Raw genomic sequence first — 144,179 nt, 5'->3', positions numbered from 1 at the left:
TTGGGGGTTTTAAGCAATTTTCTAGCAAAAAAAACTGTTTTAGTCTTGTAAACGCCGAATCTGAAAAACAGGCTCGGGCTTAAGTGGTTAAAGATCCAGGAAGAGAGCACAACATGACTCTGGTTTCTGGAGACTCAGGAGAAAACCTGAGTGAGAGCTCTGTTGAAGTGGATTAAAGAAAAAGGTTTGCTTTATCCAGAGCTTTTTTTCTCAGAAGATAGGTGCAGGAACTCAACCACGACCCGTTTAGATTTCACAAACAGTAGAAGGGTCTTAAAGGGGCATTAAATACCAGAATTGCATTACATACAGAGCACAGACTTCAGCGGGTTACAAAGCTGTCACTTGTAAACACAGAAACCAGACTTCTGTGTTTACAAGTGATTGTGGTGAGCAGGCACCAAAGTCTGAGCCAAAGGTGGTGGAACTGAGTTCCCCCAAGTTCCCCCTGAAAAAAAGCCCTGGCTTTATCGCTTGTTTTGTGGGTGACGGGGACAAGCCCCGCACTGTATAGTGAGGAGACCCTTTGTTTCGTTTAGCCCCTGATGGCAAGGATTTAAGTTATTGTTTTTGTTTATTTTTACCTACAAACCTTTCACAAATAAAACCTGGCAACCAGCCATCTTGTTTTAGATGGTTTCTGGGGGGATCATCATTCCTCCCTCAATTTCATTTAGTTAATTATTTCATTACAGATTCTCTACATATCTGCTCCTGAAGAGCGGCTTAAAGCCTTGAAATGCGTCAAGCTATCAATATTACCGTGTAATCAATTACACACCTATCAAGATATGTGTTTTTATTTATCATCCTTTACATTGATAAGGAATAGAAAGGCTGTAGACTATGCAGATATTATCCTTTATACTATTTTATCTAGCATGAATTTTGGTGGACCCCTAAATTTTACCCATTGATTAATGTCTATAAACATGTTATTACCAGTTTAGAAATTGGCACCATTTGATCGTGCATTTTTCTGTATGTATGACCTTAATTATATTAAACATGTTGTGTATGTATCAATAAATATTTTACTTTCCACCACCCCATTCATTGTGTCACCATGAGCTTCATTTAAAGTCCCACCTTCCTTAGTTGCATTTTGCTGCTTCATGCAACTTTGCTCCGGTTTGTCAATATGACAGGGATGAAGGCACATGACTCCACCCAATCATGGCTTCATTTAAAGTCCCAATTTCCCAACCCCCCTTACAAACAATTTAATAGGGATGGAAGCTCATGGTGGCATCTATAGTTTGTATTGTTATTTTTACAAGCCCTGCACCTAACCTCAATGGTTCTACAGTACCTTTCCCTTGATTATTTGTTTATTGGCATAATTTTGTATTTTATGCATTGTTTATGTTTGTTACATATATTATGTCTAGCTCCAGTGTGTGCATTGTGCATGCAGGTGCCCTGGCCATGGTTTTTTCTTGGTGCAGGGGCCTGCGATGGGCACTATGGGTTTTTCTCCTCCCTCCCGCCCTCCTAGTGACACTCGGGGGATGGATGTGCGGCCATTGCACTTTGACGTCACAGCCACGCGCTGGATAGGCAGCGTCCTTGTGACGCTGTCCCGCCGACGTGGTATTGTCCATCATCACGGATGCACAGGGTAGCTCTGGCGCCAGCTGCTGGGCGTACTACAGCCCGGACGCTGCCGTCCGTGCTCCCCTCCCATTCCGTGATCGTGCTGTGACGTAGGGGGTGTGTCTGCGGCGGCGCCTGCCTATATATGGGCTGGTGCCCTGATGGATTCTGGGTCTTCGAGATCTCCTCTACACTGACCTCACATAACTTCCTGGACTGGTTTTACTAATTTTGTCCTGCTCTTTATTGGTCCACAGGTACATTCTTTACCCCACTGTCATAATTTTTTTGCTTTACCTCTATTTGCAACAAGTATTTTGGTGATGACCCTTCATCATGGTCTTCCACCTTTACCCCTGCTTATTTATCTATTACTCTTTCACTTAGTCTTCACTTATTTCTTCCCATCCAGTCCACCCTTATAATTAATACTGCACTCACATAGTTTAAAATTATTGCACTCTTCCCCACTGAGTCACACACATTTTTTCACATTCACACTAGGGTTGCTCGGGGGGCCCGGATCCATTTGAGGTACCGTCCGGGGTGGGTGCTGCCGCCGCACATGCCCCTTCGGCTCCCGAAGCCGACGTCCTTGGGTGGTTGATGGTTTTTGGCATTATACTGCTCAATGCACACATATATGCAAGTCATCTTGTTTTAGATGGTTTCTGGGGGGATCATCATTCCCCCCTCAATTTCATTTAGTTAATTATTTCATTACAGATTCTCTACATATCTGCTCCTGAAGAGAGGCTTAAAGTCGCGAAACTCGTCGAGCTATCAATGTTACCGTGTAATCAATTACACACCTATCAAGATATGTGTTTTCATTTATCATCCTTTACATTGATAAGGAATAGAAAGGCTGTAGACTGTGCAGATATTATCCTGTATACTATTTTATCTAGCATGAATTTTGGTGGACCCCTAAATTTTACCCATTGATTAATGTCTATAAACATGTTATTACCAGTTTAGAAATTGGCACCATATGATCGTGCATTTTTCTGTATGTATGACCTTAATTATGTTAAACATGTTGTGTATGTATCAATAAATGTTTTACTTTCCACCACCCCATTAATTTTGTCACCATGAGCTTCATTTAAAGTTTCACCTTCCTTGGTTGCATTTTGCTGCCTCATGCAACTTTGCTCCGGTTTTACTGGTTGTTGTTAGCAGACTCTTGTTTCATCAGATAAGGCTGAGTCTGTGGGTGGCTGTGGGATGGCTGTTATCAGCATACTCTGAATGCCTCCATCTGAGTTTTGCTCGTGACAAGCAAAGAAACAAAAGTGCACATAGCGTGATCCAATTTTAAAATCTTTTATTTATGAGCTAAAAGTGACCCCATGCCGATGTGCACTTACAATGTAACAGAATTAAAATGCGTAAATGTATCTCTTGTTAGGTCGTTAGATCCTGATATACCTTCTTACTGCGGTATTCCCGGGTGCGGTATTACAGCTGATCAACAGCGTGGGTTGCTGCGTGGTTGGGCCCTGGTGCGTTTCCTCATTGATTTCGTCAGAGGGCGTGGCCACACAGAGCAGCTCCCAGCTTTTATATACATGTATAAGCGCCCGATAATTAACCCGCTCGCGCTCATATTCCCTGTTTATGACAATGAGCAGCGATTCATCGTCTCCATGTCATAAACCCAGTGAGTGATAAAATCAGTCATTAGGTTGATCGTGAACGACATTGATCGCTCAATGTATGGTACTAGGTACATTTTATGTGCAAATCGGTGCACCGGACATATTATATTTGAAATATTATTTGAAAATGAATGCACCCACAGGCATTCGGTTGAGGTCCCACTTATATTACATTATATTATAATAGCCTATTTAGAATCAGGATGTTTCTTCAAATGTTATGACAATCCCATACACTGAGCCATCATATTAAAATTTCAGTGAATTCAATCAACTTTTAAAGCGTGAAACCTCCTACAAATAAATACTTCAATATTCCATTGCCCTATACGATGCTATTAATTGGATTACGTCCTAATTGATTCATGGACAAATCATCTTCATGTCTAACCCTACATGAATACTGCAAAAATCTGCAATGTTAAAATTAGAATTAAATAGTTCATATCATAAGTGATGTCATATAAAAAAAAAAAAAATATATGTGAAAGGTTAAACGTACCAAATATGCTATAACCCCTTAAAGTGTCATTCCTATAATACAGGGATGCCCAACCAGCGGCCTGAGGGCCACATGTGGCCTGCGGAGCCCTCTAATGTGGCCCGCGACCTCCTGCTCTGAGATGGAATAGAATACCGTTTTCAAAGGTCAGTTTATTACTAAAATCACAGTGTATATATCGCCATATCTTTCCTGCAGTGGTTACTGGGCTGCTTTCAAACTGATCCGCAGGTGCAGAGCAGTTTACCTGCGGGTTACCTGCACTGAGCCATAGACTTCTGTTATTACCTGCGAGTTTGGTGAGCTTTCTGAAAGTGCACCAAACCTGCAGAATATAATAGAAGTCTGTTGCACCCAAGGTGCGGGTAAACCACAGCGCATCAGTGTGAAAGAAGGCTTGGACCGCTTTCTTACACGGTCAGACGGACAGTCCGACCAATTGGATCCACCATTCACCTCTAAAGTAGTGGCAGACATAAACCGACTTGTGTTCTACCTCCAATACAATCTGCTAAAAAAATATTGTGGGCATCTGCAGAGCAGATACGGACATGCCATCCATCTGCTCCACACATTGTGGCTCGCGACCAGTTACCAAGTCGCTTAAGTGGCCCTCGCTCTTCAAAAAAGGTTGGGCACCCCTGCTATGATATATAAAATCAATAGTCGCTAATAAAACAATTTAAGTTCAGCGCAACATTTATTCCTTTTAGGCTAAGAGTATCTGTCAAATAAATCTATTTTGTTTTGCATTTAGATAACCTCCCCAATCAGGGTGCATTTTTTCAATCCCCCAGAATTTCAATCCTGATGGGACGCTCTTATGCTTCATTTTAAAATGCATGGAAATGCTGTGTTCCTTGTAACCAATCTTAATATTATTGATGTGCTCTGATACTCGTTTACCTAAAGTGCGTTTAGTGCGACCTATGTACATGAGTTTGCAAGGACACTGAAGTGCATATACTACATACTACAAGTAGACATACACAAGATAAAGTCTTTGATTCCAAATGTCCTGAGATTAGCCGTTGATTGAAACTCAGTTAATCCTCTTAATCTTGTATGTACTTGTCGACAGGACATGCATCACCGACAGGCGCAGGGCCGGCCCTATGATGGGACCGGATGGTACCATGGGTACCAGGCGGCACTTTTAGGGGGCGGCATGCTGACGCCCACCAGCCTGTTCCACCCGCGCCGGGCTGCCTGCGAGGACACTCGCAGGGGGGGTAGTCAGAGAGTGAGCGGCGCCGCTGCCTGTGAGGAGCGGGCCATGAGCCATGACAGGCCCTCGTTATACACCTTTATACATGTATAAAGCCATGTCAAGTAACCTTTATAGTCCTATGTAAAGAGTCATGACAGGTCCTCTATATACATGTATAGAGCCATGACAGGTCCTCTTTATACTTCTTTATACATGTTGTAAGGGGTTAGCTTGGTAGCGGGGGTGTGTGACCTCCTGAGTGGGTTCACTACACACTGAATTATACAGAGAGGCAGCCGTGGGTGGTTGAAAAAACAAGGGTTATGGTTATTCTTCCATATTGCTGGAAACAAGTGCAAGCATCCAAACAGCATAAACAAAACAAAACATAAAATAAACCCTGGTTACTTGGGCCATCTACCTTCACAACACAGGAACCTACCTATGGAGTCTGGCACAGCCTACTGCTGGGCAGACACTGCTGGTCTTCCAGCAGAAAACAATAGTCTTTTTGATTTTCTTATCACACAACCAAAATATCAACAACCCCTTTACCTTCAGAAGTCTTCCTCAGCGCACTGCTCTCCTTAACTCAACAAGCCTCAGGATGCAGCATTCAGTAGTAATCCTCTGGACAACTTATAGAGGCCTTAATTTTCTCATTCTGAACAGCTGAAGCTATCCAACGTCCTTAAACCTTTCTGGCTACCTCTGCAGCCGACACCTGATAGTAATTGGTGAATTTTCTAAACAAGGCAGAAATGTATCTCCCGACTGTGACAACACCCCCAGATTTACCTGACTTCCTGTCACATACCCCCCCTCTTGTTTCATCCCTAGGGTTGGGACACAGGTTGCCAGGCACGCATGTACTCAGGACAAACCATCTGCATTCCCCATTTTAACACCGGGGCGATGCATTACCACAAAACTGAAAAATGTAAAACTGGCTGACTACATAAGGCTTGTTTTAAAGCCTGAAAAGCTGTTTCTGCTTCGGGAGTCCATTTGGTCATGACAGACTCCTTCCCTTTGGTCAAATTGGTCAGGGGAGCAGCCTGTGAGGCAAAATGGGGGATAAAACGGTGATAATAACCCGCAATCCCCAAAAATGCACAAACCTGTTTCTTATTGGCGGGACGCGGCCAATCCTGAATAGCCTCAACTTTGTTTATCTGGGGCTTGATTAGACCTCTTCCAATGGTATACCCCAGATACTTCGCCTCTTCTAACCCAAGGGTACATTTTTTGGATTGGCTGTAAACCCGGCTTCCCAGATGGAATCCAACACAGCCTGAACGTTTGGTAAGTGTGAGTCCCAATCCTCACTGTGGATGACCACATCATCGAGGTATGCAGCAGCATAGGCTCGATGAGGCCGAAGGGTCTTATCCATGGTGCGTTGAAACGTGGCGGGAGCATTCTGTAACCCAAAAGGCATCCTCCGATATTGGAAAGATCCTTCTGGAGTTACAAATGCTGTTTTTTCCCTGGCCGACTCCGAGAGAGGAATTTGCCAATAACCCTTGGTCAGGTCTAACGTCGTCATGTATCGGGCAGTGCCTAGGCGATCAATCAGTTCATCAATGCGGGCCATAACATAGGTGTCAAACTTAGTGATTTTATTCAGGCGGCGAAAATCATTACAAAACCGCCAACTTCCATCTGGTTTGGGTACTAAGACAATGGGACTGGACCAATCACTATTTGACTCTTCTATCACCCCTAGCTCAAGCATTTTTTTAGTTCCTGGTGAATTGCCTCTCGCCGGGCTTCTGGAATTAGATAAGGCTTCAACTTGACCTTATCCCCTGGTGTGGTGATAATGTCATGTTCAACTCCAGAGACCCAACCTGGCAAGTCTGAAAACGTCTCCCTATTTCGGAGCACAAACTCTTTAGCCTCTTGTTGCTGAGTTTTGGACAGAGTCTCCGCTATCCCAACTTCAGGGACAGCCAGGTTAAATGGAGCAGAGGATCGGGTAGTCTTAGTGACCAAGGACTCTCTATCCTTCCATGGTTTCAACAAGTTCACGTGATAGAGTTGCTCAGGTTTTCGTCTTCCCGGTTGGCTAATTTTATAATTCACCACCCCCATTTTCTCCAACACTTCATAGGGACCCTGCCATTTGGTTAGGAATTTACGTTCGACCGTGGGGACCAGCACCAACACCCTATCACCAGGTGCAAAGGAATGGACCTGGGCCCCACGATTGTAAATCCTTTGTTGAGCCAGCTGGGCTTGGGCTAAATGTACCTTCACAATCTGCATCACTTGGGCAATTCTATCTTGCATTTGTGCCACATGTTCAATCACACTTCGATGAGGGGAACTCTCACTCTGTTTGGCGGGTACCTGTTGTTAGGTACCTTTCGACCAGGTCTACTAGTTTGTCTGCGGTTTCCGGACCGCCATTGCTCACCCATTTCTGCAGGGTGTTAGGAAGAGACCTAAGAAAATTGTCCATGACTACTCGCTCCAAAATTTTTGGTCCGGGCAGAGTTTCTGGCTGCAGCCATTTCCTGGCCAAATGGATGAGGTCATACATCTGCGATCGAGGTGGCTTCTTCAGCTGATAACTCCAATTGTGGACCCGCTGAGCACGGACAGCCAGGGCTACACCAAAACGTGCCAATATTTCCTCTTTTAACCGATCATAGTTTTTTGCATCTACAAGCTCCAAATCAAAATATGCCTTTTGGGCTTCTCCAGATAATAGGGGGGCCACTAGTCCAGCCCACTGTTCTTTAGGCCAACTCTCTTTTTCTGCTGTTCTCTCAAACGGGGTCAGAAACATCTCAGGCCCCGTACACACGAGAGGATCTATCCGCTGAAAAATCTCAGCGGATCGGTTTCAGCGGATAGTTCCCCTGGTGTGTACGTTCCAGCGGATATTTTTCCGCGGATATTTATCCGCCAGATCGATTTCCAGCAGATAAAAATTTAAAGACATGCTAACAAATCTATCCGCTGCGAATCTCTCCGACGGACAGATCCGTTGGTTAGTACACAATATCCGCGGATAAAAAACCTGCGCATGCTCAGACAAAATAAGGGGATGGGAGCACTCGTTCAGGTAAAACTCTTGTTTGTTTGTGATTTGGCATATTCGTCATTTTAAATATCTAGTGTGTCGTTTATTGCCTGCGTTCTCTTGCTAGAATAAACCCGTTCTCTTGCTGATGCTATCTATCCAGATGTTGGTACTTTCTTTATGTCCTCCACATGTCTATGTTTATGTAATGTTATTTGTATTTAATGTTGATCTTTTCTTTATTGATTTTTTTTATCTATATTTGGTAAAGTTATGTCACCATTTTTTTTTTATGCCATTATTTTTTTTTATTTTGGTCAAGTTATGTCACCATTGTTTTTTTATGCCATTATTTTTTTTTTTTTGGTCAAGTTATGTCACCATTGTTTTTTGATGGCCTTTTTTTTTGGTCAAGTTATGTCACCATTGTATTTTGATGGCCTTTTTTTTTATTTTTTTTTTGGTCAAGTTATGTCACCATTGTTTTTTGATGGCCTTTTTTTCTTTTCTTTTTTTTTGGTCAAGTTATGTCACCATTTTTTTTTATGCCATTATTTTTTTTTTTTTTTTTGGTCAAGTTATGTCACCATTGTTTTTTGATGGCCTTTTATTTTTTGGTCAAGTTATGTCACCATTGTTTTTTGATGGCCTTTTTTTTTTTTTTTTTTTGGTCAAGTTATGTCACCATTGTTTTTTGATGGCCTTTTTTTTTTTTTTTTTTTTTTGGTCAAGTTATGTCACCATTGTTTTTTGATGGCCTTATTTTTTTTTGGTCAAGTTATGTCACCATTGTTTTTTGATGGCCTTTTTTTTTTTTTTTTTTTTGGTCAAGTTATGTCACCATTGTTTTTTGATGGCCTTTTTTTTTTTTTTTTTTTTGGTCAAGTTATGTCACCATTGTTTTTTGATGGCCTTTTTTTTTTCTTCTTCTTCTTCTTTTTGGTCAAGTTATGTCACCATTGTTTTTTGATGGCCTTTTTTTTTTTTCTTTTTTTGGTCAAGTTATGTCACCATTGTTTTTTGATGGCCTTTTTTTTTTTTTTTTTTTTGTCAAGTTATGTCAACATTGTTTTTTGATGGCCTTTTTTTTTTTTTTTTGGTCAAGTTATATCACCATTGTTTTTTGATGGCCTTTTTTTTTTTTTTTTTTTTTTTGGTCAAGTTATGTCACCATTGTTTTTTGATGGCCTTTTTTTTTTTTTTTGGTTATTGTCAAGTTATGTCACCATTTTCTTTTTGCGTGTGTTTTTCCGTTTTTGTTTTGCCAAGTCGGTACACCAAATGTAACACCCCCCCACCCCCCCAAGGAGTTGGTGTCCTTTGTAAATGACACATATTATTTTTTAAAATGTTTCATGCCTAATCACCACAGTATTAAAACACAATAGACAAGGTATTTCAGTAAATCAAAAAAACATTTATTTTGTCCATAAACAAAAATAAATTACCTAGAACGGCAGCACTTGCTCAGATAGCAACATACATGCAGACTTGTGTTCCAGACTGCACAGGCAACATAGTCAAGGACAAAATGGCAAACCTTGAGGAGCACATACCAAGAACTAAAAAGAACAACCACAAAAACAAAAACCAGGAGCAGCAGCAAGTGAGCCAATGGAGCCCAGGCTGTGGTAGTCCAAAAAAAGCCCAGTTTTTGGGTGATCAAATGGAAGGCCGGGAATCATCTTCTCCTGTTCCTTGTAACCTTCCTTGCAGCCTGCAGACTCCTCCTGGCTGCCACTGACCCCTTCCTCCTGGCTGACAACTCCTGGCTGCTCTCTTCTTCCTGTGTCAAAAAAAGGGACATGTTGTTAAATTTAGCACAATCAAATCACACACATTTTCATGCCCTAGACTGGTTTGTTTTTTCTTACTTTAAACTTGAATAGACTCTCCTTCTGATCCCTGCACTTGGCATCCCTGACCCCTATTTGTTGGCCCACGACTTTTCTTTAACATATTTATTTATGGGATTTCAATATCAACTCAATAAACAAACAAGAATTAGCAGCCACAAAATATTTTGAAAAATACTCTACCTCATCAGAAGTGGAGAGTCGCAGATTTGGCTCCATGTCAGCCAGCCCCTCACCGTACTCATCATGGCTGTGGGGATCCCTGGAAGGTCTGCTGCGATGCCGGCTGGAAGGAAGGCTTGACATTGATCGCCGGCCCTCTATTTGATCACCCAAAAACTCCAGCTCTTTGTAGTACCACAGACTGGGCTCTGTGGACTCGCTTGCTGCTGCTCCTGATCTTTGGTCATGTAGTTCTCTTTTTTGTTTGCGGTATGCGGCCCTCAGGTTGTTCATTTTGTCTTTGACCATCTCGCCTGTGCAGCCGGGAACCCATGTCTGCATATATGTAGCAATCTGGGCAAGTGCTGTCGTTCGTCGGTCCCGTTTATAATAGTGGGGGTGTTTAGAATCCCATAGTATTGGCATTTCCCTGAATTGTTCAATACGTCTGGTAATGTTGTCCTTCCCCACAATATGCTCCATCTTTTGAAGTTGGGCCTTGGTCAATTGTTCAAACTTAACACTGTTAAAACCAAAAGAAAAAAGTGTTAAAAAAGGCTCAGCATTCACATTGTCAGAATATGTGGCCCCAGATTTATCAGCTACTATGCAAACACAGTGTCTCCTGCAGCTAAAATGCTAGCCAGCTCTGCCCCATTGTTGTTCCAAAAAATGAGTTCACATACAGACCCTTTATGATTACATTTCTCAAAATACGTGGGATCTCTAACCATCACCAATTATTATTAATTTGACCATTCATCAAGGCACTATTTCATGTGTACATAGCATGCCCCTCAGCATTGCTGACATATAAATACACTTCCTAATTACCTCTGTCCAACCAACACATAACAATACTTGCATGATCACAATACACCTGGCAAAAAGTCAAATTAGGTAGATCATTCCTAACATCTAGATTTAGTGATGTGTCAAAGCATTGGGAGAACAAAATACCATTTGGGTACACAAGAAACATAAGTAGCGTTAAAAGGGTGCAAACAAGAGACAAAACCCCAATCCCATGCCTCTCAAGTTTCTAGGCCTCTGCTGATCCCATGTTGTAATTTCTTACCTTATTCGTCTCTCTAGCTCCTCATTAAGCACGCTGTAATAATCTCCGCGTAACCTACGTAATCACATAGGTTCCCTTTAATAGACTCCGCGTGTGCGTGACACGCCGCCTCCGTCACCTTTGCCATGCCCCCTAATCAATGTTAACTCGAAAAATATGGTGTTAATTAGGTAACTTCTGTCAAATGTTCAAATAATCTCCGCGTAACCTACGTAATCACATAGGTTCTCTTGAATACACTCCGCGTGTGCGTGACACGCCGCCTCCGTCACCTTTGCCATGCCCCCTAATCAATGTTAACTCGAAAAATATGGCGTTAATTTGGTAACTTCTGTCAAATGTTCAAATAATCTCAGCGTAACCTACGTAATCACATAGTTTCTCTTGAATAGACTCCGCGTGTGCGTGACACGCCGCCTCCGTCACCTTTGCCATGCCCCCTAATCAGTTAACTCCAAAAATATGGCGTTAACTATGTAACTTTTGTAAAACGAGCGAATAATCTCCACGTAACCAATGTAATCACGTCTTATTCATTCTATACACTTCGCGTATGCATGAAACGCCGCCCTCGTCCCCGCCCATGATGGGACATTTCCTCTTTTCCACGCCCCTAATCTCTGTGGGAAGGAAAGATGGCGATGTCACACGAGCGTGCACGGAGCTCTCAGGCCTCAAGTGAAGTGACAGAGGCAGGAACGTCGCGATCCAGGCCAAAACGTTATAAGGTCACTAATATGGCTTTTGCCGAAATGGTGGAGCTTGTAGACATCATGCGGAGGAAGGACTATGATGGGCAATATGGCCCATACAAGACCCCAAACCGCAGGAAGGGGAAAATTATGGAGAAGGTGGCAAGGAGAATGCAGAGGATGTTCGGGATCACCAGGTCCAAAGAGCAGCTATGGAAGCGGTGGTCCGACTTGAAACTCCGGGAGCCACATCAATTAAAGAAAATTAAAAAAATCCTCAAGAAAAGTAAGTTATTTATTTGTTTGTGGGGGGGGGGGACAATTTTATTAGTTAATGTTTGGTCAGGTACATTTCTACATCTGTATCCTTGGCCTGGTTGTACTTCTGAACACATGTTGAAATAGAATGTTTTTGTAAAATCTAATTTGCTTGGGCAACGAGAGTTAATAGGAAACCTCATTCACATCAGATTGTTTATCACAAATACAATGTTGGCCCAGGAACAACACACCTGGACATGCCTCTCTGGCCAAAAACATTGTTTGTAAACATTGTGTAAAAATATATTTTTCTAAAATTCGAATCCTAGAATGGGAAATGCAAACAGTGCTACTAAGCAGGTGTTTTCATATCTGGAATCCAGAGCACCTGTGTCTCCCCCTAAATATTACACTAAAATTTGTATGGTCTCAGCTCAAAATTTTAAGGGGGGGACATCCATGTGTGTCACTTTGCTAAAAAGGGACTGAATCAGAGCTTGGCCTAGAAGTCATCCAAAAATGTAGGTTTGGGGTGATAAGACCCCAAAAAATAATCAATTAAAGCCTCTAAACTTCTATGCAATGTGTGCGATTTCTGCTCTACAATATCTGTGTGCTGATGAGTAAACATATTGTTTTTGTGTTATTTATAGGGGAAAGAAGACGCCAGCATTTTGAGGAGGCAGAGAGGGCAAGACACGCAAGAAATGAACCATCTGGCCATGTGGAGGAGGAGGAGGATGTGGAGGAGGAGGAGGAAGGAAGAGAGGAGGATGTGGAAGGAGAGGAGGAAGGAAGAGAGGAGGATGTGGAACGAAGAGAGGAGGATGTGGAAGGAGAGGAGGAAGGAAGAGAGGAGGAAGGAGTCATTTTGAATTTAGTTCTTGAAGTTCTTGAAAATGAGGAGGAATTTGATGAAGATGAGTTGTGCGAATTTGAAGATGGTGGATTGATGGAAGAAGAAGAAGGAGGAGTGCTGGAAGATGAGGGGGAAGTGTTTGAAGATGGAGGAGTTATTGAAGATGGAGAAGTGGTGGAGGAGGAGGAAATTCGCACACCATCAGGTCAGTGTCACCCCAGCTTTATAGGGCAAAACAGATGTAGATAGGGTTGCCACCTCATCCCTTTAATCCCGAACACATATGGATTACACATGTTCTGTGGCTAATGTAATGCAGATATGGCACCAGGTGAGTTTAATTACCACCTTTTAATCAGCCACAGAACCTGTGTAATTAATATGTGTTCTGGTTGAAAGGGATGAGGTGGCAACCCTAGATGTAGATAGGCCGGTAAAATTTATATATTTTTTGTTTAATTCATTTTGTAGGGGATGAAGATGCTGTTCCGCATTTTTCTCGCGCAAGTGCGGGAATAATTATCCAGCAAGTGATGGAGTGCAGCACTGAAATGGAGAATATGCGGAAACAGATGGTTCTCATGGAACAGAATGTCAAGACTGTAATTGGAGAGTGCTGCACAGAGCTGGACAATATGCGGCAAAGAATGCTGATTATAGAACAAAACTATAAAAACATCATTGACATGATGGGCCGTGTCAAAGACTGAACACCCCCCCCCCCCCGCCCATCCCCCAACCTATTTTAATTTTTTACTCAGCAACACGCCAACATTTGAAGATGCACACACAGTGTGTCAACATGTGCTATCTGCCATCACAGAATATCGAATATCTGTGCTTTGTGGGTACAACCCCCTCCTCGATTCTCAAGTAGTTTTCGAGGAAGGGGTTGCTCCCACAAAACACAGACATTGATCACCCATGATGGCAGATAGCACATGTTGCCATTTGTCTGTGTTTCTATGTTGAAGAACTGACATTTGGCGAATTACACTGAATGTGTGCATCTTCAAATTTTGGCGTGTTCCGGTGTGAACTTACACCATGACTGTTTATTGTGAATGTAAAAGTGACCCATTTTTATTGAACATTTTTGTTCCATTTTATCATTTTTCACAAAAAAAAAGGCTTAAAATCAACAAGCCGGAAAAAATAAAAAATAAAAAAATAAGAAATTTTAGACTAAAAATTGACCATCAAAATCAAAAAGTTGGTAACAAATAGATCCAAAAAATGTTAGCTCTATTTGAAAACAAAACTATTTTACAAAATATTTTTAAAAATCACATAATAAAAATCTCAAAAAATATTTTGTGAAAAATAAATATTATAAAAAAATAAATAAAAACATTTGGTAACAAATCTAGCGTAAATATTTGTTTAGAGATTTTACCTAAAAAAAAAAAAAAAAAAAAAAGGATTAAAAAATAACGTTAAAAATCTAAAAAAAAAAATTTGGGGACAAAAATTCTTCAAACCAAAACCAAAAAAAAAAAATATTTGGGCAAGTCTACATTTTGAACTTAGCCAATTTTTGTGAAAATGGTACAATTGTACTACATTGTATGTGAACCCAAAAAAATGTTGAAGACATTGTTATGACCAAAAAAAAAAAAAAAATATATTATATTAAAAGATTTTCTAAAAAACATACACAAAATAAAAAAAAATAGCCAAGAAACCAAAATATTATTGGCATGTTTTTTTCAACAATAAAAAAAAAAAGGATAATGAACAAGCTGAAAAGAAATAAAGCTTTGACAAAATCCTAAAAATGAGTGGCTTTTTTCTTTATATGCTGAATACCCAGTTTGGAGATGAGTGAATAATGTGCGATTATGTTGATTTACTAAAACCTGAACCATACATTTGGCACTAGAACTGCACTATTTTTGTGGAGAAGCAGGAAGACAGATAAAAAGAGAAAAAGCAATAATGACAAACAACTGTATAAAGTCCAATGGTCTAATTATTTATTATTTATGTGAATATTTCTTTCTTTTGGGGGCCGAATTAGAAAGAAATATCATCTGGCATAGTAATGGCCCCCCGACCCATGAAGTACTCAACATATTTGTCGCGTACCTCACGAGCTGATTGGGTGGCCAAGCCAGCGCGACCAGTGTCCAGCCCAGGAAGGGGATCTGAGGGTAGTCTTGCCTCAGAAACGCTGTCGGCTAGGTACATCTGGGAGTGCCTGCGTAAAAAGTTGTGCAAAATGCAGCAGGCAAATACAACGGTGTTCAATTTATATTCCGCCAAGTGTATCGCTGTCAGGAACAGGCGGAACCGGTTGGAGAGGATCCCAAAGGCATTCTCGACTACCCTCCGAGCCCTGGCCAACCGATAATTGAACACCCACCTCTCTGAGGTGAGGGTCCTCTGGGGAAAAGGCCGCATGAGGTGAGGTCCAAGCCCGAAAGCTTCATCCGCTAGGAACACAAACGGAAGTCCTTCCACATTATCTTCATCTGGTGGCAATGCCAGACCACCAGCTTGGAGACGATCGTAGAATTCTGTCCGTGAGAACACTCCCCCATCAGACAGCCGGCCGTTCTTCCCCACGTCTACATATAGAAACTCATACTGTGCCGACACCACCGCCATCAACACAATACTATGAAAACCCTTGTAGTTATAATAGTAGGACCCCGATTGGGGTGGGGGCACTATGCGGACGTGTTTCCCATCTATTGCTCCACCGCAGTTCGGAAAATCACAACGCTGGGCAAATTGGGAAGCCACAGACTGCCATTCCTGTGGTGTGGAGGGTAGCTGTGGGGACAAACAAAAAAAAAATGTACTACTTTGTCAGATAAACATTGCAAACAAAATACAAATACCATCATTGTGCAACATCAACAACAGGATTCACATTTCCTACAAGCATTGTGAAGTGAGTATTTCTGTAAAAAAATATAGGCCCACTTAATTATCAGACTTCACATCCCTCTGATGATAGAGCAAGAAAAAATTTTCGGGGGGGGGAGGAGGGGGGACAGAACTACAATGGATTAGACCAAAAATTTAAAGATTAGTTTGTAGGTGTGTTTGGGCCTAGGATAGCATGCTGGACAGGTTTATGGTGGGTAAGGACAAAATATGCAGGTAGGCCAAAAAGATGAACATGGAAAGGTTAACAACATGCATGGGGAGAAAAGGGAACATCCAACACACAGCAGATTACAATCTCATGGTTATTAGGGAAGAAAAAAAGATTAGACTTTCGCACACATTTAAAAATCAAACATTGTGATGTTAAAATGAGGGAACTTACCTTAAGATAATCCTCCTGCAGAACTCTGATGATGGCAGTACACGTCTCCGGTATGATGACCCCAAGCGACTGGGGAGAGATGCCTGTCGAGAACTTGAGGTCCTGCAGGCTCCTCCCAGTCGCCAGGTACCGCAACGTGGCAATAAGCCTCTGCTCGGCCGTGATGGATTGCCGCATCACAGTGTCCTGCCTCGTGATATAGGGGGACAGAAGATCCAGCAGACGGTTGAATACGGGGTCCGTCATGCGGAGAAAATTCCTAAAGTCATTAGGATTATTCTCCTGGAGTTCCCTAAGCAGAGGCATATGAGAAAACTGGTCACGCTGGCGCAACCAATTCTTGGCCCAGAAACGCCTCCTCCCACTGTTCCTGGCCAAACAACTGGTTCGCTGGACATGGCCATAAGCAATCCCATAACCAGCACCAATTCGCGAGAATCGACGCTGCTGCTCCATCATGGCTTCAAACCGGCCGGCTGGTCAGTCAAGAACACACTCCAACAGAAAGCACAATCAAATCCAGTGGTACCTGCAAAGAACGCACGACAAACAGATACCAGCGCACAGTACGCCACTGCAAACGCAGAAACGAGCTGCAAGCCGGTATCTGATTGCCAACTACGATCCCACAAGCACACGCACTGAACCCGAGAATACAACCTGTTAAAACGCGGAGACTGAAAAGCGCGAATCGGCTCTAACCAAACCTTCACTAGCACGCGGTAACACGGAACTAGCAAAAGCGGAACAGAGGGCGGCGCCGTTGACTTTGGTCTTCCCCTTTATAGTGACGTCCTACGTGGTTTACATTGAACACATTATGGTCCGAGGGGATTTTTATCCGCTGGTGTGTACACGCCAGCGGACCGACAGATAAATCCGCCGATCCGCTGAAATCGATCCGCGGATAAATTCAAGCGGATGGATTCTATCGTGTGTACCAGGCCTCAGGGTCATCATTTGCAGTCATCTTTGGCAATAAGTGGCTTACCCGAAAAGTCGGTATGTTACTGGCCTGACCCCTAACCTCGGCCTGCTGTCTCTGAATCTGTTTCACGATGGCCTTCATTTGCTGCTGGTGTGTCTGTTCCAAGCCTGCAATGCTCTCTTGGTGAGCTGCAATGCTCTCTTGGTGAGCTTTTTGTTGAGCTGCAAGGCTCCGCTGCAAACCTGCATTTGTCTGCTGTTGATTTGCTATAGCCAGCTGCTTCAGTATCTCCTCCATTTTGGGTTTACTTTAACTGCCCACGGCACTCCACCATGTGTAAGGGGTTAGCTCGGTAGCGGGGTGTGTGACCTCCTGAGTGGGTTCACTACACACTGAATTATACAGAGAGGCAGCCGTGGGTGGTTGAAAAACAAGGGTTATGGTTTATTCTTCCATATTGCTGGAAACAAGTGCCTCTTGATGTAATCCCCCGTGGATTTTGAGGTGTGTTTAGGATCATTATCCATTTGTAGAAGACATCCTCTCTTTAACTTCAGCTTTTTCACAGATGGCATCAAGTTACCATCCAAAATTTGCTGACATTTTATTGAATCCATTTTTCCTTCTACTCGTGAAATCTTCCCTGTGCCACTGGCTGCAATACAACCCCAAAGTATGATTAATCCACGCCCATGCTTAAAGGAGTACTCCAGAGCAAATTTTTTTCATAAAATTAGCAACATCTTGTAAAAGTATATAACAATGTAATTCACCTGCATTATCATATCTTCCGCAATCCCCGACTTTTCAGAAACAGGAAGTTCGGCCAGTCATTCTGGGCTATGAATTTCGTACCCCAAACTTCTTTGTGCCGGCGCCATCTTGGTAACGAAACGTCACGCGAACGTCACGCTTCTGCAGCCTTCCCCGCTGTCTGCTCCGGCCTCCTGTGTCCGCCCCTGGCTCCTGTGCGTCACTCCCACACTTTGAATATTCATTTCTTCTTCGTTTGCACAGCCCTGATTCGCTGGGCTGTGCAAACTAGTCTGTAAGCCCCCAGCCTATCATCGGCGTCCGTCCGCGCCTGCGCACTGATCTCAGTGCCGGGACCGGACACTGGTTCATTGCAGCTGTTGTAAAGTTCCTTCTACTTCGTGAATCTGTCCACTCTGTGGAATGCGCATGCGCGAGTCTACGCTATTTGCGTAGAATGCGCATGCGTATATAGAATTCTACAGAGTAAAAATTACTTTATATCGCTGATAACTAGCAGGTAACGCACTGCGCAGGCGCGAACCTAAGCGTAGCGTTACGCAAATAGCGTAGACTCGCGCATGCTTATTGCAGATTCACAAAAGTAGAAGGGACTTTACAATACAGCCAATTATCTCCCTGTTAGTTACATTGCCGTAACTAACAGGGAGATTCACAAAGCAATTTAGTAAGTTTTTTTGTGTAACACAGGGAAAGGTGTTTTACAGTATGTAAAACTCCTTTGCCTATGTACAGACCCTTATTGTAATGCAAGCTACAAGCTACAAGCTTGTAACTACAAGCAATAACATAGCATGCATGCTGCTATTTGTAGTTATGCAGCAAGAGGCACTGATTATTACAACACACAGACATGCACACACACACACACACACACACACATATATATATATATATATATATATATATATATATATATATATATATATATATATATATATATATACACATATATATGTGTGTGTAAAAGATAACGAGTGTGTATAGCTTTTGCATAACTAGAAATACCAGCATGCATTGGTATGTGATTGCTGGGAGTTGTAGTTTAGGAAACTTCTACTACCAGCAATCACATAGCATGCTTGCTGATATTTGTAGCTATGCAGCCAAGAATCACTGATATATTGACAAAAACCATGTTTATTACATGAACTGGGGGCCTCCAGCAGTTGCTAAACTACAGCTCCTAACATGCACTGTATGGGCATGCTTTGAGCTGTAGTTTTTCGAAACTTGGGGGCTACATGTGTGTATGTGTTATGTGTGTGTTTTTTCTGTGAATGTGTGTGTCTGGAAAGGGTAAGGGGAACTTTTATTTACCATTATGGGAGTTCAGGCTCCTTCCTCCTGCTGCACGGTATATTTAGCTATGTGAGCTGCATGTGTACTCACATAGCAAGAGCTCCGTGCAGCCACAGGACACCATGATTGGTGCAGGGTTTGGAGGGGCGGGATATGATAATTTTAGGGGCGGATGGCATGGCAGGGGAGGCAGGGAGGGGTGTGTTTATTGAAATGAATGGGGAGGGGAGATACTAGGATAGGGGAGGGGAGAGACTTGGGGAGGGGAGGGGGGGATGAGGAGAGAGGCACTGAGAGCCCGGAAAGACAAGCAAGGGAGCTTGGGGGATGACGATTTTTACGTCATCCTCCAGGGCTCCATAACCCGGAAGTGGCAGAAATTCAGGACGAGGTAGCAGAGGAATGGCTGGGCCGATTTAGGAAAGAAAGACATTGACTGAAAGGTAAAGCCTAAGGGAACATTATAGTGTAAAAAAGAAATGCATTATACAACTCCTTTAACAGTTGGACAGAGGTTCTTTTCAATAAATTCTGTGCCCTTTCTTCTCCAAACGTACCTTTGCTCATTCCGGCCAAAAAGTTTTATTTTAACCTCATCGGTCCACAGAACTTGTTTCCAAAATGTATCAGGCTTGTCTATATGTTCATTTGCAAAGTTCAAACGCTGATTTTTGTGGTGAGGACGTAGAAGAGGTTTTCTTCTGATGACTCTTCCATCAAGACCATATTTGTACAAGTATCTCTTTATAGTGGAAAAGTGTACCACAACTCCAGTGTCTGCCAGATCTTTCTGGAGGGATCGTGCAGTCAAACGTGGGTTTTGAATTGCTTTTCTCACAATCCTGTGAGCTGTGCTGTCTGATATTTTTCTTGGTCTTCCAGATCTTGCTTTAACTTCCACTGTTCCTGATGACTGCCATTTCTTAATTACATTTTGAACAGAGGATATTGACATCTGAAAACACTTTGCTATCTTCTTATAGCCTTCTCCAGCTTTGTGAGCATCAACTATTTTCAGTTTCAGTTTTCTAGACAACTGCTTAGAAGAACCCATGGTGCTGATTGTTGGGGCAAGGTCAGATGAGTCTGGGCATTTAAAACCTTTGAGATTGACATCACCTGGTCTTCCCAGATGATGATTGAGAACAATCCATGACACTGGCAGGTCTCAGCTTTGCAAAGGGGGCAGTGCATGCTATAAATTCTGCAGGGTGCCCAAACTTTTGCAGACGCCATTTTTTTGTTTTCTGTCATTTTGAAAGTGTAAATGATGGAAATAAAATCTAACTTTTTTTTACATATTATAAGAATGTCTAATCTGTAATTTGATGCATTTTAGAGATTTTTCCATCTTTCCTTGGCTTCGTTATGCACATTAATACAAATTTTTACCTGGGGTGCCCAAACTTTCGATCCCCACTGTAACTAATACACACACATTCATATACACACTCACACTCACACACACATACAGCACAGTAAAGTGACCTGCTAAACTTCCGTGCAGACCCCTGGCTGGCATTCTCTGCTACACACGGGGAGGGGGTGTGGCTGAGCCGAGACTGATGCCGCGTACACACGATCATTTTTCGGCATTAAAGAAACAACGTTTTTAAAAACGTCATTTTAAATGATCCTGTGTGGGCTACACATCATTTTTCAGCTTCTGAAAAACAAATTTTTTTTTTCGAACATGCTGCATTTTTTAACGTCGGTTTAAAAAATGACGTTTTTCGGGTTGTAAAAAATAATCGTGTGTGGGCTAAAACAATGTTTTAACCCGTGCATGCTCAGAAGCAAGTTATGAGACGGGAGCGCTCGTTCTGGTAAAACTACCGTTCATAATGGAGTAAGCACATTCATCACGCTGTAACAGACAGAAAAGCGTGAATCGTCTTTTACTAACACGGAATCAGCTAAAGCAGCCCAAAGGCGAATGGAACTTCCCCTTTATAGTGCCGTCGTACGTGTTGTACGTCACTGCGCTTTGTTCATCATTTTTTAAAAACAATGGTGTGTGGGCAACGTCGTTTTTAATGATGAAGTTGGAAAAACTTCGTTTTTTGGACATGCTGAAAAAAAAATTGTTTTTTCATGCCGAAAAATTATCGTGTGTACGTGGCATAAGGGTGGATTTTTTCTTTAGTGAATGCAGCCAGGAGAAGAGCTCAGTGAGTGAAATCACATACCACTAGCACAGGGCAGCTCTAAATGGCTTTACAATCACTTGGGCTGCCGAAGGGACTGGGGGTGTTATAGGAAGCACAGCCCGACGTGCTCTAGACTGGCTACCATGTGACCTCCCCTCCTCCTCCTTCTCACATGTAACCTGCTCTGCCTCCACAGAACCTGTCTAGCTTTTGTCCCAGCCCCTCTCTTACCTTACATTTGCAGCTCAGTCCTGGCAACCAGTGTCTCTACAGAAGTTTAAGGGGAAGGAGAAGTTTGAGGGGGGAGAGAGAAGCTGACATATCCTGCTGGCAGAAATCCTTACTGGCTACAGTGAGGATACTCCCACTGAGTGGAGCCCAGTGTTAGAACTCACTTGTTCTGGCACTGGGCTGCGGGAATTTAGCCCTGATTGCGGGACTGCGGGACTTACTTCAAATCGTGGGAAATTCCCGCGGAATTCGGGACGGTTGGGAGGTATGCTTTTCTTGGGGACACACAGATCAATCTAAATAGTTTCCCATTATGTAAAGTGCACTCTAGCATTTTTCCCTGTACACCCCAAATTATTAGGGATCTTGGACTTTGGAGTCTATTTACTAAAGTCAAATCCACTTTGCACTACAAGGGGATAAGCAAGGAAGGGAAAAAAAATCTTTGCTTCTACATGATTGGATGTTAAAATCATCAGTGCTTCCCCTCAGATTTTCAGCGACTACACTTGTACTGCAGAGTGGCTTTGCCTTTACTAAACCCAAAACTACCTAATCATTTGGGGTGTACACAGCAGTGCTGGAGTGCAATTTGCTTAATGGGGACACTAGTTAGATTGACCTGTGTGTCCTCAAGAAAAGACATTGGTAGGATTTTAACCTCACTTCCTGTTCAGCTGTGTGACAGAAAGTGAAGCCAATTTTAAGACAAGGGACACAAAGCCCAACCCAAAAAACACAAGCAGGGGTTCTAACACTCACTTGGTTTCCCTCAAACACCCACAATTAGAATAGGATTGCGTTGTGCTAGATTTAAGCACAGTGCTGTAAATCAGCACTTCAAGCCTGTCCCCCAATAACCCCCCCCCCCCCACCAACAGTCCCTGGGCATGCTCAGATCACCAGAAATGCAGCTAGCATAAAATAAGGCAAAGCCCTGTCCAAAATGAATCACATCATTCAGCATGCTACAAAATTAGAGATAGGACAAACACCCCTTGGTCTCAGTGGGCAAACAAAGAGCCTAACATGGGCACTTAATACCATTGCAGTCTATGGGAATTGACTTTCATTTTGCTAGACCCCACTTGGCTGACTTATCTTCTAGTAATTGGCCTTAAAATGGGTATGGGGGCCCAGGTCCCACCTAAGGGACATACAGTACCTGCCGCCGTTATTGTACTTTCAGCATGATCTCATCACTATGGTTCTCGGCGACAGGGTACTGTAAATCTTGCGCTGGCTGGCGCAATAGGAAAAACACAGGAGAGAGAGAGCGGCCTCCATGATGGAGGGGGGGGGACATGCGACGTATGGGCACAGGCAGCACTGGGCAGAAATGCAGAGGCTCAGAGGCAGAGCTGGCTGGCTGTAGTGGAGGTGGAGCGGTACATCAGAGGCAGACTGGTGGTGGACGGTAACGATGTGACCGCAGGTACACAGACAGGTCACACTCACTGCCAGTGGCACTGTGATGATCAGGGGCACACAAGGGATGTTTTCTTTCCTTCCTCCATTCCTCCACCGCTGCTGTGCCAGCGCCTCTAACACTGTACGGAGCTGCCTGTTGAGTTAGTTGCTGAGAGGGAGTAGGATCACCGGTGACCAGGTGCCCTGGGTGATAGTGCCACCGCCTCTCTCCAGTGCACCCTAGGCGGCTGCCTAGTGGTAGCACCGGCCCTGACCCCAAGGCAAATTTTAACCACTTCCGTACCGTAGGATGTCATATGACGTCCTGGACTTCAGTGGGGGATATCTGAATGATGGGTGCAGCTACAGGCATCATTCAGATATCCTTTTTTACAGGCGGCGATTGTTCGCACCATAAGAACAATCATAGCGGCAGTTCCGCCACTTGATCATTCTTACAGGCGGTGGAAGGGGACATCCCCTCTCCCACTGCCATTCGGTGCTTCTCCGGGCTCTCCTGTGCCATCGGAGGCCCGGAGAACGAATCGTCCGCCGCCGAATGAGGAGCATAGAGAGTTAAAAACATAAACACAAACAAAGGTGGAATCGCGGCTGAAAACATGAGATCAGTGTTTTGTTTTTTTCCCCGATCTCATGCTTTCCAGCCTAGATGACAGATGTGGGGTCTTATTGACCCCGCCTCTCTCCATAAAGAGGACCTGTCGCACACTATTCCTATTACAAGGGATGTTTAGGTTCCTTGTAATAGGAATAAAAGTGATCAAAAAAATTGAAAAAAAAGTGCAAAAATAAAGAAAAATTACGTAAATTTTTTTTAAAAAAAAATTAAAACGCCCCTGTCCCTAGTAGCTTGCACTCAGAAGTGAACGCGCATGTAAGTCCCGCCCACATATGTAAACGCCGTTCAAACCATACATGTGAGGTATTGGTGCATGCGTTAGAGCGAGAGCAATAATTCTAGCACTAGACCTCCTCTGTAACTCTAAACTGGTAACCTGTAAAAAAAATTCAAGCGTCGCCTATGGAGATTTTTAAGTCCCAAAGTTTGGCGCCATTCCATGAGTGTGTGCAATATTAAAGCGTGACAAGTTAGGTATCTATTTACTCAGTGTAACATCATCTTTCACATTATCCAAAAAAATTGGTCTAACTTTACTGTTTTGTTATTTTTAAATTCATGAAACCGTTTTTTTTTTTGCAAAAAAAAAAGACGTTTTAAAAATTATTGCGCAAATATCATCAGAGATATAACGTTGCAATGACCACCACTTTATTCCATAGGGTGTCTGCTAAAAAAATATATATATAATGTTTGGGGTTCTGAGTAATTTTCTAGTAAAAAAAAAATTAATTTAAACATGAAGGAGAGAAGTTCCAGAATAGGCGTGGTATGGAAGTGGTTAAATAACACACCAGAATGGGTTTTTGTTACGCTCATGAAGGGGAACTCTGCACCAAATTAAAAAAAAATGGCGTGGGTTCCCCTTCAGGAGCATACCAGACCCTTGGGTTTAATATGGATTGTAAGGGGGAACCCCTACGCCGAAAAAACGGTGTGGGGGTTCCCCCAATATCCATACCAAACCCTTATCCAAGCACGCCGCCTGACCGTACAGGAATGGGGGTGGGGACGAGTGAGCGCCCCCCCTCCTGAGCCGTACCAGACCGCATGCCCTCAACATGGGGGGGTGGGTGCACCCCAAAGCACTCTTGTGCTTTAAGCTCTTTTACATGGGGGGAGGCCCGGTCTTCTCCAACATTTTCTGCCGGGGGGAGGGTATGTAAAAGAGCTTAAAGAAGAAAGGGGGAGGGGCCACTTAAAAGACAGCATGAAGTCCAGTTCCCCCCGGCAGAAAATGTTGGAGAAGACCGGGCCTCCCCCCCATGTAAAAGAGCTTAAAGGGGGAGGGGGCCCGGCAGAAGGCGGCAGTGAAGTCCGGCTCCCCCACCCGGCTGAAAACGGCGGAGAAGACCGGGCCTACCCCCCCATGTAAAAGAGCTTAAAGGGGGGTGGCAGAAGACCCCCCAGCTGACTAATGAATTACTTCAAAAATCTGTGTAGTGTTTTTTTTTAACTTAACATTTTCCCCCCAGGTGAATAGGTAGGGGTACGATGTACCCCATACTCATTCACATAGGGTGGGGGGCCGGCATATGGGGGTCACCTTATTAAAGGGGGCTCCCAGATTCCGATAAGCCCCTGCCCGCAGACCCTGACAACCAACGGCCAGGGTTGTCTGTAAGAGGCCCTTGTCCCCATCAACATGGGCACACAAGTGCTTTGGAGTGGGGCAGTTCCCCCCCTGCCCCAAAGCACCCACCCCCCATGTTGAGGGCATTCGTTTTTGGTACGGCTCAGGAGGGGGGCGCTCGTTCGTCCCTACTCCCATTCTTGTCTGGCCAGGCGGTGTGCTCGGATAAGGGTTTGGTATGGATCTTGGGGGAACCCCCACGCCATTTTTTTGGCGTAGGTGTTCCCCCTTACAATCCATACAGAGCAAGTAGCACACCTATACCAGTGCTTGAAAGGACTTTTGTGGACCTGTTAGGTAGTGATTTGTGTCGCTAAAGTCTGTCCCTGCTGGAAACGCCAACCTCTCCCTACACTGACAAAAAGTATATGAATGTATTAGACACTATCATGTACTGCACAGCAAGTAGCACACCTATACCAGTGCTTGAAAGGACTTTTGTGGACCTGTTAGGTAGCGATTTGTGTCGCTAAAGTCTGTCCCTGCTGGAAACGCCAACCTCTCCCTACACTGACAAAAAATATATGAATGTATTACACACTATCATGTACTGCAGAGCAAGTAAAACACCTATACCAGTGCTTGAAAGGACTTTTGTGGACCTGTTAGGTAGCGATTTGTGTCGCTAAAGTCTGTCCCTGCTGGAAACGCCAACCTCTTTCGCTGCGTTACCTCTGCTACACACATTAAAAAAATCCTGAAAAAAAGTTTCAAAACTGGTGCGATAAACCAGTGCCCCCCCCCAAAAAACGTCAGATTGAAGCAGGGGTGTTATCTAAAAATATACTTAAGTAATAGTGTATTTTGATACTGCAGAATTTGTGTTGCTTTCGCTGTGTTACCTCTGCTACACACAGTGACAACATTTCCTGAAAAAAAAGTTTCATGACTGGTGCGATAAACCAGTGGCCCCCCAAAACGTCAGATTGAAGCAGGGTGTTATCTAAAGATATACTTTAGTAATAGTGTATTTGGGTACTGCAGAATTTTTGTCGCTTTTGCTGTGTTACCTCTGCTACACACAGTGACAAAATTTCCTGAAAAAAAAGTTTCATAACTGGTGCGATAAACCAGTGGCCCCCCAAAACGACAGATTGAAGCGGGGTGTTATATACATTCTTCCACATATACTGCGTTTTTCTAGAGACTTTTGTTGCCACAGGGTCATTTAAAAAATGACAGGCAGAGGAAGAGGCAGGCCCTTCTGCAGGGGTGGTAGGGGAAGGGTAGGAGCACCAGGCCGGAGCCAAAGCGGGAAGTGGCACAATGTTCGTTCGATTACGTCAAAGGACGCATCAGACTTGGTTGAGTGGCTCGCCACCAACACCACTACCACAATATACCCTCCGCTTGAGTCACAGGAATTATTTTCCAATCCATCAGAAGACATTTCGGATGCGCAGCCATTCTTGGCATTGGATCAGGAAGAGGAGGTAGCAACAGCCGGCACTCAGCAGTCTAACGACAGTACTCAGATCAGCCCAAAGAGGTTGGTGCCCGCTGTTGCTGCCTACTCCGAGACTTCTATTGTTAGTGATGGGGAAAGTGACGTTGATGATGACTTGTCTACAGACATCACGTGGGTGCCCACAAGAGTGGAAGAGGAGGGAGATGGACCAGCAGATAGGGAGGAGAAGCAGGCCGAACTTACATTGCACAGGAGGGACAAACCAGACTCCTAATGTATCAGGAGCGAGCCATCAACCATGTATGGTCACATCTGGCGCTCCCAGGACGTCGGCCCATGGCTCCGCAGTATGGGCTTTTTTTAACGTGTCCCCTGCAGACAATAGTGTTGCCATCTGCAGCCTTTGCAGTCAACGCATAAGTCGCGGTAAGCCCAACACTCACCTAGGGACGACCGCCTTAAGAAGGCACCTGGCCTCCCATCACCTAGCCCAGTGGAAGCAACGCCATCAGAACCCACAAAGCCACACTCCAGGCTCTTACCATCCAGCCTCTTCTCCTTCTCCTTCCCCTCTATGCTCACAATTGTCCTCCACTCCACCTTCCATCATGCCTTCCTCACATTTTTCTGCAAAAACGATGACGCCGGATAACCCTCTTGCCCAACGCTTGACCGCTGGCTTGTCGGAACTGATAGCCCGCCAACTATTGCCATATAAACTGGTGGACTCGGAGGCCTTTCAAAAATGTGTGGCTATTGGAACACCACAATGGAAGGTCCCAGGAAATATATTTTTTTCACAGAAGGGCATCCCAGAGCTATATGGCCATGTTCAGCGGCAAGTGAATGTATCTCTGGCACACAGTGTTAGTGCCAAGATACATCTGACCACAGACACGTGGTCTAGCAAACACGGGCAGGGAAGGTATATAACTTTCACTGCCCACTGGGTGAACCTTCTGACGGCCGTCAAGCATGTAACCTGTGGCACCCATGTAGATTTGGTTTTACCACCACGGATTACATACAGGCCTGCCTCTTCTTTTCCTCCTCCTCCTACTCCATCCTCCCTCTCCTCCTTGGCTGACTCCTCATTTTCCAATTCCACCGTCTCTTCCGCTGCACCGCCCACGATCCCAGAACCCATTCGACATGCCAGGTGAGACGTTGCCATGCTGTGCTGCGTCTGTTGTGCCTGGAAGACAAGAGCCACACTGGTCCTGCACTCCTTTCAGCTTTGCGTTCACAGGCAGATCAGTGGCTAACGCCGCTCAATTTAACAGTTGGTAAAGTGGTGTGCGACAATGGTGCCAATCTGCTGAGCGCACTGAAAGAGGGCAGAATTACACACGTGCCATGCATGGCACACGTCCTGAACTTGGTCGTGCAGCGAATTCGTTGCCAAATACCCTGGGCTCCAGGATGTCTTGCGGCAGGCCGGGAAAATCTCGGCCCATTTCAGAAGATCTTACACGGCCATGGCTCACCTTGCTGACATTCAGTGGCAACACAACCTGCCCGTTAGACGTCTTATTTGTGACTGCCCGACATGATGGAACTCAACATTGTATATGCTTGATAGGCTGCTCCAGCAGAAACGTGCAGTTAACGACTACCTGTACGAACTCTGCGGCAGGACAGGTTCTGTGAGCTTGGTTTTTTTCACCGCACCAGTGGCTGCTCATGCGCGACTCATGCAGACTTCTGCGGCCATTTGATGAGATCACCAAACTGGTCAGTCGCAGCCAGGGCTCCATTAGTGACATCGTACCTTACGCCTTCTTTCTGGAGCGTGCATTGCGTCGTGTCATTGATCGAGCCATCGAGGAGCAGGAGCAGGAACATGAGGAAGTCGCAATGCTGGATGAATTCCCAGGGGGGGCTACTCCACCTGAGACAAGTCAACAACGGAAGTCTAAAGAGGAGTCAGAGGAGGATGGTGCCGGGGCGGAGGAGGAGCAAGAAGAGCATGCTTTAAACTTTTCTGGGATCCCTGGTGTTGTCTGTGGATGGGGGGAGGAGAACGAGGACGACATTATCCTGGATGATTTGCAAGAGCCAGGTCGGTACAGCGTTTCCAGTTTTGTGCAAATGGGGGCCTTTATGCTCCAGTGTTTTAAGAGGGACCCCCCTGTATAAAAAGCATAAAGGGCAAGGACCAGTACTGGGTGGCAATGTATTTAGACCCCCGGTACAAACAAAACATGGCGGAAATGTTACCACATCACAGAGGGCTATCAGAATGCAGCACTTCCAGGCCTTGCTTCGAGAAATACTGCATTCTGCTTTTGCGTCCGCTGGCAGAGGAATTTCCACTCACAGAGAAACAGTTTTGGGTACCAATCCAACAGCGCCCGCAAGAAGAGGGCAGTTTGAAGATGTCTTGGTCACTAATCATATGAGATCATTCTTTCAGCCGACCCATCGACAGCTGTCCTCCGGATCCAGCATCAGGGAATGCCTAGACCGACAGGTGTCCGACTACATCCGGTTAACGGCCGATGTGGACGCACTGAGAAGTGAGGAACCCCTGGACTACTGGGTGGGCAGGCTTGACCTCTGGCCAGAGCTTGCACAATTTGCAATGGAACTGTTGGCTTGCCCCTCATCCAGTGTCCTGTCCGAAAGGACGTTCAGCGCAGCAGGGGGGGTCGTGACCGATAAGCGCACTCGCCTAGCTCACAACAGTGTTGACTACCTCACATTTATAAAACTGAATGAAGCATGGATCTCCTGGTGAACACCTGTGGGCTAATTTTTTGGGCCTGTACTGGCCTGACACTTTTTCTGAATCCGGTGAATGCCTAATGTACCACCAGCCACAGAATACAAAGTTGTTTGCTGTCCGGTGATGATGTATAGATCCCCCAAACTCCTGTTGCGAGGAGTGACGCCTGGGGCCTAATACTGAGTTGTCGCATAGAGGATCGCATTGAATTCCTTGCAAACCGCAGTTGTGGTCCAACCCGTTCACCAGTGCTTTTACAATGCCTAATGTACCACCAGCCACAGAATACAAGGTTGTTTGCTGTCCGGCGAACGCCTGTGGCCGTGGGCTAATATTATATGTACTCTCAAAGTACCTGAGCTATATTGCCCGTCATACGCAATTAATACTTGTTACTACAAATACTATATGTACTCCCAAAGTACCTGAGCTATATTGCCTCTCATATGCAATTAATACTTGTTACTACTAATACTATATGTACTCTCAAAGTACCTGAGCTATATCGCCTCTCATATACAATTAATACGTGTTACTACTAATACTATATGTACTCTCAAAGTACCTGAGCTATATTGCCTCTCATACACAATTAATACTTGTTACTACTAATACTATATGTACTCTCAAAGTACCTTAGCTATATTGCCTCTCATATGCAATTAATACTTGTTACTACAAATACTATATGTACTCTCAAAGTACCTGAGCTATATTGCCTCTCATACGCAATTAATACTTGTTACTACTAATACTATATGTACTCTCAAAGGGCCAGATTCACGTAGAGCGGCGCAAATTAAGTTACTCCAAACGTATGTCATATAAGTTACGGTGCCTTAATTTTGTGTCGTAAGTGCCGTATCCACAGCGCATTTGCGCCCAAATTTGCGCCATCGTAACTTAAATCCTGAGGCGTAAGGCGGGGGTTATTGCAAGTGGAAAGGAAGTGGGCGTGCTCCATTGTAATGAGCCGTGACCCCATGCAAATGAAGGGCCAGCCGTACTGCGCATGCGCGCATGAATCTACACCTCACTGGGCATGCTCAGAACTCGGCTCGGCGCAATCAGTGAGATAGGTAAAAGGCCAAGCGTACTTAGTTTGAGAATCGCCCTGTGTATAAATAGCCCCAGACAAACACACTTCCCTTGCAAAAGTACATCCCTGTTTTCCCCTTCCTAAAGCAAGGTGTTTTTGCTCTGTCGTCTGTTGGTGTGTGTTGGTGAGTAGCTGTGTTTTTTTTCTGAGTGTTTTTTCTGTTTGTTTTTTCCGTGTTTGTTTTTTCTGTTTGTTTTTTCTTATTGTTTTTTCTGTTTGTTTTTTCGGTGTTTGTTTTTGAATTTGTATTAGCTGTCTGCTTGTGTGGTTTGATTTCTGTGTGTGTTTGTTCTGTGAGTATTTGTGTTTGTTTGTTCTGTGAGTATTTGTGTTTGTTTGTTGTGTTTGTTTTTTGGTGTTTGGTGCTGAGTGTTGGGTGTTATGGCACCGAAGCGCAGGAAGTTTAATTTTTCTGTGAGAGAAAAGCAGATACTTGCTAGGGCCATCACCCGTTTTGGGCGTTATTTGCATGGCCCTGAGAGCCGGGATACCACCCCAGCCAGGAGGAAGGAGAACGTTCAGCGAATTACTGATCAGATCAATGCGGAGGGGGGGAGACGAGGACCCCCAGTGGGATTCAGAAGAAGATCAACGATCTTAGGAGCCTGGTCCGGGAGAAGATGGCCAATATAAATGCCCATGCCACGGGCACTGGAGGAGGACCACCCTGCTCCGTCAGGCTGACTGAGGAGGAATGGGCAGTGGCCCGGTGCTTCCATAGCCAGCAGGTGGTGGGCCTGCCTGGCTTTGAATCTGATGCTCCTGTGAGGACAGGTAATTTTTTGGTTTTTCTATCTCGTGAGTAGCATGTGTTGGTGGGGGAAGGAAATATGTGCCAAGTGTGTGGATCCTCCAACCTGTGAATGTTTTGTGTCCTCCACAGATGGCCAGGAGATTGCTGGGCCATCAGACCAGGAGGTTGCTGGGCCATCAGGCCAGGCTGCACCACCCCCAGGACAACAGGCTGCAGAAGAGCCCCAAGAATGGCAGGAGTCCCCAGAGGAGGGGAGTAGCCACACCTCACATCATGAGGAGGTTGAGGGGGAGGAGGATGGGGGGGGGATGAGGATGAAGATATGGACATTGCCAGGGAAATCCTTTTGGCCTCGGATGTGGTTCCCCCTAAGGCTGGCATCAGTCAGGCCACCATCAGGGGTAGCCCCTCCCACTCCTCCCCAACAGGCCTCCCCCTACAAGGGTCTCACTCTCCCCTCCTCCCAGGCCACAAGACTCAGCTGCAGGCAGGAAGGCTACCCATAAGACCAGGGGGGTGGCCGAGTGTCTGCCGGCCAATCTGCGGAGGGACAATGCCCTTCAGACCCGCCATCTGGGTCAGATCAACCGGACTTTGACCCAGATGGAGGACAGCCTGGGCTCAATTAAGGAATCACTCACTGATGTGGCCACAAACTCCTTGGCTGTCATCACATGCATTTGTGAGCTGCAGACCGCAACAACAGGCGTGGCCCAGGAGGTGAGTGCCCTGACCCAGGCTGTTCAGGAAAACACCCGGGCTGTCCAGGCCAATATGGCTGCCCTCACACTGAGTCTGAACAGGATAGCAGTGGCCTTGGAGGGCAGGCCAGCAGGAGGACAGTCACCAGGGGAGGCTCCTCCTTCCCCTGCTCACCCCCCCATGAGTCTCCTCCTTCCCCTGCTCCCCCCCCAGGAGTCTCCCCTGGTTGGCCGTGGCCGGCCAAGGCGAAGCGTACGCCGCCGCCGTTAAGTTTGGGGGTACTTTTGATTTTTTTTTTTTTTTTTTATTATACTGTGCTTATGATTTGTTTTATGTGTGTGAATGATGTATGAATGTGGGGGGTGGAATTCCTGATTAAATAAGGGTGTCACCTGCTCCCGGCGTTACTGCTCCCAAGTACCATTGGGGGTACTTGGATCTAATCCAATTAGATGTGCATGTGATATGTCTGTGCTAGGGACCACAGTGGGTGTGCATGCATGCATTCTCATTGTGCCATGATTAATGTGTGTGTTTACTGTGCAAAGATGCATTCTGCGAGGCGTCTCCTGACTGCTGTTCCCTCAGAAGAGGGGGTACCCTCGGTTATTAAAGTCACTAGTATAGTTATGAGCATGGATGCCCCTGGCATGTTGGCATACAGATTGTTGTCCTGCAAGTGTGTGTGCTCAGCTCTTCCTTAATGGTGTTGCTTTAGCTGACCTTTACACGGCTGGTGCAAATTTAGGGCACCTTTTATAAAGTGTAATTTTACACCATGAAACTAGCAGATGCGCACAGGGCGTAGCCTACGCCGCACACACTTAATTTTGTGGATCGCCTTATCTCCCTCATTTGCATCTTTGCCTAGCAAAACAGCGGCGTGTCTAGCGTATTTTGCGCTCGAAGAAGCGCTGGTGTAATTCTTTTAGGTAGGATGGAAAAAAATGGATTTCAGGCGTATCTCGTTTTGAGGATACGGCGCAAAGATACGCGCGGCGCATTTTTCAATTACGCCGAGCATCTCGAGATAAGTCGGCGTAAGTGCTTTTTGAATCTGGCCCAAAGTACCTGAGCTATATTGCCTCTCATATGCAATTAATACTTGTTACTACAAATACTATATGTACTCTCAAAGTACCTGAGTTATATTGCCTCTCATATGCAATTAATACTTGTTACTACAAATACTATATGTACTCTCAAAGTACCTGAGTTATATTGCCTCTCATATGCAATTAATACTTGTTACTACAAATACTATATGTACTCTCAAAGTACCTGAGCTATATTGCCTCTCATACATTTCTATTAGTTGCCAGTACAACTTGTGTATTATATGTGTATCCTCAAAGTACCTGAGCTACACTATCTCTTGTATGCAATTAATACTTGTTACTACTAATACAATTTACTACGTGCTTGACAGAAATATAAAATACTTATAGGCCTCATCCTAATTGTTGAACATGTTCGCTCTAACTTTTCTATGCTAGGGGTTGATGCTTTTTCATAGCATCTCCCCTAGTGGCCTAAATACATCTCTACATGCTAAGGTTGATATGATGTAGAGAACCCCCAAACTCCTGTTGCTAAGAGTGATGCCTGGGGTCCCTTACTAATAATCACCTGCATGTAGTGGTGTATTGGGATATTGACCTTGAACTAATTTTAAACGCTAAGCCTTGGTCGCATGTTGTCCATGCTTAGTAGCTCAACGCCTTTCTTTATGTGACACAGAGATGATGTATAGATCCCCCAAACTCCTGTTGCGAGGAGTGACGCCTGGGGCCTAATACTGAGTTGTCGCATAGAGAATCGCATTGAATTCCTTGCTAACCGCAGTTGTGGTCCAATCCGTTCACCAGTGCTGTTACAATGCCTAATGTACCACCAGCCACAGAATACAAGGTTGTTTGCTGTCAGGTGAACGCCTGTCGCCATGGGCTAATTTTTGGGGCCTGTAATGGCCGACACTTACTTCTGTATCCGGTGAATGCCTAATGTACCTCCAGCCACAGAATACAAAGTTGTTTGCTGTCAGGTGAACGCCTGTCGGCTAATTTTTGGGGCTTGTAAAGGCCGGCACTTACTTATGTATCCAGTTTTTCACTTAATACTTCTGGTAGGTCAGTGTCCATGTTGTGGGACTATTTGTGCACAGCTAGTAAGTATTTTGTGGCTGCAAATATGACCTGAAGGTTTTTAATATTTGCCTGCCATTAAAGTCAATGGGGCCCGCCATGAACTTGTGGTTCGCGGACATTTGCGAAAGTTCGCGGTTAGCGTTCGCAAACCGTCCCGTCGGATGTTCGTCCATCACTAATCAAATACCACCAAAAGAAAGCTCTATATGTGAAGGGGGGGTCAAAACTTCATATGGGTACAATGTTGCATGACCGCGCAATTGTCATTCAAAATGTGACAGCGCTGAAAGCTGAAAATTGGTCTGGGCAGGAAGGGGGTGAAAATGCCTGGTATTGAAGTGGATAATACATCCCCTGCATTTAAATCTAACGCATGTAACAAGCTTTCTCTGTATACTGGAATGCAGTGAATTCGGATAACACATTTGACAACACGGACATAATGCTGAATATTGTTTATTAATCAGTATTTGATTATTTGATTAATTGCTTTGCCCCCTCAGATTACTGACACATAAGGCAATACATTTTACATTTTATTATTTAAATCATCTGTTGCCCTTTTTAAGTGGGCCACTCAATCACTGTCAGAGGTCCAGACTTGAACTTCACATAATTGAAGAAATTGGGCCTTTCCACGCAAAATTATATTGACGTATCTGCCAACCATGCCATGGCAGTGGTAGGTCTGTGTTTTTCCATCTGGGATAGAGGTAATCACCCCGCACCTGCAAAGTGAAATTTGTATTACCAGTAATAAAAGTAACAGTAATATCAATCATTATACATGTATGTATTTATTTTAAAAAGCAGCTACACAATATAAAAGCAGAATAGCTCAATAATATATTTTTAAAAAACAGCTTTTCCTTCAAAGCTGCAAAGATTTCCAATCTGCAAAGATCTCCAAGTCTTGCACTTCCCTCCCACAGTATTTCATGTTCAGTAATAGTCGGTATCATCATCATCCCACTTCCACTGAGCCCAGACTGTTATGGACAAGCCCCCTGGGACAGCATCATCATGCAGCCTGGACTCAGAGTATTACAGCATTAAGGACCGCCCCATTAAGGAAGTGAAAGAACCCGGGACTTCATTGGCTGGGTCAGAAGCACACTGGAAAAAACTTCATAGATACTGTATATACACACATTAGACATGTGCAGCTCGTTTCGTTCCAAATCAAAATTAGGAGAAATTTATTTGGATGTATCCGAATTTCCAAATTACTGTACAATAAAAATTAATTTAAACAAATCCGAATTAACAAAATGAAATCGGACGAAATTTGAATTTGAATCATATTCAAATCTAATTTGAATGGGATTGGAAAAAAAAAAAATTAGAAAACAAGGTTAAAATAAAATAGAAAATAAATAAATAGAATAGAATAGAAAATAATAGAATAGGAAAGATCAAAGAAAGTAATAGAAAATAGTAAATCAGAACAGAATATAATATAAAATAAAAGAATAGAATAAAATACTATAGAAAATAAAGGAATAGAACATAAAAAAATATACTACAATAGAATATAATATAATATAAAATAATAGTATGGAGTAGAAAAGAATATAACAGGAAAGAGCAAAGAAAATAATAGAAAAGAGTAAATCAGAACAGAATAGAATAGAAAATCAAAGATTAGAATAAAATACTATAGAAAATAAAGGAATAGAACTTAAAAAAATATACAACAATATAGAATAGAATATAATAGAAAATAATAGTATAGAGTAGAAAAGAATAGAATAGAACATAAAATAAAGTAATAGAACGGAATAGAAAATAAAAGAATAGCATAGAAAAGAAATAAAATAAAATGAATTAAAGAATAATATAAAATAAAATAGACATTAAAGGAATAGAACAGAATAGAGTAAAACAGAAAAAATAGGTAGAAGAATACGTATCGGCCTAAACTGAGGAAAAAAAAAGTTTTTTTATATATTTTTGGGGGATATTTATTATGGCAAAAAGTTAAAAATATTTTTTTTATTTCAAAATTGTCGCTCTATTTTTGTTTATAGCGCAAAAAATAAAAACCGCAGAGGTGATCAAATACCACCAAAATAAAGCTCTGTTTGTGGAAAAAAAAGGACGCCAATTTTGTTTGGGAGCCACGTCGCACGACCGCGCAATTGTCTGTTAAAGCGACGCAGTCCCGAATCGCAAAAAGTACTCTGGTCTTTGGGCAGCAATATGGTCCGGGGGTGAAGTGGTTAATAAAAATTTTTGGTAAAAAAATCCCAATAAGCGTATAATGATTGGTTTATGCAAAAGTTATCGCATTTACAAACTATGTAATAGATTTTTGGACTTTTTATTTTTTCTATATTTTTACTAGTTATGGCGGCGATCTGCGATTTTTAGTGGGACTGCGACATTGCGGTGGACAAATCAGACACCAAGTGACACTTTTTGGGAACCAGTGACACTAATACAGTGATCAGTGCTAAAAAAAAATGCACTGTCACTGTAAAAATGACACTGACAGGGAAGGGGTTAACATCAGGGGCGATCAAAGGGTTAAGTGTGTCCCTAGGGAGTGCTTTCTAACTGTGGGGGGAATGCTGACAATGGAGGAAAACAGAGATGCGTTTTTTCTGTTTAGCAAAAACATAAGGGGCCAGATTCTCAGTCAGCGGCGTATCTTTGCCCGGGCGTAACGTATCCGATTTAAGTTACGCCTCCACAACTTAGACGGGCAAGTGCTGTATTCTCAAAGCACTTGCTCCGTAAGTTGCGGCGGCGTAGCGTAAATCGGCCGGCGTAAGCCCGCCTAATTCAAATTTGTATCAGGGGGGCGTGTTTTATGTAAAACTACTGTGACCCGACGTGATTGACGTTTTTGCGGAACGGTGCATGCGCCGTCCGTGGAATTTCCCAGTGTGCATTGCTCCAAAGTACGCCGCAAGGACGTCATTGGCTTCGACGTGAACGTAAATGATGTCCAGACCCATTCACGGACGACTTACGCAAACTACGTAACTTTTTCAAATTTCAACGCGGGAACGACGGCCATACTTAACATTGGTACGCCGCACTTATGCCTCATATAGCAGGGGCAACTATATGCCGGGAAAAGCCTAACGTAAACGTCGTAACTTTACTGCGTCGGCCGCGCGTACGTTCGGGAATTCGCGTATCTAGCTAATTTGCATACTCGACGCGGAATTTGACGGAAGCGCCACCTAGCGGTTAACAAAAAAATGCAGTTAAGACCTGACGGCGTAAGAGACTTACGCCTGTCGGATTTAATGGATATCTATGCGTAACTGATTCTAAGAATCAGGCGCATAGATACGACGGGTCGGATTAGGACTTACGACAGCGTACATGGCGCTGCGCCGTCGTAAGTCCTTGCAGAATCTGGCCCTATATCTCCATTTTCCCCTTTGGCAGAATGACGATCTGCCTTGTTTACATAGGCAGACCACCGTTCTGCTTCTCCTCAGACCGATCAGCGGGTCCTGTTGATTGGCTCCCGCTGTGTCCAATTACAGAGGGAGCAGGTCTCCGGTGGCGCGTGTGCCCCCCAGACCCATAAGAAGTCAACAATCTACAGGTACATTGTTTTGTGCAGCCAGGCAGTATATGTGCGGGGGGTGGTCTGGAAGCAGTTAAAGCGGAGTTCCATCCAAAAGTGGAACTTCTGCTTGTTGTACTACCCCCCACCGGTGACACATTTGGCACCTTTTGGGAGGAGGGGGAACAGGATACCTGTCTTACACAGGGATCCTATTCCCACTTCCGGGAGCATCAGCTGTGGATATTGACATCAGGTCTGGGGCTCCTTTCCTTGTCTGCTGGGCCAGTAGAAGAATGGAGCAGAGCCTTGCACATGAGCAGTAGGATTCCCGGCGTGTAGCCATAAGGCTACATTGCCGGGTTCCCTTACTCGCAATGGAGGCAGCATGCACCGACAGCTGATCGAAACATCAACTGCAGTGCCGACATCGCTGGACTCCAGGGCAGGTAAGTGTCCTATTATTAAAAGTCAGCAGCTGGCTTTTAATGTTTGTAGCGGTGGGCGGACCTCTGCTTTAATAAAGAAATTGTCAAAAACTCTTGTTGTTTACATTTCAGCTTTCAGTGGGGAAGCCCGCTGACAGCTGATGACTGTGTTTTTTTACTTTAATGCATCCTATCAAGGTGAAAAAACACCTTGCTGTGTCCAGCCCCCCAGCCCCCCGTTTTACTTACCTGAGACCCGAATTTCCATGGGCGCGACTCCGCGTTGCTCTTTCCACGGCTTCTCGGCTCTTCATTGGATAGATTTATAGCAGCGCAGCCATTGTTTCTGCTGCTGTCAATCAAATCCAATGACGCGGCCGCCGGAGGGCTGGGCCGAGTCATACACTTGGCGGCTATGGACGCAGAGTATATAACACGGGAGTGCGCCCACAAGGTAACCCCCTCGGGGGAGAGCCTAACAACCAGCTATTCTTCACATAGAATTTTAATCGGTGGATCATTTTTTGACCAATTCGAATTGTTACCAAAATTTGGAATTCGTTAGAAAACTAATAAACAAAACAAATGTTTACGTTCTGCACATGTCTATTTAGGGGTGGACAGCTGCTGTTTGAGCAGAAAACGAGCGACAAAAACACTTATAAAATGCTCAAGTCACATGTTTTCAGGTGTTTCTATTGAAGTCTATGGTGCCGGAAACACTTGAAATCTGCCAAAAAAGAAGCTTGTGTACTTTTTGGAGCAACAGGCATTGTGCTTCAGGTGACAAAACGCTCAGATGTGAACAGAGGCCATTGAGATTAATGGGATTTGGCTTGTTGAGCATTTTAGAGCTACAAGATTTGAACAGATAATCTCTGAGGTGTGAACAGGGCCTACGTATTGAGAAAGATACATAGTTACATAGTTAGGTTAAAAAAAAAAACACAAGCCCATCCAGTTCAACCAAATAATAATAATAATTATAATAATACAATCGCATTAACACAATCCTTCACCCACAGCTGATCAAGAGGAAGGCAAAAAACCCCAGCAAAGCATTCTCCAATTGCCTCCAGCAGGGGAAAAAATTCCTTCTTGATCCCCCAAGAGGCGATCAGATTTTCCTTGGATCAACTTTATCTATAAAATGTTAGTACCCATTAGGGGCGTAGATAAGGGGGGGGGGTCTCAGGGGTGTTCAAACCCACCCAGAGCATCCTGCTGTTTAGAATAAGCACAGTAGAAGCAATCAAGGTTTTGGAGTGTATCAGCCAGCCCCCCATCTATTGTGCCCATTCCCCTCAGTTTAATAAGGGGTCCCCCTGAAAAGCATGAAATTACTGCAAGGTCTCTTTGCAAAGCCTCATGGCCCCACTCTGCTGTGACATGTTTTTACCGTACATCCCCCAAAATAAAAGTGTAAATGATGCCTTTGAGTTTGAAAGACCTGAGCTGACCTGACCCCACCCAGGATTTTTTATTTATTTACGGCCCTGGTACCCAGTTATATTCTGTACATTTAGGAAAGAATACAGGCCTTTCTTAAAACAATCTCCTGAGCTGGCCAGAACCACCTCTGGAGGGAGTATATTCCACATTTTCACAGCTCTTAAGCCTCGTACACACGATCAGATTTTCCAACGGAATTGTGTGTTGACAGCTTGTTGGCAGAAAATCCAACCGTTTGTACGCTCCATTGGACAATTGTTGTCGGATTTTCCACAGACAAATGTTGGATGGAGAAAAGTACAAAGTACAAACATGCATGCTCGGAAGCAATGCTCACCAAACACAACATTAGCAGAAGGTGCCCAAAGGGTGGTGCTAAAGAGCTGGAAAAAACATGTTGTTTCGTGTTTGTTGGCCGACAAGTGTGTGCCGTTTGTATGCAAGACTAGTTCCTGCCAACGCCCTTCGGACCAAAGTCCTACGATGTGTCTGCGGAAAATCCGATCGTGTGTACGAGGCTTAACTATGAATAAACCTTTTCGTATTTGGAGTTATCATAGCCCCTTAGCAGAAAGGAAAAAACTGCTCTGATCCATAAGGGGTATATATGAGCGATAGCTGAAGGGGAATAATATCCTATAATCATCCTTACCTGGGATTATTGTTTCCATTGTTACTCAGAGAGTTTCCAACCAGAATTTCAGCCCCATTTAGTCTGTAACCATGGTTGATTCTGTTAGTGATGGAGATGTGGGAAATTCTGTAAGATTTCAGCAGGTCCACCCTCCACCAGGGAGACACTTCATTATGTGTATGGGAGCAGGAACCGTGTTCAAAATGCGGATCCTGGTTCCCATCGATGGCATTTATTGCGTCTGACAGGAAGCCATAGTGTAGACTGTTTATAATTGTGGACTGAGTTGCTCGACCTTGAAGGGCCACATTCCGATCTGTTCAACAATGTGAGAGCAGAGCACCATATTACTCAATGTACAAACAGTAAGAGATATGAGGTACATGAGGCATAGAGCAGGAATATATGGGGGATCCTCAATAAATGGAATTATGATAAAGATTTTGTTGAATAGTAGACATTTACAACTATCACCGGGTCTCCTCACCTTACAATCTAGTTGGAGTTATTGCCCCAGACCTCCTCTTCTAGATCCTCATATATTGTGTGTGGCTAGGGATGAACCCTGCCGAGAACAGCGTGGACTATCTCGGTACCTGCAAACAGCATCTTTGGGGTGGTGCGGGAACAGTGTATATATTGCTCTTAAAACTGCCCCTGCCATTGAAATCAATGGGCAGCGCTGCCAAAGAGCTTCGACTTTTAATCCTTTATTCGGCCATTAACGGGGGTTAAAGCGGCGTTCCACCCATTTAAAAGTCAGCAGCTCCAAAAAGTGTAGCTGCTGACGTTTAATAATCAGACACTCACCTGTCCCATGGTCCAGCGATGCAGCCGCCCGAAGCCTCGCTCCTCTCCCTGGCGCCGGCATTCTAACTGTGGGCGTCCAGCTGTGGCTTTACAGCCGGGTGCGCACTGCGACCTTCTGAGACCTGTGATGTGTACCAGAAGATTGCAGAGAGGTAGGGGGAGAGGTGAATATCCTTCCAGTGCCAGAAGTGTGAGCTGGGTGCCTGTAAAAACTGGGTACCCGCTCCCCCCCAAACAAAATGACATGCCAAATGTGGCATGTCAGGGGGTCACCAGCACTTAGACCCCTTTAACACTGAACCGCCCATAGCGTCGGCGGCAAAACTCCGCTATTTTTACTGCCAATGCTATGGGCGGATTTGCAGCGCATTTTGGCCACTAGCGGGGCAGTTTTACCCCACGCTAGCAGCCGAGACAGGATTAAAACCGCCCGCAATGCACTCCTGCAGCAGCGCATTACCAGCGGTATAGCCGTGCTGTCCCATTGATTTCAATGGGCAGCAGCGGGGAAGGAGAGGTAAACACACCGCTCCTTCACTGCTCTAAAGATGCGGCTAGCAGGACTTTTTTACCGCCCTGCTAGTGCAACGCTCCAGTGTGAAAGCCCTCTGGCTTTCACACTTAAGTGAATGTGACAGCTGTTTAAGGGTGGATTGCAGGCGCTATTTTTAACGCTATAGCACCTTCAATACGCTCCAATGTGAAAGGGGTCTTAAAGCGGAAGTTCCATTTTTGGGTGGAACTCCACTAACGGCCCAAAAGCACCGCAATAACAGTGGTAAAGCGTTGCTATAGCAGAAGTAAAGTGCCACTAAAAATAGCAGGACTTTAAACCGCCCCCGCGCCCCAGTGTGAAAGTAGCCTAAACGAAGAAAGACTGAGTTTCTGTTATAAAATTTTGCAAATAAATAACTGTTCTTCATAAATTTTGAATAAAATGTATTCTGCTACATTTCTAAATAACCCAATCAGTGTATATTATTTAGTCTTTAGTGAAAGTTATAGAGTCCACAATCTATATCTATATATATATATATATATATATATATATATATATATATATATATATATATATATATATATATATATATATATATATATATATATATATAAATGTTTGTTTATTTTTTATTACACTTTTTTTTTTTAATTGTATGATTTTTTTATTTTTTTTAACACAGTGTGACTAGAGCAATATAATGTTACCGTATTAACATTGTACTGCTCTAGGGAAGTGATCAGGATTTTTTTTACACATTATGTTTGCTTGCAGCGCAGAGTCTCCGAAAATAGCCAAACATGTAGAGCTGAGAGTCAGCCCTACGTGGCGCATGCGCAATGACTATCACACATGCCGCACGCTCCCTATGATAGTGCTACTCTGCAAGGGGCGGGGGTGATTTTAACAATAAAGTACACGTCTTAGTGGGCGTGTTGGTCATCTGATTTAAATGTGCAAATCCGCCCATGAACATTGCCATTGCAAAACCCGCCCATCAACCCGCCCTGCTAAGACCTGATAAAATACAATTAAGGATGTGATTGCTCACTAGGGGCAACACGTATTGTTTTTCCTTTTTCCAGTATTTATAATTTTGGCACAATTTATTTTATTTAGAAATACTTTTACTTAGTACCTGTTGACCCCCCCCAGAACAATAAATTATCTACGGCCCTGCCGTTGACAGATCGTTAGGATGTCGTATGACGTCCACTAAGGATAACTAAACCACCGCCCAGCCGTCATTTGTCTATAGGCCCGGCAGCAAGTGGTTAAAAAAGAGGCCATTTGTTAATAAAAGAGTCTGAAACCCCCTTCCCCTATTCATGCTTTACAAAAGGTGGGGGCATTTATGTAAAAAATAATATGTTTAAATGTTTAAAAAAAAAACTGTACTCACTGAATGGTTATGTATGATATCTAATGTGATTAAATGTATGACATTATTTTATTCTTTAGTACAGGATATAAAGATATGGAGATAGATAGATCCAAGGTTGATCTATCTATCTATCTATCTATCTATCTATCTATCTATCTATCTATCTATCTATCTATATCATTCTATGTGTTTATATCTCATCATTTACATGTGGCTACAGGGTTAATAAATGATTACAATAATAATGTCAGTCTAATATAAAGTATATAAAGTTCTAAACAAACAGGACTTACTTTTATTGCACTGAGCAGAAACCCCACAGAGGAGCCACAAGGCGACGGCAATGTGTTGAAATGTCATTCTCGTGATTCGAAAGGTTCAGAAAGTCACCTAAAGAAAGGAAAACAGACAAATGATAATCCTACCACAATGAAATGTTAGGTAAAGCATCAAACTGATTGTTCGAAATACCTCATAAATTGGGACTATGTAGGCAACACGCAAAAAATTCTAAATATATATAAAAAATATATCTATTTATTACAAAATCACATATACAAAAAATTGATCAAAAGAATCACATAAATAAATCACATAAATATGCAATGTATATATCATAAACGATGCAATACTGTCCGGCATACGGTACCATCACCATGGTTTGGGAGGTTAAGTAGCTGAAGAGCCGACGCGTTTCGAATGCTACGCATTCTTCTTCATGGCATATACAAGTATTACATCTGCTGTTTAAAAACTTTGTGCCTAGGGGTATGAGCCAAATGCCCGCCGGTATTATGGGACATGGGTGTCTCCTGTTGCAGGTTGAACCATACAGAAATCCCCCAAATTGTTGTCACTCATAGAGTGGATAGAACCAAGTGGTTCAATTAGGTGGTGTTAAGAATTCCACCAGCTAAGGGTCATGTTTCTTTGTTCAAAATAATCCAAGGGAGAGCTTCTGACTATCCCCAGGCCGGTTCCCCTTGTGGGTGTAAGGTGTCTCCTTACTCTCCTCGCCATTCCCTCTCCACACTCAGGAGAGTAAGGAGACACCTTACACCCACAAGGGGAACCGGCCTGGGGATAGTCAGAAGCTCTCCCTTGGATTATTTTGAACAAAGAAACATGACCCTTAGCTGGTGGAATTCTTAACACCACCTAATTGAACCACTTGGTTCTATCCACTCTATGAGTGACAACAATTTGGGGGATTTCTGTATGGTTCAACCTGCAACAGGAGACACCCATGTCCCATAATACCGGCGGGCATTTGGCTCATACCCCTAGGCACGAAGTTTTTAAACAGCAGATGTAATACTTGTATATGCCATGAAGAAGAATGCGTAGCATTCGAAACGCGTCGGATCTTCAGCTACTTAACCTCCCAAACCATGGTGATGGTACCGTATGCCGGACAGTATTGCATCGTTTATGATATATACATTGCATATTTATGTGATTTATTTATGTGATTCTTTTGATCAATTTTTTGTATATGTGATTTTGTAATAAATAGATATATTTTTTATATATATTTTGAATTTTTTGCGTGTTGCCTACATAGTCCCAATTTATGAGGTATTTCGAACAATTTCTAGCACTATGGGATGATGGCAACTACATGCTGCCTTACATGAGTTGGTCTTTTTTCAAGCATCAAACTGATTTGACTGTATTTGCTGTTTGATTTTAGAATTCTCAGGTTTGTGTAGACCTCATCTAACCATTAAAACGTAATCAATATTTACTTGCTGACCAGAGACGTACCCGTACGTTGCGGGACTTCAAGCAGTTATTCCAGGATAATGCCTTCAGCTGGCTAACTAGCCACTGGATTGAATTGCTTTTACAAGCAGCAGGAGGGGACGCCCCCCTCCTGCCACCTTCCATGGGTCTTTTAGGCTCCCTTGTCCCACTAGGAGACCCAAGTGACCAGCTTGCACGTCTGCTCACTTGCCGGACAAAGCTGTCCCACTGTGAGAGTAGATAAGGATAGTAGTGTTGCTCACGAATATTCGTATTGCGAATATTCGGCTCGAATATGGCATATTCGAGTATTCGCGATATATTTCGAATTTCGCGGTGAATATTCGCAATTCCGAATATTCGCATTTTTTCAATTTTATTTTTAAAACAGATCACATCCTATCGACGTCTAAAAGCATTGCTGGTATGATTAGAGACCCTGGGCCGAGTAGCTAAGCTGAGGCGATCCTTTTATGTTGCCGAATATAAAAAAAAAAATTGTGAATTTTCGCGAATGCGAAAATGATTGCGAATTTTCGATAACTGTGGTAGGAGAACTCTGATTGTCTCTGATGCAAAAGGGGGGGGGGGGGCTTTGTGTATGTTTCTGTTATGAATATTTGTATGTTTGATATTATTTTTTTTTGTAAGAAGGAAAAAATTGTGCATACCTTAAAAAAAGGGGAGAATACAGCAGCAACTCAAAAATGTTATACAACATAAATTAATACAAGACAGAAAATGGAGTCGCTCTACAAGAATAAAAAATATGTCTAGTGACAAGACATGTGGGCAAATTATAAAATAAGCAAGCGCAAATAACTTGTGAAATACACAGTGAAACAAATATATAAAGAAATATAGTCCCAATAATAGAAAAATAATCTTTCATAAAAATGTCTTTGATATGTGAAGTGAAAAAAAGTCCAAAGCATGCAGCATGAACGTGTTCAATCTTCAAGGTGTTTGATTGACAAACGGCTGTGACAGATGGATAGAGTAAAGAATCACCACCAATGCAAAACACTTTTTATTTTCTATTGTAAAATATCAAGAATATTCTGAGCCAATCAGAGTGCTCCTTCCGCATTTGCCGAATATTCGCAATTATTTTGTATTGTAAAATATCACGAATATTCTGAGCCAATCAGAGTGCTCCTTCCGCATTTGCCGAATATTCGCAATTATTTTGTATTGTAAAATATCACGAATATTCTGAGCCAATCAAAGTGCTCCTTCCGCATTTGCCGAATATTCGCAATTATTTTGTATTGTAAAATATCAAGAATATTCTGAGCCAATCAGAGTGCTCCTACCGCAGTTATCGAAAATTCGCAATTATTTTCGCATTCGCAATAGCGAAAATTCGCAATCATTTCATTTCGATAAAATATCACGAATATTCGAATTTAGCGAATATATCTCGAATATTCGACTATATATTCGAGATATATCGCGAAATCGAATATGGCGTATTCTGCTCAACACTAAAGGATAGTTGATAGAGCTATATAGCCATATTGGGTCAATGATCTCACTAACAATGGGTGGATACTAGGGGCGGAGTGTGGGGCATTCTCGTTCGGCAATTTAAAAAAAAAAAGGCTCTGCGCATGCGCTATGCCGCTAAGCCTAATGGGAAATGTAGTTCCCATTAGGCCGTGAATTAGCAATAATGCACGCGCACAGCAAACCAGGAAGTGAATGGTACTAATGATTCAGGAATGACGGAGGTTGATAAACAAGCTCGATTTTAACAGGTATAAAAGTATTTATAATGGCAATCATTACTTTTTTCTTTATCAGCAACTGTCAGATGTTAATTTAAGTGGAAAAGATTTTTTTATCTTTACAACCCCTTTAAGTTAAGAGTAATATTAGCTGGGTGAAGGCATGAGCTTCGTGTTTGAGTCGAACCCATGTTCGACTCGAACATCGTATGTTCTCTCGTTCGTCGAATTACAAACTTTATGGGCCTTTCGTGCCAAATTCGAGTGGCGCGTCACAGCCCATAATTCATTGCGGCATCGCAGTGCATTGCTGGCTGATGATTGGCCAAGCATGCACTATGACCCGCATGCTTTGGCCAATCACAGCGTGCAAAAAAGGGAGATCCATAATTGGACAAAGCCAGGGTGGCTTTGGCCAATTATGTCTCAGGGGGTTTAGTACACGCCCCACACTCCGTGGCAGCCTTGTGTAGTGTGTTGCGGTGGTTAAAGACAGAAAGAGAGAAAGAGACAGTGTCATTTATTTTGAGTTAGATAGAGCAGGCAGGCAGGCGAGTCAGTTACAGTTACAGTGTGTAGAGGATATATATGCATCCCAGGTGTTGTATATATATTTATACACTGTATTGAGTTTAGCTAGATCCGTTCCTGTATGCTCTTCCTAATATACTGACAGGCAGGCAGGTGATTGTGCTAGCTGCTGTATTTTCACTTGGTGTACTGTGTCCTCTGCACAGTGTGCACCTAAAGCTACGTGAATACAATTGCTGGTGTTCTCATATTAATACCACAGGCAGAGATCAGCAAGTATTTTCACTTGGTGTAGTGTCTCATCTGCACAGTGTGTACCTAAAGCTACGTGAATACAATTGCTGGTGTTCTCATATTAATACCACAGGCAGTGATCAGAAAGTATTTTCACTTGGTGTACTGTGTCCTATGCATAGTGTGCACCTAAAGCTAGGTGAATACAATTGCTGGTGTTCTCATATTAATACCACAGGCAGGGATCTGCAAATATTTTCACTTGGTGTACTGTGTCCTTTGCAAGTACACCTGTCTATCACTGGCATATATTGAATTTTTTTATCCACCAAGGTAAATACACTTTTTCTCTTTATCACACTTCACTCAATAGTAATATTTTTAGCAACCATATTAACATCAATCCCTAACACACATTTTTTGGCACATCATGTGTTTTCTTTTTTTTCCACCATTTTCTTTGGTGTATAATTATCACCATTTTTTCACCTCACTCAAGTATCACATCATATCACTTATCACTACACAATGTAATATTATTTTTCACTTTATATCAAATACTAGCTGTTTTAATTATATGTTTATAAATAATATGATTTATGTGTAGGCATGTGCTCATCCTGACGACAGATTGTTTGAGAGTAATGGCTAAGTGATAAACCATTAAATATGTATAATTATCCGATTGGCATGAATCCTTTTGGATCAATAGATTATAACTAGTGCTGTCAATTAAACGCGCTATTAACGGCGTTAACGCAAACCCACGTTAACGCCGTCAATTTTTTTATCGCGCGATTAATGAGGCGGCGTTCGGGGGTTATACCGGGATGATGCCTGCAGCCGCAGGCATCATCCCGGTACCGTTGTTTAGAGCGGGCGATCGGCTATCCAAACATAATAACCGATGTGGCTAAAAGCCGCTCGGTTGTTATGCCGGAGGAGCGGGAGGGGACATCCCCCCCCTCCCGCCACCTTTCGCCGCTCTGACCGGGCCTCCCGTCCCACCGGGAGACCCGATCCTCCATCCGGCGCCTTCTGTGTCCAGGCGGAGACTGACACTAAGCCGTAAGCGGCTTTGATTCAGTCTCCGCATTGAAACCACGGAAGCGACGTCATGACGTCACTTCCGGGTTTCTCAGCTGCCAATGGCGCCGGATTTAAAAAAGTACACAGTATTCAGAATCGCCGTTTTCGGCGATCTGAATACTTTGAAGTGCAAAGGAGGGCTCAGAGGTCTTTTAGACCCCCGATCCCTCCATAAAGAGTACCTGTCACCACCTATTGCTGTCACAAGGGATGTTTACATTCCTTGTGACAGCAATAAAAGTGATCAAAATGTAAAAAAATAAAAAAAAACACAATTTAATATTATAAAAAAAAAAAAAAAAAATAAGAAAACAAAAAAAAAAATGTTGGCGCGATTAATCGTGAATTAACTATGACATTAATGCGATTAATCGCGATTAAAAATTTTAATCGCTTGACAGCACTAATTATAACACAATATATTAATATTCTCTCAACTATTACCCATACAGTCGCCTGATTTATGTTAGTACTTGCACACACTATCACTAGCACCCAAAAAGTCCCAGAAAGAAAATACAATACGATTTATTTCATATAATATTAGAGCCTTGTTGAACTGTTTTTGCGTGCCTCCCTGGATAGATACAAGCAGTGAATTAAACATATTTAATTTCCTTTTTAATTTAGGAAAACCACTGGTAGCCTGGGGGTGTACCCCTTTTCCTAAGGACACACCATACTCTTCCCTTTGGGGTCCCTTGGCCTTCCCCCCGGTGTTTGTTAGGGAGTGACTCCTTGCAAGCAGGTGGAGGTGGGGCTCCCTCTCGCGGGGGGCCAGAAGCGCGTGGAGACATTTGGACGCCTGGGCTTGGTTTGCTTTTAGAAGAGCAGTACTCTTTGGTCGGCCATAAAATACAACCTTCTCGTTAAGGAGCTGGTAAACACACTCATTTTTACGCTAACTAAACCTAATGAATTAACTATCCTCTTATTGTCAGTATAATTTTCTGTTTTTCCCATTTATAGAACATATTTCCCTGAAGAAGACTGTTAACCATAAACTTGTGGTCGAAACGCGTAGGTATCTATATATGTGGAATTGCATATGAATTCACTGCTACCATTCTTGAGTCCATGTGCTCATTATCTATGAGATGTGTTTTTTTGATGTTACGACCAGTAACTGTTTTTTATGACTCCCATGTAATTATGCCCTATTCCCTTGTTTGATTTTGATACTTTGATACACAAAATAAATTATATATATTTTTTATAACTATTTGGTACTTGTTTTACACAATATTTTGCTGCTAAAATACCCCATGAGGGATCTCCTATCCAATTCTATTCTGATCATCATCGGCCAGTCAATCGGCCGCGGCCCATGATCCTAGAAGGAAGACTGGGGGAAGATGGAAGCTATGTCAGCAGTGACAGTGCACCACTGGAGGGCTTAGTTTTCAGGTAAGTCTTCCACAATGTGCTAGTATGTGATGCATACTAGCACATTATAACATTCATTTGCAGGGAGAAGTTTTTTTTTTTTGCGGTTTACTAGCCCTTTAAAATTTTCAAATATGATAAGAAAAATCATTCTTGCTGTATTTTGGAGCCTAGAAACACTACATTCATGCTCAGGTGTACCAGAAATAAAGAACTCTTATCTGAAATTGACTGTCTTACCTTTCAGTCAGGTCTGGTGTCTTCTGTCCTTAAAGTGGTTGGAAACCCACTTTGACAACTTGCACCTACAGGTAAGTCTACATTAAGGCTTACCTGCAGATGCAAGAAACATCTCCTTAACCTACACAGTTAAGGAGATATTTGCAGAAAACACTGCACCGATGTCTACGGCACATGTGTGCCATAGACAACAGCGCAGGCACACTGAGCGTCCCGGCATAATGAATGGGATCATGCCGGGATTATGCCGGTCCGGCCAATCACAGAGCGGAGCGGCGATACCAGGAAGAAGCTCAGAGTGGACATGGCAGCGGTAGTGGAGGGGAACGAGGAGCACTTTGGGGGCTTCGATTTCAGGTAAGTGCCACATAATGAGCTAGTATGCTATGCATACTAGCTCATTATGCCTTTCTCTTGCAGGTTTTTTTTTTCTGGATGATTTTAAGAGAGTTTACTTCCTCTTTAAAGAGAGAAAAAAATATTAATATTAAATATTAAAAATATTAATTCAAAGGGAAAAACTGCTTTGAGAACAGTAGTATAGAGTTTAAACCAAGCATTTTATTTTTTTCGCTCTGTCACTACTACCTGAAAAAAACCCATAAGGTAAATAAAAAAAAATTGCCCCCTCGTACTCGGCTCTTTGTTTTCATGGCTGTTCGGAAAAGGGCACTCATCTGCCCAATAGCCCAAACCTTCTAGAACAATATTTTCGCTCTTGCTTCCAGAATCTTTGAAATTTTGTTGCAGCCAGAACCAACCACTACACTCCTTACCTTGAGACTTGACTGTTTATCACGTTCCCAATTCAAGCTTCTTGTCTAACTCCTTACAGCTGCAAAACAAACTATAGAGAAAGCTTGCAAATAGTAGCTGAGGCAAAGCACAGGATGAACCGTGCCACGGTACATGCCAAGATGGCAGATATAGGAAGAGGTCAGGTCTTCAAATTCGACAAAATATGGCACCCTTGGGTATCACACTGCTTGTCGCCGACATTCAACAACACTGTCCTCTTGCCGTGAAAGCTGACATCAGGTTGTTCTTCTTACTACACCTCGCGCTTGCTCCATAGGTTGACCTTATGGACAATTTTTCTTCTCTTCTCCTCTCACCTCTTGCCTTTCTTTCCTTCCCCTCCTATAGTTTGGAAGCTTTCCACACCTCATAGAGCACAGCCCTTTTCCTTTGTCTCCCCTAAGGCAACCCGTTTTTGCATTGCCAAACAACTTAACCTTGCCATGGCCCTTTCTATAAGCGAATAGTAAGGAACTGCAACTTCACCCACCAGTATATCACAGCTCATAACTAGTAACAACCACACCTTCATATGTGTATTTTGTTATCCCAATCCTGTCTATTAGACACACCACCTAGATGCCCTCTACTATTTTGGTTAGTCCAAAAAACACTGCTTCTCTTGCAGATCTACCAGTGGCTTCTATATGAAAACTAGCCTGTCTGTGCAATCTACCCTAGGCCATTACTCTTGGTGAACTGTTGCTTCAAATATCCTATATCAACAAAAATGGTTATACAGTATACCTTGGATTGCGAGTAATGCGGTTAACGAGCATTTCGCAATACAAGCACTATATTTTGAAAAATCCTAACTAGGTTTGCGAGTGTTGTCTCGCAAAATTAGCAGGATTCAAGCCAAAGCGCTGTGCAGTACTGCGTTTGGCCTGAGGTGGGGGGCGCCGGAGGAAAGACTCAGAAATACTACGTTCCCAAGCCTTTCCGAGGTTTGCCGAGGTCAGCTGAGCTGTCCTCGGGCCTTTCTGGCTGTTTCCGAGACTCTCCGGTGCCTCCCGCCTCTGGCCGCATGCGGTATTGCTTGCCATTGAAGTCAATGCGGAACGAATCATTTTCGTTTCCATTAACTTGAAAGGTGGAAACCCGCTTTGATATGCGAGTACTTTGGATTACGAGCATTCTCCTGGACCGGATTATGCTTGTCATCCGAGGTTCCACTGTATTCCGTTACTCCCTGTAAGTTCTGTCTTCCAACTAGCCTGTGTTTTGTAGAGCGTCATTCCCTTTGTCTTTTCATGTTCAAAAAACTTCTCTGTTATGTTTTGCCTTGTAATCTCAATAAAACTCCTTAACAAGGAAAAAAAAAATACTAATTTGAAAACCAGACAAATTTTGGTAAATCTGTGAATTGTAATTGTAGATTGATACGCTAAAACTTTCAATGCGTGTAAAGTTGTCCTATCTGCTGAAAACGATTTGATTCGAGAATCATTTCAAGACTCATGATGGGCTGGATATATAAACTATGTGATTCATCAGATGTACAGGAAAATATAATAATATTATTATAATTATTATTATTAAGAAGAAGAATAAATAATAAAATGTTTTAAAGTTAAACAATGTAGTAAAATGATTAGAACATACCTTAGACAGGATAGCTTTCTGCTCTAAAAATCCACTATTGTGATTGCTAATAGACGTTTACTATTTATAGTAAAATAAGAGGAACAATCTCATACATTTGTAGGTTTAGATAAGACCACTCAACCGTTTTTTCTGTATGGGGCAATTATTGCTAATAGAGTTCTGTAGATACATCTTCCAACACAGGAAACCCAATACCTGATAACACAACTCAGTGATATGCATTAATACTGTACATAGAACATAATAAAAAAATACATTACAATTCACATTATTAATAATGTAAAGGGACACTGTATCGCTTATGTATATTATATATATATATATATATATATATATATATATATATATATATATATATATATATTGTAATGTTTGGGGGACCAGCTTGATCGCAGGACACAGGCTTCTTAAATCAAAACTGAGGTTTATTAAACTTAAATGGCTTCCAGCAGCAAAAACAAAAGAAATAACAGTCTCACCGACTTGTACAGCTCAGAACTGCTATCGCAGTTAAATAGTCCTTCCAGGTAAGTCCTTCAGTAGCAGGTTTTTAGGCAGGACACTGCCAAGTCCTTTCACAGCTTTTCACAGCTTTTCCTAGCTTCCACAGCTTTCCTTGTCCACCATTCACCATGCATTGGACTCTCCTACACTCCTTCACTCTCACCTGCACTTCCTGTCTGCTTTAAACTACTTCCTTGAACAGGTGCATTAACCCTTTCCGTTCCCTTAAAGGCACCACAGTCCAAACAGAGGGGAAATATAACGTCCTTCCAGGACCCAGCCATGGCGTCCTGTACATATCCCCCCCCTGTGCCCCAACGCCAAGGAGGTGGAGGCAACAGTGGAGCTCAAACAATGGACTCGGGAGAGGGCATCTGCATTTTGATGCAGTCTCCCGGGCCTATGCTCCACTATAAACTTAAACTCTTGGAGCGCCAGGAACCACCTGGTAATCCTGGCATTAGTCCCTTTACCTTGCCTCAGCCACGTTAAAGGGGCATGATCAGAAATTAACCTAAATTTCCTCCCCAAGAGGTAATACCTGAGGGACTCCAGAGCCCACTTAATGGCCAGACACTCTCTTTCAATAATAGCGTAGTTTTTCTCCGCTGGTGTCAACTTCCTACTGAGGAAGACTACTGGGTGCTCCTCACCATGAATAACCTGTGATAATACAGCTCCCAATCCTACATCGGAAGCATCAGTTTGGACAATGAACTCTTCAGAAAAATTGGGCGCTATCAAGACAGGGTGTTGGCACAGTGCTGACTTAAGCTCCAAAAAAGCCTTCTCAGCGTCTGCATTCCACTCCACCATGACCGATTTCCGGCCCTTAGTCAGATCGGTCAATGGAGCTGCCAATGTGGCAAAGTTGGGTACGAACCTCCTGTAGTATCCCACCATGCTCAGGAATGCACGTACCTGCTTTTTTGTGAGGGGGCGGGGCCAACTCTTTATAGCGTCTACCTTGCTGACTTGAGGTTTCACCACCCCTCTACCCACGATATAGCCCAGGTATTTCACCTCCTCCATTCCCAAAGCACATTTTTCAGGGTTTATTGTAAACCCCTCCTTCCAGAGAGAGTCCAGTACTGCCTGGACTTTGGGCAAGTGTGACTCCCAGTCTCTGCTAAAAACGACTATGTCGTCCAAGTACACTGAGGCATACTCCCGATGAGGTCGTAAAATCCTATCCATTGCTCGCTGGAACGTGGCTGGAGCAGTTTGCAGTCCAAAAGGCATTCGTCTGTACTGAAAACTCCCCTCTGGGGTAGAAAAAGCAGTTTTCTCTTTAGCAGCCTTAGTTAATGGGATTTGCCAATACCCCTTGGTAAGGTCTAATGTTGTGATATACCTGGCTGGACCTAGTCTCTCGATAAGTTCATCTACCCGGGGCATGGGGTAGGCATCAAACCGTGAAACCTCATTAAGTTTCCGGAAATCATTGCAGAATCGCAGAGTCCCGTTGGGCTTTGGTACCAACACAATCGGGCTCGACCACTCACTCTGCGACTCCTCAATGATCTCCAGGTCTAGCATCTTATTTACTTCCTCTGAAACGGCCTTCCTTTGAGCCTCTGGGATGCGGTAGGGCCTGACAAAAACTTTGACTCCAGGTTCCGTGATAATATCATGCTTTATGATACTAGTTAGCCCCGGCAAGTCTGAAAACTTCTCTTTATTTCTCTGCAAGAACTCCTTTGCCTGCTGACTTTGGTATTTAGATAGGGTATTTGCTACTTGGACACTCTCCACCCCAACCTGAGGCTCAAGTCTTGCACTAGCCAGGGAGGTCACCGGTTCCCTGTCTGTCCAGGGCTTTAACAAGTTGACATGATATATCTGATACGGTTTCCTCTTGCCTGGCTGGTGGACTCTATAATTGACCTCTCCCACTTTTTCCACAACCTCAAAGGGTCCTTGCCACCTGGCTAAGAACTTACTTTCCACAGTGGGAATTAGCACCGCTACTCGATCCCCCACTTGGAAGTGCCTTATTTTAGCAGCCCTGTTATAGACCCGTCGTTGAGCCTCCTGGGCCTTTTGCAAATGCTCTTTGACTAGCGGCATCACGGTTTGGATCCTTTCCTGCATTTGGGAGACATATTCCAGGACACTCTTATGCTGAACAGGTTCACTTTCCCACTCCTCTTTAACCACGTCAAGAAGTCCGCGAGGTCTCCGCCCATATACCAACTCAAAGGGCGAAAACCCCGTGGAGGCCTGGGGCACTTCCCGGATAGCAAACAGGAGAGCTGGTAACAGGCAGTCCCAATCTTTCCCATCCCTTTGTACCACTTTCTTGAGCATAGACTTAAGGGTCTTATTAAAGCGTTCCACCAACCCGTCCGTTTGGGGATGGTAGACCGATGTGCGTAGCTGTTTAATCCGGAACAGCTTGCACACATCGGCCATAACCCTTGACATAAACGGGGTACCCTGGTCTGTGAGTATTTCCTTGGGAAAACCAGTCCGTGTAAACATCTGGAATAATTCCCGGGCAATGGCCTTTGAGGAGGTATTCCGCAGGGGTAGCGCCTCAGGATACCGGGTGGCATAGTCAAGAATCACCAATATGTAGGAGTGACCTCGAGCTGACTTTACCAAGGGACCCACTATATCCATGGCTATCCTCTCGAATGGGACCTCAATTATGGGCAGAGGGACCAAAGGGCTTCGAAAATTAGTCACCGGCGCAGTCAACTGACAGGTGGGACAAGAGGTACAGTATCTCTTTACCTCTGCTTTCAGACCTGGCCAGTAAAACCGGTCGGTGATCCGTGCCTCCGTTTTTTCAACTCCCAGGTGTCCCCCTAACACATCGTCATGGGCCAGGTCCAGAACCTTTCGTCTATATTGTTGGGGTACCAACAATTGCTCTACCACATTTTCTCTCTCCTTGGTAACCCGATACAGCAATTCATTATATATTGCAAAGTGTGGCCACCTCTCATTCGCACCTGGCTCTTGGGGAACCCCATTTACTACTACAACTTGTTCCCGTGCATGGGCCAAAGTGGGGTCCTGCATCTGAGCAGTCCCAAATGCCCCCTGGGGAACACCCAAATCCGGCAGAGCAGGGGTAGAGGCCACTTCCTCATCCTCTTCCCCCAGCATTACCTGAAGTGGGAAAGGCTCCTCCCCCTTAGTGTTTTGGTAGGTCTGTGGACCACATATCTTGACATCCTCAATAGTATCCACACTACTTTCATCACCATTAACCCAATCATTAGCATTTTCCTCATTTGGGTCCACATTAACGTTTGGCAGTTCAGGGTTATCCCTCTCAGCAGCAGGAACAGGGGGGCTAGTTTCTCCCCAGTCTCTGAACTGTTCTCCTTGTTCCCACAGTTTTGTAAACAATGGACAGTCTCGTCCTATTATAACATCATGCACCAAGTTCTTTACCACCCCCACCTCTTGAGTAACAGTGCCACATGCTGAGGAGATAGACAACATGATGAGCGGGTACTCTCTAGTGTCCCCGTGAATGCATACCACCCGTAAAGTTTTTCTTACCGGACCGATCTTCCCAATCACTCTAGGATGAACCAGGGTTACCATGCTTCCAGAGTCCAACAAAGCCCGGGCAGGGAGGTGGTTCACTTGGACTTCACACTCAAACTTTTCCTCATCCAGGTCGAGGTGTGTGGTGCACACTTTATGGGCACAAAAAGACCCCCTCCGAAGAACCCCGCATTCCATGGGCTCCTCTTGCAGTGGGCAGTGTGTCCGGGTATGACCCCAGGAATGACATCACCAACATTGTACATCCCCTCCTCTCCGAACAGGAACAGAACGCTGAGGAGGTACCGGGAGTGACTCTTGGCCTTCCAGGGTGTTTGTCCCAGGGCTCCTTGGAACATCCTTTCGAAGGGCAGCAGTTGGTCGAACAGGCCGTGACAGACTAGGCCCTATGCGCTTGGTAGGTCCGAGCAGGTCCTCCACCACTGTATATCGTTCCACCATCTCAACAAGGAGGTTTGCGGTTTTGGGGTCTCCATGGCTGACCCACCGTTGAAGGTCATCTGGAAGGGACCTCAGGTATCGGTCCAGCACGACCCGCTCCACGATTTGGGGGCCGGACAACACCTCAGGCTGCAGCCATTTTTTTACTAGTTGCACCAGGTCATGCATTTGAGACCGGGGTGGCCGATCTGGACGATATGTCCATTGGTGTACACGTTGGGCCCGAACGGCCGTAGTCACCCCCAGACGAGCCAGAATTTCTGCCTTTAGCTTTTGATAGTCTTTAGCATCATCTGGTGGCAGGTCAAAGTAGGCTTTTTGAGGATCTCCAGTGAGAAAAGGAGCAATGAGGCCGGCCCACTGGTCCTGAGACCATCCTTCTCTCTCCGCTGTCCTCTCAAACGTAGCAAGAAATGCCTCGACATCATCGCTTAGGGACAATTTCTGTAAAAAATGGCTTGCCCTCACAGTCACCTGGTTGCCAGGGGCAACAGCCGCTGGCTCCTGAACCTGAGACAGCCGCTGCACCGCTTCCTTTAAGGCAGTAACCTGAGCCTGCATAACCCCTTGCTGGGCTGCTTGCTGGGCTGCTAACTGGGCCACCAACAGGCGAGTATTTTCTTGCTGCAGAGCCAGCGCCTCTTTGTGGTGTTGATTAGCTTCCTCATGGCGAGTCTGCGCTTGCATGTTAGCCAAGGTCAGCTGTTTAATTAGCTCCTCCATTGCTTCAGCTTTCAACGTTTGTGCAGCTTTAACCCAGGACATAAATCCAATGTACTGTCCCTTTAAATGTCAGTTCAACATAAAGTCCAATGCAAAAAGAAAAAAACTTTTTTTTTTTTTCTCTTCTTATGCCTGTTATTCAGTCCTGCCCGCATTCGAGCACCAGTGTAATGTTTGGGGGACCAGCTTGATCGCAGGACACAGGCTTCTTAAATCAAAACTGAGGTTTATTAAACTTAAATGGCTTCCAGCAGCAAAAACAAAAGAAATAACAGTCTCACCGACTTGTACAGCTCAGAACTGCTATCGCAGTTAAATAGTCCTTCCAGGTAAGTCCTTCAGTAGCAGGTTTTTAGGCAGGACACTGCCAAGTCCTTTCACAGCTTTTCACAGCTTTTCCTAGCTTCCACAGCTTTCCTTGTCCACCATTCACCATGCATTGGACTCTCCTACACTCCTTCACTCTCACCTGCACTTCCTGTCTGCTTTAAACTACTTCCTTGGACAGGTGCATTAACCCTTTCCGTTCCCTTAAAGGCACCACAGTCCAAACAGAGGGGAAATATAACGTCCTTCCAGGACCCAGCCATGGCGTCCTGTACAATATATATATATATATATATATATATATATATATATATATATATATATTTTTTTTTTTATTATTATCACAGTTTGATGATCATAGCAGGAGAGGGCAGACTGAGTGCATGAAGGGTGCAGAATCCTTAGCTGGGTCCTTTCCATTCACACCACAAGTTAAATTGTCTCTGAAGGTTCTCATTTATCTGGGCCATGGATTATCTATCAGTAGTTAGTCACATTCATCTGGCTTTGATCTGTAATTTTTGTTTCAATATCACTTTATTAAAAATAAATTCCATGAAAAGGAATAAAACAATTACAATGGAAAGGTTGCAATAGATAGCAAATACATTCAATCAAATGGTTGAGGTACAGTAAGGCCACGTACACACGACCGGTCCATCCGATGAGAATGGTCAGACGGACCGTTTTCATCGGTTCACCGCTGAAGCAGACTGATGGTCTGATGTGCGTACACACCATCAGTTCAAAAACCGATCAGGTCAGAACGCGGTGACGTAAAACACACGACGTGCTGAAAAAAAAGAAGTTCAATGCTTCTAAGCATGCGTCAACTTGATTCTGAGCATGCGTGGGTTTTGAACCGATGCTTTTGTGTACTAACCATCGGTTTTGACCGATGGTCAGCCGTCCATCGGTTCGATTTTAAAGCAAGTTCTAAAACTTTGGTCTGAAGGTCAAAAGTCCGATGGGCCGTACACATGGTCGGTTTGGACCGGTCGTGTGTACGCGGCCTAAGACTTCGTACACACGATAGGTTAAACAGAGGACAACGGTCTGATGGACCAACTTGCTTTAAATTTAACCGCTGGATTCCTAACCGATGGGAAAAAAACGATCGTTAGTAGGCACAACCATCGGTTAAAAATCCATGCATGCTCAGAATCAAGTCGACGCATGCTTGGAAGCATTAAACTTCGTTTTTTTCAGCACGTCGTTGTGTTTTACGTCACCGCGTTCTGACACGATCGTTTTTTTAACCGATAGTGTGTAGGCGCGATGGACCATCAGTCAACTTCATCGGTTAACCGATGAAAACGGTCCATCGATCTGTTCTCATCGGATGGACTGATCGTGTGTACGCGGCATAACATTTTAGAATACAATCATTTAGGTTAAAGAAAATTACCCAGCAACTATATAAACAACGTACAGTACAACTAAAAATAAAAATAATTCCTTTTTACTCCCTCACCCTCAGCCCAATTCACTGTCACCATGATCACCTACAAGTGTCTCAACAACAATGATGACATTTACCCAACAAAAGAAGTCTGCAATGGGTTGTATATTGAAGTTGAAGGAAAAGAAGGTGACATCAATTACACTCTTATTGGTGGAAAAGCATATGCTGAGTGCCAGGATCGAGAAGGTGACGGTATCAGAAGTTGATATCATGATGAACCACAAACCTCTGGAAACTGGCTTCTCAAAGGATGCAATCAAACAATATATTAAAGATTATACGAAAGCAATTAAAAGTTATCTAGAAAAAAATAATCCTGAGAGAGTGCAGCATTTCATGACTGGAGCAGCAGAAATGTCAAGGAATTCTTGGAAACTTCAAAAACTTTCAGTTTTTCACAGGAGAGTCAATGAACCCAGTGGGTATTGTGGGATTTTTGGATTACCTTCCTAGGAAAGGAAATGGAAAAATTATAATTTGGATTGTTTGATGCAACCAACTACTGCTTATTTCCGTTCATACCACACCAGGATTAAATTTGGAGTCAGAGACCGCAGCCTATCTCTATCCTATCTGTATCTCTAATACAGAGAATTATCACTTAATATCAAGTATCAAATATTCTCAAATCAGGTGTTGAGTACCAATCAATCCAGGCTTGCCACATCTAGGCAGTGGCCAAGTACATACCAACAAGAGAGGAAAACATTAACTCATATGTATGTACGATGAGCCTGTATACTGTTCAATAATTTATATACAGTATCTCACAAAAGTGAATACACCCCTCACATTTTTGTAAATATGTTATTATATCTTTTCATGTGACAACACTGAATAAATGACACTTTGCTACATTTCAGTGAGTGTACAGCTTGTATAACAGTGTAAATTTGCTGCCCCCTCAAAATAACTTAACACACAGCCATTATTGTCTAAACCGCTGGCAACAAAAGTGAATACACCCCTAAATAAAAATGTGCAAATTGGGCCCAATTAGACATTTCCCCCTCCGGTGTCATGTGACTTATCCATGTTACAAGGTCTCAGATATGAATGGGGAGCAGGTCTGTTAAATTTGGTGTTATCGCTCTCACTTTCTCATACTGGTCACTGGAAGTTCAACATGGCACCTCAAGGGAAAGAACTCTCTGAGGATCTGGAAAAAATAATTGTTGCTCTACATCTTTATGGCCTAGGCTATAAGAAGATTGTCAAGACTAGGGATGAGCTTGGTATTCGAGTCAAAATCATGTTCGACTCGAACATCGTATGTTCGATTGTTTCGTCGAATTATGAACATTTTGGGCCGTTCGCACCAAATTCGAGTTGCGTTTCACGGCCCATAATTCACTGTGGCATCGCAGTGCATTGCTGGCTGATGATTGGCCAAGCATGAACTATGACCCGCATGCTTGGCCAATCGCAGCTTGCAAAAAATGGAGAGCCATAATTGGCAAAAGCCAGGGTGGCCTTGGCCAATTATGGCTCAGGGGGTTTAGTACACGCCCCACACTATAAAAGACCGCCTGCAGGTCGGCCTTGTGTAGTGTGTTGCGGTGGTTAAAAGAGAGAAGACAGAGAGAGAGAGAGAGTGTTATTTTTAGTAGGTAGATAGAGCAGGCAGGCAGGCTAGTCAGTTAAATTTACAGTGTGTAGAGGATATATATGCATCCCAGGTGTTGTATATATATTTATACACTGTATAGTTTAGCTAGATCTGCACTTCCTAACTTACTGGCAGGAAGGTGATTGTGCTAGCTGCAGTATTTTCACGTGGTGTACTGCCTGTGTCCTCTGCAGTGTGCACCCAAAGCTATGTGGTGTGTACTGCCTGTGTCCTTTGCAGTGTGCACCTAAAGCTACATGGTGTGTACTGCCTGTGTCCTCTGCAGTGTGCACCTAAAGCTACGTGGTGTCTGTACTGCCCGATTCCTCTGCAGTGTGCACCTAAAGCTACGTGGTGTATGTACTGCCTGTGTCCTCTGCAGTGTGCACCTAAAGCTACGTGGTGTGTACTGCCTGTGTCCTCTGCAGTGTGCACCTAAAGCTACGTGGTGTGTACTGCCTGTGTCCTCTGCAGTGTGCACCTAAAGGTACGTGGTGTGTGTACTGCCTGTGTCCTCTGCAGTATGCACCTAAAGCTACGTGGTGTGTGTACTGTCTGTGTCTGTGCTATTTTTCTCAATGATTTTCATCCATATTGCAGGGACCAGACATTACATTAAAGCCGCAAGCAGTTTTAAATTACTTTTTTCTTATAGTAATCTCATTTTGTGCAGGGACAGTTCTAAACACGTGCCACTTCACAGGCATACTATAGACACCCAGCAGGTACGATATTTAAAGGAATTTTTATTTTTTTATTTTTTTTACTTTAAGCATCATTAAAATCACTGTTCCAGAAAAAACAACCATTTTTAAATCTTTTTTTCCCATTGATACATGTTCCCTGGGGCAAGACCCGGGTTCTCAAAGATGTTTTATGACAATAACTTGCATATTAGGCTTTAAAATGAGCACTTTTGAATTCGAACGTTCGAGCCCCATAGACGTCAATGGGGTTCTAAATGTTCACGCGAACGGTCGGTCCGTTCGAAGGTTCTGGTGCGAACCGAACAGGGGGGGTGTTTGGCTCATCCCTAGTCAAGACCCTGAAACTGAGCTGCAGCACAGTGGCCAAGACCATACAGTGGTTTAACAGGACAGATTCCACTCAGAACAGGCCTCGCCATGGTCGACCAAAGAAGTTGAGTGCACGTTCTCCAGAGGTTGTCTTTGGAAAATAAATGTTTGAGTGCTGCCAGCATTGCTTCAGAGGTTGAAGGGGTGGGGGGTCAGCCTGTCAGTGCTCAGACCATATGCCGCACCCGGGGCAAGGCAAGAAATTTGCGCCCCCTAACCTACAGATTTTTTGCACTCCCTGAGTCCCTTCCCTTCCTACAATAGTAATGACCAGCCAGATTCCTACACTGACCACTACATTAACCAACCTGATTCCTATACTGGCCACTACACTGACCTACATGATTCCTATACTGACCACTACACTGACCCTTACACTGACATACCCGATTCCTACACCAACCACTACACTGACCTTGCCGATTCCTACACTGACCTCTACACTAACCTACCTGATTCCTACACTGACCACTACACTAACCTCTACACTGACCTACATGATTCCTAGACTGACCATTACACTTACCACCCCCATCAAATAATTATCTGCAGCTACTACCCTTTGTACCACCACCCCCTCCCTTTAGAATGTAAGCTCTACGAGCAGGGCCCTCCTATACCTTTTTTATTGAACTGTACTGTAATTGTGCTGTTCCCCCTATAAATTGTAATGCGCTGTGAAAACTGTTGGCACTATATAAATTGTGTATAATAATAATAAAATAATAATAGATACACTTAGGCTGCATTCACACCTAGGCGTAGGAGATTTGCGGCGTTTTTTACCGCGATTTGCCACGACAAATTGCAGCGTTTTTCCCCGTGATTTGCCGCAACAAAACGCAGCGTTTTTCCCCCGTGGTTTTGTACAGGTCATTGGCATCAATGTAAAACGCCCAAGCTGCCCGATTCGCGCGTCAAAAAAGGGTCCGGGACTTGTTTGAAATTCAGGCGTTCGGCGTTCTTTCGGCGTTCTGCGTTTTGCGTTGGAGATGTGAACCATCTCCATAGAGAATAATGTTATTTTTCCCCTCTAGCGTCTTTGAGCGTCGCGCTTCAGGCGACAAAACGCTCAGGTGTGAATGCAGCCTTAAGCCGTGTACACACGATTGGTTTGTCCGATGAAAACAGACCGATGGACTGTTTTCATCAGACAAACTGGATTGAATTGGATTGAACTTAATTTTTTTTCGCCTCGTCGTAGTGTTCTACGTCACCGCGTTTTGGCACGATCAGATTTTCGACTGATAGTGTGTAGGCAAGACTGATGAAAGTCAGCTTCATCGGATATCCGACGGAAAAATCCATCGGATCAGATTCCATCAGATATCCGATCGTGTGTACAGGGCTTTACTGTACCTACCTGTCCATTGCACTGACCAACCTGATTCCTATATTGACCAGTACATTGACCTACCTGTCCACTACTTTGACCTACCTGACCACTACACACTGACCACTATACTACACTGCCCACTATACTACACTGTTCATTACAATACCCACTACACTACACTGTCCACTAAAACACTAACTACACTACACTGTCCACTATACTACCCACTACTGTGTTCACTACAACACCCACTACAATTTTCACTACACTGTCCGCTACACTACCTGCTACAACATCCACTACACTACACTGATTACTACAACACCCACTTCACTGATTACTACAACACCCACTACACTAACCACTGGTGGAGCATGGAAGGGCACCAGCGACCATGCTGGGGAGGATGGAAACCCGGCCTGGAGGTGTAGGTGTAGCTCCTGATGGCTACAGAGACGCAGCCATGTCCCGAAGATGGGTCGGCCTATGCCAAGCTGGGGGTCCGAGGGAGTCTGCCAAATGGAGACTTGTCTACGGAAAGGGGGGAGCCAGGACCGGAGGAGCCAAGCTGGGCCAAAGGTGTCTAGCATGCTACAAAGACATCAGCACTGAGCCGGAGGAGGAAAGACACACATGACCACATTCGCCCAATCACAGGCAGCAGCCTGAAACTAAACATGACGTCTGGAGCGCAGGCCATGGTGACACAGAAAATAGAAAGTTTGGGGGACAGAGTCAGGATTGCACCCCCCACGCTATGCCACTGACATGGTCATCCAAATCCCAAAGTCCTCCCGATTCTCCCAAAGTGTTTGTTTTGCTTCTGGCAGCTGAACAAAAAGTAAATTAAAAGTAAAACGAGAAGCTGAGTGTAATTACTCAGGTCCACCCCCTTTCCCTTGCTGATTTCTAACGATTTATAGCTAAGGAGATTTTATAACTGTGTAGATTAAAGTAACCAGCCCCGGGACACCCTACTGACCACACATTTTTTCTCACACTGCAAAATTTCAATCCCATCTGTAGGCATACCCACACAATCAAACCCCCTTTTCAATCAATATTGAAAATATTCAAACATTATAAACAATATGTAATTCTTAACAATACTCATGAGGGTAATCTGCCTGGCTTTACATATAAAAAGTGAAAATAGTGTGACAAAATCTGAGCATGATCAGAATTTTAAAAGACCTGAGGCATGGATTTAAAGGAGATGGTTAACTAAAACATCTGCCTATTTGCTATATACAATGCACACATGTGGCCCAGTCCTTGTACCCACAATAATAACAGTGTGGGAGGAAGAATTACACAAACATCAGTTTGTGAAAAATGTCCACGCTTTGGTGACAGTGGGAGGAAAAAAATTACCCCCATCAGTAGTGTCTTAGTAAGAGAAAAATGCCCCTGGATTAGTGTCAGTGCAATGAAAAAAAAAGGCAGTATAGAAGGAGGTAGTTGATGGTGGGGATAGGCAGTACAGAGGGAGCCAGTTGATGGTGGGGACAGCCAATACAAAGCAAGCAATTGATCAGTGGCGGCTGGTGCTCAAAATTTTTGGGGGGCGCAAACAAACTGAAACATTCTAAAAAATACTGAAACAAAAACATGAATTGCAGCCTCACTGTGCCATCAATTGCAGCCACTGTGCCCATCATATGCATCCACTGTGTCCATCATATTATGCAACCACTGTGCCCATCATATTATGCAACCACTGTGCCCATCATCATATGCAGCCACTGTGCCCATCATATGCAGCCAACTGTGCCCATCATATCCAGCCCACTGTGCCCATCATATGCAGACTCTGTGCCCATCATATTATGCAGCCACTGTGCCCATCATATGCAACAACTGTGCCCATCATATTATGCAGCCACTGTGCCCATCATATGCAGCCGAGTGTGCCCATCATATGTAGCCACTGTACCCATCATATGCAGCCACTGTGCCCATCATATGCAGACTGTGTGCCCTGCAAAGGCAGCCAATGGTGGGGACAGGCAGTAAAGAGGGAGTAGTTGCAGGGCCGGCGCAACCACCAGGCGGACCAAGCGGCCGCTTGGGGCGGGCAGGTCCGCAGCCTGGGACGGGGCGGAAAGATTACCTTTTTTTTTTTTTTTTTTATTGTCCGGAGCAGAGGTGTATGTTGTGTGGGACTCGCAAGCGGCGGGCGCGCTGCACACAGCCGCAGAGTCCGGTCCGCGGCGGCGGACGAGGGACAAGACTTTACCATTCATAGTGGTGGTGGGCACGGCTCAGGCTGCCTGCATCCAATAGCAGGCTCCACCGCTGCGGCGCCGTCCTCCTAGCCTTTCCCCTAAAGAAGGCGACGGCAGCCCCAGAGCATGGCGGGAGTTGTAGTTCTCCAACAGAGCACAGGCACACAGACTTCACTTGGCCCTCTGGTGCCTGTGCTCTGCAGTGACTACAACTCCCAGATTGCACTGCAGGGCACTCAGAGAGAGGGAGAACGTCACATGTTGCTTCTTCTGCTGCAAGTAGGGAACCAAGTCACCGAGGCGAGGAGCAGGTAAGTACATTTACTACACACACGCTGTGGGGGGACAGTGCTGTGTGTGTGGGGCAGTGCTGTGTGTGTGTGGGGCAGTGCTGTGTGTGTGGGGCAGTGCTGTGTGTGTGTGTGTGGGGGGCAGTGCTGTGTGTGTGGGGGGGGGGGGGGATTAGCGCTGTGGGGGGACAGTGCTGTGTGGGGGGGGGGGGGGGGACAGTGCTGTGTGTGGGGGGGGGGATGTGTGATGGGGAAATACTGTGTGGGGGGTATGTGATGGGGGGATATGTGAAAGGGGGCATTACTGTGTGGGGGGATATGTGAAGGGGGGCAATACTGTGTGGGGGGATATGTGAAAGGGGGCAATACTGTGTGGGGGGATATGTGAAGGGGGGGCAATACTGTGTGGGGGGATATGTGAAAGGGGGGCATTACTGTGTGGGGGGGATATGTGAAGGGGGGCAATACTGTGTGGGGGGATATGTGAAAGGGGGCAATACTGTGTGGGGGGATATGTGAAGGGGGGCATTACTGTGTGGGGGGATATGTGAAGGGGGGGCAATACTGTGTGGGGGGATATGTGAAAGGGGGCATTGCTGTGTGGGGGGATATGTGAAGGGGGGCAATACTGTGTGGGGGGATATGTGAAGGGGGGGCAATACTGTGTGGGGGGATATGTGAAAGGGGGCATTACTGTGTGGGGGGGATATGTGAAGGGGGGGTAATACTGTGTGGGGGGATATGTGAAGGGGGGGCATTACTGTGTGGGGGGATATGTGAAGGGGGGCATTACTGTGTGGGGGGGATATGTGAAGGGGGGGTAATACTGTGTGGGGGGATATGTGAAGGGGGGCATTACTGTGTGGGGGGATATGTGAAGGGGGGCATTACTGTGTGTGGGGGGATATGTGAAGGGGGGGTAATACTGTGTGGGGGGATATGTGAAGGGGGGCATTACTGTGTGGGGGGATATGTGAAGGGGGGCATTACTGTGTGGGGGGATATGTGAAGGGGGGCAATACTGTGTGGGGGGATATGTGAAGGGGGGCAATACTGTGTGGGGGGATATGTGAAGGGGGGGCAATACTGTGTGGGGGCATATGTGAAGGGGGGGTAATACTGTGTGGGGGGATATGTGAAGGGGGGCATTACTGTGTGGGGGGATATGTGAAGGGGGGCATTACTGTGTGGGGGGATATGTGAAGGGGGGGCAATACTGTGTGGGGGGATATGTGAAAGGGGGCATTACTGTGTGGGGGGATATGTGAAGGGGGGCAATACTGTGTGGGGGGATATGTGAAGGGGGGTAATTATTGAAAGAAACATTTTTGCAAGGGAGGTGGGTGGCTGTTGGGGGGGGGGGGGGGCGCCAAAATGGAGCTTCGCTTGTGCAGGCAGAAATCCTTGCACCGGCCCTGAGTAGTTGATGGTGGGGACAGGCAGTATAGAGTAAGACAGTTAATAGTGGAAAACAGGCAGTGCACATAAACTCCATCATCATTCTCCCCCAAGTCTCAGTTGTCTCAGTTGTCCATCATCATTGTCACCTGCACTGAGTCTGTCTGAGGGCTTGGGTCCTCCAGTAGTTGGTAGTGGATTAGGAGTCCATTCCCAGGCTCTGTTTCTGCCCTCTCCCCCACCCTGGTTCACGTGGGTATAGAGAGTGGGGATAAAGTCCCTAACCACTGATGCAGCAAACCATATTGCAGCCTCCAATCCTGCCAACAAACTCACAGATTTGCATTGTAAAAAAGAGCATTGAAGTGCAACCACTGTGTGTAGTGCTGCAAAGCAAGACCACACGCCTACATATATAATCAGCATGTTTTCATGCATATGGCCTCCTACATGTACATATATAATTACAGACAATACACAGATTCTTTTTATTAAGTTGATTTATTTTACATGTATATCATATCAATGAAAATAAAAAGGATGTTCCGTATAAGGACATAGGTCATATCAGAAACAGCATCTTTGGTTTCTGATGTCTTCAATTCATCAGAAAGTGTAGAAATTAACTGTCAAATCTGCATAAAAACGAGAACTTTCTATTTCAAAATGTTTAAGATAAAATTATGGATTGCAAGTTTGTATTTCAAATTTAAAACTGTAAAGTGCTTTTCAGATATAATACTAAATTCATTATTTAGTACAACTAGTGTACATTGTGTAAAGACATAATTTTGGTTTGATACGAGATTCAAGTACAGCAGTTCTTGGGCATATTCAAGTGTGCTGCATTCACCTGTGCAGATTGAGAACTTGCTGAAAATTATATTACCGTATTTGCCGGCGTATAAGACGACTGGGCGTATAAGACGACCCCCTCATTTTCCAGCTAAAATGTAGGTTTTGGGATATACTCACTATATAAGACAACCCCCTTCCTACTAGTCATGCCTCGCCTCACCTCACTGTGCTATTACATGACAGACTGTGCACCATTACATGCATCACTGTGCCCAATTACATGCATCACTGTTCCCAATTACATGCATCACTGTGCACAATTGCATGCATCACTGTTCCCTATTACATGCCTCACTGTGCCCAATTACATGCCTCACTGTGCCCAATTACATGCCTCACTGTGCGCCACTACATGCCTCACTGTGCACAATTACATGCTTAACTGTGCCCCACTACATGCCTCACTGTGCGCCACAACATGCCTCACTGTGCCCAATAACATGCCTCAGTGTGTCACTGCTTACCTTATCCGTGACATGCAGACCGCGTCCGTCCATTTTTCAAAAGCCGCGCCCCTCTTTCTGCTGTTCCGTGATAGGCCGAACACTCCGCTTCCCAGGAGACACTGTGTTTAGTGTTCCGCCTATCACGGATGCCCTTGCGTCCTCGGTCTCGGACAAGAGGGCATCCGTGATAGGCGGAACACTAAACACAGTGTCTCCTGGGAAGCGGAGTGTTTGGCCTATCACGGAACAGTAGAAAGAGGGGCGCGGCTTTTCAAAAAAGGACGGCCGCGATCTGCATGTCACGGTCCCGGATAAGGTAAGCATTAGGTTACCGGCATATAAGACAACCCCCGACTTTGAAGAAGAATTTCAGGGGTTAGAAAGTCATCTTATACGCCGGAAAATAAGGTACTTCTCAGTAAAATCCAACATGTAATACATCTATGAACAGCAAGAAACCGTCAATCCGCCGATTCCTATAAAAATTTAATTATTTGGATTTATCTATTGTGAAATCATTTTTTTCCATTATGCTTTAATGTGTATATCAGGTCAACATTAATAAAAAAAAATGATATACAGTTCTTCTGCACAATACATGTACAATTTCCCACGTTTTGACTGTATAAAATGCTGCAAAAATAAAAAATAAGTGATAATCACCTAAAATATCGCCTAATAAATGCAGAAAAATACTGGATTCCAAAATATTGGCAATGACCAGAAAGCCTAACGATTAGAGATTAGGTGAAAAGGGTAGAATTTATCTAAAAAAATATATTTATCTACAACATGGAATAATTGCATCATTATGGAGAAGATAGAAAAATGTGTAAATATATGGAGTGGTTGGATACAGTTTAAGAGTACAAGGAAATATTCAATGTTGATGGGAGTGGAGAAGTGAAGGGTACAAAGGAAATAAAAAAATTATATATATTATATATTAAAGGATAAAGGAGGGGGGGCAGAGGGAAAAAGGGAAGAATTTTGTGAAAGTGATTGTGAATAAAGTATTTATATTTTGTATAATCGGAAAATTTATAAAAATGTGATTAAAAAATAAAATGCTGCAAATACAGAAATTGGTGATAATCATCTAATATATCACTTAATTAATGCAGCAAAATTCTGCATTCCAAAATATTGGCAATTGCCAGAAAGCCAAATGATAAGAGATTGGGTTAAAAGGGTGGAATTTGTCTACAACATGGAATAACTGTATCATTATGGAGATGATAAAATAGAAAAATGTGTAAATATATGGAGTGGTTGAATACAGTTTAATGCCCTGTACACACGATCGGTCCATCCGATGAAAACGGTCTGATGGACCGTTTTCATCGGTTAACCGATGAAGCTGACTGATGGTCAGTCGTGCCTACACACCATCGGTTAAAAACCGTAAACCACGTATGACCGCACTATAAGGGGGAAGTTCAAATCCAATGGCGCCACCCTTGGGGCTGCTTTTGCTGATTCCGTGTTACCGCGTGTTAGTAAAAATTTGGTTTGAGCCGATTTGCGCTTTTCAGTTTCCGTGCTTTGCAGATCGTTTTCTCGGATTCAATTCGTGCTTGTGGGTTCTATCTGTCTTTCAGTGCTTGCAGTCAGGTCGTATCTGTTTTGCAGTGCTTTCCTGTCCGCTCGTTTTCTGTTTTTCAGGTCGTTCTTTACAGGCCTTGCTGTACTTGGTTGCTTTCTGTTTTAAGTGCGTTCTGACCAGACGACCGGTTTGAAGCCAGTTGGAAGTGCGTTCTCATTCTCGAGTTCGAGCTGCATATGGGCTGTCTTCTGCAGTTCATAATCTTTCTAGATCTGTGGCCGTGAACAGGGCGAGGAGGAGTTCATGGGCCAAGAATTGGTTGCGCCAGCGTGACCAATTCTCTCATATGCCTCTGCTTAGGGAAATCCAGGAGAATAACCCTGATGATTTCAGGAACTTCCTCCGTATGACAGACCCCGTTTTCCACCGTCTTTTGGATATTCTGTCCCCCTATATAACGAGGCAGCACATTGTGATGCGCCAAGCCATCACGGCCGAGCAGAGGCTCATTGCCACGTTGCGGTACCTGGCGACTGGGAGAAGCCTTCAGGACCTCAAGTTCTCCACAGGCATCTCCCCCCAGGCTCTTGGGATCATCATCCCGGAGACGTGTTCTGCCATCATACAAGTGATGCAGAAGGACTATATTGAGGTACGCTTTCTCCTTTCACATCACAATCTATGTCTTTAATGGATGATAATGTCTTGTATTTCTTGCATCATTAAATAATTACCATGATTGTAATATGCTGTGAATGTCCCCTTTGTCCCCATGCATGTTGTAAGCTTTGAATGATCCTTTTTTGGCCTACATGCATATTTCCCTTCACTACCCTGTCCAGCATGATATCCTAGGCCCAAACACACCTAACCTAGTCTGTTTCCAACTTGTTTTTTGTCTGCTCCATTGTAGTTCTGCCCCCCCCCCCCCCCCCCCTTAAAATGTCTCCAAATTTATTTTTTCTCATTCCATTTTGGCAGAGTGCTAGAGGTTTTTTTTTCTGTGCCCAAACTCAGCTAGAACCCCCCCCCCTTAAAATGTTTAAGGGCCCATTAGAGGGGTGAGGAGTCTGATAAGTGGGCCTATTTTTTTTGGCATGAAATACTGACTCCAATAATAAATGTTATACTGATGTTTGACAAGGTCGTATTTTGTAATGTGATTGGAATGTTTATGTGCCAAAGTACAATTTTTTTTTGTTTGACTCCACAGTTTCCTTCTATGCCACAGGAATGGCAGACTGTGGCTTCCCAATTGGCCCAGCGGTGGGACTTCCCTAACTGCGGAGGGGTGGGAAACAGGTCCGCATACGTGGGCATACAGGTTTTCATAGTATTGTGTTGATGGCGGTGGCGTCGGCACAGTATGAGTTTTTGTATGTGGACGTGGGGAAGAACGGCCGGATGTCCGACGGCGAAGTATTCGCGCAGACGGAGTTTGCCCAACGTCTCCAGACTGGTGGCCTGGTACTGCCACGGGATGAAGACAATGTGGAGGGACTCCCTTTCGTGTTGGTCGCGGATGAAGCTTTCGGCCTTGGACCACACCTCATGAGGCCGTTTCCCCAGAGGACCCTCACCCCGGAGAGGAGGGTTTTTAATTTCCGGCTGTCGAGAATGCCTTTGGGATAATGGCCAGCCGGTTCCGTCTGCTCCTGACAGCCATACACATGGCGGTATACAAACTGAACACTGTCATTTTTTCCTGCTGCATTCTTCATATTTTTTTGCACAGGCATTCTGAGACCTACCTTTCTAACATTGGGCCTGAGGCCAGACAATCATCAGAGAACCTTACTGGCCTGGACACTGGCCGTACTGGCTTTGGCCCCCCTTAACCCTGTTGAGGGCTACAGCTCCTACCTTGATGACCAGCTGCAAAATATGGAGGAGCGACAACGGGGCCTGGCAGAGGATCTTTTTGCATCTGTTATTCAGAGGGGAAGAATGGGCCTGCTGACTAAGACCAGACAACTCAGTGACCCGGCCCAGTCTCCTCCTCCTCCTTCTTCTGCTGCCACATTCTCACCACCTGCAAGGGGCCATGGAGGGAGCTGTGGAAGGAAGGCTGCAAGGAAGACCAGAAAGTGATTCCGTGGCTTCAAGCTGATCTGCCAGAAAACCGAGGTTGTTGTAGTACCACAGCTTGGGGTCATGTATGACATCTGCTGCTGCTTCTGATTTCTGGGATTTGGGGAGCACATTGTGACCCCAATTAGAAGGACTCTTCATGTTATTGATTTTGTTGTTTATCATGGTGGAATGGGCCTTTGGGGTCCAAAGTCTGCAAATATTTGGCTGATTGCTCAATTGTTGCCCTTCATGTTTAATTTTTTGGTCCAGAATAAATGGAGATTTAATTTAAGTTAAATACTTGTCTATTGTGTTTTTCTGGTAAATAGCCATAAAACAGTTCAGAAATAAAATGTGTAATTAACAAAGGACACAACCTCCTTGAGGGGGGAAACAAAAAAAAAAAAATTTGTGGTGATAACTTGATAAAAAAAAAAAAAAACCTGAAATAAAAAAAAGAGATGTGGAGTACAAAAATGTATTTTGGAGATCTGGCTTTTAAAAAAAAAAAAAAGGATTATTCATGAGATCACAAGCAAACAATAAAAGAAGTCAGTATGGGAGAACTCTGTCTAAATACCATCAGCAAAAGAACGACTTTATTCTAGCAATATTCCATCTCCATAACGAAGGCTAGTTTTACCAGAACAAGCGCTCCCGTCCCCTAATTTAGTCTGAGCATGCATGGATTTTTAACCGATGGACGAGCCTACAAACGAACGTTTTATTTCTATCGGTTAGGTATCCATCGGTTAAATTTAAAACAAGATTGATTTTTTTTAACCTATGGAAAAATAACCGATGGGGCCTACACACGATCGGTTTGGTCCGATGAAAACGGTCCATCAGACCGTTCTCATTGGTTTGACCGATCGTGTGTACGTGTCATAAGAGTACAAGGAAATATTCAATGTTGGTGGGAGTCTGAGAGGAGAAGTGAAGGGTACAGAGGAAAATAAAATACATATATTATATGTTAAAGGAGAAAGAAGGATAATGGGGGGAGGGAGAGGAAAAAAGGGAACAATTTTGTGAAAGTGATTGTGAATAAAGTATTTATATTTTGTATTCTCGGAAAATTAATAAAAATACGATTACAAAAAAATAATAAAAAGAAAATGCTGCAAATACAGAAATCAGTGATAATCACCTAATATTGGCAATCACCAGAATGCCTAATGATAAGAGATTGGGTTAAAAGGATATAATTTTTCTACAACATGGAAGAATAGTATCTTTATGGAGAGAATAAAATAGAAAAATGTGTAAATATATGGTGTAGTTGGATACAGTTTAAGATCACAAGGAAATATTCAATGTTGGTGGGAGTCTGAGAGGAGAAGTGAAGGGTACAAAGAAAAATAAAATAAATATATTATATTTTAAAGGAGAATAAACTATTTATATTTTGTATAATCGGAAAATGAATAAAAATGTGATTTAAAAATAAAAAGCTTCAAATACAGAAATCGGTGATAATCACCTAATATATAACCTAATAAATGCAGTAAAATACTGGATTCCAAAATATTGGCAATCACCAGAAAGCCTAATGATAAGAAATTGGGTTAAAAGGGTAGAATGTATCTAAATTGTTTTTATCTATAACATGGAATAATTGTATCATTATGGAGAGTATAAAATAGAAAAATGTGTAAACATATGGGGCCAGATCCACATAGAAATAGATCGGCGCAGCGTATCAGAGATACGCTACGCCGCCGTACCTTACCTGGCGTTCTTTCGAATCCTAAAAGATTTTGAGCTGTAAGTTACGGCGGCATAGTGTATTTCTGGCGGCGGAATTCAAATCGGCGATTAGGGGGCGTGTTTCATTTAAATGAAGCGCGTCCCCGCGCCGAATGAACTGCGCATGCTCCGTTTCGAAATTTCCCACCGTGCATTGTGCGAAATGACATCGCAAGGACGTCATTTTTTAAACTTAGACGTGACTTACGTCCATCCCGATTCACGGGCGACTTACGCAGAAAAAAAGAAAAATTCAAATTTCGACACGGGAACGATGGCCATACTTAACATGGCAAATCTAACTATACGCCACAAAAAAGCAGCTTTAACTATACGCCGGAAAAAGCCGACTAGAGACGACGTAAGAGAATGCGACGGCCGCACGTACGTTCGTGGATCGTCGGAAATAGCTAATTTGCATACCCGACGCGGAAAACGACGTGAACTCCACCCAGCGGATGCCGAAGTATTGCATCTACGATCCGAAGGCATACGAAGCCGTACGCCTGTCGGATCAAACCCAGATGCCGTCGTATCTTGGTTTGAGGATTCAAACTAAAGATACAACGCGGGAAATTTGAAAGTACGCCGGCGTATCAGTAGAAACGCCGGCGTACTCTCTCTGTGGATTGTGGCCCATGGAGTGGTTGGATACAGTTTAAGAGCACAAGGAAATATTCAATGTTGGTGGGAGTGGAGAAGTAAAGGGTACAGAGGAAATAATTGTTTTTATTATATGTTAAAGGAGAAAGAAGGATAATGGGTGAAGGGAGAGGAAAAAAGGGAAGAATTTTGTGAAAGTGATTGTGAATAAAGTATTTATATTTTGTATAATCGGAAAATGTATAAAAATGTGATTAAAAAAATAATAATAAAAAACAAATGCTGCAAATACAGAAATCGGTGATAATCACCTAATAAGTGCAGCAAAATACTGGATTCCAAAATGTTGGCAATCACCAGAAAGCCTAACGATAAGAAATTGGGTTAATAGGGTGGAATGACGGGTCACAGCGTTAAGCTGTACCAACATGGGCGAGCTCAAAGGGGACACGACAGTTTTCTCGCCTGTCCCCTTTGTCTTTCCAGGTCGGGCCGCCGCGGGCAGCAACAGCCGCGGATTGGCTGAAATAGAAGAGCGCTGATTGGCCGAGCGCCGCCGAGCCCCCTGCGCTGGAGGCTATATAGGTTCCACGGAGCGGCGGGAAGTTGTCAGCTTCCAGTCAGAAGCAGCGCGCACAGCATCTATCATGAAGCGCCGCGCGCCTGGAGACCGGGAAGCACTATTGTGCCAGCTGCTTGAGAAAGCAGAGGGCAGCGGTGGTGAGGAATGGCTACGTCAGTGCCTGAGGGGTGAGAGTGTCACGGCTCCCCCTGCTCCCGCCCCCCCAGTGCTAACAAAAGGCTCCAAGGCAGCTGGAAGTGGGACAAAAAAGCAGCCCAAAGGCAAGAGTGCGGCTGCCGCCCCTCAGCAACCTGGTCAGAGGAAGGTTGGCAGGCCTGTGACAAGAGGGGCACTCCGGAACCGGGGGTGCAAAGCTACTCCCCCCCCTGCTATGGAGGCGAGTGAGCAGTTGGTTGCAGTGCAGGCTGATGGAGAAGGTATGTCACCTGCGGTTTCACAGTTTAATGTTTTAGTGGATACTTTAACAAATGTATTACAGCAGTTTAAAGGGGCACATAATAGTGGTGCTAATGAGGTTTTACAGTGTGCACAGGTGGCTGGTGCGGGTACAGTGTCAGGGGCACAAAGAGTTTTTGGTGCTGAACAGTATCCCCAGCTGCAGAGTAGAAGCGCAGCTGGGAGTTATCAGAGTGCACAGGTGGCTGGTGCTAGTTATGACTTGCATGAGGTGAAAGAGGATTATGAGGTACAATGTATGGACGATATTGGCGCTGTATGGCAAGATGTAGCTGGCCCTGTTATGCAGGATCCTAGGAGAGTGGCCCCATTTCAGAATGTCAGTCGCCCAAATGTAATTAACCATGCGGTTCCCCTCAGGTCATCAGCGACGACAGTGGGGGAATCATCATTTAAGGAACCTCTTCCGTGTGTTTTATCCCCGCTGGGCTTCCACCTACCTAAGGCGGTTAAGGATAAAATCTGGAGGGGTGAATTTGTGGACTTATTGTCACTTCTGCCCGCTTCTAAGGAGTTCCTTGCAAAGACAGATAAACCAGTTAGTGACAGAGAGGAAGATAGGAGACGGGCGGTCCCTAGGACATTCCAGAACTGGTTACAAGCATTCTGCATTTATGCAGCAGTAATGGGGGAGCGTTTCCCTAATAAGTGTTCCGGCCTGTTCCAGCATGTGGACATAATAGCTGAGGCTTTTCGCCATTTCGGCGGATCAGCTTGGTTCACATATGATGAAAACTTTCGTCAGAAGCTGGCTGTTCACCCCTCGCTGAATTGGGGATCAAAGGACGTAGGCCTTTGGCTCAACCTGATGTTGCCGGCTAAACCACAGTTCACCGCTAGACCACCGGCCAGCCCGGCGCAGTCTACCTTGCGTAAGGGCCTGTGCTTTGCCTTTAATGAGGGCCAGTGCAGGTACCTCACGAATTGTAGATATAAGCATGAGTGCTCACACTGTAGTGGTACGCACCCAGCCTGTAGGTGTTTTCGTAAGTCATCAGCATCCACTTATCAGGCATTGCATGGAAAGGGCACTGACGCCAGTGAACCTCATAAGAATGCGCCCGTGGTTAGACCGCTACCCAGACCACAAGATGGCGGCTCTCTTAGTGGAGGGCTTCAGTGAAGGGTTCTTAGTACCTTCTTTTCAGGGTTTAGGCTGTAAAGTCTTTCCAAATTTATTGTCAGCTCGCACACACGAGAGTGTGGTGCTGGAGAAAATTACAAAGGAGTTGGCAGACGGCAGGATTGCGGGCCCCTTCTCGGCCCCCCCCCTTTGTGAATTTCCGTGTATCCCCGTTAGGGATAGTCCCCAAGAAGGAGTCTGGTGCTTTCAGGATGATTCACCATCTCTCTTACCCTCCGAAGGCATCGTTAAATGACGAGGTTGCTGAGGTGTTAGCTCCAGTTTGCTACTCTTCCTTTGACGAGGCCCTGGTCATGTTACGGCGAATTGGCCAAGGTTCCTTGATGGCGAAAGCAGACATCAAGTCGGCCTTCCGCCTTCTACCAGTGCATCCCCAAGGTTTTAACTCGTTAGGTTTTCATTTTCAAGGGAAATTTTTCTTCGATAAATGTATGCCCATGGGGTTCTCTCTTTCTTGCTTCTACTTCGAGGTTTTCTCTACATTTCTACACTGGGTTTTCTCCGTTAGTTTCCCGCATGGGGCTTCCCTCCACTATCTAGATGATTTTCTTTTCATAGGGGCGAGTGGATCCGTCGAGTGCCATGAGGCTTTGCAGTCTTTCTGTAGAATATGTAAGGAATTTGGGGTGCCTTTGGCACAAGAAAAAACTTGTTTGCCTTCCACGGAGATAGAGTTTCTAGGCATAATGATTGATTCAGAGAGCATGGAATTTAGGCTGCCGAATCAAAAATTGCAGAAGATGAGGTCATTAATTGGGTCATTCCTAGCTAGAAAGAAAGTCTTGTTAAAAGAAGCCCAGTCTCTGCTGGGGCTATTTGCATTCGCAGCAAGAGTCATCCCCATGGCCAGAGTATTCTCCCGCAGATTTTCTTTATCTATCAGGAGTGTAAGTAACCCACATGCCCATATCCGCTTGTCTAAAAGCATTAAAGAAGATCTTAAGATTTGGGATGCCTTTTTAAGCAATTTTAATGGTGCTACAGTGTGGCAACAGGAGTTTAAGACCAGCAGTCAGTTAGAATTTTTCACTGACGCCGCTGGTTCAGTGGGCTTCGGTGCCTTCCTGAATGGTCGTTGGTGTGCGGTTGAATGGCATGAGAGTTGGTTACATGAAGATATTTTGCAGAATCTGGTTCTCCTCGAATTATTTCCAGTCATAGTGGCGGTGGTAATTTGGAAGGATGCCTTTGCGAACAGGAGAATACTTGTGCACACAGATAACAAAGGAGTGTTCTTTGCAGTTAATGCTCTGTCTTCCAAGTCAGACCCAGTGTTGAAATTATTACGGTTCTTAGTGTTACACTGCATGCGCTTTAATATTTGGTTGAAAGCTGAGCATATAGCAGGAGTGCATAATAACATCGCCGATGCCTTATCTCGCCTACAGCTGAAGAGGTTTCGGGAGTTGGCTCCGGATGCAGATCAACAGGGGACCCCATGCCCAGATTTCCTCTGGGGCTTGATATGGGAGTGATATTCTACAACCTTAAGAATTCGGTATCGAATAAGACTTGGCTAGGTTATGTTAATTCATGGTCCAGATGGTGTTCCTTTTGTCATAATGGTGGTATGGATCCTATGGATGTCAGCTCATATGTGGCTTTATCTTTTTTGTCTTCCCTGATTCAGTCTAGCCTTAGTCCAGCGTCAGTGAGCAAGATTCTAGCGGGGGTTTCCTTCTTTCTAAAATTTGCGGGCCGTCCAGCCCTAACTTCATTTTTTCAGGTATCCCAGGTGCTCAAGGGTTTCAGGAGATCCAATCCCTCTATCGACATCAGGCGCCCCATCTCAATTCCGTTGCTGGTAGACCTCATTAGTTCACTGGATAAGGTATGCTCTTCCAAGTTCGAGGCTACTCTTTTTGGTGCTGCATTTTCGTTGGCTTTCTTTGGAGCTCTCAGGATTGGTGAGTTTACGGCCGCTAACAAATGTTCCTTGCCCTTCCTTAGAGCGGATCACGTGTGTATCAGTGACGGTTGTTTGTATGTTTTTATTTGCAGGTCCAAGTCTTTCCCGATCGGCAGAGGCCGGTGGCTCTCCTTATCCAGCTCGCCTATCGGAGCCTTATGCCCTGTTCGGCTAGTTAGAGAATATATTCTTGTCAGGCCCGGTTCCCCAGTCTCTTTCTTTGTGCATAATGACTTATCCCCCTTGACCAGGTTCCAATTTTCGGCGGTTTTGTCTGCTTGTCTTAAACATTTGAATCTGTCGGGGTTTTGTTTTTCTTCCCACTCTTTTAGGATCGGGGCGGCTACCACAGCTAGCTCTCTGGGTTTTCCTGAAGATAAATTGAAACGTATTGGGCGCTGGGATAGTTCCAGATATAGACTGTATGTTCGCCCGGACCTGTTAATATTGTGATTTTTTCTTTCAGATCCTTCCAAGAAAGTGGTGTGGGTCGTAGGACATTCATACGTGTTCTGGGCCGCCAAGCATTCAGATTCCAGATCCTACTCCTCCAATTTAGGTCTTGATACTAATTCTTTCTTAATTTTATGGTCAGGTATTAGAGGCCTACGATGGCGGCAAGTTAAAGATCATTTAGAATATTTAGCTACCATCTGGCCATCCCCTCAAATCTTGGTCATCCATGCCGGCGGCAATGACCTGGGGAAAATGGGTACATGGGTCCTCTTGTGTGAGATGAAGAGGGATATCAATTTAATACAGCTAATGTTCCCCTTTGCAATTTTAGCATTCTCTGAAATGATTCCCAGATTGCTGTGGTCTCCCCCGGGGGGCCTGTTTTATTTAGACAGGATCCGGAGGAGATTGAATAGAACTATCCATAGCTTTCTGGCTTCGACCGGCGGGGTGTCTCTCCGCCATTCGGAGTTGGAAGGTTTTATTCCAGGTTTATTTAGAAACGATAGGGTTCATTTATCACCAATTGGACTGGATATTTTCAATATGGGACTGCAAGCTTTGATTGAATCAGCCACGGTGGTGGGGGGGCCTCAACCGGCTGATGCTCAGCAGGTTTCGGCCGGTGGGGAATAGTCGTCCAGCTTTGCTGGATGGACACCTGTTATTGTAACATCTTAGCCAAAGATGGCTTATTTATTTATTTATTATTTAATTATTTATTTTAATAAAATTGTAACCCCCCGTTTATCATAACACCGTGGCCGATTTTTACCACTAATAAAGAAGTGTTGGATTATATTGGTGTGTTAGTCTTTTATTCAACTACCTTTGTGCTAGCCCATGACGGGTCACAGCGTTAAGCTGTACCAACATGGGCGAGCTCAAAGGGGACACGACAGTTTTCTCGCCTGTCCCCTTTGTCTTTCCAGGTCGGGCCGCCGCGGGCAGCAACAGCCGCGGATTGGCTGAAATAGAAGAGCGCTGATTGGCCGAGCGCCGCCGAGCCCCCTGCGCTGGAGGCTATATAGGTTCCACGGAGCGGCGGGAAGTTGTCAGCTTCCAGTCAGAAGCAGCGCCCACCCCCCCTCCCCTTTTGTTTTGGTTTGTCACCTTGAGTACTATGGATTGTCCAAATTGGGGAATAGTCGTCCAGCTTTGCTGGATGGACACCTGTTATTGTAACATCTTAGCCAAAGATGGCTTATTTATTTATTTATTATTTAATTATTTATTTTAATAAAATTGTAACCCCCCGTTTATCATAACACCGTGGCCGATTTTTACCACTAATAAAGAAGTGTTGGATTATATTGGTGTGTTAGTCTTTTATTCAACTACCTTTGTGCTAGCCCATGTATCTAAAAAAATAAAGAAGGAATTTATCTACAGCATGGAATAATTGTATCATTATAGAGAGGATAAAATGGAAAATATATATGGAGTAATTGGATACAGTTTAAGAGTACAAGGAAATATTCAATGTTGGTGGGAGTCTGAAAGGAGAAGTGAAGGGTACATAAGGAAATAAAATAAATATATTACATGTTAAAGGAGAAAGAGGGATAATGGGGGGAGGGAGAGGGAAAAAGGGAAGAATTTTGTGAAAGTGATTGTGAATAAAGTATTTATATTTTGTATAATCGGAAAATTTATAAAAATGTGATTAAAAAAATAATATTAAAAATAAAATGCTGCAAATACAGAAATCGTGATAATCATCTAATATATCACTTAATAAATGCAGCAAAATTCCAGGGTATGAATGGAAAAAAAGTTTTTCCCGGGTTCTCAAAGACGTTTTCACAGGCATACTATAGACACCCAGCAGGTACAAGCTTTAGGTGCAAACTACAGAGCACACGGCCAGTACACACCAAGTAGCTTTAGGTGCAAACTGCAGAGGACACAGGCAATAAACTACGTAAGAATACTGCAGCTAGCACAATCACCTGCCTGCCAGTAAATTAGGAAGAACTGATCTAGCTAAACTATACAGTGTATAAATATATGTACAACACCTGGGATGTATATATATATATCCTCTACACACTGTAATATTAACTGACTAGCCTGCCTGCTCTATCTACCTGCAAAAAATTACACTCTCTCTTTCCTCTCTTAATCACCGCAACACACTACACAAGGCCGACCTGCAGACGGCCTTTTATAGTGTGGGGCGTGTACTAAACCCCCTGAGCCATAATTGGCCAAAGCCACACTGGCTTTGGCCAATTATGGCTCTCTGTTTTTTTGCAAGCTGTGATTGGCCAAGCATGCGGGTCATAGTGCATGCTTGCCCAATCATCAGCCAGCGATGCTGCAGTCAATTATGGTCTGTGAAACGTAACTCGAATTTGGTGCGAACGACCCGTTTTGTTCGTATTTCAACGAACGATCAAACATACGATGTTCGAGTCGAACATGAGTTTGACTCGAATACGAAGCTCATCCCTACTCTCCAGTAAAGATGGGATGAACACCCCACTGTTTGTTTAGCACCAGAACTTCCGAACAGAATGTTCTGACCTGAACAGTGAACTCATAGACTATTATAGTCTATGAGACCCAAACATGAAAAAGCAAAAGTCCCCACCAAAAGTACCAACACAATTAAAAAAAAAAAAGTTTTTACAGAAGAAGTGATTTTAATTATGCTTAAAGTGCAACAATAAAAATGAACAATTCCTTTAAATATAGTGCCTGGGGGGCTCCTCTTATGCTGCCTGTAAAGTGGTGCATCTGTACCATGGATAGAACCTACTGCAGCAAAACTGACATTTCAAAAGAGAAAAAATTAACGAAATGACTTTTAAATTGCCGCCAATACAATACCATAGCTGGCGATAACAAAACATAAAAAAAATGGCGTGAGGGGTTCTAGATAAGGGGAAACCAATGCCAAGTTGTAAAAAAAAATTGTGTGGGGTCCCCCCAAAATCCATGCCAGACCTTATCCGAGCATGCAGCCCAGCAGGTCAGGAAAAGGGCCGGATGAGCGAGCGCCCCCCCCTCCTGAACCATACTAGGCCGGATGCCCTAAGCTTGTTGATGGTGAAGGGCTTCTTCCCAACAACCCTGGGTGGTGGCCTCCTGAACCATACTAGGCCGGATGCCCTAAGCTTGTTGATGGTGAAGGGCTTCTTCCCAACAACCCTGGGTGGTGGTTGTTGAAATCTGAGGGCAGGGGGCTTATCGGAATCTGAAAGCCCCCTTTAACAAGGAGGCCCCCAGATCCCAGTCCCTCCCTCCTCTCTTTTTTTTTATATCATTTATCTTTATTTGCTTTTCTTGATTCAGTGATTGACAGGTTCAGTGAACATTATTACAAAGTAAAAATGGTATAACAAACAACGACCTTGTGCCATGAGGAGAGAGTATACAATTGCGGTTAACCCACAGAAATAAAAAAAATAAAAAAAAAAGTAAAATAAAGGAGAGCCAACTGCCTTTTACTCTTCCCCCCTGTGTCTATTCCCTTGTGTCTCCCTCCCCCCCTCCCTCCCCCAATCCTAGGGAGCGTGCCACCCTCGTTGTTTCCTTGCTTAGGAAATGGGCGGGTCAGTCTGCTAACCTCACTACCTCCATGAGTCATTGGCGAGAAAAATCTGGCTAGCAAGCCTTCTATCTAGGCCCCTCCCCCAGGGGTCACCGCTATGGAGACGGTTGGGCAGTTAAACTGTAGATATCCCTTGTTGCCAGAGGAGGTGACATCTCAGTGAGCCAGGGCATCTTCGCCGCTAGGTCCCTCCATGAGGGATCTCCCACATCCCTCATCCAGGGTCCCCAGAGTCTCACAAATTTCCCATAGTTCCTTGTCTGGTAAAGGTCACTCTCTCGCTGGAAATGGTTAGATTAATGGTCGCTACCCAATTTTCTACGGACGGGGGGACATGTGCTTGCCAATTTTGAGCTATTATCTTGCGTGCCTGGAATAGGCATCTTAATATTGCTTCCAGGTTGCCAGGTGGAACTTGATTGTCCTCCATGCATCCTAGCAGGAAGGTCAACGCCACTGGGTCGAGGGAAGACCCAAAAACCCTATTAATCCTCTCAGTTATCTCCACCCAATAACTGTAGAGCTTTGGGCACCTCCAAACCATATGTAGGAAATCTCCTTTAGCTCCACATCTTGGGCATTCATTGTTTTGCCTCCACCCTAATTTGAACAATTTTTGGGGAGTATAATACACCCTGTGCAATAAGAACAGGAGGGGCAGTCTCTGCGCTGGAGCTATCGAGACCAAAACTCCTCGATGAAGGATCTTGTCCCACTGTTCAGGGGTTACTGTCCCGACGTCCCTTTCCCATCCTTCTCTGCTCTTATTGGGGCCCGCTCGGCTTATTGCTTTAGTCCCCAGAGTGATGTACATTACTTAAATTAGGCCTTTCGCTGTTCTTGCCTTAATTAATCTAAGGAGGGCGGGAATCTGGGTCCATATAAGTGTCTGTGAGGCAAATTGTGATTGAATGGCATGGCGCACCTGAAGATATTTATAAAATGTCTTATTTGGAATGTTATATTCCCTTGTCAATACAGAAAATGGTTTTATGGTATCCCCCTCGAATAAGTGTATTAACCGGGTTATACCCTGTCTCTCCCATTCCTCTGGTTTCTCTATATTCATCACCTCTGGTAAATTGTTATTGTTCCATAAAGGGGAAAATTGTGTTACCCCGGCATACCCCAATAAAACCTTTGCTGTCTGCCATATTTTACTCACTAATTTTGTAGTCGGGCATTTATAAACAAAAAAATCTGCCTCTAAAGCTTCCACGAGTACCCTATGGGGATTCCCTGCTAGCAGCAATCGGCTATTGGGATTATCTGGCTCCGTGGTTCCACAACCCGCCAGATGTTGCAGCTGGGCTGCTACAAAGTATAGTTTAGGGTGTGGAACCGCCATGCCCCCCTCTTTTACCGGCAGTTGTAATGTTTGCAAGCTAATCCGGGCTTGACCCCCCCTCCATATTAGTTCTCTGAATAGCGTCTCCATTTTTTTGAACCACGATTGCCCTAGCCAGATCGGAGAGTTATGGAGCAGATATAGTATCTGTGGCTGCCATATCATTTTTATTAAGTTGCAGCGTCCTGCTACCGACAGCGGTAGGCGTTTCCATATATCACATTTTTGTTTTAATTTGAGTAGAAGTGGGGAGATATTAATATTTGCATATTGCGTGACATCCTTCGTAACCCAGATCCCTAGATATTTTAGTTTGGTGACCACACTTAATTGCGAGATTCCTGGAAATGTCTGGGGACCGAGTGGGTCCAATGGTAACAAGGCGGATTTTTCCCAATTGATAGTAAAGCCTGAGAACTGCCCAAATTCCCTGACCATTTTCATCACACTATCTAATTAAAAAACAAAACATCATCTGCAAATAATGCGATCCTGTCCTCCCCCATCTGTCTTCTGAACCCCCTTATGTCCGCCCTCGTCCTGGCCATAATAGCCAGGGGCTCCATGGCAAGGGCAAACAAAAGGGGGGACAGAGGGCACCCCTGCCTCGTCCCTCTTTCCAAATGGAACACTTCTGACAACTCATTGTTTATTCTAACTTTAGCTCTTGGTTCCCTATACAGTAATCTAACCCAGCTGATAAAGAGAGGTCCAAAACCAAAATTTTCTAGCGCCTTCCATAACTACTACCATTCTAGGCTATCGAAGGCCTTTGCCGCGTCAAGTGACAACACTGCTCTAGAGCTCCCGTTGTCTATTGGTGCCTATAAATTCAGAAAGAGCCTTCTAATATTGGTGCTAGTTGCTCTACCTGGTATGAAACCTGACTGGTCTGGATGGACTAAGTGATTGATACATCTATTTAAACGAGTCGCTAGTACTCTGGCCAGGATCTTTACATCAGTACATAATAGCGATATTGGGCGGTAGGATGAAGGGTCCAGTCGGTCCTTCCCCTCCTTGTGGATTACAATTATGGTCGCTTCCGACATTGAGCTAGGAAGTGCCCCCCCACTTGCTGCCCCCTCCAGGGTCCTAAGCAATTCTGGTAGTAATACCTCCCCATATCGCCTATATACCTCTATTGGTAGCCCATCAGGGCCTGGGGACTTCTGGTTAGGCATACCAGCCACTGCTTGCTTTATTTCCTCTAGGGTGATTGGTGTCTCCAGGTCCTGCATGTCCTTAACTGGCAAAGTGGGGACTGTTATTGCTTGAAAAAAATCTTCCATATCACCACTCCTTGCCCCTTTTTTCGATTTATACAGCGTTTTGTAATACTCGCAAAACGTGTTTATCACCACTTGGCCATTGGTCGAGATTTCTCCCCCTGCTGTCCTTATTGCTGGAACATTTGATGGAGGGGAGTTGGTTCTACACAAAAGCGATAGCATACGGCCCACTTTCTCCCCTTCACCAAATTGACACTGCCTCTGTAATATTCTCTTGCTCTCTAACTTCCTCATGATGACCGTTTTATGCTCCAGCTGCTTCCCCAGCCATTCTTTCTGCCTGGTTGGAGTAGGCTCCTCAATAAACCTCACTTCTGCTTGGGCCACCTCCAATCCAAGTTTACCCTCTCGCTCTCTTCCTTCTCTTTTGACTCTTTCTACCTGTTGGATCAAAAGGGCTTCTTCCCAACAACCCTGGGTGGTGGCCTCCTGAACCATACTAGGCCGGATGCCCTAAGCTTGTTGATGGTGAAGGGCTTCTTCCCAACAACCCTGGGTGGTGGTTGTTGAAATCTGAGGGCAGGGGGCTTATCGGAATCTGAAAGCCCCCTTTAACAAGGAGGCCCCCAGATCCCAGTCCCTCCCTCCTCTCTGACATTGGGGTGGGCAGGGGGAAAGGGCTGCACATCGACGTCACGCCCATTCCTCCACACGCATCCTATCTAAGACGCCATTGCGTGGGTGGTCTCTTTCGATCTGCATGCAGCACGAGAGGTCAGATTTGGCGCCAACTGCCAGATGTCTTTGACGCTCAGGTGGTGGCACCTCCCTACCCATATGCACGCAGCATGACATTGGGGGTGTGTGCCTTGGCCATGCCTTTATAGGACTGTGCCTTGCTGGCCTCATGTTCTGTTCGCAGTCCCTTACATACAGTGTACTTCTATGGATTTTGACATCTATGCTCTTCTATATGGAAAAATTATCCCACCTGGGCTTTCACATTCCCTTGCCATGAGGGCTCTGTTATACCGCTCTATACACCTCAATGCCCATATCCTCACCGTGTATTATGGAGATTTATACATTTTCTATTATTATTATCTTTTACAGAAGCCCTCAATAGATGTCACTATATGCACATATCTCCATCCCCATTGGGACTTAGCGAATATGGATGTTTGTCCACATTTTGGGGAGCTCTGTGGTGGGTTGCGGTCCTGGCACACGCTCCCTCAGTTCCTGTGGCTGACACTACCGGTGGGCCTCTTGGTTCAACGAGCCATGCCGTGCCTTCTTACACATGTGCATCTTTCCCTCTGCTATATGCTAATTATTTATCAATGTATACAGACCACATCATGTTATGGTACCGATACATTAATGACCTCTTCATGATGTGGGATGGTCCAAAATGCCTTACTCAAGATTTTCCTTGGAAGACTCAATAAAAATAAATTCAACTTGGCATTTACAATGTCTCATGATCCTGTAGAGGTGACCTTCTTGGATGTTGTCAAACGTGAGGAGGACAACACATTATCTTGTCACCTGTTTCATAAACCCACAGCTGGCAATTTGATATTGCATGCTTTCAGCGTTCACCCCAAACCACCTTTGATGTCCATCCCTTATAGCCAATATCTGAGGACTAGAAAGAATTGCTCTGATTAGACATCCTTTCAGCAGGAAGCTAATGTGCTGAGAGATCGTCTTTGAAAAGAGGGGGTACACTAAAACCTTCCTCAAAAAGGTCTATAAAAGAGCTATTAGGAAAACTAGAAATTACTGTATTTATTGGCGTATAACACTCACTTTTTTACCCTGAAAATAGAGGGTAAACTGTGCCTGCGTGTTATACGCAGGGGGCTGTGGAAAGTTTTTTCCTGAAACTTCCCTCTTAAAGTTAGGGTACGTGTTATACGCCTGTACGTGTTATAGGCCGATAAATACGGTAGCTTATATATAGTACAAAAATCCAAAAACAGAGACAAATGACAACATCATCACCAGAATAATTGTAACATTTTCCAACCAACATTTACAAATTAGATACATTGTGCAAAAATACTGGCATCTGTTATCTCTGGATCAAAATGTTGGTAGGTTTGTACCCCCCAACCCCCTTAATCACATTAAGAAGAGCCGCCTCCATCAGGGACAGGATCATACAGAGCGAATTCAAGGGGTCAAATAGGAAAGATCCCTGCAAATAGAAAGATACCTTTATATGCAAGGCATGCGGATATTGTAGATACATCCACAACACTCCATCTGCTAAACTGCCCATCGGACAAATCTTTAGGGCAAACATTATGTCAACTGTAAAACTTATGGTGTGGTGTACAGAGCCGCCATCAGGGGGGTACAGGCAGTACACCTGTAAGGGGCCCGGAGGTTCCCAGGGGCCCGGAGGCCCACAGGGCCCCAGATGGCAACTCCCCTTTTTTGTATTTATTTTTTATAAAAATATATATTTTTTTAAATATATTTTTACAATTTTTTTTATTAAAGGGCTAATTTTGTATTTCTTTTTTAGAGGTCCGGAGGTCCCCAGGGGTCCGAAGGCCCCCAGGGCCCTGAATGGCAACCCCCCCTTCTTTTTTTTTTTTTTTATAAAAGAAAAATATTTTTTTCTAATATACTGTATATCTTCTTTTTTTTAGGGGTACGGGGGGCCCGGAGATCCCCAGGGCCCCGGATGACAACCCCCCTTTTTTTTATAAAAAAAAATATTTTTTTTTATATATTTTTTTATTATATATATATATATATATATATATATATATATATATATATATATATATATATATATATATATATATATATATAATTATTATTAAAGGGCCCAGAGGTCCCCAGGGCGACCCCCCTTTTTTTATATTATTTTATTTCTTTTTTTATATATATATATTTTTTTTTATTAAAGGGCTCAGAGGTCCCCAGGGCCCCATGTGGCAAACCCCCTTTTTTTATTTTGTATAAATGTTTATTTATTTATTTTTTATTTTTTTATTAAAGGGCCCAGACGTCTCCAGGGCCCTGGATGGCAACCCCCCCTTTTTTTTATATATTTTTTTTTATATATATATATATATATTTTTTTTTTTATTAAAGGGCCCAGAGGTTTCTTTTTTTATTATTATTATTAAAGGGCCCAGAGGTCCCGGATGGCAACCTCCCTTTTTTGTAATTTCTTTTTATAAAAAAAAAAATTGTATGTATATATATATATATTTTTTATTAAAGGGCACAGAGGTCCCCAGGGCCCCGGATGGCTACCCTACCCCCCCCCCCTTTTTTATATATATTTTTCTTTATTCCTTCTTTTTTTTTGTGAAGGCCCCCCCCGCTTCTCAATTTGCGGCAGCCCCCCCCCCCCCCCGCTTCTCTGCTCCAGGGGACCCATGCCTGAAGCTGTGTAAGGTGCCTCATAATTCCTGATGGCTGCCCTGGTGGTGTATCTCCTGCTTTGTGACTGTGGCTCATTTTATGTAGGAAAAACTAAGCTTGAACTTTGGAGGAGGATTTACAGGCACATTTGCAGCATGCAAACGTGTAATCTGGAGCTGCCACTAGGCAGACATGTCCCCTCCATACATGGCGGCAAAAGAAAAAAATCGTAATTGAGCCACATATACAAAAGTAAAAAACATTTTATTAAAGTATAAACCAATTAAAATGATCCTAGTAGCTTTTTACATATGACACATAAGTTGGCGGTCACAATTTAACAGGTTGTAATTGAGCCAAAGAGGAATTGCCTAATCCCGACAAGTTTTGCTTGTAAAGCTTCCTCAGGGGTATGCAATGGCAATCCAAGCTCACAGTTACAAACATATAGAAAATACAATAAACAATACATAAAGAAATGATAAAAAAAAAAAAAAATAGGAATGCTTTTAGGTGTTGCTGAGAAGAACCAGGATTATCATGCTTACCCAAGTGCTCATATAGGCCAGAATAAAGTCCCCTAGTGGGGAAAGGAGTGCCCCGAACTGACCACAGAGGACACTAAAGACGGAACACTGGTTGGGAAACGGAAAAAAAAATAAAATAACAGAGTAAATGTATAGTTGAAATAAGTGCGATATATTAACCACTTAAGACCCGGACCATTATGCAGGTTAAGGACCTTGCCCCTTTTTGCAATTCCGCACTGCGTTGCTTTAACTGACAATTGCGCGGTCGTACAAAGTGGCTCCCAAACAAAATTGACATCCTTTTTTTCCCTACAAATAGAGATTTCTTTTGATGGTATTTGATCACCTCTGTGTTTTAAATTTCTTGCGCTATATACAAGAATAGAGCGACAATTTTGAAAAAATCTATATTTTTTACTTTTTGCTATAATAAATAACCTCAAAAAAAATATATAAAAAAAAACATTTTTTTCCCCTCAGTTTAGGCCGATACGTATCCTTCTACATATTTTTGGTAAAAAATCATAATAAGCGTATATTGATTGGTTTGCACAAAAGTTATAGGGGCAGATCCACAAAGCACTTACGCCGGCGTATCTCGAGATGCGCGGCGTAAGTGTAAATATGGGCCGTCGTATCTATGCGCCGTATACCCAAAACAAGATACGCCTGAAAAATAGGTTTTTCTGACCAACGTAATTTTTCTACACCGGCGCATCGTGGGCGCAAAAATACGCTGGACGCACCATTGTTTTGCTATGCAAATATGCAAATGAGGGAGATACGGCGATCCACGAAAGTACGTTTGTCCGGCACAGGCTACGCGCTATGTGCGTAAGCTGTACGTCCGGTCTAAAGTTACCCCTCATAAAAGCAGCTTTAACTTTGCACCAAACGTGTGCAGGTCAGCTTCAGCAGCACCGTTAGGGACGAGCTGAGCAGCCACACTTGCAGGACAACAATCTGTATGCCAACATGCCAGGAGCATCCATGGTCATAGCTATACTACTGGCTTTAGATTCGCGTAGAAGGAGGAGGGCACAGGAGAGGATATACCGACCGCGCATAAACGTCTTTGGCATGGGTGATTCGGAGGTGTATCGCATCTTCAGATTCACCCCTACTGCTATCATGGAATTAACCACAACCCTGCAAGATGACATCACCAGCCAGACACGACGCTCACATGCAGTGCAGCCACTGGTCAAGGTACTGGCAACACTCCATTTCCTTGCCAGTGGCTCATTCCAGCGTACAAGTGGAGTCGTGGCTGGGATGGCACAATCCTCCATTAGCAGATGTGTGCACCAGGTTGTCCCCGCAATCCTCAGACGCATGGCCAACCAAATCATCAGACCGACCCAGGAGGACCTGCGGGTGAAGGCAATGCATGATTTCTACAGAATTGCAGAATTCCCATGCACCGCGGGGGCCATTGATTGCACACATGTGGCACTACGGCCCCCCCATGACACAGAGCACCTATACCGCAATCGGAAGCATTGGCATTCCATCAACGTACAGGTGATAGCCGATGCCCAATGCCTCATATGGCACGTCCGTGCCAAACACCCAGGGTCCAGTCACGACAGCTACATATACCGTCAAAGCCCCAACCCAACGGAATTTGAACAGAACGTGTATGGGGACAGCTGGCTGGTTGGTGAGTGACATGGGTGTCAGGCATGTCTGTCCCCCCCCCATGATGCAGACATCACGAGGGGCACATGCACGACTAATATCCTCCTGTCTTTTCCCTTCCAGGTGACTCTGCATATGCACTTGGACCCCATCTCATGACTCCATTCCGGAATCCCCAAACCCCAGGAGAGCAAAGATACAATGATGCACACGCACGTACCCGTGGAGTGTTGGAACGCACCTTTGGCCTCCTGAAGTCCCGTTTCCGATGCCTGGATAAGTCCGGGGGTACCCTGTTGTATTCCCCAAACTTTGTGTGACAGATCATCGGTGCATGTTGCATGCTGCACAACATCGCCGTGAGAAAGGGCCTGGAGATTGACATACGTGATGACCTGACCCCCGAACCAGACAATCCCCCCATATCCGAGGCTACCCTGTCTTCTGAGGGTGACACCCCTTTTCCGGCAGGAATGTCACCCCCACATTCAAACATCATTCACACTGTAGCCTGCCTGGGCTACACAAAAATAAAACAACTCATAACATGAGTAAAATAACAAAGAAACATAAAACACTCATCACCTGAGTAAAAAAAAAAAAAAACTACCGGCGCTGCCGTGCCCCACGGCCATGGCCCCGGCTACTCAGGGGAGACTCATGGGGGGAAATCAGGAGAAGGAGGAGCATCCCCCTGGTCTCTGCCCACCCGCCGGCCTGCCCTCCAATGCCAGGGCGATGCGGGTGAGGACAGCATTGGTGTTCTCCTGCAGCCTCACCCCCGCCTGGATGGCTGCTGTGTTGGCCCGGACAGCCTCGGTCAGGGTGCACACCTCCTGACCCACGCCTGCTGTGGTGGTCTGCAGGTCATTCATGCAGGTTATCACAGCCAAGGAGTTGCATGCCACGTCCTGCACAGACTCCTTTATGGAGGCCATGCTGTCTTCCATGCGCTCCATACTCTGGCCAACCTGACCCAGAGGGTGGTGCTGGCGGGCCTGGTCCCTCCGCAGATTTTCAGGCAGAACGTCTGCCACCCCCCTAGTCTTCCTGGTGGCCTTCCTGGCTCCTGATGACGCATGTCGGGGGAGGAGTGGGAGGGGCTACCCCTGATGGAGGCCTGACTGGTGCCAGCCCTAGGGAAAGACTCCTCCAAATGGAGAAGGACCTCATTGCCACTCAGCACCTCAACCTCCTCCTGAGGAGAGGTGTGGCCACTCCCCTCCACAGAAGACTCCTGACTTGCCTGGGGGTCTGCCTCAGACTCATGTCTGGGGGAGGTTGTGGACTGGCCAGATGGCCCAGCACCCTCCTGCACATCTGTGGATGACACAAAACATTCACAGGTTGGAGGATCCACACACTTGTCACATATTCCCTCCCCCCCCCACACATGCTACACACCAGATAGGAAATAAAACACACTTACCTGTCCTCAAGGCCCCCTCAACTGAGTCAAATCCTGGAACTCCCTCCACTTGATGCCTGTGGAGGCACTGGGCAACCACCCGCTCCTCAGCAATGAGCCTGAGAGTAGTTACTGGTCCCCCTCCAGTGCCCCTGGCATGAGTGGTAATCTTAGCCAGCTTACCTCAGATGACGCGCCTGAGATCATTGATCTTTTTCAAGATCTCATTGGGGGTCCTGGTCTCACTCCCTGATGCATTGACATCGTCTGCTATCTGTTGCAGGATCTCCCTCCTCCTGGCCGCGGTGGTATTGACACTCTCAGGCCCATGGAGAAACTTATCATACAGGGTCATGGCCCTGACAATGATGGCCTTCTCCTGTGGGGAGTAATTCAGCTTCCTCTTCTTCGCTGACATTGCTCCAAAAAACACACACCGACAAAAACCTACAAACACCAACAAACAACGGAACAAAAGCACCTTGCTTCAGGGGGGGAAACAAATGGATGTACTTTTGCACTGGACGGGCGCGTGTTTGGGCGTATTTATTAGTGTTGCTCAAGAATATTCGTATTACGAATATTCGTTACGAATATTGCATATTCGAGTATTCGCGAATAACTCGAATATCGCGGTCAAAATTTGCTATTACGAATATTCGTATTTTTTCAAATTTATTTTTAAAACAGATCACATCCTAGTGATCTCCATCGACGTCTAAAAGCATTGCTGGTATGATTAGAGACCCTGGGCCGAGTAGCTGAGGCGATACTTTTATGTTGACGAATATTCGCTTTCGCGAATATTCGTATTAGGAATATTCGCGAATACTTTCTCCGCCCTTCTTTTGCATCAGAGCCAATCAGAGTTCTCCTACCACAGTTGTCAGAGGTTAGCAACCTCCATAGCAACCAATAGGAACCTGCCTGCACGACCAGTATATAAGATCACTCCCAGCAGTATTTCAGTGCAGATTCACAAGGTGGCTAGAGAGAGTGGAGTGTTTCTGTGCGTTTTTCCAGTGTATTGCGATCTTAGAGCTTAGAGCATTGTGCTTCCTATAGTGCTTTCAGTTCTGAGTTTCCTGCTTCTATAACCAACTGCTTTTTTCAAAGCAAAAGACCCAACAGCTTTTCTAAAAGCTCAGATTTGTGTTGTTTTGTCCAGGTTAGTGTAGCTTAGTGTTAGATAGATTTCTGTGTAGTTAGTGTAAGTGTACATTTCTTTAAGGTAGCTTAGTTTAGTGTGTGTTTAGTCTCTGTGTTTTGTGTATAAAAAAAAAAAAAAAAAAAAATTAGCTTTAGTTTAGTCATATAAGTTTGTGTAAGTAGAGTTAGTGTTTGGTGCATATTAGTTTATTATTTGTAGTCCTCGTCTTTGTCCTTGTCAGTCAGTGTAAAAAAAAAAAAAAAAAAAAAAAATGTAGCTTTAGTTTAGTCATATAAGTTTGTGTAAGTAGAGTTAGTGTTTAGTGCATATTAGTTTATTATTTGTAGTCCTCGTCTTTGTCCTTGTCAGTCAGTGTAAAAAAAAAAAAAAAATGTAGCTTTAGTTTAGTCATATAAGTTTGTGTAAGTAGAGTTAGTGTTTGGTGCATATTAGTTTAGTATTTGTAGTCCTCGTCCTTGTCTGCGTCCTTCAGTCTAAAAAAAAAAAAAAAAAGTTTTAGCTGTAGTATTTTAGTTCCTGTTTAGTAGCTGTCCGTGTCTTAGTCTACGTCTTTATCCGTGTAAAAAAAAAAAAAAAAAGTTTTAGGTGTAGTATTTTAGTTCCTGTTTAGTAGCTGTCCGTGTCGTAGTCTACGTCTTTGTCCGTGTAAAAAAAAAAAAAAGTTTTAGGTGTAGTAGTTTTATTCTAGTTTAGTAGCTGTCTACGTCTTTGTCTGCGTCTTTGTCTGCGTGCCTGTCTTGCTAAAAAAACAAAAAACACTCCTTTCTCACATTCCCCCCCCCCCCCAATAAAGTTTACCCCCCCCCCCACATCAGCAAGTTGTCCAGGCATGCTGGGAGTTGTAGTTTTGCAACAGCTGGAGACACACTGTTTGGGAAATACTAATATCTGATCTTATATCCTAACTTTTAAACTAGTCTAAAATGCAGTTAAAGATAATGAAATAACAGTGGTGAAATTACTTACACTAATCAGCAGTTTTTCCTCACTGGATGAAAAGTTACTCCCCACCATCTTCGCTTCGCTGGGCAGCACAAAATAGCGATCCGAAAATCGTCTGGCAAAGATCCAGGAAATGATCTCCGTTCTCGCGTGTTCTTAGCGCGCATGCGTGGACGAGAATTTCGCAATCAATTTCGCATTCGCATTAGCGAAATTTCGCAAAATTTTTTTTTGATAAAATATCACGAATATTCGATTTTAACGAATATTTCACGAATATTCGTCTATATATTCGTGATATATCGCGAAATCGAATATGGCGTATTCCGCTCAACACTAGTATTTATGCCCTGGGCGTATCTCACTAATTACGCCGGGCCTAGTTCATATCTCACTGATTACGCTGGTCCGAGTTCTGAGCATGCGCAGAGAGGCGCTGAACATAGTCAGTGCCATTGCGCATGCGCCGTCCGGTCGGCCCTTCATTTGCATGGGGTCACGGCTCATTTCAATGGAACACGCCCACTTCCTTCCCACTTTCAATTACACCGGCTTACGCCTCAAAATTTACGTTGCGCCGGCGCATCATCGGGCACAAATACTATGAGGATACGGTACTTGCCTCTCTAAGTACGGCGTAACGGAAATGAGATGCGCTACGCCGGTCTATATATGCGCCGATGTACGTGGATCTGCCCCATAGTGTCTACAAAATAGGGGATAGAATTATGCCATTTTTATTATTATTATTTTATTTACTAGTAATGGTGGCAATCTGCGATTTTTATCGTCACTGCGACATTATGGCGGACACATCGGACACTTTTAACACATTTTTGGGAACATTGTCATATTTACAGCAATCAGTGCTATAAAAATGCACTGATTACTGTGAAAATGACACCGCAGTGAAGGGGTTAACCAATAGGTGGCACTGAAGGGGTGCCCTAGGGAGTAGACATGTGCACACTACCCCTGCTGCTGCTGCAGCATGGCTGGACCGCAAGGGAAGGCAGGCCTGAAGCCTGCTATGGTGAACCGTGAGTACTGTTGCCTGGAGTTCGTTGGGGCCTTATTGTTTTTATGCCTGGGACCAGAGTGTTTAGGACCGGGACGAAGGGAGGTACAAGAAAGCTGAAACCCCAAGTTTGTTTTATTTTTGCTTTTCATTATTGCCTCAAGTTTAGCTATCGCAGGCCCCTCGCTCTCCCTAGGGAGTCCCCCTCCACTTTTCATTCGCACACCACGTGCGTGTCTCAATTCCTGACTCGTGAGCCGGCAGGCCCCTGGCCTTCTATTCAGCTCCTGTTAACATTTGCTGTGGGATGGGAGACATGGAAGTGGAGGACTCAGTCGCCAGCAGAACTGGGGGGGGATAGCAGAAGATGTGAAGGACACTGTGTGCACGCACCACCGCTTCCCCCGGCAGGGGGGGTCTGTTTTTTCTACGAACATCCTTGTATATAATTCCTTTTTTGATGTTCCTGTTTTACAATGTGCCTGCGGACGAACAATAGATCCGGAGAGGTCATTCTTTGGATGGGGTGGGGAGGAAACTTGATGTGACACAATGTGGGGCGGGAGGAGCGAGGCCATGAGTTTTGGGATTATCCACCTGCATGAAACATGGGCCTTATCACCCCTTTTTTCACCATCATCGGGATGTTAAAGCGGATGTGTCACGGGGAAAAAATATTAAAAGCCAGCAGCTACAAATACTGCAGCTGCTGACTTTTAATATTAGGACACTTACCTGTCCTGGAGTCCAGCGCTGATCGCAGCAGAGCACGAGCGATCGCTCGTCTCTCTGCTGCTCCCCCCTCCATCCACGCTCAGGGAACCAGGAAGTGAAGCGCTGCGGCTTCACTGCCCGGTTCCCTACGGCGCATGCGCGAGTCGCGCTGCGCCCGCCGATTGGCTCACACGCTGTGTGTTGGGAGCCGAGTGTTCCCAGCACACAACGGGCGACAGACGGGATGTGACGGAATGCCCGTCTTTCGCCCGTAGCGTGTGGCCGGAAGTGGGTGCAAATACCTGTCTTTAGACAGGTGTCTGCACCCCCCTCCCCCCTGAAAGGTGTCAAATGTGACACCGGAGGGGGGGAGGGTTCCGATCAGCGGGACTCCACTTTAGGGTGGAGGACCGCTTTAACTATGTTCAGCTCCGAACCCATATGTTGCTCAGTGAATAATCGCCCCCACATTTCACAATGGTTCTATAATGTAAAGTCTTTCATAGATCTTAAGATATCTGCCTCCAGTCAGGGGTACCTGCTGGAAGAAATGAGTAGAAGTTATAATGTATTGGACAGGGGGTTGCGGGATCAAATGCTCACGCCAGGTTGGGGAGGTGATGGGCTGGGAGGGGGAGGTGGGAGGGAAGTTGGCAGGGTCGCAGTTGTGACCCTAATAGATTTATGAGATGTATACACCGATTTGTAGTTGTAAGGGGACATATACGTGATACTATAAAGAGAAGGGGTAACCCACGTGATGCAGACTTAGGATACCTGATGTTTTCCTATGCTACCATGCTGATCCGACGGGACTATTTACACCAGGGGCCACCATGACATCAATTAAATTTTTAATGTGGAATGTCAGAGGGCTGAGAAATAAAATTAAGCGCACCGCTGCTTTGGCCTACCTAAAAGCACAAAAAGCAAATATAATGGCATTGACCGAGACGCATGTCACAGGCCACTTGCAGGCGGCACTAAAACGCCCGTGGATTGGCTGGGCGTATCACAGCACACATACCAGCTTCTCTAGAGGAGTCTCGTTACTGGTGACAAAGGCCACCCAATTTGAGCTATTGTCCTTAGAGTCGGATCAGCAGGGGAAATATGTTTTTGTACATGCTCGGGTGGGCGGAGCCCCTATGCTGCTAATAGCGTGCTATATCCCCCCCCCCATACAGCTCGGAAGTCGTCACGATGGGATTGGCATTTATGGCCAAATACCCGACGGTTCCGGCTGTGTGGATGGGGGACTTCAATATGACGATGGATCCATTTATGGACAGACCGGCACAGGTGGGAGGGGATCCGGGGGGGCCCAGGACGACCAGACTGGTGAAGGAATTCGCCTTGACAGACATATGGAGGCTCAAAAACCCGGAGACTAGGGCTTATACATGCCATTCTACCAGCCACGCCACAATGTCCCGTATTGACTATATCCTGATATCAACGCCCCTAGTGCCCAGGGTGGTGGGGATAGGGTTTGCTCCTAGAGCACTATCAGATCACTCGCCATGTTGGATGCAACTGTCTATACTGGGGGAAGCCCCTAGAAGGGTGTGGAGACTGAACCCGTTTTGGCTGAAAGCCCTACACGACCATGATAGCATAGAGCAGGAGTTGAAGTTATTTTTCCCAGAAAACCAGGACCCTACATCACTTAACCTCCAATGGGATGCACTTAAATTACACGCAAGTAGGATATTAGACACTAGAATTAAAAGATTGAAGATCTCATCCCAGGTAATAGTGCATGAATCGGAGGAGGCGTTGCGGAAGCTAGAAGACACGTTTAACACACAGCCTACCCCGGGGGAATTTGGATAAGGTGAAGGTCCAAGCCAGAGTAGTAACACAGCTACACCTGGAAAAAGCCAAACAGCGCATCTTCTTTTGTAAGACAAGGATATACGAGCATGGAGAAAAGGCGGGGAAGATGCTGGCCTATCTGGCCCATTTGGAAGATAGGCCACCTGTGGTGGTATCCCTGGCAGAGCCAGACGGCTCGATGGTCACGGACCCCCCACGGGTGGCGGACAGGTTTATGAAATTCTACAGGGACCTGTATACTTCCCAAAATAGACACACACCAAGAGAAATACGAACATACCTGCATGCGTTACAGTTCCCACAGATGAAGGCAGAGCAGGTGCAGCAGCTTGAAGCCCCTATCACCGCCCAGGATATTGCGAATGCAATATCGCAACTAGCCAAATCTAAGGCCCCAGGTCTGGATGGCCTACCACTAGAATTCTATGCCTCTTATTCCGAAACACTAGTGCCTAGGTTGAGGGATGTTTTTCACGCCATTTTCGATTCCGGTATTCTTCCCATGTCTATGCAGGAGGCTCAGATCATAGTCCTTCCCAAACCAGGAAAGGACCACAGGTTTTCCGAATCGTACAGACCAATATCTCTGTTACCGGTCGACATAAAGATATTAGCTAAGATTTTGGCCTCCAGGTTAAATGCGGTAATTCTCTCCCTGATACACCCGGACCAAACCGGGTTTATGCCGGGTAAGAACACGGCCATGAACATCAGGAGATTGTTCATGAATATACAGGCACAGCATGACAATATGGGGACCAGAGTAGTGGTGTCCTTGGATACGGCCAAGGCCTTCGACTCTGTCGAGTGGCTGTATCTATGGGAGTGCCTAAGATGCTACGGGTTTGGCCCGAATTTTATTAAATGGGTCCAGCTTTTGTACCAGACACCCAAGGCCACAATTTTTGTCAACGGATGGCTATCGGAACAGATTGCGTTGGAAAGGGGTACGAGACAGGGATGTCCCCTGTCACCGCTATTATATGCACTAGCGGCAGAACCGCTAGCCATGGCAATTAGAGCTTGTCCAGATGTGATAGGTTTCAGAAAGGGAGATATATGGGAAAAGATAGGACTGTACGCGGACGACACTGTCCTATATTTGGCAGATCAGGGACCGTCGCTGAGAGCAGCTTTACGTATAATAGAAGAGGCGGGTACATATTCGGGGTTGAAGATAAACTGGGACAAGTCCCGAATTCTCCCGTTGGACCAGTTCCCCCCTCAGGCGTCCTCCCCGGAGCTATCTTTGCAGAGGGTGGCGGAGGTTAAGTATTTAGGAGTTAGTGTGACCAGGAATCTCAAGGATTATGTCCCTTTAAATGTAGAACCCTTATTCGCTATTATTAAAACCAGAACACAGGCATGGGCTAGATTACCCCTGGGGGTAATGGGTAGAATAAATCTGGTAAAGATGATTTTGCTCCCCAAAATACTATATATGGTTTGGCATGCCCCATTGTACATACCTCTAAAAGTGTTTAAACAGATGGAAGCTCTCCTAAATTCATTTGTGTGGGGGTCAAGCCGACACAAGCTGGCATGGCATGTACTCAAAAATCCAGTTTTGGAGGGAGGATGTTCCCTCCCGGATCTGCAAGACTATTATATTGCGTCACAACTATCCCATGTTTATCACTTTAATACAGCAGAAGCACAGAGGCATAGATCATTGGTATGTAACAGGCCAGGTAGCCACTTCCATACCCCGGTTCAGGCCATATTTCGGACGGGACCTGGGGGATGTAAGACAGCACACTTTGGGGCTGACATGCTGACACACCAACAAAAAGTATGGGACATAGCCCTTAAAAAACTGGACAGGACACACGTACACTCTCATACACCACTATGGAGAAACGGGAGTTTACCCGAATTGGAAACCGTTCCGGACCAGGGGTTATGGGCAGCATATGGAATACTTTTCTTGTCCCAAGTCCTCACGGAATCAGGCCCTAAATCCTTCTCGAATCTTAGGGAGGAATTCTCGCTTCCACCTCAATTTATTTTTCGATACCTGCAGCTTCGGCATGCACTTAGAACACAAATGGAACGGGTTGCAGTAGATTTGAGTAGACCGCAGGTGTTGGATGTTATCTTTGGGGCTGAATCAACAAAACTCACATCCAACTTATACTACATAATTAGGCTGAAGAAGGTAGGCAAGGTGTCACAGACAGCGAAGATAAAATGGGAACAGGACCTGGGACAGATAGAGGACACAGACTGGGGTGAGATACTGGAGGGGGTGAAGACGTCGTCCCCCAAACTGTCGGACAGGCTAACACAGCTATATATAATTCACTGTGCCTATTTGACGCCCAAGAGACTTGCGAAATTCCAACCCGCACGAAAAACTGCCTGCCCCATGTGTGCCGACACGGCGGCCTCATTCTACCACTTGCTGTGGCACTGCCCAGACATACAGGCCTACTGGCTACAGATAACACAGTTCCTACACGACAATATGGGATCACCGGTGGGTATGGACCCGAAGTTATGTTTGTTGGGACTGGTCCCAGACATTGAAATTGATAAATACCAGAATATCTTTATCTGCGAATCGCTATTTATTGCTAGAAAGGTGGTGGCTAAGGCATGGATGAGGGATAGGGCCCCAACGTTAGAGGACTGGAAAAGAGAGGTGAATACCACACTTCCCTATAGGAAAATGATATATATTCATAGGGGGCGCCCACAGAAGTTCTCCAGTATTTGGGACAGGTGGTTGGAGGACGGGGAAACGTGCACGGAATGAGACTATGGCGAAGGAAGAGGGTGCGTGGAAGCAGGGTGGCGTGGTTGAGATTGTACATGTATTGTATTTTTGGAATAAAGGAGGTTTCTTCTTCTATGCAAGACAGGGTTGGTCCCCCGGTGCACAGGGACGGGTGGGTAATGGTATGTGATCTTACACTGTAAACTGCATATCTGTAACTTTGTATTAGGTATCGTCTATTGTTGATCAAACGCCTAACATGTATGTGCCTTTTATTTACTACATCTCAATAAACTTGGTTTTGAAGTTAAAAAAAAAGACATGTGCACACTGAAAAATTTTGTTTCGCAATTTCGTTTTCATCATAAAAATACATTTATGTAGTTACTCTCGTAATTTGATTTTATTTATTTTGTTTCTTTAAAAAATGCATTTGTCCGAAAATCCGAATTAATTAAAGCGGAGCTCCACCAAAAAAAAAAAAATCAAATATGCTGCAAAAAATGTTTTTTTTTTTTTTTCATACATACCTGAAGTGCCTGTTGCTCCGCAGATCGTCCTAATCTGCCACTTTGTGATCCGTGGTCTGTCTTCTTTTGTCTCCTCCTCGTGCTGCCTCCTGGGGAATGGGGGAGCGGTGTCTACTGGGACCTTGTGTGTGTCCCAGGAGACATCGCCAATTCACGTTGCGCCGCAAGGCTTAGCGCAAGCGCAGTAGGGAATCGGGCAAGGCTTCACTTTCTGATTTCCTCACCGTGGATGGTGGCGGGGCAGCCGAGACCCGAGCGATTGCTCGACTTCGGCTGCCGTCATCGCGGGCACCCTGGACAGGTAACTGTCCTTATTAAAACTCAGCAGCTACAGTGTTAGTAGCTGCTGACTTTTATTTCTTATTTTTTTTAAAACCGGACCTCCGCTTTAAGGTTGAATCTGTCACTGAAGGCTTATGGTTTCTGTCGAAAGTTCTAACTGCACAACACCACAATCGTAAATTTCCAGTATAATGTTCCGCCTACAAGCTATAGTAGAATTCTAAAGTTGTATGACACTAGTAATAATTATATTTATAAATTATTATTACTAGTCAACCAACATTCAAATTCTTCTATAGCCTATGGGCCGAGCATTTGATCGGAAATGTACGATTGCGGCGTCGTACAGTTTAGCTACTTGTGGAATCTTCTTAGGACTTTCGACAGACACCATGGGCCAGATCCACAAAAACCTGGCGTAACTTAAAAAATCCCATTTAAGTTACACTGCCTTAAAGTTTCTACCTAAGTGCCCGATCCACAAAGCACTTATCTAGAAATTTCAGGCTGTGTAACTAAAATTCCGCCGGCGCAAGGCGTTCCTATTCAAATGGGGCGAGTCCCATTTAAATGAGGCGCGCTCCCGCGCCGGCCATACTGCGCATGCGCGAAGTTACGTTACGCCGAGTTTTGAGGATCGCGACGGCTTAAAAAAGTTGCGTCGGGGAAAAAAAAAAAAAATTACAGCGTCGCTCGGCATGCATTCCTGAGAGGGAGAACTCCATGCCAATTTTCAAAGAAAAAACCGGCATGGGTTCACCCCCCAGGAGCATACCAGGCCCTTAGGTCTGGTATGGGTTGTAAGGAGACCCCCCCACGCCGAAAAATCGACGTAGGGGGTCCCCCTACAATCCATACCAGACCCGTATCCAAAGCACGCTACCCGGCCGGTCAGGAATGGGAGTGGGGACGAGCGAGCGCCCCCCCCCCCTCCTGAGCCGTGCCAGGCCGCATGCCCTCAACATGGGGGGGTTGGGTGCTCTGGGGCAGGGGGGCGCACTACGGGCCCCCCCACCCCAGAGCACCCTGTCCCCATGTTGATGAGGACAGGACCTCTTCCCGACAACCCTTGCCATTGGTTGTCGGGGTCTGCGGGCGGAGGCTTATCGGAATCTGGGAGTCCCCTTTAATAAGGGGGCCCCCAGATACCGGCCCCCCACCCTAAGTGAATGGATATGGGGTACATCGTACCCCTATCCATTCACCTGTAGGCAAAAAGTAAAAGTTAATAAACACACAACACAAGGCTTTTTAAAATATTTTATTATTCTGCTCCGGATGCCCCCCCTGTCTTCGTTATTAGCTCAATTAGCAGGGGGGGCTTCTTCTTCCGCTCTCCGGGGGTCTTCTCCGCTCTCCGGGGGGGCTTCTCCGGACTATATTATTATATTATTATTATACTATATTTATTATTATTATATTATTATATAGGCATCACCGTCCCATCATGCTCCGGCAGGTACCCACGTGGTGGGTGCACGTGGGTAGGCACCCACCACGTGGGTACCTGCCGGAGCATGATGGGACGGTGATGCCTATATAAATGTGATGCAAGGCGCGCTTCCATCATTACAGCGACAACAGGCGACGAGGCAACATCGGAAGAAAGGAAGAGAAGACCCTGACGCCACAGAAGACCGCGCCGGCTGCCTGTTAGAAATTGAGCTAACACACAAACATAGCAGGCAGCCAGCGCTGAAGAAGAAGGCACCGGACATCTGCAGAAGAACCGGGGTTCGCCGAGTCAAGAGCGGAAGAGGGGAGAAGATGGAAGAAGCCCCCCCCGGAGTCCGGAGAAGCCCCCCCGGAGAGCGGAGAAGACCCCCGGAGAGCGGAAGAAGAAGCCCCCCCTGCTAATTGAGCTAATAACGAAGACAGGGGGGGCATCCGGAGCAGAATAATAAAATATTTTAAAAAGCCTTGTGTTGTGTGTTTATTAACTTTTACTTTTTGCCTACAGGTGAATGGATAGGGGTACGATGTACCCCATATCCATTCACTTAGGGTGGGGGGCCGGTATCTGGGGGCCCCCTTATTAAAGGGGACTCCCAGATTCCGATAAGCCTCCGCCCGCAGACCCCGACAACCAATGGCAAGGGTTGTCGGGAAGAGGTCCTGTCCTCATCAACATGGGGACAGGGTGCTCTGGGGTGGGGGGGCCCGTAGTGCGCCCCCTGCCCCAGAGCACCCAACCCCCCCATGTTGAAGGCATGCGGCCTGGCACGGCTCAGGAGGGGGGGGGGCGCTCGCTCGTCCCCACTCCCATTCCTGACCGGCCGGGTAGCGTGCTTTGGATACGGGTCTGGTATGGATTGTAGGGGCACCCCCTACGTCGATTTTTCGGCGTAGGGGGGGTCCCCTTACAACCCATACCAGACCTAAGGGCCTGGTATGCTCCTGGGGGGGAACCCATGCCGGTTTTGTTTTTACAAATTGCCGTGGAGTTCTCCCTCGGGAAAGCATACCAAATGCCGTCGCTGGAATGGGCTTTTACAAGGTGTGACTAGTTTACACTTTGTAGAACCAGCCCTAATTTTACACTTGCAAAATAACACTTACGGCGCAAAAAGGAAGCTGGAAAGCTTTGTGGATCGCCTTAAGTGCTAATTTGCATACTAGAAACGGCATTTCGACTCGAAATGCCCCCAGCGGCGGATGCGGTACTGCATCCTAAGATTCGGCAGTGTAATTCAATTACACATGCCGGATCTTCTGCCTAACTTTGGAAAAAGCCTTTTGAGGATCGTTTCCAAAGTTACACACAGACTGAACAGCAGTTAAGTCGGAGTATCTCTTTTGTGGATCTGGCCCCATAAGCCTTCAATGAGAGATTCAATGTTTGTATGTTTTTCGATGCTTCGTCAAATCTTCATTGTTCATGTCGAATGGTCTACCCCAACACTGTCTCTATAATGTCGAACCTTTTCTCTCTATGTCGAATCTTTCCTCTCTATGTAGAATAATCTTGGACTAATAGAGTTAAGGTTAGGCACATTCGACCACAGGTTCAATCGACACAGATTGCTATTGTCAGTGTCATGACGAATCTTATATCTATATCGAACTGTTGTAGCAACAAAAACGAAAATAAAGCATTTTTTTATGCCTGATCTTTCGGATTTTGGATTCTGCACGTTCGTTTTCATTTGTTAAAACGATAACGAAAATACCCGAAATTCGGACGAAAATGCATATGGACAAAAACGAATGCACATGTCTACTAGGGAGTGCATCTAACTGTAGGGGGATGGGCTATGTGTGACAGGACAGTGATCACCACTTCCGATTACAGGAAGCTGTGGTCACTGTCCTGTCACTAGGAAGACTGGGGAAATGCTTGTTTACATAAGCAATTCCAACTTCTTCCTCACCATGACGCGGGTATGCCCGCGGGGACCTGCGGTCGGAGTCATCTAGCTTGCGGCAGGCGTGCGCGTCCACAATGCCGCTTCTTAAAGGGGACGTAGATATAGGACCTTTTGCCTGCCCGTGCCATGCTGCAGACGTATATATCTGCGTGCGGCGGGCGGTAAGCTATTAATTAAACATTGTAGTAAATAAATAACATTGTTTAGGTGTGCAAATTGGTCAAAGAGTGCTAAGTTAACCTAATCATGCTGACAGAGGAATATCTGCCCTGGGAATTTAGACATCAATAACCTCTGTTTACAAAAGGGTTAAATGATGATTCAGAATGCCAGGAGGATAAATGTTTAATCTATTTCTTTACCCAGTATGTACTATTATCATCTGTCAAATATTGTTAATTCTGATGGAGTTCTTCTTCACTGAGAACATTCTTTTTTATTTGTAATGTTTTTAAGTGTGTTTTGTTCTATGCAGTGTTACATCTTGTTGTCTTTAAAACATCCCCCGAGGAAGCCCTGAGTGGCGAAACATGTCGGGACTATCAGTCCAATGCTATTGTTGAGTGACTAATTTTCATCTTTTTTTGAAGTCAAGATGTTCCTTTGCTCTTGTGCACATAAAGCATAGCCAAACTTTTAACTATGTATTGTATGTAATAATAAAATCTTTGTTATTATTTTTTTATAGACTGTAGTATCTGAATTACTTCTCTTGCCGGCACACTCAAAAACCCCCCTTAAAAAACTTCCCTTATCCACTTTACATTCTTTTTTATTATTTTTATTTTTTTATTATTTATGTTTTAGAATTACATACATATTTCTGTACATCAATTTTTCTACCTGAAACATATTTCAGACCTTTATCCAGAAATGTTATCTCTATCTTCTGTAAATCTATATTCTACCACCGTCTTCTATTTTTTAATTCTTCTACCAGCTCTACATACCTTATATTTCACAAAGCTTCATATTTATTATAAGAAGATACAGCGGATACGCTCTTTTTGTTATCCCCACATCGGATCATCATTCCTCTATATATGTTATTGCTCTCTCTGATCATCATTCCTCTATATATGTTATTGTTCTCTCTGATCATCATTCCTCTATATATGTTATTGCTCTCTCTGATCATCATTCCTTCAATATGTTATTGTTCTCTCTGATCATCATTCCTCTATATATGTTATTGTTCTCTCTGATCATCATTCCTTCAATATGTTATTGTTCTCTCTGATCATCATTCCTCTATATATGTTATTGTTCTCTCTGATCATCATTCCTCTATATATGTTTTTGCTCTCTCTGATCATTGGTAATGAGAGCAATGAGGTCAGGATCTGGAATATTAGTTCCCTTGCCCCCCTGTTAGTAATAGCCCACCATTACTTTAAATATTATTTATTCAGATCAGATCCCTATACATTTTTGATGCATTTAATCCTTTTTTAATACACCCCCTGCAGTTAAATCCAACACACATACCACGTTTCCTCTGTATACTGGAACACAGAGAATTCTCATAACACATTTGACAACACACACATAATGCTGAATATTGTTTATTAAGAAGTATTTGATTATTCAGATTATTGATACATAAGGCAATACATGTTATCTTTAATTATTGTATTAAACTGTTGCTCTTTTTAAGTGGTGGTCCTTTCAGTCACTGGTGGCGGTCCAGATTTGAACTTCGCATAATTGAAGAAATTCGTACTTTCCGCGTATAATTATATTGACGTATCTGCCAGTCATGCCATGACAGTAGAAGGTCTGTGTTGCTCCATCTGGGATAGACGTAATCACTGCACACCTGTAAAGTAAAATTCTTAATATCGATGATAAAAGTCACAGTGATAGCAATAGTTATACCCATAGGCGTGCGCAAGCAGGGATGGACTGGCCATTGGGACTACAGGGAGTTTCCCGGTGGGCCGATGGCTCAGTGGGCCGGCTTCAGTGACAGCGGACTGCAGCTCCCTCTGCTCCTCTGTCTCTCCCTTCCCACAGCACTCACCTCCTCTCCCTCCCAGCAGCGCTCACCTGGGGGGAACAGAGAAGCAGGGGAGGACCAGAGGAGCAGGGGGGACGACAGAGGAGCATGGGGGAGGGGACAGACAGCTGACTCAACAGCTATGGCCTGGGAGTTTCTCACTTCTGCCTAATCTTGTCCCGTAAGGGGGAGCAACAAACTGATTCTTTGCTTCGGGTGAAATAATGTCTAGCTTCCCCACTGGTACTGCCTATAAGAGTACCAGTACCAACCGCTCTACTCTAATAAAGTAGAACGCCTAGTGGCTAGTGAAGGGGGAGAGGGTGCTTGGGTGGCCGGGGGGGGGGGGCGGGAGTTGTCCGGCCGCCATGGGAGACACCTGTCAAAGTGGGCCAGTCTGGATGAAGTCCAGGGCCAAATTTTTGTCCCAGTCCAGCCCTGTGCGCAAGTGGTGTGCCAGGTGTGCCTGGGCACACCCTAATCCTGCGTTTGGCAACCTGTCAAGGCTGGGCAGGTGATAGGTAAACCGCAATACTTCATTGCCAATCCCCAGAATCTGGACAGGAGAAGCAGTGGGGGTGGAATTTAGTGGAACCGATCTGTATTTTCCTCCTGCAGCAGCTGAAAGTAGGCTCTCCCTTTTGTCAACATTCAGCTGCCACAGGAGGACAATATAGGGGACCAGTACTAATATATGCCACCTCTTCTTTCCCTGTTCCTTTTCCTTCTGTTGCCCGGGTCCCACATGTGCTCCCTTTCTCCCCCCTTCCTCCCATTGTTTCCGGATGGAGAGCGGGGAAGAGGCCGGTAAATATGTCAAATGCATATGTGTTGGAGCTTTGGGGTGCACACCCTAATGCAATAGGCTGCGCACACCTATGGTTATACCTCTATTTATTTATTTTAAATAGCTCAATTAAAGATAAAATAGAAAAGCAGGTTTTCCTGCAAAGCTTTAAAGAGCTCCAATCTACAAAGATCTCCAAATCTGGTGCTTTACCCCACAGTACTTCTTTTTGACCACTAGATGTCCTTAATTTTTCAGTTATTGTCACAGTCATCATCATAAACCCCGCCTCCACTGAGCCCAGACTGCCATGAACACACCCCCTGAGGCAGCATCCTCATTCAGCCTAGACTCAGGCCCCATACACACCATAGAATCTATCCGCAGATAAATCCCATCAAATGGGTTTCTGCGGATAGATCCTATGGTGTGTACACTCCGTCGGATATTTATCCGCAGATAAATCTCCCCTGGGATGGATTTCCAGCAGATGGATATTTGCTGACATGCTCAACAAATCCATCTGCTGGAATCCATTCCAACGGATGGATCCGCTCGTCTGTACAGACTTACCGGATCCATCTGTCCAAAGGGGTTCCCCGCACGCGTCGTAATGATTTGACGCATGCGTGGAATTCCTTATATGACAGCGTCGCGCCCGTCGCCGCGTCATAATAGCGGCGACGGCGCGACACGTCATCGGCAGAGGATTTCAGCGGGGATTTCAATGCGATGGTGTGTACACGCCATCGCATAGAAATCTTCTGAAATCCTCGAGAGGATTTATCCGCGGATACGGTCCGCTGGACCGTATCTGCGGATAAATCCTCTCGTGTGTATGGGGCCTCAGAGTATAACAGCATTATGAACCACCCCTGCTGCTGCTAAAGAAGAAGAATAACATCATTGGTTGGGCCAGAAGCTCACTGGAAACAAATTTCATATATAAATACACTATATTGCCAAAAGTATTGGGACGACTGCCTTTACACGCACATAAACTTTAATGCCATCCCAGTCCTTGATATTCAAGATGATAACAACACTACTATTGCCATTATATGCAGTAATATATTGGGGGGGTGACACCAAGTTTTACTGCACCGGGTGACACTAAGGATGAGCCGAACACCCCTTCAGTTCAGTTCGCACCAGAACTTGCGAACAGACAAAACACTTGTACTAAGACGCGAACACCGTTAAAGTCTATGGGACACTAACATAAAAAATGTAAGTGCTAATTTTAAAGGCTTTTATTCAAGTTAGTGCCATAAAAAAAATTGGGACATGTACAGTATCAATGCAAAAAAACATTTTAAAAACTGCTGTTTTTTCAGGAGCAGTGATTTTAATAATGCTTAAAGTGAAACAATAAAATTCCTGTAAATATCGTGCCTGGGGGGTCTCCTTAGTCTGCCTGTAAAGTAATACATATTTCCCATGTTTAGAACAGAACCACAGCAAAATTACATTTCTAAAGGAAAAAAATTCATTTAAAACTGCTCACGGTTGTTATGTATTGTTGGGACCCGGCAATATAAAAATCATTGAAAAAAATGCCATGGGTCCCCCCATTCTATTACCAGGCCCTTCAGGTCTGGTATGGATATTAAGAGGAACCCTGTGCCAAAATGTAAAAAAAATGGCGTAGGGGTCCCCCCAAAATTCATACCAGACCCTTATCTGAGTACGCAACCTGTCAGGCCGCAGGAAAAGGGGGGACAAGAGAGCGCCCCCTCTAAACCATACCAGGCCACATGCTGTCAACATGGGGAGGATGCTTTGTGCCCCCCCCCCCAAAGCACCTTGTCCCCGTGTTTATGGGGACAAGGGCCTCATTCCCACAACCCTTGCCCGGTGGTTGTGGGGGTCTACAGGTGGGGGGCTTATGGGAATCTGGAAGCCCCTTTTACAAGGGGACCCCCAGATCCCGGCTTCACCCATGTGATGGGTATGGGGTACATTTTAATTTTCATAGCAGTAGACAATTTGGGACAAGGTCTTTATTTTTTTTTAAAACTGTCCCGCGATATCCATTTATCTTCGATCACGGCGTCCGACGACCCAAGAAAAAAAAAGGTTCTTTTCTTTTTCCCTAAAATAACAAACATACCTATACTTTCCTGCTCTGTGCAAGGGTTTTGCACAGAGCGGCCCTTTCCTGGGGTCCCCCAGTGGCACTCCTGGCTCCTCCTTTTTTCGGCACGTGCCCTCCCATGGAGACCCTCTCTCCCTGGGGGCACCTGTGCTTCATAGACACAGACAGCAGGACTGAGCCCCAGCCCACTGCTCCCGTATCACTGGATTTGATTGACAGCAGCAATGAAGACCCAATGAGGACACAATGAGGACCCGAGACAGCAGCTGGAGCTGCTGGGCTCGTCCTCGACTCTGGAATGATCAGGCTCAGGTAAGTAAAAAGGGGGTTCTGGGGGGGTGCTGCATTACAGAAGGTTTTTTACCTTTATGTATAGAATGCAGTAAGGTGAAAAACCTTGACAATTCCTTTAACTAATGGTGTGCCTGTCCTTTTTACAAAGTTGACAAATTTGTGGCTTTCAACTTTAAATTGTAACTTTAGTCATAAAATTAATTCCTGCTAGATGACTTTAGAATGGCCCCTTTTGCAGGTATAACTATGTAAAACATTAAAAATAAGTGCCTATACGGTTTAAAATGCAGTAATACACTGTCTCTTCCTGCTCCACACATGCTCAGTTGCTCTCTATTTTTAGGTACTGTACTGGATTTTCAAAGGCCGATCTGCTGACAACCTAAAGATTAACTGCTCAGCTTCAGCAAAATGGCAGCCTCCAGCAAGAAGAAACAGTATCAATGCTGGAAGCACACACTCATTTTGATAGCATAATTATTCACGTGGAATATATGCTCCTTGCTAAAGAACATTATTTTTTAATTAACTGTTATGGGTAAAGTTCCACTTTAAATAATGAGAAAGTTATCAAAGCCCCATAGCAGAAATGCAAAGACTGCTCTGGTCCATAAGGTGTACAGTATATAGGAATGAGCGCTGAAGTGGTTAAAGGGGAATAATATTCAAACATCATCCTTACCTGGGATTATGGTTTCCGTTGTCACTTAGAGAGTCTCCAATGAGAATTTCTGCACCATTTAGTCTATAACTAAAATGGTATCTGTTAGTGACTTTGATGTAGGCAATTTTGTACGGTTTCAGGAGGTCCACCCTCCACCAAGGAGACAGTTGTTTGTCTGTATGTGAGCAGGAACCATGGTGAGCGTTCGGATCCTGGTTCCCATCAACGGCATTTATTGCATCTGACTGGAAGCCCCAACGGTAATCGTTTAGAATTGTGGACTGAGTTGCTCGACCTCGAAGGGCAACATTCCGATCTGTTAGACAATGTGAGGGTAAAGCACCATGTTACTTAATGTATAAAAAGTAAGAGAGAGGAGATACATAATATATTGCGCAGATGCACTTGGGGGATTCTTAATATCTTTTATCACTATAGAGATTTTGGTGTATTTTTTTTAGTAGTAGACATTTTCTAGCTCCTCATACTTACAGTACCTGCACTGCCATTCATAGTCAGTGTGCTATTTTTTGCAAATGATAATCTGTTTTAATGCTTGGACAAGTAGTGACTAGGGATGAGCTTCGAGTTCGAGTCAAACTCATTATGGGCTGTTCGCGCCAAAGTCGAGTGGTGCGTCACGGCCCATAATTCACTGCGGCATCGCAGTGCATTGCAGGCTGATGATTGGCCAAGCATGCACTATGAGCTGCATGCTTTGGCCAATCACAGCACAGAAAAAACGGAGAGCCATAATTGACCAAAGCCAGGGTGGCTTTGGCCAATTCTGTCTCAGGGGGTTTAGTACACGCCCCACACTATATAAGGCCACCTGCGTGGCAGCCTTATGTAGGGTGTTGCGGTGGTGGTTAAAGACAGACAGAGAGAGATAGAGACAGTGTCATTTAATTTGAGTTAGATAGAGCAGGCAGTCGAGTCAGTTAGCTTCAGTTACAGTATGTAGAGGATATATATGCATCCCAGGTGTTGTATATATATTTATACACTGTATTCAGTTTAGCTAGATCCGTTCCTGTATTTTCTTCATAATATACTGACAGGCAGGCAGGTGATTGTGCTAGCTGCAGTATTTTCACTTGGTTTACTGTGTCCTTTGCACAGTGTGCACCTAAAGCTACATGAATACAATTGCTGGTGTTCTCATACAAATATAGGCGGGGAACTCCAGTATTTTGATTTAGGACCAGACAATACATTAAAGCCGCAAGTAGTTTTAAATGACTTTATTCCTCTAAAAATGTCATTTTGTGCAGGGACAGTTCTAAACACGGGAAACACGTGCCACTTCACAGGCATACTATAGACACCCAACAGGTACGATATTTACTTTTTTTTTTCACTTTAAGCATCATTAAAATCACTGCTCCTGAAAAAACGGCTGATTTTAAAACTTTTTTTCTGCATTGATATATGTCCGCTGGGGCAAGACCCAGGCCCCCAGACCCTTTTTAGGACAATAACTTGCATATTAGCCTTTAAAATTAGCACTTTTGATTTTGAACGTTCGAGTCCCATAGACTTTAATGGGGTTCTAAAGTTTGCGTCAACATTCGATCCATTCGCAGGTTCTGGTGCGAACCGAACCAGGGGGTGTTCGGCTCATCCCTAGTAGTGATTCATCCCGAACACACGGGACCCAATTTGGGTCCACATCCATAGATTAACCACATAAGGGCCAAGCCTCTTTCTGAGATTTGGTGTTTTTAAGTTTAAAACATTTTTTTTTGCTAGAAAATTACTTAGAACACCCAAACATTATATATATATATTTTCTAACACCCTAGAGAAGAAAATAGCGGTCGTTGCAATACTTTCTGTCACACCGTATTAACAAGTGCACTTTTTTTAAGAAAAATTTCACTTTTTTGAATAAAAAAATAAGAGAACAGTAAAGTTAGCCCAATTTTTTTTATATTGTGAAAGATAATATTACACCTAGTAAACTGATACCCAACATGTCCCGCTTCAAAATTGCTCCCACTCATGGAATGGCGACAAATGTTTACCTTTAAAAATCTCCATAGGCGACGTTTAAAAAATTCTACAGGTTGCATATTTTGAGCTAAAGAGGAGGTCTAGGGCTATAAGTATTGCTCTTGCTCTACCGATCACGGCAATACCTCACATGTGTGGTTTGAACCACTCTGCTCACGTATGCGTTGGCTTCTGAACGCAAGCTCGGGTTTAAAAATCTTTTTTTTTCTTAATTTATTTACCTTTAATTTTTATTTTTTACACTATTCTTTAAAAAAAAAAAAAAAATTGTGTTACTTTTATTCCTATTACAAGGAATGTAAACATTCCTTGTAATAATAAAAAAAAAGCATGACAGGACCTCAGATCTCATATTTACACAAAAATGCTATATTTTTTTATTTTTTATTAAATGTAATTAAAAAAAGTGTCTTTAAGAGTTATGGGCAGAAGTGATGTTTTGACATCACTTCCACCCTGCAATGGTATGAAGACGGGTGGGGGCCATACCAGGGAGAGAACCCAATCGCCTCCGCCGTCTCCAGTAAGCAGCGGAGGGAGGGGGGCCCTCTCCCGCCACCGATAAAAGTGATCTTGCGGTGGATCCGCTGCAAAGACCACTTTTATCTGAAAGCGCACGGCCCGCTAAAGAGGATACCGGGGTTATGGTAGCTAGCTGCAGCCATAACAATAGTATTCCTCTTCAAAATGCCGATGTATAATGATGGCAGGCGGTCTGGAAGTGGTTAACAAACTCTATTTTGGTTATTATGTGGCTATTTATCCGGTTAGGATTCTTCCTTTTTGGTAAGGAGCCAGGGAAGAATCCATGAGACAAGATCATTGTGTGTACTTCTATAACTACTCAATTATTTTAGAGGCCATTACCAGGCATATATATTTTCCCCTTGGTTTATATATTTTTTGGTTTGTGTCATATTAATGTATATGCATTGACCCTTCTTTGGATAAGCGCAATTTTTCTTACTATACTGTTTGCTCCTTAGCTTATTGTTGCTGCTGTCTTTCCCCCCCCCCCCCCTTTTCTTTTCATCATGGACACCCCAGGTCCAGCCCCTAACATGGACATCTTTGACTTTAGGGCCAAAAGGATGTTGAATGTAGAAGGGGTTTTTGAATCTTTCAAAGAAGATGAAACAGACTTGGGAGGGATTTTTGTTCGTTTGAAAAATCTCATGGTTTCAGAAAATCACACTAAATGGGACGTGGTGTACTTAGAAACCTATGTAAAAAATGTAATGGTACCTAGAAGTTTAAGGTGGGAGTTGGCCCCCCAGAAAAATGAGGCTGACCTGGAAGGTTGGTATAAACATTTTAACCAAGCCGGAGTAACACTCCTTAGGTTCCTAATAGAGAGAAAGACCTCTAAACTATCTAGGCTTGATGATGAAATTAAACTCATCAGAGAAAAACTTAACCCTATCAAAGACTGTGATGAATATAGAGATCGTTCAATAAGTCTCCAAAAAATCATGGAAAAAGAGGACAGGGAACAACGGGTTAAGAAAAAGAAAAAATATAATAGAGATCTCACCGACTACCAGGAAGGGAGTGTCTTCAGTTGGCAAAAAAAACTGTTGGAGGAACAGAATAAAAATAACTCCAATGAGATGGACCTCACAGTCCCAGTAGAGGGAAGATTTGACCAACTTGGTTCACAACGGGCTCCTGTGGTGGCCCCTAAGAAGGCCGCTGATAGGGTGAAAAAAGCTGCAGTTCAATCTTACCATTCCCCAAGAAGGAGCCAAGGACCTCCTAGAGGAGGTTACCCCCAAAGGGGCCAGGCACGACAACCCAGTTGGCCTAGAGCTGACTACGGACCTAATATGTATCATGGTTCACAATATCAGGGACCACCAGCAAAATCTAGGGGTCACCCCTCTCGGGGTAGGGGTTGGGTTCAGGGACCACAAAATGGTAGTGGCCCCCATGGGGAATATCCCAATTGGTGGCGACCAAATCCAGCGGGCGACCCAGATCAGCAATCCCCCTCATATTTAGGGGCAGAGGGGGGATCAGGTTGGGATTTCAATATCCCAATATCCAATGCCTTTTTTCCACTGAGTGACAGGGAGGGACCGGAATTTTTCCCCTACAGTGAAGAGACTCAGTATTTACCACAAAGAACAACTCTCCCCCCTACGTATCAAACTTACACCAGACCTCCAGTCTCTTCGGTACAACCTGGTACCAATGGGTCTAATAGCTGGGGTTTTCACAAACCCACCCAAGGTTTAAAGAGACAAGGAGAAAGAGAAGAGGAACTAGAGGGGGTAGGAGGAGTAGAGCAGCTAAAGCGAGCAAGAACGTAGCAGGGAGGGGGATTTTTAACTTGAGTTCGGTAGTCTTGAACGATTCTGAAAAGTTGATTCTCGATAAAGGTCTCAAGTTTGTCCCCCCTACCAACCTCGACAAATTCCATACCTTTATGGACATACACAAATTTGTGAGAAAACTGAACATAAAAAGGTATATGTTGGGTATCTCACAAAGTAACAACACAATGACTAGTCAATATGTTCACTCGGGACTAGCCAACGCATCCCTTTTTAACCCCCCAGGGTCTCTGGCACCATCCCTGAAAGTTTTTAGGGACGTGCTTATCAGGGATCTTGATACTATGGAGGTTAAAAAGGCTAGACTAAATAAATCCCTGCAGGATGGCCTGGATACTTTATGTAGGAATAAAAATCTTATTATAAGGCCAGCTGATAAAGGTGGCGGTATTGTAGTCTTAGACAAGGTTGACTATCTACGGGAACTTCATAATATAGTGGATGACACTAACACTTATACTGAATTACCAAGTGATCCCCGAACCTTGTACATTAAGAACCTTAAATTGTTGGTAGATAGAGGTCTCTATGAGGGCATTCTGACTCCCAAGGAGAGACTACATTTGATACCCAAAGCCCCACGGACCCCGACCATTTATTATTTGCCCAAGTTACATAAGGACCCCATCTGCCCCCCGGGACGTCCCATTGTGAGCGGGATAGATTCTATCACGTCCCGGGTGGGCAGATACATAGATTTTTATTTACAACCTTTAGTAAAACAGATCCCTTCCTACATAAGGGATTCGAAACACATTATCAATCGGCTCTCCAATCTGGTTCCAACTAGGGATTTGTGGATGGTCACGATTGATGTGACATCCCTGTATACCATCATTCCACATCAATTGGGGTTTGAGGCGGTACATTACTATCTGGAACGTGATTCGGGCTTACAGGAGAAACAGGTCCATTTTATTATGTCCCTGTTAAAGTTCGCCGCGGCCTCGAATTATTTTTGGTTCGAGGGGAAGTTTTACAGGCAAGATACTGGTGTAGCCATGGGGGCCAAATATGCCCCCAGCCTGGCTAATTTATTCATGGCCAAATGGGAGGAGGATGTCATCTTAGGTAATAATATACCCCAGATTGCCCTATGGGCTAGGTATATTGATGACATCCTCCTCCTATGGGCTGGCGAACATGAAGACTTGTTGTCTTTCATGGCTTCGCTTAACCAGAATGATAGGGGCATACGGCTCAAGTTCGAGGCTAGCCAGTCCGAAATACACTATTTAGACCTATCCATTAGAATAGAGGGTGATGCGTTTATAACATCTACCTATTTTAAAGAGACAGATAGGAATGCATTTATACCCACTGACAGCTGCCATTATAAACCTTGGATAGCAGGAGTGCCAAAGAGTCAGTACCTCAGACTTAGGCGAAATTGTAGTCACATTGGTGACTTTACAAACCAAGCTGAGGTCCTGACGAGTAGATTCTTGGAGAAAGGTTATCCTCTGGATTCATTATTGGAGGCCAGAGAAGGGGTCTTGAACACGGATAGAGCTAACCTCTTGACTGATAGGGTCATTGTACAGAATGACGTCTTTCCTAAAGACGTGCCTTTTATTACAAACTTTTCAGTCCAACACAAAAATATTAAACAACTTATTAGCAAACATTGGCATCTGGCGCTCAATGACAATGTTCTAAAGGAAGTTCTTCCAGCTAAACCTAGAGTTATTTTTAGAGGGGCGCAGTCGTTAAGGTTCCAACTAGCCCCTAATGTCCTCAATCCTCCCACTGGAGGTATGGGATTTTTTGAACAACTTACAGGTTATTATAAATGCAGGAAGTGTAGAGTTTGTAGTCTCAATTCCTGCTTACAGAGACGCACCACCACCTTTAACTCTACGGCTACAGGTCAGGAGCACACCATTAAACCATGTATAACGTGTGCTTCCACAGGGGTCGTCTACTTATTGCAGTGCCCTTGTGGCCTGCAATATGTGGGCCGTACTAAGCGGAGTCTCCAAATCCGGCTTAATGAGCATATAACTAACATCCTAAGCGGATTTAGAAACCATTCGGTTTCAAAGCATTACCTGCTCAAACATGACAAAAACCCAGCGAATACACTATTCTTAGGAATAGACAAATACAAACCCCATTGGAGGGGGAGCCATTTGGTTAGGTCCATCTCAAAGATGGAAATGAGCTGGATATACCGGCTCAAGACATACGCCCCCTACGGTCTGAATATAGAGACAGACGTTAATGCTTTCATTAACAACGCTTAGTTTGAATTTCTTTTAAATTTTCCAGGTATTGTTTAATGTATAATTGCTGTCTGTTTCTTGATCTATGTATGTAGTCGAATGCACACTGTTTGAGTTGTAAAACCCGCGGTGGGGTGTGTGAGACCCCCAGCGGACGCCTGTCTATATTCTCACGGGACTAGTACAGAGCTATAAGTACTATCTTCTAGTATAGGGTACTCCATAAAGTTTATCAATTATGGATATTGATCTAGTTGAAACTTTTCAGTTGTTTTGGGCAGGTGGTGTCACACCCCCCATCAACCAGAATTCCCTCCCTTTGTCAACCTCTCCCTTTTTTAATATTTGGAGTTTACTTACCCCCTTTTTGGATGTTGTTTTTCCTAAAAACACCTTTTTTTCTTTTTCCTTTTTTAAGTCATTTATTCATACATGTTCATTTTTGACACATGTTTTTTGTATTCACTTCTGTAGGGCATAATATTAATATAATGTTATGCATATTTTTATAACGTCACGTATTTTTATAACGTCACGCACCTTGATGAGGAGGACTATAGATGTTTCATTAGTCTTTGAGTCTAATCCTCTCTATAAGATAATTTTTTATTCACTTAAGAGAAATTTTTGGCACCTATTGACACTATAATAATACTGTAATAGTATTCTAATAACATGTTCACTGGCATATAAATCGCATATCAAACACACCTTTAAATAACTCTTCCACGGTGGCTCCGGAGATTGGCGGCTATCGGTCCCCGGTGAGCTTCCTTTTTGAATTGTTTCGAGGATTTCCTTAGGAAATTCCTTTCACGTTTTTTCGTATATTTGAAATGTAAGTGCTCTAATGAGAAGCCACCACTAGATGGCACCATAATCCTATTTGCGGGGATTGGCACGGCGCATAGCGTGGCCTTGCAATTTTAATCTTAAACAGGAGCTTGGAGCGAGAGGCCCGATCGCAGCCAATGCTTACTTATTATTATCATTAATATAATTATGCTTTTTTATTAAGTATAATAATACTCACATATTTGTTCGTTTATTTAAGTGGGTTCAGGTAGAGGTTAACTTGGTATGGGCGAGCTTGCCCACAACCAAGATGGCGTCCGCTGTATGTTGCTCACACCTCAGGGCGGGTTCTGAGCCTATTAATAGGATGACGCACCGCAACGCCCTATCCCATTGATAACGTCTAGTGACGAAACGCGTCTGGGAGGACGTGCGGTGACGTCATCACGTTTGGTATACGGGCATTGCTCTGATACATGCCGGCCGGCAAATTCAAATGCTCTTTGTGTTTCTCTCTAAATGTGAGTAAACCTTTTATTGTTTTATTGTTTTATTAAACACCCTATCCCACGGAATTATGCTATGTCTGCTGTTTTCCTTTTTTGTGCGGTGACATCATTCTACATTACCGAGTGTGCAAGTGGTGCTTCTATCTAGGGAGTGTGATCTCCCCAAAGGCCGCGGCTGGGTCACAGCCGATTGTGGTTTAAGATTGAAGTTCTGGTAAGCTGCTTCTATTACCGGTGGTGGGATTTCACACTTTGAGTGCTGTGTATCACGGTGGACCGTCGCCTATTACTCTGTGTCTCAGGGGAGAGATTGACACGTCTAGGAAGTGGGCTCCTTCCTTCCCCCCCCCCCTGCTTTCCACAAAGGCCGCGGCTGGGTTACAGTCGACCGCTATTTAAAGTCTATGATCTGGTAAGCAGCTTGGCAACCAGGTCTCATACGATATATTGTGGACTATCTGGGTGGGATCCACTATTCCATACATCGGTATCGTGGAATCCCTGGAGAATTTTATGGACTTTCCTTCTTTTTTCCAAACCCTGATTTTTCCTATTGACTTTATAATTCACAAGTCTGGGTGCTATGGCGCAGTTTTAACCCCTCCTTTTTTTCAGTTTATACATTACCAGGCACTTTTACTTCCTTCCTGCCCAGGCCAATGTTTAGCTTTCAGCGCTGTCACACTTTGAATTGAAGGGTCATACAACACTAAACTAAAATTACAAACTAAATTTTTATAATTTTGTTCACACAAATATAGCTTTCCTTTGATGGTATTTAATCACCGCTGTTTTTTAATTTTTTTTAGATTTTTCTAAATCAGTTCTTGTTTCTATTATAAAATGTTGCAAATAAATAATTGGTCTTCATAAATTTAGACCAAAATGTATTCTGCTGCATCCCTTTGGTGAAATAACCCAAATCAGTGTATATTATTTAGTCTGTGTAAAAGCTATAAGTCCACAAACTATGTTATATAACCAATTTCTTGAGGCCCTAAAATGCCAAGACAGTAGAAATATCCCCCCCCTCAAATTACCCATTCTTGGAAAGTATACAGTCCAAGGTATTTAGTAGGAGGCATGTGGGTTTTTGAAGTTGTCAATTTTGTCATAATTTTTGGGATGAAGAAATAAAATAAAAAAAAACACAATTTATTTTTACATACTGTCACCAGTGCAGTACAGCAATTAGTGTATAAGCCTCACGCTATAGATAAAAATAATTGATAATTAATTAATTAAACAATGGTAAGCTGCTCCCCTATACAAAGCTATCTTATGTGATTTTTTTTTTAAAATGTGATAGGGGCGCTAAAGTGCTTGAGATAATCAGTGAACTTACACAAACATCAGATAAACCATTATAAATTCAACTTGATGTACATAATAAAGTGCACAGTGCTTAAAGGGGTTGTACAGTTATTTCCCTAACTAGCTTCCTTTACCTTAGTGCAGTCCTCCTTCGCTTACCTCATCCTTCCATTTTGCTTTTAAATGTCCTTATTTCTTCTGAGAAATCCTCACTTCCTGTTCTTCTGTCTGTAACTCCACACAGTAATGCGATGCTTTCTCCCTGGTGTGGAGAAAGCTTCTTGAGGGGGGAGGGAGGGAGCAGGAGAGTCAGGTTGCCCACTAACACACCGCTCCTTTCTCTATCTGCAACGTAGAGAGTGTCCTGACTCTCCTGTTTGCCCCCTCAAGGGAGGTGGCGAGCACGACACTCCACACCAAGGAGAAAGCCTTGCATTACTGTGTGTAGTTACAGACAGAAGAACAGGAAGTGAGGATTTCTCAGAAGAAATAAGGACATTTAAAAGCCAAATCGATAGGATGAGGTAAGTGAAGGAGGACTGCACTAAGGTAAAGGAAGCTATTTAGGGAAAAAAAATTACCTTTAGAACCCCTTTAATGAATGAATAAACAATTATATTGAGTCAGTGAATTCTTTAAAGTCTATAAATTCTTCAGTGAAATTATAACACCATCACCATAGGCAGTAGCTTGACTTGGGTAGCTCAGAGGTACCCTTGCTACTTATACTTACCTCCCCTATACCTTCAACCTCCCCAATCCCAGTAAATACATGACACTGGTTGGGGTTAAATGGCCATCTGGCTTTTTCTTTTAAACAACAAAATTAATAATTAACACTTTTAACAGTAACCTAAACCAAAGCTAGATGTCCCCAGCCGCGAGAACACCGACTCAGGGACATTAACACTTGCCCCACTGACCTTACAGGTCTTCCAATACCTGGTGCCTCTTAGAGTACCACACCCAACCAGAGGACACCATACCAATGATGGTTCCCCACTTGTATACCGCTGACAGATTTTTTTGTAACCCCATCCAAGGGGTTCCAACAGTCATCTACACGCCTACACCCAAAAATCAACTATCCCAGGGAAGGAGGGCAGGACCTTCCACTGCTGTCTTCCCAATGTCGACTGCTATGGTACTACCCCTTCCAGTATTTTCTTCCATGCTCCTCCCTGTCACCCCATCTGCTCACCAATCACGTAAGTAGGAAAACTCCTACCTATCCTACTTGTGAGAGTCTCAGCTGCGGGTATTGATGCCAACGGCTAGGGCTCCCTCCTCCTCCCTCCTCCTTCCCCTGTCGCTGGGCCTGTAGGAGAGTGGAGAGGGCCTTGTGCATACGAAGTAGGGTTCCCGGCGTGAAGCCAAAAGGCTGCACTGCCGGATATCCTTACCCACAATGGCGGTGGCAGCACCCGACAGCTGATGGAATCATCAGCTGCGGTGCCAACATCACTGGACTCCAGGACAGGTAAGTGTCCTATAATTAAAAGCCAGCAGCTACAGTATGTGTAACTGCTGTTTTTTTTTTTTTTTGGGCGGACCTCCACTTTAAGAATAAAATCCTATACTCACTGTATAAATATGTATGTAATGTGCCTAAATTCGTGACAATATTTGATTCTTTCAGGCAGGATAGATAGATAGATAGATAGATAGATAGATAGATAGATAGATAGATAGATAGATAGATAGATAGATAGAATCATATTTATCTAAGAATTTGCCTTTCTTTCTGTTTATCTGCCTATATTCTATCTCATCCATATGTATGTAAAGTACATATTGACAGAGTCGTCTGGATGGGCACCATCAGCCCTAAAAGTGCAAATTAATTACAAAAACATACCTTTAAAATCAATTTTTATCATATTTTCTAGTTATTAATTTATAATAATCTCATATCTAAAATGTTATTAACATTTATAGATGCTTGGATAGCGATAGATAGATAGATAGATAGATAGATAGATAGATAGATAGATAGATAGATAGATAGATAGATAGATAGATAGATAGATCTGAGGATGACCTATCTGTCATCTTTCCATATGATCATTTACAGTATATGTGGTTTATGCAGGATTAATAAATTATTACAACATTAATGCCAGTTATAAACGTACAGGGCAGACTCTTGGCAGAAACTCCACAGAGGATCCCCAAGAAGGTGAGAGTGTGTAGAAATATCATTCTCATGATTCAGTAGGTTTTACAGGAATCCACCTAAAGGAAAATATTGGGGAAATAAACAAAATGTTAGGTGTAGCATAAAACTGATTGTGATTGTGTCTGTTGTTTGAATTCATAGATTTGTGTATACATAACCATTAAAAATGAATCAATATAAAACCTAAAAATGATGGAGGTGGACTTGCTCTTTGATTTTTGAAAAACCAGAAATATTTTTTAGCCATATGGCCAATGGGCATATTTATATGGTGACATCACCCAGCATTCCAACCCCTTTGTTACATGCAGCTGCTGGACAGGGAGTTCCCGTAGTGCTCACTGGAGCATTGGGCTGTGGAGGAGGCGGTGAGGACTCACTGAGTCCTGGAGTGCCGGTCCAGACATGTGGGAGGATCATCTTTCCCTAGCCTGGACCGGCTCTGTGACGTCAGCTGACAGCGGGCTTCGGCCCGCCATGCATTGAAAATGGGTCACAGGAGTGCAGAAGGAACTGCACTCATGTGCTCCACCAGGGGAAGTAGAGCCGATCAAGCTTTAAGTAATAGAAAACATTTTTTGTGGATTTTTAACCTACCAGTTTTTGTTTGAAACCAAAATACAAGTTTTAGCTTAATCTCCATGGAAATGGGCACCACCCTACTACCCACCCCATCCCACATGTTCACACACATCATACCCACCATACTGCAATTCATTGTAATGTAGCACAGTACTAGGATCAGGGCTCAAGTCCTGCGGGAACGCGTGGGAACGGAGTCCCTGCACTTTTTTCACAGCAGGAACGCAGTTCCCTTTGCAGGACTAGAGCAGCCTCGAGCAGCCGAGCCGCCCGAGCCAATCCTTCACTAAGCGCGCGATGCCCAGCGCGAGTCACTCGGAACTAAGTTCTTTCGAAATCCCGCAATATCTCGCGGCAAACCTCCGAAATGTCTCCTGGGAACAATGACAAAAGCTCCCAGGAGACATTGCGGCATCGAGGAAGTGATGGAATACCCGCACACTACCCGATAAATCCATATACAGGAAGTGGCCAGTAAAATTACTAAGGATACCAAGGATTACTAAGGTACAGTGGATCGGAAAAAAAAAAAAACATGCGGTTTAGTAATTATGCATATAAGCGTATAATTTTTTTTTTTTGGTGGGGGAGTGGATCTTGGGTGGGAGTTCCCACACTTTTTTCCCCAGGACTTGACCCCTGACTAGGATAGCACTGCTTAGTAATGTATAGTACATCATTACGAAACACGTTGAAGAAACTACTGATTCGCATGTATCGAACAATAATTACTATTTATAAAAGATCTTCAACTTGCTACACAAATGTGATGTATTTACAGTATATAGTTGTTTTACAAAAGTCATGTTGGTGGTGACTACTACCCATTTTTTCTACAGTGTATTTTAACTAATGATACATGTTGAATCAAAGTACCTTTTAAGTAATTTGTGTCTCCACATTGCTGGCACCTTCAAAGTTCCACCTTAAATTTGAAAAGTGCACTCTTAATGGATGCCTTTCTGTCCATAAAGCTTGCATGCACAGGCGTGACGTCATGGCGGCTCGGCCAGTCAATCGGCCGAGGCCCATGAACCTAGAAGGAAGACTGGGGGAAGATGGAAGCTATGTCAGCAGTGACAGCGCACCACTGGAGGGCTTAGTTTTCAGGTAAGTCTTCCATAATGTGCTAGTATGTGATGCATACTAGCACATTATAACATTCATTTGCAGGGAGAAGTTTTTTTTTTGTTTTTGGCGGTTTACTAGCACTTTAATTTTCAAATGTGATAAGAAAAATCATTCTTGCTGCATTTTGGAGCCTAGAAACACTACCTTTATGCTCTGGTGTACCAGAAATAAAGAACTCCTATCTGAAATTGACTGCCTTACCTTTCAGTCAGGTCTGGTGTCTTCTGTCCTTAAAGTGGTTGGAAACCCACTTTGACAACTTGCACCTACTGGTAAGCCTATATTAAGGCTTACCTGCAGGTGCAAGAAATGTCTCCTTAACCTACACGGTTAAGGAGATATTTGCAGAAAACTCTGCACCGAAGTCTACGGCGCATGTGTGCCATAGACAACAGCGCAGGCGCACTGAGTGTCCTGGCATAATGAATGGGATCATGCCGGGATTATGCCGGTCCCGCGCGGCTCTTTGTTTTCATGGCTGTTCGGAACAGGGCACTCATCTGCCCAATAGCCCAAACCTTCTAGAACAATATTTTCGCTCTTGCTTCCAGAATCTTTGAAATGTCGGTGCAGCCAGACCCAACCACTACACTCCTTACCTTGAGACTTGACTGTTTATCACGTTCCCAATTCAAGCTTCTTGTCTAACTCCCTACAGCTGCGAAATAAACTATAGCGAAAGCTTGGAAATAGTAGCTGAGGCAAAGAACAGGATGAACCGTGCCACGGTACATGCCAAGATGGCAGATATAGGAAGAGGTCAGGTCTTCAAATTCGACAAAATATGGCACCCTTGGGTATCACACTGCTTGTCGCCGACATTCAACAACACTGTCCTCTTGCCGTGAAAGCTGACATCAGGTTGTTCTTCTTACTACACCTCGCGCTGGCTCCATAGGTTGACCTTATGGACAATTTTTCTTCTCTTCTCCTCTCACCTCTTGCCTTTCTTTCCTTCCCCTCCTATAGTTTGGAAGCTCTCCACACCTCATAGAGCACAGCCCTTTTCCTTTGTCTCCCCTAAGGCAACCCGTTTTTGCATTGCCAAACAACTTAACCTTGCCATGGCCCTTTCTATAAGCAAATAGTAAGGAACTGCAACTTCACCCACCAGTATATCACAGCTCATAACTAGTAACAACCACACCTTCATATGTGTATTTTGTTATCCCAATCCTGTCTATTAGACACACCACCTAGATGCCCTCTACTATTTTGGTTAGTCCAAAAAACACTGCTTCTCTTGCAGATCTACCAGTGGCTTCTATATGAAAACTAGCCCGTCTGTGCAATCTACCCTAGGCCATTACTCTTGGTGAACTGTTGCTTCAAAAATCCCATATAAACACAAACGGCTATACAGTATACCAAGGATTGCGAGTAATGCGGTTAACGAGCATTTCGCAATACAAGCACTATATTTTGAAAAATCCTAACTAGGTTTGCGAGTGTTGTCTCGCAAAATGAGCAGGATTCAAGCCAAAGCGCTGTGCAGTACTGCGTTTGGCCTGAGGTGGGGGGCGCTGGAGGAAAGACTCAGAAATACTACGTTCTCGAGCCCTTCCGAGGTTTGCCCAGGTCAGCTGATCTGTCCTCGGGCCTTTCTGGCTGTTTCCGAGACTCTCCGGTGCCCCCCGCCTCTGGCCGCATGTGGTATTGCTTGCCATTGAAGTCAATGCGGAACGAATCATTTTCGTTTCCATTAACTTGAAAGGTGGAAACCCGCTTTGATATGCGAGTACTTTGGATTACGAGCATTCTCCTGGACCGGATTATGCTTGTAATCCGAGGTTCCACTGTATTCCGTTACTCCCTGTAAGTTCTGTCTTCCAACTAGCCTGTGTTTTGTAGAGCGTCATTCCCTTTGTCTTTTCATGTTCAAAAAACTTCTCTGTTATGTTTTGCCTTGTAATCTCAATAAATTACTTTAAGGAAAAAAAAAAATAATAATTTGAAAACCAAATTGTGGTAAATCTGTGAATTGTAATTGTAGATTGATACGCTAAAACTTTCAATGCGTGTAAAGTTGTCCTATCTGCTGAAAACGATTTGATTCGAGAATCATTTCAAGACTCATAATGGCTGGATTTATAAACTATGTGATTCATCAGATGTACAGGAAAAAATTAATAATATTATTATAATTATAATTATTATTATTATTATTATTATTATTATTATTATTAAGAAGAAGAATACATAATAACATGTTTAAAAGTTAAGCAATGTACCAGTAGTATAATGATGAGAACATACCTTAGACAGGATAGCTTTCTGCGCTAAAAATCTTCTATTGTGATTGCTAATAGACGTCTACTATTTATAGTAGAATAATAGGAACAATCTCATACATTTGTAGGTTTTGATAAGACCACTCAACCGTTTTTTCTGTATGGGGCAATTATTGCTAATAGAGTTCTTCCAACACAGGAAACCCAATACTTGATAACATAACTGATATGCATTAATACTGTACATAGAACATAATAAAAAAATACATTACAATTCACATTATTAATATTGTAAAGGGACACCGTATCTCTTCTGTATATTATATATATATATATATATATATATATATATATATATATATATATATATATATATATATATATATATATATATATATATATATATATATATATATATATATTTATATATATATTTTTTTTTTATTTTTTTTTTTATTATTATTATTATTATTATTATTATTATTATTATTATTATCACAGTTTGATGATCATAGCAGGAGAGGGCAGACTGAGTGCATGAAGGGTGCAGAATCCTTAGCTGGGTCCTTTCCATTCACACCGCAAGTTAAATTGTCTCTGAAGGTTCTCATTTATCTGGGCCATGGATTATCTATCAGTAGTTAGTCACATTCATCTGGCTTTGATCTGTAATTTTTGTTTCAATATCACTTTATTAAAAATAAATTCCATGAAAAGGAATAAAACAATTACAATGGAAAGGTTGCAATAGATAGCAAATACATTCAATCAAATGGTTGAGGTACAGTAAGGCCACGTACACACGACCGGTCCATCTGATGAGAATGGTCCGACGGACCGTTTTCATCGGTTCACCGCTGAAGCAGACTGATGGTCTGATGTGCGTACACACCATCAGTTCAAAAACCGATCGGGTCAGAACGCGGTGACGTAAAACACACGACGTGCTGAAAAAAAAGAAGTGCAATGCTTCCAAGCATGCGTCGACTTGATTCTGAGCATGCGCGGGTTTTGAACCGATGCTTTTGTGTATTAACTATCGGTTTTGACCGATGGTCAGCCATCCATCGGTTCGATTGTAAAGCAAGTTCTAAAACTTTGGTCAGAAGGTCAAAAGTCTGATGGGCGGTACACATGGTCGGTTTGGACCGGTCGTGTGTACGCGGCCTAAGGCTTCGTACACACGATAGGTTAAACAGAGGACAGCGGTCTGATGGACCAACTTGCTTTAAATTTAACCACTGGATTCCTAACCGGAAAAAAACGATCGTTAGTAGGCACAACCATCGGTTAAAAATCCACGCATGCTCAGAATCAAGTCAACGCATGCTTGGAAGCATTAAACTTCAATTTTTTCAGCACGTCGTGTGTTTTACGTCACCGCGTTCTGACACGATCGTTTTTTTAACCGATAGTGTGTAGGCGTGATGGACCATCAGTCAGCTTCATCGGTTAACCGATGAAAACGGTCCATCGATCTGTTCTCATCGGATGGACTGATCGTGTGTACGCGGCATAACATTTTAGAATACAATCATTTAGGTTAAAGAAAATTACCCAGCAACTATATAAACAACGTACAACCAAAAATAAAAATAATTCCTTTTTACTCCCTCACCCTTAGCCAAAGCTGAAGATCCTGTATGCTGCTCCAGGTTACTGACTCCCAATTCACTGTCACCATGATCACCTACAAGTGTCTCAACAACAATGATGACATTTACCCAACAAAAGAAGTCTGCAATGGGTTGTATATTGAAGTTGAAGGAAAAGAAGGTGACATCAATTACAATCTTATTGGTGGAAAAGCATATACTGAGTGCCAGGATCGAGAAGGTGACGGTACAGTATCAGGAGTTGATATCATGATGAACCACAAACTTCAGGAAACTGGCTTCTCAAGGGATGCAATCAAACAATATATTAAAGATTATACGAAAGCAATAAAAGTTATCTAGAAAAAAATAATCCTGAGAGAGTGCAGCATTTCATGACTGGAGCAGCAGAAATGTCAAGGAATTCTTGGAAACTTCAAAAACTTTCAGTTTTTCACAGGAGAGTCAATGAACCCAGTGGGTATTGTGGGATTTTTGGATTACCTTCCTAGGAAAGGAAATGGAAAAATTATAACTTGGATTGTTTGATGCAACCAACTACTGCCGATTTCCGTTCATACCACACCAGGATTAAATTCGGAGTCAGAGACCGCAGCCTATCTAATACAGAGAATTATCACTTAATATCAAGTATCAAATATTCTCAAATCAGGTGTTGAGTACCAATCAATCCAGGCTTGCCACATCTAGGCAGTGGCCAAGTACCTACCAACAAGAGAGGAAAACATTAACTCATATGTATGTACAATGAGCCTGTATACTGTTCAATAATTTATATACAGTATCTCACAAAAGTGAGTACACCCCTCACATTTTTGTAAATATGTTATTATATCTTTTCATGTGACAACACTGAATAAATTACACTTTGCTACATTTCAGTGAGTGTACAGCTTGTATAACAGTGTAAATTTGCTGCCCCCTCAAAATAACTTAACACACAGCCATTATTGTCTAAACCGCTGGCAACAAAAGTGAATACACCCCTAAATAAAAATGTGCAAATTGGGCCCAATTAGACATTTCCCCCCTCCGGTGTCATGTGACTTATCCATGTTACAAGGTCTCAGATATGAATGGGGAGCAGGTCTGTTAAATTTGGTGTTATCGCTCTCACTTTCTCATACTGGTCACTGGAAGTTCAACATGGCACCTCAAGGGAAAGAACTCTCTGAGGATCTGGAAAAAATAATTGTTGCTCTACATCTTTATGGCCTAGGCTATAAGAAGATTGTCAAGACTAGGGATGAGCTTCGTATTCGAGTCAAACTCATGTTCGACTCGAACATCGTATGTTCGATTGTTTCGTCGAATTATGAACGTTTTGGGCCGTTCGCGCCAAATTCAAGTTGCGTTTCACGGCCCATAATTCACTGTGGCATCGCAGTGCATTGCTGGCTGATGATTGGCCAAGCATGAACTATGACCCGCATGCTTGGCCAATCGCAGCTTGCAAAAAATGGAGAGCCATAATTGGCAAAAGCCAGGGTGGCCTTGGCCAATTATGGCTCATGGGGGTTTAGTACACACCCCACACTATAAAAAACCGCCTGCAGGTCGGCCTTGTGTAGTGTGTTGCGGTGGTTAAAAGAGAGAAGACAGAGAGAGAGAGAGAGAGTGTTATTTTTAGTAGGTAGATAGAGCAGGCAGGCTAGTCAGTTAAATTTACAGTGTGTAGAGGATATATATGCATCCCAGGTGTTGTATATATATTTATACACTGTATAGTTTAGCTAGATCTGCACTTCCTAATTTACTGGCAGGAAGGTGATTGTGCTAGCTGCAGTATTCTCACATGGTGTACTGCCTGTGTCCTCTGCAGTGTGCACCTAAAGCTACATGGTGTGTACTGCCTGTGTCCTCTGCAGTGTGCACCTAAAGCTATGTGGTGTCTGTACTGCCCGAGTCCTCTGCAGTGTGCACCTAAAGCTACGTGGTGTATGTACTGCCTGTGTCCTCTGCAGTGTGCACCTAAAGCTACGTGGTGTGTACTGCCTGTGTCCTCTGCAGTGTGCACCTAAAGCTACGTGGTGTGTACTGCCTGTGTCCTCTGCAGTGTGCACCTAAAGCTACGTGGTGTGTACTGCCTGTGTCCTCTGCAGTGTGCACCTAAAGGTACGTGGTGTGTGTACTGCCTGTGTCCTCTGCAGTGTGCACCTAAAGCTACGTGGTGTGTGTACTGTCTGTGACTGTGCTATTTTTCTCAATGATTTTCATCCATATTGCAGGGACCAGACATTACATTAAAGCCGCAAGCAGTTTTAAATTACTTTTTTCTTATAGTAATCTCATTTTGTGCAGGGACAGTTCTAAACACGTGCCACTTCACATGCATACTATAGACACCCAGCAGGTACAATATTTAAAGGAATTTTTATTTTTTTATTTTTTTTACTTTAAGCATCATTAAAATCACCGTTCCAGAAAAAACAACCATTTTTAAATCTTTTTTTCCATTGATACATGTTCCCTGGGGCAAGACCCGGGTTCTCAAAGATGTTTTATGACAATAACTTGCATATTAGGCTTTAAAATGAGCACTTTTGAATTCGAACGTTCGAGCCCCATAGACGTCAATGGGGTTCTAAATGTTCACGCGAACAGTCGGTCCGTTCGAAGGTTCTGGTGCGAACCAAACGGGGGGGTGTTTGGCTCATCCCTAGTCAAGACCCTGAAACTGAGCTGCAGCACAGTGGCCAAGACCATACAGTGGTTTAACAGGACAGATTCCACTCAGAACAGGCCTCGCCATGGTCGACCAAAGAAGTTGAGTGCACGTTCTCCAGAGGTTGTCTTTGGAAAATAAATGTTTGAGTGCTGCCAGCATTGCTTCAGAGGTTGAAGGGGTGGGGGTCAGCCTGTCAGTGCTTAGACCATATGCCGCACCCGGGGCAAGGCAAGAAATTTGCGCCCCCTAACCTACAGATTTTTTGCACTCCCTGAGTCCCTTCCCTTCCTACAATAGTAATGACCAGCCAGATTCCTACACTGACCACTACATTAACCAACCTGATTCCTATACTGGCCACTACACTGACCTACATGATTCCTATACTGACCACTACACTGACCCTTACACTGACATACCCGATTCCTACACCAACCACTACACTGACCTTGCCGATTCCTACACTGACCTCTACACTAACCTACCTGATTCCTACACTGACCACTACACTAACCTCTACACTGACCTACATGATTCCTAGACTGACCATTACACTTACCACCCCCATCAAATCATTATCTGCAGCTACTACCCTTTGTACCACCACCCCCTCCCTTTAGAATGTAAGCTCTACGAGCAGGGCCCTCCTATACCTTTTTTATTGAACTGTACTGTAATTGTGCTGTTCCCCCTATAAATTGTAATGCGCTGTGAAAACTGTTGGCACTATATAAATTGTGTATAATAATAATAATAATAAAATAATAATAGATACACTTAGGCTGCATTCACACCTAGGCGTAGGAGATTTGCGGCGTTTTTTACCGCGATTTGCCACGACAAATTGCGGCGTTTTCCCCCGTGATTTGCCGCAACAAAACGCAGCGTTTTTCCCCCGTGGTTTTGTACAGGTCATTGGCATCAATGTAAAACGCCCAAGCTGCCCGATTCGTGCGTCAAAAAAGGGTCCGGGACTTGTTTGAAATTCAGGCGTTCGGCGTTCTTTCGGCGTTCTGCGTTTTGCGTTGGAGATGTGAACCATCTCCATAGAGAATAATGTTATTTTTCCCCTCTAGCGTCTTTGAGCGTCGCGCTTCAGGCGACAAAACGCTCAGGTGTGAATGCAGCCTTAAGCCGTGTACACACGATTGGTTTGTCCGATGAAAACAGACCGATGGACTGTTTTCATCAGACAAACTGGATTGAATTGGATTGAACTTAATTTTTTTTCGCCTCGTCGTAGTGTTCTACGTCACCGCGTTTTGGCACGATCAGATTTTCGACTGATAGTGTGTAGGCAAGACTGATGAAAGTCAGCTTCATCGGATATCCGACGGAAAAATCCATCGGATCAGATTCCATCAGATATCCGATCGTGTGTACAGGGCTTTACTGTACCTACCTGTCCATTGCACTGACCAACCTGATTCCTATATTGACCAGTACATTGACCTACCTGTCCACTACTTTGACCTACCTGACCACTACACACTGACCACTATACTACACTGCCCACTATACTACACTGTTCATTACAATACCCACTACACTACACTGTCCACTAAAACACTAACTACACTACACTGTCCACTATACTACCCACTACTGTGTTCACTACAACACCCACTACAATTTTCACTACACTGTCCGCTACACTACCTGCTACAACATCCACTACACTACACTGATTACTACAACACCCACTTCACTGATTACTACAACACCCACTACACTAACCACTGGTGGAGCATGGAAGGGCACCAGCGACCATGCTGGGGAGGATGGAAACCCGGCCTGGAGGTGTAGCTCCTGATGGCTACAGAGACGCAACCATGTCCAGAAGATGGTTGTACCTGCAAAGCGGGAGGATGTGGGGTCGGCCTATGCCAAGCTGGGGGTCCGAGGGAGTCTGCCAAATGGAGACTTGTCTACGGAAAGGGGGGAGCCAGGACCGGAGGAGCCAAGCTGGGCCAAAGGTGTCCAGCATGCTACAAAGACATCAGCACTGAGCTGGAGGAGGAAAGACACACATAACCACATTCGCCCAATCACAGGCAGCAGCCTGAAACTAAACATGACGTCTGGAGCGCAGGCCATGGTGACACAGAAAATAGAAAGTTTGGGGGACAGAGTAGGGATTGCACCCCTCACGCTATGCCACTGACATGGTCATCCAAATCCCAAAGTCCTCCCGATTCTCCCAAAGTGTTTGTTTTGCTTCTGGCAGCTGAACAAAAAGTAAATTAAAAGTAAAAAGAGAAGCTGAGTGTAATCACTCAGGTCCACCCCCTTTCCCTTGCTGATTTCTAACGATTTATAGCTAAGGGGATTTTATAACTGTGTAGATTAAAGTAACCAGCCCCGGGACACCCTACTGACCACACATTTTTTCTCACACTGCAACATTTCAATCCCATCTGTAGGCATACCCACACAATCAAACCCCCTTTTCAATCAATATTGAAAATATTCAAACATTATAAACAATATGTAATTCTTAACAATACTCATGAGGGTAATCTGCCTGGCTTTACATATAAAAAGTGAAAATAGTGTGACAAAATCTGAGCATGATCAGAATTTTAAAAGACCTGAGGCATGGATTTAAAGGAGATGGTTAACTAAAACATCTGCCTATTTGCTATATACAATGCACACACGTGGTCCAGTCCTTGTACCCACAATAATAACAGTGTGGGAGGAAGAATTACACAAACATCAGTGTGTGAAAAATGTCCACGCTTTGGTGACAGTGGGAGGAAAAAAATTACCCCCATCAGTAGTGTCTTAGTAAGGGAAAAATGCCCCTTGATTTGTGACAGTGCAATGAAAAAAAAAGACAGTATAGAAGGAGGTAGTTGATGGTGGGGATAGGCAGCACAGAGGGAGCCAGTTGATGGTGGGGACAGCCAATACAAAGCAAGCAATTGATCAGTGGCGGCTGGTGCTCAAAGTTTTTGGGGGCGCAAACAAACTGAAAAATTCTGAAAAATACTGATACAAAAACATGAATTGCAGCCTCACTGTGCCATCAATTGCAGCCACTGCAGCCCATCATATGCAGCCACTGTGCCCATCATATGGATCCACTGTGCCCATCATATTATGCAACCACTGTGCCCATCATATTATGCAACCACTGTGCCCATCATCATATGCAGCCACTGTGCCCATCATATGGATCCACTGTGCCCATCATATTATGCAACCACTGTGCCCATCATATTATGCAACCACTGTGCCCATCATCATATGCAGCCACTGTGCCCATCATATGCAGCCCACTGTGCCCATCATATGCAGCCCACTGTGCCCATCATATTATGCAGCCCACTGTGCCCATCATCATATGCAGCCACTGTGCCCATCATATGCACCAACTGTGCCCATCATATGCAGCCGAGTGTGCCCATCATATGTAGCCACTGTACCCATCATATGCAGCCACTGTGCCCATCATATGCAGACTCTGTGCCCCGCAAAGGCAGCCAATGGTGGGGACAGGCAGTAAAGAGGGAGTAGTTGATGGTGGGGACAGGCAGTATAGAGTAAGACAGATAATAGTGGAAAACAGGCAGTGCACATAAACTCCATCATCATTCCCCCCCAAGTCTCAGTTGTCTCAGTTGTCCATCGTCATTGTCACCTGCACTGAGTCTGTCTGAGGGCTTGGGTCCTCCAGTAGTTGGTAGTGGATTAGGAGTCCATTCCCAGGCTCTGTTTCTGCCCTCTCCCCCACCCTGGTTCACATAGGTATAGAGAGTGGGGATAAAGTCCCTAACCTCTGATGCAGCCAACCATATTGCAGCCTCCAATCCTGCCAACAAACTCACAGATTTGCATTGTAAAAAGGAGCATTGAAGTGCAACCACTGGCCCAGATTCAGGTACGACTTGCGCGGGAGCAAGTGTGATTTGCACCGCGCAAGTACGGATTTGCTCCCAGGCAAATTTGCGGGTGACCCAGAAAGCAAGCTAAGCCTGAAATGTGCCATTTTTGCACGGAGGCAGTTTCTCTGCCCCGGCGCAATTAAGGGGCAATTTTGCTCAGGGAGCAACTTGCGCTCTCATGGTTTTTCCTCAGCAAATATGCAAATGAGGAACTGCCACTGATTCATAAACTTGCGCGTGTGAGGAGCATTTTGCTCCCAAAGCGCGCAAGCTGTTTGGCCGGGGCAAATTTGCACTTTATAAAAGCAGGGGCAAGTTAGCAACAGATGGCCACAGGTTAGCTGGAGAGCAACTACAGCAGCAGCAAGACGGACGAGCTGAACAAGCAGAGCACCCACACTTTCTGGATCTCACATCTGTGTGCCAACATGCCAGGGGCAGCTACAAAATAAAAAAAAGCTCATAATCTGAGCATCAATAAAAAAAAAAAAACTCAAAATCTGAGCATAACCAAAAAACAAGTTCATAATCTGAGCCACCAAAAAAAAAAAAAAAATGGTCATAAATTATTTTTTTCTTTTGGACATCCTTGGCCCAAGGGTGCCCCGGCTCTGGCTCCTCAGACATCGTGGTGGAGCATGGGGTGGGGATGGAGGGGGAGCATCAACCCCTACTTCATCTCTCCTGGCAGGTGGTGCCTGCAAGCCCTCCATGGCGTTGGCCAGGCGGTTGAGGACGGTGTTGGTCTGTCCCAACATCCTCATCTGCCATGTGGTGGTGATCCTCAACTGCCGTCGGGTAAGTCTCCCCTCCTCCCGCACAGCAGCAGTGTTGGCCTCCACCGCACCTGCCAACCTGCTCACCTCCGAAGTTAATAATGCAGTGGCATCCTGCTGTTCAACCAGACAGGTCACAATGGCTGCGCAGTTGCCACTAACATCCTCCAGGGTCTCATTCTGTCGGTCCCCCCCGGTCAGCATGGTGGGTGAGGGCCTGCTGGAGGATGCCAGGCTGTCCGCCACCCGCCTCAGGTCTCCCACCATCTCCCCTATATGGTGGGTCTGCCGGGCCTGCTCCTCCTGCAGACCCTCACGGAGGCTGGAGGGTACACCCCTAGTTTTAGAAAGAGCCTTCCTTGGAGGAGAGGCTGGGGCACGAACTGAGGGAGCAGAAGGGGAGGGGGCCACACAGGAGGGAGTGACACTGGAGGGGGGGACACTGGAGGGAGGGACACTGGAGGGAGGGACACTGGAGGGGCTTGCCCTGGAGGGGGATGATGTTATGGTCGGGGGGGGTGGTGGGTCGGTCAGGGATGGTGGGATCCTCCTGGAGGGACACTGCTTCCTCCAGATTGAGGATAACGGCCTCCTCCACCACTTCCTCCTCCCTAGATGGACTCTGGCCGATATCCTCCTCCACCAACATGCCCAGGATCTGCAGAGGGCCTGACTGCACCCCATGATGTTCTGGGGATGGCGTGGGTCGCCCTACAGCCGACGACGGCCCAGCCTCATCATCAACATCTGTGGATGACACAAAACAAAAATGTTGCTGGAGCAACACACTTATCATATGTTCCCTTCTACCCCCTCCCATGATACACAGTGAATATGAGAAACAAAAACTTGTTACATGTTCCCTTCTACCCCCTCATATGTTCACTTCTACCCCCTCCCATGATACACAGCAGATATGAGAAACAAAAACTTGTTACATGTTCCCTTCTACCCCCTCATATGTTCACTTCTACCCCCTCCCATGATACACAGCAAATATGAAAACAAAAAACTTGTTACATGTTCCCTTCTACCCCCTCATATGTTCACTTCTACCCCCTCCCATGATACACAGCAAATATGAAAAAAAAAAACTTACCAGTCCCCAAGTCCCCAACAGTGGAGTCGTAGCCTGGGACTCCCTCCACCTGCTCCAGCGCTAGACTTTGCGCGATCACCTCCTCATCAGGATTTAGACGGATCTTGCAGGGTGGTCCTCCTCCCGTGCCACTCGTATGCTTACGGATAAGCACAAGCTTATCCCGGACCCTACGCCGCATGTCATTCAACTTCTTTTGAATGTCCTCCCACATCCTTTCTTCATTACCCAGGGCATTTATGTCCAGGGTAATGCCATCATAGATAGCCCTCCTTTGGGCTACAGTGGAGTGCTGCCGCTGGGCACCATACAGCACATCACTATGGCGCGTGAGTGCCGCAAAAAGTATCTCCATCTCTGAAGCTATAAAATTAGCTTTTCTTTTTTTTTTTTTATGAGGAGGTGCCATATCAGCAAAAAGGGCAAAATTACCTTGCTCAGGGGGGGGGGGGGGGGGGAAAAGCAGGATGTAATTTTGCACAGGACCTGCGCAGGTCTGCCCCTATTTATTTGCTCAGTGCAAGCAGCTGGGCAGAATTTGCCCTGAAAATAGGCGCAAACCACTGCTGAGTGGAAAAAAGATAATTTGCATAGGGCACACCCACTTTCACTTGCGCTGCCTTAGGCCCTGATTTTTGCCTTACAAAGGAGCAAGTTAGCAGACAAAAGGAATCCTGAATCAGGTGGCAATCTTTCCAATTTGCCCCAGCGCAGAGCAAATCAGCTGCTCTTCACATGTGCAACTAATGGGCAAATCTACCTGAATCTGGGCCAGTGTGTAGTGCTGCAAAGCAAGACCACACGCCTACATGTGTTCATGCATATGGCCTCCTACATGTACATATATAATTACAGACAATACACAGAATTGTTTTATTAAGTTGATTTATTTTACATGTATGTCATATCAATGAAAATAAAAAGGATGTTCAGTATAAGGACATAGGTCATATCAGAATCAGCATCTATGGCCATGTCTTCAAGTCATCAGAAAGTGTAGAAATTAACTGTCAAATCTGCATAAAAACGAGAACTTTATATTTCAAAATGTTTAAGATAAAATGATGGATTGCAAGTTTGTATTTCAAATTTAAAAAGTGCTTTTCAGATATAATACTGAATTCATTATTTAGTACAACTAGTGTACATTGTGTAAAGACATCATTTTGGTTTGATACGAGATTCAAGTACAGCAGTTCTTGGGCATATTCAAGTGTGCTGCATTCACCTGTGCAGATTGAGAACTTGCTGAAAATTATATTACCGTATTTGCCGGCATATAAGACGACTGGGCGTATAAGACGACCCCCTAATTTTCCAGCTAAAATGTTGGTTTTGGGATATACTCACTGTATAAGACGACCCCCTTCCTACTAGTCATTAGGGATGAGCTTCGAGTTCGCGTCAAACTCATGTTCGACTCGAACATTGCCTGTTCGCCTGTTCGGCGAACAACGAACAATTAGGGGTGTTCGCGGCAAATTCGAAAAGCCGCGGAACACCCTTTTAAAGTCTATGGGAGAAATCTAAAGTGTTCATTTTAAAGGCTAATAAGCAATTTATTGTCCTAAAAAGTGTTTGGGGACCCGGGTCCTGTCCCAGGAAACATGTATCAATGCAAAAAAAGTTTAAAAAAACAGCCGTTTTTTCAGGAGCAGTGAATTTAATAATGCTAAAAGTGAAACAATAAAAGTGTAATATTACTTTAAATTTCATACCTGGGGGGGTGTAAAGTCAGCATGTGAAAAAGCGCATGTTTCCCGTACATAGAACTGTCTCTGCACAAAGTGTCATTTCTGAAAGGAAAAAAAGGCATTTAAAACCGGCTTTGCGGCTCTAATGAATTGTCGGCTCTGGCAATTACAGAGATGATTCATTCATAAAAAATAAAAAAAATGTGTGGGGGTTCCCCCAAATTAAATTACCAGGCCCTTTAGGTCTGGAATGGATATTAAGGGGAACCCTGCCGTAAAAAAAAAAAAAATGACGTAGGGTTCCCCGCAAATATCCATACCAGGCCCTTCAGGTCTGGTGTGGATTTTAAGGGGAACTCCACCCAAAATTTAAAAAAATGGCGTGGAGTCCCCCTAAAAATCCACACCAGACCCTTATCCGAGCATGTTAACCTGGCCGGCCGCAGAAAAGAGGGGGGGACAGAGTGCGGCCCCCCCTCTCCTGAACCGCACCAGGCCACATGCCCTCAACATGGGGAGGATGTCCCCATGTTGATGGGGACAAGGGCCTCATCCCCACAGCCCTTGCCTGGTGGTTGTGGGGGTCTGCGGGCGGGGGGCTTATCAGAATCTGGAAGACCCCTTTAACAAAGGGGACCCCCAGATCCTGGCCCCCCCTATGTGAATTGGTAATGGGGTACACTGTACCTCTACCATTTAACGAAGGAAGTGTAAATAGTTTAAAAAAAAACACAGACACCGTAGAAAAAAATCCTTTATTAATAAAAAAAATAAAAAATCCAGCGATGTGAATCCACTGTCTCCTATCCAGCGATGGATGATCTCTCCAGCGGGTGATCAGCGGTCCGGTCCAGCGATGAGAAGATCTATCCGTCCATAGCGCAGCAGGGGAGCTCCACTCTCCGCTGGACACAGCCCAGCGGAATGACGCGCTGGAGCTGTGACATTTCTTATATAGGGGAAGCGGCCACCCGTCACATGACCCCGCACCCTCTGACGCACCCTCGTACGTCACTGGGAAAGACCCGGAAATACCGGGCTTTCCCAGTGATGTACGAGGGTGCGTCAGAGGGGGCGGGGTCACGTGACGGGTGGCCGCTTCCCCTATATAAGAAATGTCAAAGCTCCAGCGCGTCATTCCACTGGGCTGTGTCCAGTGGAGAGTGGAGCTCCCCTGCTGCGCTCTGGACGGATGGATCTTCTGCATCGCTGGACCGGACCGCTGATCATCCGTCGCTGGAGAGATCATCCATCGCTGGATAGGAGACAGTGGATTCACATCGCTGGATTTTTTTTTAATTATTAATAAAGGATTTTTTTCTACGGTGTCTGTGTGTTTTTTTTTAACTATTTACACTTCCTTCGTGAAATGGTAGAGGTACAGTGTACCCCATTACCAATTCACATAGGGGGGGGCAGGATCTGGGGGTCCCCTTTGTTAAAGGGATGTTCCAGATTCTGATAAGCCCCCCGCCCGCAGACCCCCACAACCACCGGGCAAGGGTTGTGGGGATGAGGCCCTTGTCCCCATCAACATGGGGACATCCTCCCCATGTTGAGGGCATGTGGCCTGGTGCGGTTCAGGAGAGGGGGGGCCGCACTCTGTCCCCGCCTCTTTTCTGCGGCCTGTCAGGTTAACGTGCTCGGATAAGGGTCTGGTGTGGATTTTTAGGGGGACTCCACGCCATTTTTTTTTAATTTGGGGTGGAGTTCCCCTTAAAATCCACACCAGACCTGAAGGGCCTGGTATGGATATTTGCGGGGAACCCCCACACATTTTTTTTATTTTTTATGAATGAATCATCTCTGTAATTGCCAGAGCCGACAATTCATTAGAGCCGCAAAGCCGGTTTTAAATGCCTTTTTTTCTTTCAGAAATGACACTTTGTGGAGGGACAGTTCTATGTACGGGAAACATGCGCTTTTTCACATGCTGACTTTACACCCCCCCTAGGTACGAAATTTTAAGTAATATTACACTTTTATTGTTTCACTTTTAGCATTATTAAATTCACTGCTCCTGAAAAAACGGCTGTTTTTAAAACTTTTTTTTGCATTGATACATGTTTCCTGGGACAGGACCCAGGTCCCCAAACACTTTTTAGGACAATAACTTGCATATTAGCCTTTAAAATTAACACTTTAGATTTCAAATGTTCGAGTCCCATAGACTTTAACGGGGTTCTAAAGTTCACACGAACATTTGGTGTGTTCGCAAGTTCTGATGCGAACCGAACATTACATGCATCACTGTGCCCAATTACATGCATCACTGTTCCCAATTACATGCATCACTGTGTCCAATTACATGCATCACTGTGCCCAATTACATGCCTCACTGTGCCCAATTACATGCTTAACTGTGCCCCACTACATGCCTCACTGTGCGCCACAACATGCCTCACTGTGCCCAATAACATGCCTCAGTGTGTCACTGCTTACCTTATCCGTGACATGCAGACCGCGTCCGTCCATTTTTCAAAAGCCGCGCCCCTCTTTCTGCTGTTCCGTGATAGGCCGAACACTCCGCTTCCCAGGAGACTCTGGGCCGGGTTCATGTAGCTCAGCGGATCTTTAGATCCGCTAGATCTACCTGGTTTACGATCCGCCGGTGCAATTTAGCGAGGCTAGTGCATGATTCATAAAGCACTTACCACGCAAATTGCACCGTTGGATCGTAACTCCCCCCGGCGGAATGCAAATTCTGCGGCTAGGGGGAGTGTACAATTTAAATCAGGCGCGTTCCCGCACCGATTTAACTGCGCATGCGCCGCCGGCGAAAAAGCCCAGTGCGCATGCTCCAAATGACATCGCTAGGACGTCATTGTTAGCGGCGGGTACGTCAATTGCGGCCATCGGGATTCCTGATCGACTTACGCAAACGACGTAAAAATGTTGAATCTCGGCGCGGGAACGACGGCCATACTTAACATTAGCTACCCCTCATATAGCAGGAGTAGCTCTCCGCTGGAAAAAGCCGAACGCAAACGACGTTGAAAAAGAGCGACGGGCGGGCGTACGGACGTGAATCGGCGGTTCTCCTCATTTGCATATGCGACGTGTAAAAACAAAGCGACGATACCTAGCGGCCGGCGGGAGATTACAGCCTAAGATTTGACTGGTGTAAGTCACTTACACCAGTCGGATCTAAGGGAGATCTATGCGGAACTGATTCTTATGAATCAGTCGCATAGCTCCGACTGTGGGATCTCACAGATCCGACCGTCGGGTCTCACAGATACGACGGCGGATCAGGAGATCCGCCGGCGTATCTATTGATGAATCTGGCCCACTGTGTTTAGTGTTCCGCCTATCACGGATGCCCTCTTGTCCTCGGTCTCGGACAAGAGGGCATCTGTGATAGGCGGAACACTAAACACAGTGTCTCCTGGGAAGCGGAGTGTTTGTAAGTGTATGTATAACGATGCGCAAACCAAATATTTAACGTGAATCAGGCTGCCAACATACCATGTGGATATAAGGTGAAAAATATAAAAAAGAAAATGTAGCGCCCAAAATATAAATAAACCCCTAAAAAAGGGTGAATCTAGCGTGTACCCTAAAGGTAAAAGACTAATAATCAAAGTCTAATGCCTCTTCATACACTATCGTGAAATAGTGAAGTGAATAATGGGAGCTATGATGTGAGAAACAAGCTCCTATATCAAAACCTTACGTACAAATCTGTGCTATAAAAAATCACCAGGTAAAAATACATATGTGAAATAACTGTGATGTGATCACCATACTTATATATAGAAATATAATATGCAAAAATCAATGAATAAAGAAAGACAGTCCTCCAAGGCCAACGTTCCACTGTTGATCAAATGTGCCTTAATATAGAAGGCGTGAACTCAATCCTGCAAATATCACAGAGTCTGCCAAGAAGGACAAAGTCTAAACTTGTGCAAATAAACTTTCAGTGTTGGGTGGAGCAAAATCTTCAATACCAAGAAATCTTCAGCACTGGACACGAAAATAGATAAATGGGTGGGTACCCTTACCAGAAATGGTGGACCCTCTCAACCACCATACGGTGGGAGGGTCATCAAGGCTTGTATAGACCGATTGTCTGGGTCCAGTGGTCCTCACTCCGCGTGTCCAATCCAGAAATGGTTAATGAAGCGCTTGTTTTTTCAAGGTAGATAACCAAAGTTGATTGATCGATAGTAGCTCAAAACACCCAAAGTGGTAAAAAAGAAAAAATATAGAGGTGCTCCTCATAGTGTAAAAACATTTAATAAAAAAGCATTGCAAATATACACATGCAGTAAAAATATGAAAAAACTTCAAAAAGCCACACAGGAAAAAATAGATCACTTAGCTAGTAATCAAAAGAAAAAATAGCACAAGTAAAAATTAAGTGAATTATGGCAGCAAACTCCCACCTTGGGTAAAGGTATAGGGAGTATATCCAACAAAGTTGAGAGTGCAATGGGAATGCAGTGGAGTAATCACCCGACCGGTTTCGTCGCTACACGGACTTCTACTGGGGTATCTGGCGGAGTGTTTGGCCTATCACAGAAACAGCAGAAAGAGGGGCGCGGCTTTTCAAAAAAGGACGGCCGCGATCTGCATGTCACGTTCTCGGATAAGGTAAGCATTAGGTTACCAGCGTATAAGACAACCCACGACTTTGAAGAAGAATTTCAGGGGTTAGAAAGTCATCTTATACGCCGGAAAATAAGGTACTTCTCAGTAAAATCCAACATGTAATACATCTTTGAACAGCAAGAAACCGTCAATCCGCCGATTCCTATAAAAATTGATGAAGCTGACTGATGGTCAGTCGTGCCTACGTCACTGGGGAAGCCCAGGAAGAGGGAAGACTCTGGGCTTCCCCAGTGACGTAGCAGAGGGTACGTCAGAGGGTGCGGGGTCACGTGACGGGTGGCCCTGCCTCCTCTATATAAGTAATGTCACTGCTCCAGCGCGTCATTCGCTGGGCTGTGTCCAGCGGTGAGAGGAGGTCGGGGATGCTGCGCTCCGGATGGATCTTCTCATCGCTGGAGCGGAGATCACCCGGCCGTCGCTGAATCTTCTCATCGCTGGAGATCACCCGCAGCCGTCGCAGGATCGGGACAACGTTGAAGCAGGAAGCCGGGAACGAGTGGATTATCACCGCTGGAGTTTTTTTTCTTTTTTTTTTTTTATTAATAAAGGACTTTATTCTACGGTGTGTGTGTGTGTTTTTTTTACAAGACTTTACACTTCCTTCGTGAAATGGTAGGGGTACAGTGTACCCCATTACCATTTCACACAGGGGGGGGGTCAGGATCTGCGGGTCCCCTTTGTTAAAGGGGTCTTCCAGATTCTGATAAGCCTCCCGCCCGCATACCCCCACAACCACCGGGCAAGGGTTGAGGGGATGAGACCCTTGTCCCCATCAACATGGGGACATCCTCCCCATGTTGAGGGCATGTGGCCTGGTGCGGTTCAGGAGAGGGGGGGCCGCACTCTGTCCCCCCCTCTTTTCTGCGGCCGGCCAGGTCAACGTGCTCGGATAACGGGTCTGGTTATGGATATTTAGGGGGAACCGCACGTCATTTTTGTTTTAAATTGACGGCGGGGTTCCCCTTAATATCCATACCAGACCTGAAGGGTCCGTGTCCGTGTCTAAGTCCGTGTCCCATTGACTACAATGGGGTTCGGAGTTCGGGTTCGGGAACCCGAACCCGAACTTTTTTTTCCCGAACATCCAGGTGTCCGCTCAATTCTAATGTATTTCTTGCATCATTCCCTAATTACCATGATTGTAATATGCTGTGAATGTCCCCTTTGTCCCCATGCATGTTGTAAGCTTTGAATGATCCTTTTTTGGCCTACATGCATATTTCCCTTCACTACCCTGTCCAGCATGCTATCCTAGGCCCAAAGACACCTAGCCTAGTCTGTTTCCAACTTGTTTTTTGTCTGCTCCATTGTAGTTCTGCCCCCCCCCCCCCACACCTTAAAATGTGTCCCAATGTATTTTTTCTCATTCCATTTTGGCAGAGTGCTAAAGTTTTTTTTTGACAAGGATGTATTTTGTATTGTGATTGCAATGTTTATGTGCCAAAGAACAATTTTTTTTTGTTTGACTCCACAGTTTCCTTCCACGCCACAGGAATGGCAGACTGTGGATTCCCAATTGGCCCAGTGGAGGGACTTCCCTAACTGTGCCGCCACCCTGTTCGGGGTCATACTATTTCAACTATAAAGGTTTTCATAGTATTGTGTTGATGGCGGTGGTGTCGGCACAGTATGAGTTTTTGTATGTGGACGTGGGGAAGAACGGACGAATATCCGACGGCAGAGTATTCGCGCAGACAGAGTTTGCCCAACGTCTCCAGACTGGTGGCCTGGCACTGCCACGGGATGAAGACAATGTGGAGGGACTCCCTTTCGTGTTGGTCGCGGATGAAGCTTTCGGCCTTGGACCACACCTCATGAGGCCGTTTCCCCAGCGGACCCTCACCCCGGAGAGGAGGGTTTTTAATTTCCGGCTGGCCAGAGCCCGGAGGGTTGTCGAGAATGCCTTCGGGATAATGGCCAGCCGGTTCCGTCTGTTCCTGACAGCCATACACATGGCGGAATACAAACTGAACACTGTCATTTTTTCCTGCTGCATTCTTTCTCAAAATTTTTTGCGCA

At 44.4% G+C, this 144,179-nt stretch overlaps 1 protein-coding gene and 2 pseudogenes across 3 annotated transcripts; 2 read left to right on the top strand and 1 right to left on the bottom strand.

Moving 5' to 3' along the window:
- Nucleotides 1-34,540: 34,540 nt before the first annotated feature.
- LOC120936071 (fucolectin-like) lies at nt 34,541-125,994 on the bottom strand. Of its 3 annotated transcripts, none has more exons than XM_040348173.1 (4): nt 125,826-125,994; nt 43,130-43,226; nt 40,162-40,459; nt 34,541-34,828 (listed from the first exon to the last, which is right to left on the bottom strand). In XM_040348173.1, the coding sequence occupies exons 2-4, from the start codon at nt 43,194-43,196 to the stop codon at nt 34,678-34,680; spliced, it is 516 nt and encodes a 171-aa protein (XP_040204107.1). In that variant the 5' UTR covers nt 43,197-43,226; nt 125,826-125,994; the 3' UTR covers nt 34,541-34,677. The 3 variants fall into 3 exon arrangements, with proteins under 3 accessions (XP_040204107.1, XP_040204106.1, XP_040204105.1); XM_040348172.1 differs by lacking the exon at nt 125,826-125,994 and adding an exon at nt 52,196-52,254; XM_040348171.1 differs by lacking the exons at nt 34,541-34,828; nt 40,162-40,459; nt 43,130-43,226 and adding exons at nt 106,190-106,459; nt 110,501-110,798; nt 121,813-121,912 and having other exon boundaries at nt 125,826-125,975.
- On the top strand, nt 59,209-59,719 carry LOC120936077 (annotated as a pseudogene).
- A 1,308-nt stretch (nt 125,995-127,302) lies between the features above and the next one.
- Nucleotides 127,303-128,217, top strand: LOC120936075 (annotated as a pseudogene).
- The last annotated feature ends 15,962 nt before the right edge of the window (nt 128,218-144,179 follow it).

This window comes from Rana temporaria, chromosome 4, assembly GCF_905171775.1.
Source record: "Rana temporaria chromosome 4, aRanTem1.1, whole genome shotgun sequence".
Taxonomy (NCBI): Eukaryota; Metazoa; Chordata; class Amphibia; order Anura; family Ranidae; genus Rana; species Rana temporaria.
The sequence above is the reverse complement of the archived record's forward strand: the minus strand, read 5'-3'. Positions and strand labels throughout refer to the sequence as shown.

What these genes read in the sequence shown, in the direction of transcription:
- LOC120936071 (XM_040348171.1), bottom strand. Translation starts at nt 121,885, where the DNA reads ATGAGAATGATATTTCTACACACTCTCACCTTCTTGGGGATCCTCTGT. An exon ending in TTCTGCCAAGAGTCTGCCCT is followed by an intron (nt 110,799 to 121,812) that starts GTACGTTTATAA and finishes ATTGTCTAACAG; the next exon opens with ATCGGAATGTTGCCCTTCGA. An exon ending in AACGGAAACCATAATCCCAG is followed by an intron (nt 106,460 to 110,500) that starts GTAAGGATGATG and finishes TTTACTTTACAG; the next exon opens with GTGTGCAGTGATTACGTCTA.